At 46.1% G+C, this 144,179-nt stretch overlaps 2 protein-coding genes and 1 pseudogene across 2 annotated transcripts in view; all 3 read left to right on the top strand.

Annotated features, from left to right (window-relative positions):
* LOC141098340 (uncharacterized) overlaps nucleotides 1-1,176 on the top strand; it is a 2,439-nt gene extending 1,263 nt beyond the window's left edge. The window contains 1 exon segment of the mRNA XM_073586026.1: nucleotides 1-1,176. This exon segment is cut by the window's left edge and continues 407 nt beyond it. Coding sequence (XP_073442127.1) covers nucleotides 1-1,161 — 1,161 coding nt within the window. The 3' untranslated portion in view covers nucleotides 1,162-1,176.
* The window catches only part of LOC141098341 (endogenous retrovirus group PABLB member 1 Env polyprotein-like), an 11,860-nt gene extending 5,505 nt beyond the window's left edge, over nucleotides 1-6,355 (top strand). The window contains exon 2 of the mRNA XM_073586027.1: nucleotides 3,619-6,355. Coding sequence (XP_073442128.1) covers nucleotides 3,832-5,343 — 1,512 coding nt within the window. The 5' untranslated portion in view covers nucleotides 3,619-3,831 and the 3' untranslated portion in view covers nucleotides 5,344-6,355. The remainder of the gene's footprint in view (nucleotides 1-3,618) is intronic.
* A 47,593-nt stretch (nucleotides 6,356-53,948) lies between these two features.
* LOC141098388 (pseudouridylate synthase 1 homolog) lies at nucleotides 53,949-129,706 on the top strand (annotated as a pseudogene).
* The last annotated feature ends 14,473 nt before the right edge of the window (nucleotides 129,707-144,179 follow it).

The following is a 144,179-nucleotide window of genomic DNA, read 5'->3' as shown; positions in this document are numbered from 1 at the left end:
TTTTTGGGATTGATTGGTTACTGCAGAGAATGGATTCCTGCTGCATCGCAAATGATGCAGCCTCTCTTTGACGTGTTATCCGCATGTAATAAAGGGCAGCCATACCAGCTGACTGCGGAAGCCAAAGAGGGGTTCCAAAACCTGAAGGAAGCCATTGTCTCTGCACCGGCCCTAGGAATCCCAAACTATGCCCTGCCTTTCCGTTTGTACTGTCATGAATCAGGGGGACATGCTAAAGGGGTGCTTACACAACAACATGGAGGGAAGCATCGCCCCCTAGGATATTATTCAGCCAAACTTGACACAGTAGCACAGGGAGCACCAACATGCATCAGAGCAGTCGCAGCTTGTGCAATACTGAAGGAAAAAGTTGCAGACTTGGTGCTAGATAATCCCTTGGAAATTCTGGTACCACACTCTGTGCAGGAGCTACTGCTCCAGGCAAGGACAAAACATTTGTCCATGAATAGGTTAACAAAGTATGAAGTGGCTCTGCTTACACCCCCAAATGTGACTATAAAAAGGTGTACAGTTTTGAACCCCGCTACTTTGCTGCCAGATACTGATGATTCAGAATTAATTGAAGCTCAGCATGACTGCTTTGAGCTTATGGAGGCGGAAACACAACCACTTGCCAATGTGCAGGAGACACCAATTTCTAATGCAGATTTAGAGTTGTATGTAGACGGATCACGGTATTATCAAAATGGTGTACCTTATACAGGATATGCAATTGTAGATCAGCATGAGGTGGTAAAGAGTGAAGCACTGCCAGCCGAAATGTCTGCACAGGAAGCTGAATTGAAAGCACTCGCTGAGGCGTGTGTAATCGCTGAACATTTGACAGCAAATATCTTCACAGATAGCCGCTATGCATTTGGCATATGCCATGATTATGGTCCCATATGGAAGAGCAGAAAGTTTGTTGGTTCCTCTGGTAAGCCCATTAAAAATGCAGAATTGGTGGCCCAGCTCCTTAGAGCATTGGAGCTGCCTAAGAAAGTTGCTGTAGTAAAAGTGCAAGCTCACACAAAGGAGCGCACTAAGGAAGCTGAAGGTAATAACCGAGCTGATATTGCAGCCAAGGCTGCTGCTTTATTCCCTCTTCCCGCAGGAACATACACTGTACAGGTGTCAGGGGAGGTGGATCTACAATTATGATCCATGTAGTGCTGGACATGTGTTTATAAATCCATGATTTATGATCCATGTAGTGCTGGACATGTGTTTATTTGACCACAACATTTTATTGGGTCCTGGTGTCTCAATTTAGTGTGATTGATTAACAAGCAGAGAGAGCCACAAAAAAAAACAAAAAAAAAAAAACTTAGCCTTAACCTCCTATATATTCAGACCTAGCTAGGGGGAGCATTTATGCAGGGGTGGCATTTATGCACATGTAATCTAAGTACATGTATCAAAGTACTTCTGGCAGTTATAACATGGCAGTTAGACAGGGCAGGAGACAGGTAAGACATTTATATACATCTACTCTCTGTACATTTGGAGTACAACAAGTGTATACCATATGCATTTGTGTAATTTTTATCCTGGCTGCTGCATTCACACACATCCACCGCCCTGGCATTAACTCTCCACACTCCATCCATATTGGCCCCTCGCTTCTTTCCTCTCCTATGTATAGCACTCATGCTCTTTTCACATTGTTAAATTGCACAGATCCAGCCAGTCCCACCATTCAACACCAGAGACGCTCTCACAAATCACTTAACCATCTGCTCACTCTTTCTATCCTCCTTCTCCTAGTTGCAGGAGACATTGCTCCCAACCCTGGCATCTGCACCTCAAAAACATTTCTAGAATTCGACCTTTTCTTACTTTTGACTCTGCAAAAACTCTTACTGTTTCTCTTATTCATTCTCGTCTCGACTATTGTAACTCTCTTCTAATCGGTCTCCCTCTTACCAAACTCTCCCCTCTCCAATCTGTCTTGAATGCTGCAGCCAGGATCATATTCCTCACCAATCGTTACACCGATGCCTCTACCTTGTGCCAGTCATTACACTGGCTACCCATCCACTCCAGAATTCAGTATAAACTTATTACCCTCACCCACAAAGCCCTCCATGGCTCAGCACCACCCTACATCTCCTCCCTTGTTTCAGTATACCACCCTACCCGCGCCCTCCGTTCTGCTGATGACCTGAGGTTAGTATCCTCAATAGTCAGAACCTCCCACTCCCGTCTCCAAGACTTTACACGTGCCGCGCCAATTCTTTGGAATGCACTTCCCAGGTCAATACGATTAGTCCCCAATCCCCACAATTTTAAGCGTGTCCTGAAAACGCATTTATTCAGACTGGCCTATCGCCTCAACACATTAACCTAACCTATCCCTGTGTGGCAGAGCCAAAAGTTTTACCATAACCAGGTTCCCAGCATCATGTTCCCACATGCTTTATGCATCCATTAGCCCTCTGTGTCTGTACTGTTACACACTTAACATTATGGCTGGTCCATACAATCAGGGCAACTGTTACCACCCACCTTTCGTGTCTACCTCTTTCCTCATAGACTGTAAGCTTGCGAGCAGGGCCCTCACTCCTCTTGGTATTTGTTATAATCTACTGTATGTGATTATTGTTATGCTGTAATGTCTATTGTCTGTACAAATCCCCTCTGAAATGTAAAGTGCTGCGGAATATGTCGGCGCTATAAAAATAAAATTTATTATTATTATTATTATTATTATTACAATTACTTCAGAACCTGCAAGATCAGGCCTCTGCACCAGAAAAGGAGGGATGGCAAAGGCACTCAGGTGCGAAGGAAGAAGATGGATTGTGGAGAGTGGATGATAGGTATTGTTTGCCCAGGGCATTGTACCCTATGGTGTGCTCCCTCTCCCACGGAATAACCCATCCATCCAAGGATGGAATGGTAAGTCAGGTAAAAGCAAGTTGGGTCGCACCAGGGTTCCATTATGCTGCTGCAAAATTCGTACAGGGATGTGTAATCTGCGCATGCCACAATGTGGGAAAAACAGTAAAGGTGCCACTAAAGTGCACCCCGAGGCCATTGTACCCTTTTCAGCGACTGCAGATTGATTTCATTCAGCTTCCTAGGGTAGGCAACTATGAATATGTGCTGGTATGTGTGGATCTTTTCTCAAATTGGCCAGAAGCATGGCCTTGTGCTCATGCAAATGCACGTACTGTGGTTAAAAAGTTGATATCAGAAGTTGTTTGCAGATTTGGAGTACCAGAGGTAATCGAAAGTGACTGAGGTAGTCACTTTACTTCACAGGTGTGCCAAGGAATCACTCGAGCCTTGGGGATAGAACAATCTTTTCATACTCCCTATCACCCTCAGAGTAGTGGCAGGGTGGAAAGGTTAAATGGTACACTGAAATTGAAAATTCAAAAGGCAATGGCAGAGACAGGTAAACCATGGACTGAGTGTCTTCCCATTGCATTGTACACTGTTAGGGTAACTCCCAACCGAAAGACAAGGTTAAGTCCATATGAAGTGGTTTGGGAGCCCTCCCAAGACAGGATTGTACTTTCCCCAGCAGATGCAGGCCTCTCATTCAAATATGATGGCCTATGTAGGCGCGTTACAACAGGTGTTACAGCAAATTCATGCACGTGTTTTCAGTTCCCTTCCAGATCCGTCCTCCTTATCAGGCTCACATGATCTTAAGCCTGGAGATTGGGTGGTGACGCGAAAGCATCTAAGGAAAAGTCTGGATCCTCGCTTTGAAGGACCCTACCAGGTCCAGCTGACCACGCCTACATCTGTTAAGCTGGAGGGAAAAACCACCTGGATTCACGCTTCTCACTGCAAGAAGTTCCACAGAAACTAAGAAGGATGGAATTTGGGAAGTACTATCCATTCTTGCTCCTCACTGTGATGTCGTCTATGCAATGTAAAAAAGATAATGATGTTTTTGAACCATGGGATAGTGATGTATCAAAACAGTGGGCTAATAAATTTGTCCAGTACCATAGCTATATTGCCCAGGTCCGAAATTTATCCAATTGTTGGATTTGTTCTCATGCCCCCATTGCTGCAAAAACTATGCCATATTTCGTAACTCCACTAACAGAGGAGGAGCTGTTCAGGGGAGGGTGTTGGGAAATTCGGGCCCTTAATCTGGCTGAACAACAGAGTCAGACCTCTGCTGCCTTGCCTATTACAGGTTGGACAAGGCAGCCATGGTTTCAAATAAATCTCACTAGGAGACAGGAACCTGTAGATAAACGGCCGATCAATCTATTCGAATTTAAGGAATATGATGGAAACTGGGGAAACAAGGCTACTGATAAAAATTATATAGGGAAAGTGCCCGATCAGGAGCTAAAACTTAGCTTTGCAGTAAAAACTCCCTTTTCTCTGGGAGATAAACAAATTTGCAGTGACCAGGTGTGTTTGGAACGATTCCTACATGATACTAATTGGACAAGGAATCATTCATTCCTTTATGGCAATACAACACAGTGCACGGCAAGAGAGGCGGTTCATGTAGATGAAGAAACCAGAGAAGGTCAGTATGGAGATGGAGCAGCTGAAATGTCTATAAGCCTCAATACAGAACCGGAATGCCAACCATTACGATATTATAGGGCAGTTACTACAGATTTAGATGATTCCTGGTGCCTTTATACTGACACTACCCGGTTGGTTTCAATAGCGATAGCTTTCCTTAATGAATTTCAGTTTGAATTACCAAAAGGAGTTTATGTAGTCTGTGGAAGTAATGCATATATATGGATTCCTAAAGGAGCTGAAGGTGCATGTACACTAGCTAAATTAGAGTCAGCCACCTGGGTATGGAATGAGAATGACTTTCCTTATAAAAATGTTCCTGGTCACATGATAGCGAAACGCAGTGCACCCTCACCCCAGCCACCTAAGCATCTAATGCATACCCCATGGTACCTTAAGACAGGGATGGTTCTTACTGGTCCTTTGGGAGTTATGTTCGGAACTTTAAGAAATGCTCAGATGATAGAAGAATTGGGTGATATTTTTGATAATGTGACAGAGTATCTATTTGATGCCATTAATGTAGAATCTGTCTATATGAGACAGCTCATAGTTATAACTAATCAACATTCTATGATGCTTGACTATCTTACGGCATCTCAAGGGGGATTCTGTCAGGTAGTGGGACCCGCATGCTGTCACTATATCGATCCATCTGGATTGATGAGAGTTACTCATGATATAGAACAAGCCAGGCTGATCAAGGAAGGAATACGAAAGGTTAATGCCTTAGAAGATTTGCCCTTTCCTGAATGGCTCGCATGGTTAAATCCTTTAAATCTGTTTAAGGGGATAGGCGGATGGATATCAGGAATAATTCATTTTTTAATTTAAGCAGTTTTTGTGATATTGGTTATTGCTGTAATGATAAGACTATTTGTTTTGCTCATAAAGAAAATTCTTGGTTCTAATTGTAAATGTTTTCCAGGTAAAGGTAGTGCTAAAATTGAGGCCAATTCAGGAATCAATCAGACACAAGTGATGACAACCTTTATAACCACTGTTCAGCGTAGATGTATATTCTGCAACAAGCAAACGTCAGTGGACTTGGCTGATTGTATGCATTGTGGAAAACCACTGGTTTGAACAAAGATAAAGAGAAGAACTTCAGGAAGAACTACAACGATGAAGATTACATGCATTATGGACTTCAAATGATTAAATGATTAACAATTACTAATGAATAAAGATATAAAATATATATACATATCAATATATCAAAATATATGTTACAATATATTACCATAATTATGAATTTACTATGTCTCGTTAACACGTTACTCACAAAATAGACATAACTTCCCTCAATAAAATCTGTATTCCTCTGAGATAGGGCAATAAGTAGAACAGAGGTAGGGAAAGAAGGTCTGATTTCCAGGTATAACCTGAATGGATACGCAGCAGGACTGGTATCCCATGATATACATAGGACAAGCCGTGTATTTTGTGAAGTAGGGTTATCTTGCAGGCCTTGGATAAAGGCAAGGATAGATAGAGGTAGGTAGACAGAATGATAAAAAGAGGGGAGTTGTCAAAGAAATGGTTAATCTTAGTTTCTATAGACCAGAAAAATAACTGAAAAACAACTTGTAACCCATGACACTATTTTAATTGTTATCATCTGTCTACGTGGTTAGAAAATTCTGCCAAGTGGTCAGTTCCAAAATTCTCTCTCTTCTTAGAATAATGTCTAAAATGTCAAGGCCAAGTATTTTGGCCTGTTAGTATTACCGGATGCAGTTCCATGAATTGTTAAATTGATATCGAGGAAGTGCCATATTCCCGTCATCCCCAATTAGACACATAATATATCATTTTGTCATATCTGTAATATAACTATTGTTTTTGCCAACCATCCACCATTTTGCAATTGTTACATAATATTACGGAAATTGTCTATATTTGTCTATTTCCTCTTTTGTGATCCTATAAAAGAAGTACCCATCTTAATAAAGGGGAGAGATTAACTTGAAAGACAAGCCTCCTGTGTCTCTCTTTTTACGTCTCCATTCCTAGGATCCTAGGTAAGAGAAGCTCTAAATGAGCTTTACCCGAGGTTGGTGATTAGAGAAAAAATCCCGGCGCTGACACTACACCACACAGGAGAGTCGACAGATCCTCTATATACTACACCACACAGGAGAGCAGACAGATCCTCTATATACTACACCACACAGGAGAGCAAACAGATCCTATATATACTACACCACACAGGAGAGCCGACAGATCTTCTATATACTACACCACACAGGAGAGCCGACAGATCCTCTATATATTACACCACACAGGAGAGCCGACAGATCCTCTATATACTACACCACACAGGAGAGCAGACAGATCCTCTATATACTACACAACACGGGAGAGCCGACAGATCCTCTATATACTACACCACACAGGAGAGCCGAAAGATCCTCTATATACTACACCACACAGGAGAGACGACAGATCCTCTATATACTACACCACACAGGAGAGCCGACAGATCCTCAATATACTACACCACAGGGGTGGGCCGAAAGATCCTCTATATACTACACAACACGGGAGAGCCAACAGATCCTCTATATACTACACCACACAGGAGAGACGACAGATCCTCTATATACTATACCACACAGGAGAGCCGACAGATCCTCTATATACTACACCACACAGGAACGAAACTGGGACCTGCAGGGATACTGCACGTCTTGTGTGGCTGAAGGCCCTTTCACAGCATGTGATCAGTCACATTCTTGAAAGGAATTTCAAAATGTGGTAATGTATATAGTGGTTGTGTTTATGTATATGTGTTTGTATATACATATATATATATATGTTTGTGTTAGTGTACATAGAGGAGCGGTATGTGTTGCATATGAGTTTTTTGTGTATGGACGAAAGCTATGTGCGTGTGTTTAGCAAACAGTGTATGTATTTATTTTACTCATTAATATAGCGCCATTAATTCCACAGCGCTTTACAGACATTATTGGCACTGTCCCCTATGGGGCCACAATCTAAATTCCCTATCAGTATAGTATGTCTTTGGTATGTGGGAGGAAACCCACGCAAATATGGTGAGAATATACAAACTCCTTGCAGATGTTGTCCTTGGTGGGATTTGAACCAAGGACCACATCGCTGCATGACTAACCACTGAGCTACCGTGCCGCCGTAGGTAGCACATATGTGAGTGTGCATGTTTCAAAGACGTGTTTGTTTTTGGGTAGCTGTGTTTGTGTAAGTAGAAGAGCAGTATGTGAATGTGGGAAAACTGTATATGTGTACTTGTGAGAGCTGAGTGTTATATAGGAAAGGTGAGTGTGTGTGTGAACAAAGGTGAGCTGTGTGTTTCTACAGTATGTAGCTGAGCTGTGTGTGTGTTGGAGAGGTGTGTGTATGTAAGACAGCTGTGTGTAACTGAAATGTGTGTATGTTACAGACATGTGTGTATCCATAGCAGAGCTTAGTGTGCATATACTGGGCATGCAGCAGTGATGTGATTACATATGTGCTCCAGAGAATGCATATAAACTGCATGCTGCAAAGGTCCACATGTATGATATACATGCTGCAGAGAAATACTAACATTAGATCTCTATCCACTCTATTCTTCCCTACAGCAGTAAAGTTAGTGTTATCAAATCCCCTAAAAATTTACACCTGCGGGAAATTTAAATTAGTTGCAAAAGTTTTTATCCTATATTTTTACAAAGTAAACCTGGGGCTGTGTTTAAAATTAAGGTGTGTCTAATAGTTACAAAACTTTGAAACTTTACGTAAATTAATAGCAAAATGTTTACATTACACCTATCAAAAAAACAGCCTCCTCCATATCCCCTCAAGCTGTCCTATCCATCACCAAGATAGGTGCACTTACTGCCATTTAGGTAGAAGTAATCTTCAAACAATTTACTTTTAATTTAGATAAAGTAGCTGGAAGGTATATCATGGAAACTCTACATGCGAGGTCAACCTATTAAACACTAGTTGTAATATGTATTTACAAAACTTCCATTTTCTCTATGCCTGACGTACACCTCTTCATTTTTTTAGTAGTTATTACCATATAATGAGGTGGTCTTCACCATCCATCTCCTAAAAAGGGCACCATCAATGGCATTGAACGGGTCCAAAGTACTTAATAACATCTCAATATGCCATATAAAGAGGCTATCAGGCATATAAAGCTTACTGGAATAAAATTAAAATTATAGGCAAGGATGTGACATATTATCAATGGTAAAGGCACCACAAAAGTACCCAGGATGCTAAAACTCTAGTTTTTGACTCTTTGTAAACAATTGTACTTTTTAACTCCTGTATCAGCTAGACAATAAGATGTATATTTAGCAAAGAAAAATCTTGCTAAAAAGTGTATGTGTGTTACAGTCCAGAGGTAGCTTATTCTGAATGAGCAGAATGCTGACAACATCCTTCCTGATCACTGAGAGAACTGTTTTCTCTGTTCTTGCCCCACACTGATCTATCTGATCGTTGCTGTACTGGGGATAATGACACTGAGACCTGCAGGGATACTGCACGTCTTGTGTGGCTGAAAGCCATTTCACAGCATGTGATCATGCACATTCTTGAAAGGAACTTCAAAATGCGGTAATGTATATAGTGGTTGTGTTTATGTATATGTGTTTGTATATACAGTAAATATATATATATATGTTTGTGTTAGTGTACATAAAGGAGCGGTATGTGTTGCATATGAATTTTTTGTGTATGGACGAAAGCTATGTGCGTGTGTCTAGCAAACAGTGTATGTATTTATTTTACTCATTTATATAGCACCATTAATTCCACAGCGCTTTACAGACATTATTGGCACTGTCCCCGATGGGGCTCACAATCTAAATTCCCTATCAGTATGTCTTTGGTATGTGGGAGGAAACCCACGCAAATATGGTGAGAATATACAAACTCCTTGCAGATGTTGCCCTTGGTGGGATTTGAACCAAGGACCACATCGCTGCATGACTAACCACTGAGCTACCGTGCCGCCGTAGGTAGCACATATGTGTGTGTGCATGTTTCAAAGCCGTTTGTTTTTGGGTAGCTGTGTTTGTGTAAGTAGAAGAGCGGTATGTGAATGTGGGAAAACTGTATATGTGTACTTGTGAGAGCTGAGTGTTATATAGGAAAGGTACATGTGTGTGTGAACAAAGGAGAGCTGTGTGTTTCTATGTAGCTGAGCTGTATGTGTGTTGGAGAGGTGTGTGTATTTAAGACAGCTGTGTGTAACTGAAATGTGTGTATGTTGCAGAAATGTGTGTATGCATAGCAGAGCTTAGTGTGCATATACTGGGCATGCAGCAGTGATATGAATACGTATGTGCTCCAGAGAAAGCATATAAACTGCCTGCTGCAAAGGTCCACATGTATGATATACATGCTGCAGAGAAATACTAACATTAGATCTCTATCCACTCTATTCTTCCCTACAGCAGTAAAGTTAGTGTTATCAAATCCCCTAAAAATTTACACCTGCGGGAAATTTAAATTAGTTGCAAAAGTTTTTATCCTGTATTTTTACAAAGTAAACCTGGGGCTGTGTTTAAAATTAAGGTGTGTCTAATAGTTAGAAAACCTTGAAACTTTATGTAAATTAATAGCAAAATGTTTATATTACACCTTTCAAAAAAACAGCCTCCTCCATATCCCCTCAAGCTGTCCTATCCATCACCAAGATAGGTGCGCTTTCTGCTATTTAGGTAGAAGTAATCTTCAAACAATTTGCTTTTAATTTAGATAAAGTAGCTGGAAGGTATATCATGGTAACTCTACATGCGAGGTCAGCCTATTAAACACTAGTTGTAATATTTATTTACAAAACTTCCATTTTCTCTAAGCCTGACCTACACCACTTCATTTTTTTAGTAGATATTACTATATAATGAGGTGGTCGTCACCATGCATCTCCTAAAAAGGGCACCATCAATGGCATTGAACGGGTCCCAAGTACTTAATAACATCTCAATATGCCATATAAAGAGGCTATCAGGCATATAAAGCTTACTGGAATAAAATTAAAATTATAGGCAAGGATGTGACATCTTATCTGTGGTAAAGGCGCCACAAAAGTACCCAGGATGCTAAAACTCTAGGTTTTGACACTTTGTAAACAATTGTACTTTTTAACTCCTGTGTCAACTAGACAATAAGATGCATATTTAGCAAAGAAAAATCTTGCTAAAAAGTGTATGTGTGTTACAGTCCAGAGATAGCTTATTCTGAATGAGCAGAATGCTGACAACATCCTTCCTGATCATTGAGAGAACTGTTTTCTCTGTTCTTGCCCCACACTGATCTATCTGATCGGTGCTGTACTGGGGATAATGACACTGGGACCTGCAGGGATACTGCACGTCTTGGGTGGCTGAAGGCCCTTTCACAGCATGTGATCAGTAACATTCTTGAAAGGAATTTCAAAATGTGGTAATGTATATAGTGGTTGTGTTTATGTATATGTGTTTGTATATACATATATATACAGTGGCATGCAAAAGTTTAGGCATCCCTGGTCAAAATTACTGTTATTGTGAACAGTTAAGCAAGTTGAAGATAAAATGATCTCTAAAAGGCCTAACGTTAAAGATGACACATTTGTTTTGTATTTTAGGCTAAAAAGTAATACACATTGTAATTTTTTCACATTTTAAAAATTACAAAAAGAAAAATGGTCCGATGCTAAAGTTTGGGCACCTTTGGAAATTTGTGTGCTCAGATAACTTTAACCAAGGTTTCAGACCTTAGTTAGCCTGTAAGGGATATGGCTTGTTCACCCTCAATGTTAGGAAAGGCCAGCTAATGCAGATTCCACAGGTTTAGAAACACATAGCCTCCTCTATCCTTGTGCGAAAAAACAGCCACCATGGGTTCTTTTAAGCAGCTGCCTAGCACTCTGAAAATGAAAATGGTGGAGGCCCACAAAGCAGGAGAAGGCTATAAGAAGATAGCAAAGCGTTTTCAAGTTGTCCTTTCCTCCGTTCAATATGTAATTCAGAAATAGCAGTTTACAGGAACAGTGGAGGTCAAGATAAGGTCTGGAAGGCCAAGCAAAATTTCAGAGAGAGCTGCTTGTAGAATTGCTAGAAAGGCATATCAGAACCCCCACTTGACTGCAAAAGACCTTCAGAAAGATTTAGCAGATTCTGGAGTTGTGGTAATTGTTCTACTGTTCAGAGACACCTTATCAAATATGGCCTTCATGGAAGAGTCATCAGAAGAAAATCTCTCCTGCACCCTCACCATAAAATTTAGCATCAGAGGTATGCAAAAGAACATCTAAACAAGCCCAATGCATTTTAGAAACAAGTCCTGTGAATCGCTGAAGTTAAAATAAAACTCTTTGGTCGCAATGATCAAAGGTATGTGCAGAGAAAAAATTGCATAGAATTTCAGGAAAAGAACATCTCTCCAAACATTAAGCATGGGGATGGATCAATCATGCTTTAGAGTTGTGTTGCAGACAATGGCACAGGGAACATTTCACAGGTAGAGGGAAGAATGGAGTCAATGAAATTTAAACAAATTCTTGATGCAAACATAACACCATGTGTAAAAAGCTGAATTTGAAAACAGGATGGCTTCTACAAATGGATAATGATCACAAACAGCAAAATCCACAATAGACTACCTCAAAAGGCGATAGCTAGAGGTTTTCAATGGCCCTCACAGTCCCCCGATTCGATCATCATTGAAAATCTGTGGCTAGTCCTCGAAATAGCAGTGCATGCAAGACGACCCAGGAATCTCACAGAAATGGAAGAATTTTCCAAGGAAGAATGGATGAAAATCCAACAAACAAGAATTGAAAGACTCTTGGCTGGCTACTAAAAGCGTTTACAAGCTGTGATATTTTAAAAGGGAGTGCTACTAGGTACTAACTATGCAGGGTGCCCAAACTTTTGCATTGGCCTATTTTCCTTATTGTAATTTTTAAAATGTAGAAAATGACAAACTATAATTTTTTTGGCCTAAAATACAGAGAAAATGTGTCATCTTTAACTTTAGCCCTTTTAGAGATCATTCCATCTTCAACTTGCTTAACTGGTCATAATAACAGTAATTTTGACCAGGGGTGCCCAAACTTTTAAATGCCACTGTATATGTTTGTGTTAGTGTACATAGAGGAGCTGTATGTGTTGCATATGAGTTTTTTGTGTATGGATGAAAGCTATGTGCGTGTGTTTAGCAAACAGTGTATGTATTTATTTTACTCATTTATATAGCGCCATTAATTCCACAGCGCTTTACAGACATTGTTGGCACTGTCCCTGATGGGGCTCACAATCTAAATTCCCTATCAGTATGTCTTTTGAATGTGGGAGGAAACCCACGCAAACACGGGGAGAACATACAAACTCCTTACTCATTTATATAGCGCCATTAATTCCACAGCGCTTTACAGACATTATTGGCACTGTGCCCGATGGGGCTCACAATCTAAATTCCCTATCAGTATGTCTTTGGTATGTGGGAGGAAACCCACGCAAATATGGTGAGAATATACAAACTCCTTGCAGATGTTGTCCTTGGTGGGATTTGAATCAAGGACCACATCGCTGCATGACTAACCACTGAGCTACGTGCCGCCGTAGGTAGCACATATGTGTGTATGTTTCAAAGCCGTTTGTTTTTGGGTAGCTGTGTTTGTGTAAGTAGAAGAGCGGTATGTGAATGTGGGAAAACTGTATATGTGTACTTGTGAGAGCTGAGTGTTATATAGGAAAGGTGAGTGTGTGTGTGAACAAAGGAGAGCTGTGTGTTTCTATGTAGCTGAGCTGTGTGTGTTGGAGAGGTGTGTGTATGTAAGACAGCTGTGTGTAACTGAAAGGTGTGTATGTATGTTGCAGACATGTGTGTATGCATAGCAGAGCTTAGTGTGCATATACTGGGCATGCAGCAGTGATGTGATTACGTATGTGTTCCAGAGAATGTATATAAACTGCCTGCTGCAAAGGTCCACATGTATGATATACATGCTGCAGAGAAATACTAACATTAGATCTCTATCCACTCTATTCTTCCCTACAGCAGTAAAGTTAGTGTTATCAAATCCCCTAAAAATTTACACCTGCGGGAAATTTAAATTAGTTGAAAATTTTTTTATACTATATTTTTACAAAGTAAACCTGGGGCTGTGTTTAAAATTAAAGTGTGTCAAATAGTTAGAAAGCTTTGAAACTTTACGTAAATTAATAGCAAAATGTTTACATTACACCTATCAAAAAACACCCTCCTCCATATCCCCTCAAGCTGTCCTATCCATCAACAAGACAGGTGCGCTTTCTTCTATTTAGGTAGAAGTAATCTTCAAACAATTTGCTTTTAATTTAGATAAAATTAGATAAAGTAGCTGGAAGGTATATCATGGAAACTCGACATGTGAGGTCAGCGTATTACACACTATTTGTAATATGTATTTACAAAACTTCCATTTTCTCTATGCGTGACCTACACTACTTCATTTTTTTAGTAGGTATTAACATATAATGAGGTGGCCTCACCAATAGGATCTATCCATCTCCTGAACTGGGCACCATCAATGGTATTAAACGGGCATTTAACGAGCAGAGATGTTTGTATGAAGGAGAGGTGTGTTAACATAAACAATTGCTGTTTGTATTTACCCCATAATGACTATTATTTTGGACATCATAAAATATATAAATTTATATCGAGCTCATCATGGTACAAATATTATTCAGAGCTCGTTTTATCTGAAGTAGAGATCTGATTCCTCTCTGCACTGCATACATTGATTAACAAGATTAAAATTATCCAGAGACGCGGCCCCTGACGAAGCTTGGGTGAAATGCGTGTTGGGGCTGGGTATTAAACACCACACCTGTCAGTTGACTGCTAAAACATTACCTGATGTAAGTTCCATGTCTGTATGTGTGTTACAGTCTAGAGGCAGCTTATTCTGAGTGAGCAGAATGCTGACAACATCCTTCCTGATCACTGAGACAACTGTTTTCTCTGTTTTTGCCCCACACTGATCTATCTGATCGGTGCTGTACTGGAGAGAAGGAAACTGGGACCTGCAGGGATACTGCACGTCCTGTAGAAGATAGGAGGCGCCCAACCCGGACCGCGACACCTATCGGACTCGGATCGCACCGGACCGCCCACCCCCCGGAGAGTATAATCTAACTCGTTTTTCTTATCGTTCAGGTTACATTGGGGGCTTAGCTACAGCATTACAGAATGCTGTAGATAAGCCCCTGATGGCGGTGGCCGCATCTCATAGGGCAAAAATTAGGTGATAGATTCCCTTTAATCAATGTATGCAGGATGGAGAGAAATCAGATCTCTACATCAGGTAAAACGAGCTCATATATGTATATGTATGTAGATAGGATGATAGATGCTGAACAGGTTATCCATGACACATACAGTAATACACTGCAGCATAGTCACATACACTTATTATAAACTGCACACGTAATATACACATATCTATATACTTACACCACGCATACTGTGTGTAAATAGACAGTACATCTACACTACACATACATCCATCACATGTACACTAAGGATCACATCAGTATTTTTAAGAGAAAACCAGGAGTGAAACCTAAACAGATGGAACCTATTTTGGAGCGATCTACACCGCTGTTGTGTTCTGCACACACTCCTGGTTTTGGTTAACAAATTCCTAATCCAGGCCATAATCTGTGTGTGAAAGTGTCCCCAGGATGGCGGAAGTAATGGTATAGTGCTTTTATCATTTCTCCCACAGTCCCAGCAGCTTCAGACGCACAGTAAACAAATATGATCCCTGGCGAGGGGTGAAACCTGCTGCAATCTTTGTATACTGCAGTAAGGCGGCCATTGTACGGGGGTCCTATAAAGTTATACCTCAGGGAAGACAGTGGAGGGGAGGAATACAAAAACGGGTCATTGGTACTTATCCGTCAGTAAATCCCAATCTTCCATCTGTGCGATGGAGAAATCTCTGGTCTTGTTTGGACACAACTGCCGGGGAGACGACTGCTCTGCTCCAGTGATCGGCTGCAACTGGCGCGGCTGGCGGATGGAGCTGTCATAAGGGAGAAGGCGATGATGTCATAAAGAGAAGGCGATGATGTCATAAGAGAAGAAAGAATCCCAGGACGAGCACAACACTATTGTCATGATCTCAGTGCGGGTTTGACTCGCACACGTGGGGTTAATTTCTGGAACCAGTGCTGATGACTGGCATTTCTGGGGTTAAAGGTTGTGATCCCGGTGCAGGCTTACCTGCACACCTGGGGCTATGATTGTGGCCTCTTCCTGGTTCTGGGAGAGGCTTCTTATAGCCTCAGGACGCTCCCATCCCTGTCAGTTATACTCTTGCCCTTGGCATAGTGTGGTGACCCCTGAGTGTGTTTGTGCTGTGTTCTGGTTGCTTGATTATCTGTGCATGACTCGGTCTGTGCTCTGGATATTGTTTTGGATTCTGCTTGGTACCTTCTATGTCCGTTTGGTTTTGACTTCTGCTTGGCCCTGACTATCCGTTCTGTCTCATCCCTGGTACATTACTGCTATCTCTGTGTATGAACTCCGTTTTGCCTGACTCTGACTAATCCTGTATGGTGTCTTGCCATCTCACTAAGCAGGACGCTAAGCCCCGCCCCCTTAGTCACATGATCCTAGGTCCTGTGTCTGCTTGCTAACTTCAGCGTCCACAGGTCCTGTGTATCGGTACTTTCTGGCTGTACCTGACCCCGGTACCCCTACAGTACGGGTGAGTCCCTGCTCAGCGGAGGCTGCACGCCGGCGCTGACAGGATCCTGACAACTATCTCCTACAGAAATGTATTATGTTCACTGCATTGTAAATATTGTAATATGTTTTATAATCTGGAATATTTATTTAGAGGTGCAATTACTGAACATACATTTCAGTAGGCCAACATTTTGGATTTTAAAATCATTTTTCAAGCTGGTGTTATAAAGCATTCTAATTTACTGAGATAATGACTTTTGGGTTTTCATTGGCTGTAAGCCAAAATCCTCAACATTAACAGAAATAAACCCATTTAATAGATCACTTTGTGAGTATTGGCTCTATATAATACACGAGTTTCACTTTGTGTATTGAAGAACTGAAATTACTTTTTGATGTTATTCTAATTTTGTGAGAAGCATCTGTACATGTATTATACACTGCACACGTTATATACACATACCTATACACTAACACTACACTTACACTACACATACTGTGTGTAAAAGGACAGCACATCTACACTACACATATACATCCATCACATTGTCACTATGGATCACATCAGCATTTTAAGAGAAAACCAGGAGTGAAACCGAAACAGATGGAACCTATTTTGGAGCGATCTGCACCTCAGTTGTGTTTTGCACACACTCCTGGTTTTGGCTTACAAATTTCAAAAACCAAATCCAGGCCATAATCTGTGTGTGTGAATGTGTCCCCAGGATGGTGGGAAGACAGCGGAGGGAGGAATACCGAAACGGAGCACTGATACTTATCCGTCACTCAGTAACTCCCAATCTTCCATCTGTGGCCTGGAGAAACCTCTGGTCTTGTTTGGACACAACTGCCGGGGTACAACTGCTCTGCTCCAGTGATCGGCTACAACTGGTGTGACTGGCGGATGGAGCTGTGTCATAAGGTAGAAGGTGATGATGTCATAAAGAAAAGGCGATGATGTCATAAGAGAAGAAAGAATCCCAGGACGAGCACAACACTATCTCCTACAGAAATACATTATATTCACTGCATTCAAAACATCTTAATTATTTTGTGACCTGTAATAAATATTTAATATTTATTTAAACATTTATTTAATGAGTGTATCATGTATACCATGATGGGGATGAGGGGACCATATATACCAGGATGGTGATGGGGTCCATGTATACCAGGATGGGGGCCATGTATACCAGGATGAGGATGAGGGAACCATGTATACCAGAATGGGGATGAGGGGACCATGTATACCAGAATGGGGATCAGTGTACCATGCATACCATGATGGGGATGAGGAGACCATGTATACCAGGATGGCGGCCATGTATACAAGGATGGGGATGAGGGGCCATACATACCAATATGAAGATGAGGAAACCATGCATACCGGAATGGGAATGAAGGGACCATGTATACCAGGATGAGGATGAGGGAACCATGTATACCAGAATGGGGATCAGTGTACCATATATATCAGGATGGGGATGAGTGTACCATGTATACCATGATGCGGATGAGGGAACCATGTATACCATGATGGGGGTCATTTATACAAGGATGGGAATGAGGGGCCATGTATACCAGTATGAAAATGAGGAGACCATGCATACTGGAATGGGGATGAAGGGACCATGCATACCAGAATGGGGATGAGGGGACCATGTATACCAGGATGGGGATCAGTGTACCATGTATACCAGGATAGGGATGAGGGAACCATATATACCAGGATGGTGATGAGGGGACCATGTATACCAGGATGGGAATGAGGGGACCATGTATACCAGGATGGGTACCAGGATGGGGATGAGTGTACCATGTATACCATGATGGGGACGAGGGGAGCATGTATACCAGGATGGGGGCCATTTATCAAGGATGGGGATGAGGGGCCATGGATACCAGTATTAAAATGAGGAGACCATGCATACTGGAATGGGGATGAAGGGACCATGCATACCAGAATGGGGATGAGGGGACCATGTATACCAGGATGGGGATGAGGGAACCATATATACCAGGATGGTGATGAGGGGACCATGTATACCAGGATGGGGATAAGGGGACCATGTAAATCAGGATGGGGACCATGTATACAAGAATGGGGATGAGGGGCTATGTATACCAGGATGAAGATGAGGAGACCATGCATACCAGATTGGGGATGAGGGGACCATGTATACCAGAATGAGAATGAGGGGACCATGTATACCAGAATGGGGATCAGTGTACTATGTATGCCAGGATGGGAATGAGTGTACCATGTATACAAGGATGGGGATGAGGGGACCATATATACCAGGATGGGTATGAATGCCATGTATACCAGGATGGGGATGAGGGGACCATGTATACTAGGATGGGGACCATGAAAACCAGGATGGGGATGAGGGGACCATGTATACCAGAATGGGGATCAGTGTACTATGTATACCAGGATGGGGATGAGTGTACCATGTATATCAGGATGGGGATGAGGGGACCATGTACACCAAGATGGGGATGGATGCCATGTATACCAGGATGGGGGTGGGGGCCATGTAAACCAGGATGGGGACCATGAAAACCAGGATGGAGATGAGGGGACCATGTATACCATGATGGGGATATGAGGGCCATGTATACCAGGATGGGAATGAGTGGACTATGAATACCAGGATGGGGATGGGGATAGGGGCCATGAATACCAGGATGAGGGGATCATGTATAACAGGATGGTGATGAAGGGGCTATGTATACCAGAGTGGGGATGGGGATGGAGGACCATGTACATCAGGATTAGCAACGGGACCATGTATACCAGGATGGGGATGGGGGCCATATATACAGTATAAGGATGGGGCTATATATACCAGGATGGGGGGTGCATACCAGGGTTGGGGGCCATGTATACCTGGATGGGGACATGTATAACAGGAAGGGGACATATATCAGGATGGGGGATATTAGTACAGAACTGGAGGACAATACTCGTATAAGTGTCAGCAGCAGATATCCCCACTCATAACAGTGCGCTATGACCATGTATTTTTATTCATTTTTTTCTATTTTCCACCTCTAAAACCTAGGTGCGTTTTACAGTCAGAAAAATATGGTACTTATTTTCTCCATTGTATATAAACATAGTGCACAGACTGGATATCCATATGACACATAATACACTGCCCCATATTCACATACACTTATAAACTGCACACGTTATAAACACATATCTATACACTAACACTACACTTACACTGCACATACTGTGTGTAAAATGACAGCACATCTACACTACACATGTACATCCATCACATGTACACTATGGATCACATCAGCATTTTAACAGAAAACCAGGAGTGAAACCTAAACACATGGAACCTATTTTGGAGCGATCTGCACCTCAGTTGTGTTTTGAACACACTCCTGGTTTTGGCTTACAAATTCCAAAACACAAATCCAGGCCATAATCTGTGTGTGTGAATGTGTCGCCAGGATGACGGGAATTCAGAAACAGATCACTGATACTTATCCGTCACTCAGTAAATCCCAATCTTCCACCTGTGGCCTGGAGAAACCTCTGGTCTTGTTTGGACACATCTGCCGGGGAGACGACCGCTCTGCTCCAGTGATCGGCTGCAACTGGTGCGGCTGGCAGATGGAGCTGTGTAATAAGGTAGAAGGTGATGATGCCATAAAGAGAACGTGACAATGTCATAAGAGAAGAGAGAAGCCCAGGACTAGCACAGCAATATCTCCTACAGAAGCACATTATGTTCACTGCATTGAAAACATCTTAGGCCTGTTTCACACTTCAGTTTTTTGACGTCAGTCAAAATCAGCCACTTTTAGAAAAAACGGATCCGCCTCTTCTTTTGGCAGATCCGTTTTTTTCCCCATAGACTTACATTAGCGGCGGATTTTGACTGGTGGTGATCCGTTACATCCGTTTTTTGACGGATCCATTTTTTTTACATTGGCGGACCGCTTTTTCTGACTGCGCCTGCCCGGGAGAATTTCTCAGCGATGCATTTTAACCCTAAATGCCCTCTTTCTCTCTCTCTCTCTTTCTCTCTCTTCCCGGCTGCAGCGGATCCGTATAAAAGACGGATCCAGTGTCATCAGTTTGGCCCATGACGGAAACGGATCCGTTTTTTAACGCAGTGGCGGATTATGACTGACTTAGAAAGACAGAAATGTGAAACAGGCCTTAATTGTTTTGTGACCAGTAATAAATATTTATTTAGAGGCTTCTTTCTGATAGAACCACCCCCAACATCCACAACACAGGATGAGCCCCAGAATCACTGCTATTGTGCACAGGATAGACTCTAGAAATATGGACATCCTGGTACCAACGGCAACATGACGGCTACCGGCAGCCACCAGTAGAGGGAGCGCAGGAGCGAACAGCAGAAAGTCGAACATTATATGTCCTGTGTATTCACTTACCGGGTGGCATAGGGCGCAATTTAAAAAAATTAAAAAGTCACCAGCTGTCGTGCGCCAGCGTCGCCATCAGGTTCCTCCATCCGGCACCAGCCAAGAGACGGCCACAGCGCAGGCGGTCCCTAACACCGCTCCCTGCCTCCGACCGTCGGTACCTCCCTGCTCTGTCAGCCCCACCCAGCACAGAAACTGAGGAGCTCCCCTTGCTACCTCAGCAGGACGCAGGCTACTTATAGCCATTGGAGGCCGGTGTCACGATGACGTCACTGCATGGCACTGGCCAGCGTCGGCTGTGAGAAGAGACAGACGAGGAGATGGAGGCTGTGGTGGTCCCGGAGCCTGGATTAGGGGAGTATAAGGTTTTGTAATTTTTCCTTTTGTTATTTGGCCACTGACTGGGGCGGATATGTGGGGGACATTATATATTTGGGCACATTATATATGTGGGGGTCTGTAGGGGACAATATATATGTGGGAACAAAACATTATACATGGGGGTCTGTGGGGGACATTATATATGCGAGTATGTGGGGGACAATATATCATGTGGGGGACATTATATATGGAGGTCTGTGGGGGACATTATATATGTGGAAACATTATGTATGGGGGTCTGTGAGGGACATTATATTTGTATGTGTGGGACATTATATCACATGTGGGTCAGTGGGGGACATTATATATGGAGGAAGTGTGTGCGGGACATTATATATGTGGGAACATTATGTATGGGGGTCTGTTCGGGACATTATATATGTGGGAACAGCGTCGGACTGGATGACCTTGGGCCCACCAGAGAAAAATCATTCTTGGGGCCCACCATGCAGTAATATAAAAATATCACACAGGACAGATCCAAAATACTACACCACACAGGAGAGCAAACAGATCCTATATGTACTACACCACATAGGAGAGCCGACAGATCCTCTATATACTGCACCACACAGGAGATCCGACACATCCTCTATATACTACACCACACAGGAGAGCCGACAGATCCTCTATATACTACACCACACAGGAGAGCCAACAGATCCTCTATATACTATACCACACAGGAGAGCCGACAGATCCTCTATATACTACACCACACAGGAATGAAACTGGGACCTTTTGTGGCTGAAGGCCCTTTCACAGCATGTGATCAGTCACATTCTTGAAAGGAATTTCAAAATGTGGTAATGTATATAGTGGTTGTGTATATGTGTTTGTATATACATATATATGTTTGTGCAAACAGTGTATGTATTTATTTTACTCATTTATATAGCGCCATTAATTCCACAGCGCTTTACAGACATTATTGGCACTGTCCCCGATGGGGCTTACAATCTAAATTCCCTATCAGTATGTCTTTGGTATGTGGGAGGAAACCCACGCAAATATGGTGAGAATATACAAACTCCTTGCAGATGTTGTCCTTGGTGGGATTTGAACCAAGGACCACATCGCTGCATGACTAACCACTGAGCTACCGTGCCGCTGTAGGTAGCACATATGTGAGTGTGCATGTTTCACATTGTAAAAAATTTTTTTTTTTTTTTTTTTTTGCTTTTTTACATTGTCCCAGTATGGGACATCACTATGTAATGTCAGATCACTGACAGGCTATAAAAAACAGCCCTCAGTCATCAGCTTTCCTTCTGCTGGTTGCAAAAATTGCACGGGAGCTCACGCCACTTTTGCTAGAAAAATAATCTTTTATTAATTAAAAACAAGTACAGTAAGATGCACACACGCTGTACTAATTGTATATGTCACATACATCTGCCTATTCTGTGTGTATTTACTGTATGTAATCCATCTCTTCTATCCTGGCGGCTCCTGCTGTGATGTCACACTGCCGTGACTGCTGCATTACCGGCTTTTCTTCTATCTATCTATCTATCTATCTAATATATATATATATATATATATATATATATATATATATATACATATATGTGTATGTCACTGACAATTTTATATATCTATTCCGTCTTTTCTATTGTAACCCGTCAGTGTGATTTTACTGTATGCGGCACATGAATTGCTGTTTTTTCAAAGGACACTGGTGCATAGAAATCGGACAGGACTTGCACGGTGCGAGTGCTGTGCGATTTTTTTCTCGCACCCATAGACTTGCATTGGCGAGTCTCATCCGAATCTCGGTGCCAATCACAGACTGCTGTGATTTTACACGCACGCTGAATACGCCTGATAAAATAAACGCTGATGGGAGCTGCCCCATAGATTAACACTGGGCCGATGTTTTCTCGCATAGCACTCGGCCGTATTCTACGATATTGTGTGACGCCGGCCTTACAGAGAGAACCGATGCTCCGCAGATCTGTGAGATGGCAATGAACAGACACACGTCCCCTGCAGAACCAGGCAGTGTAGGACACACCCATAGCTCCATTTTTTGCTGCTACAGGAGGACCATGCCTTGTACACAGGGGATTAGTGACACCACCTAGTGCTCATGAGTTTGTAGCCAGTTCTTGGGTGAATGCAAAGAAAAAAATTCTATGAAGTAATTTGATCATTAGACACCGCATGTCCGAAACTCTTTACTAACACATCAGGAGGATAATAAGAATGTCAGATGTTAAAAGTGAAGCACGATTGGATTTTATGTGGTAATCTGCTGTATAAACAAAAAAACAGCATGTGGGATTCAAACCCATGTTTCCCACTCCCATAAACCAGTTGCTTAACCACTCAGCCACCAGCTTAACAGGCTGTGAGAGGATGCTTTTTCTTCCCTTATGAGATGAACCATGCAAGTACTGTAGTGAGGTGTATCTGAAAAACATTTTGATTTTGATCTTTGACTGGTCAAGTGTCAGGTCTCAGACAAAAACATTTTGATGTTTGATGTTTGATAAAGTATCAAGTATCAGGTATCAAACGAAAAAATTTCGGTTTGATGTTTGAATGAATTAAGTCAAGTATCAGACTCATTCTCAACAACAACGCAGTTGCCACTATAGTGTAGTGGTAATGTACTGTGTATAGGATTATAAAGAAGGGGTTGTGAGTTCAAATCCTAGCAATGGAACTTAATTTTTTATTTTTATAATTTTTCTTATTATTTTAAACCAAAACTATGTTTCATGCAGATACTTCACCCTTAGGCTATAGAAGATTATTTAACTAGAAATCAGGAGGATAATAAGAATGTCAGATATTAAAAGTGGAATGCAGATGGTTCACCCTTAGACTAGAGATTATTTTATTACAAGAGAGGAAGATAGTAAGAATGTCAGATATTAAAAGTGAAGCACGATAGGATTTTGTGTGATAATCTGCTAGTTAAAAAAAATATATATATAAATAATTAAAAATCTGATGTGGGATTAGAACCAACAAATTTCCCATTCCATAAACAAGTTGCTTAACCAGTCAGCCAACAGCTCTACAGACAGTTTAAGTATCCTTTTTCTTCCCTTATGAAATGATCCACTGAAGTATTGTATCTGAAAAGCATTTTGATTCTTGATTTTTGATAGCAATCAAGTCTCAGACATCAGTTATCAGTTATCAGGTATCAGACAGAGTATTTCTGATGTTTGATTTTGATATATGATCATGTCCTAAAATGGACACTGTACTGCAGGGATACTGCACGTCTTGTGTGGCTGAAGTCCCTTTCACAGCATGTGATCAGTCACATTCTTGAAAGGAATTTCAAAATGTGGTAATGTATATAGTGGTTGTGTTTATGTATAAGTGTTTGTATATACATATATATATGTTTGTGTTAGTGTACATAGAGGAGCAGGATGTGTTGCATATGAGTTTTTTGTGTATGGACGAAAGCTATGTGGGTGTGTTTAGGAAACAGTGTATGTATTTATTTTACTCAATTATATAGCGCCATTAATTCCACAGCGCTTTACAGACATTATTGGCACTGTCCCCGATGGGGCTCACAATCTAAATTCCCTATCAGTATGTCTTTGGTATGTGGGAGGAAACCCACGCAAATATGGTGAGATTATACAAACTCCTTGCAGATGTTGTCCTTGGTGGGATTTGAACCAAGGACCACGTCGCTGCATGACTAACCACTGAGCTACCGTGCCGCCGTAGGTAGCACATATGTGTGTGTGCATGTTTCAAAGCCGTGTTTGTTTTTGGGTAGCTGTGTTTGTGCAAGTAGAAGAGCAGTATGTGAATGTGGGAAAACTGTATATGTGTACTTGTGAGAGCTGAGTGTTATATAGGAAAGGTGAGTGTGTGTGTGAACATAGGAGAGCTGTGTGTTTCTATGTAGCTGAGCTGTGTGTGTTGGAGAGGTGTGTGTATGTAAGACAGCTGGGTGTAACTGAAATGTGTGTATGTATGTTGCAGACATGTGTGTATGCATAGCAGAGATTAATGTGCATATACTGGGCATGCAGCAGTGATGTGATTACGTATGTGCTCCAGAGAATGCATATAAACTGCCTGCTGCAAAGGTCCACATGTATGATGTACATGCTGCAGAGAAATACTAACATTAGATCTCTATCCACTCTATTCTTCCCTACAGCAGTAAAGTTAGTGTTATCAAATCCCCTAAAAATTTACACCTGCAGGAAATTTAAATTAGTTGCAAAAGTTTTTAGCCTATATTTTTACAAAGTAAAACTGGGGCTGTGCTTAAAATTAAGGTGTGTCTAATAGTTACAAAACTTTGAAACTTTACGTAAATTAATAGAAAAATGTTTACATTACACCTATCAAAAAACAGCCTCATCCATATCCCCTCAAGCTGTCCTATCCATCACCAAGATAGGTGCGCTTTCTGCCATTTAGGTAGAAGTAATCTTCAAACAATTTGCTTTTAATTTAGATAAAGGAGCTGGAAGGTATATCATGAAAACTCTACATGCGAGGTCAGCCTATTAAAAACTAGTTGTAATATGTATTTACAAAACTTCCATTTTCTCTATGCCTGTCCTACACCACTTCATTTTTTTAGTAAGTATTACTACATAATGAGGTGGTCTTCACCATCCATCTCCTGAAAAGGGCACCATCAATGGTATTGAACGGGTCTTAATAACATCTCAATATGCGATATAAAGAGGCTATCAGGCATATAAAGCTTACTGGAGTAATATTAAAATTATAGGCAAGGATGTGACATCTTATCAGTGGTAAAGGCACCAGAAAAGTACCCGGGATGCTAAAACTCTAGGCTTTGACTCTTTGTAAACAATTGTACTTTTTAACTCCTGTATCAACTAGACAATAAGATGCATATTTAGCAAAGAAAAATCTTGCTAAAAAGTGTATGTGTGTTACAGTCCAGAGGTAGCTTTCTGCCATTTAGGTAGAAGGAATCTTCAAACAATTTGCTTCTAATTTAGATAAAGTAGCTGGAAGGTATATCATGGAAACTCGACATGTGAGGTCAACCTATTAAACACTAGTTGTAATATGTATTTACAAAACTTCCATTTTCTCTATGCCTGACCTACACTACTTCATTTTTTTAGTAGGTATTAACATATAATGAGGTGGCCTCACCAATAGGATCTATCTCCTGAACTGGGCACCATCAATGGTATTAAACGGGCATTTAACGAGCAGAGATGTTTGTATGAAGGAGAGGTGTGGTAACATAAACAATTGCTGTTTGTATTTACCCCATAATGACTATTATTTTGGTCATGATAAAATATTTAAATATATATCGAGCTCATCATGGTACAAATATTATTCAGCGCTCGTTTTATCTGATTCCTCTCTGCACTGCATACATTGATTAACAAGATTAAAATTATCCAATGAGACACGCCCCCTGACGAAGCTTGAGTCAAACGCGCGTTGGGGCTGGGTATTAAACACCACACCTGTCAGTTGACTGCTAAAACATTACCTGATGTAAGTTCCATGTCTGTATGTGTGTTACAGTCCAGAGGCAGCTTATTCTGAGTGAGCAGAATGCTGACAACATCCTTCCTGATCACTGAGAGAACTGTTTTCTCTGTTTTTGCCCCACACTGATCTATCTGATCGGTGCTGTACTGGAGAGAATGAAACTGGGACCTGCAGGGATACTGCACGTCCTGTAGAAGATAGGAGGCGCCCAACCCGGACCGCGACACCTATCGGACTCGGACCGCACCGGACCGCCCACCCCCCGGTGAGTATAATCTAACTCATTTTTCTTATCGTTCAGGTAACATTGGGGGCTTAGCTACAGCATTACAGAATGCTGTAGATAAGCCCCTGATGGCGGTGGCCGCATCTCATAGGGCAAAAATAGGTGATAGATTCCCTTTAATCAATGTATGCAGCATGGAGAGAAATCAGATCTCTACATCAGGTAAAACGAGCTCATATATGTATGTGTATGTATGTAGATAGGATGATAGATGCTGAACAGGTTATCCATGACACATACAGCAATACACTGCAGCATAGTCACATACACTTATTATAAACTGCACACGTAATATACACATAGCTATATACTTACACCACACATACTGTGTGTAAATAGACAGCACATCTACACTACACATACATCCATCACATGTACACTATGGATCACATCAGTATTTTTAAGAGAAAACCAGGAGTGAAACCTAAACAGATGGAACCTATTTTGGAGCGATCTACACCGCTGTTGTGTTCTGCACACACTCCTGGTTTTGGTTAACAAATTCCTAATCCAGGCCATAATCTGTTTGTGAAAGTGTCCCCAGGATGGCGGAAGTAATGGGATAGTGCTTTTATCATTTCTCCCACAGTCCCAGCAGCTTCAGACGCACAGTAAACAGATATGATCCCGGGCGAGGGGTGAAACCTGTTGCAATCTTTGTATACTGCAGTAAGGCGGCCATTGTACGGGGGTCCTATAAAGTTATACCTCAGGGAAGACAGTGGAGGGGAGGAACACAAAAACGGGTCATTGTACTTATCCGTCAGTAAATCCCAATCTTCCATCTGTGCCCTGGAGAAATCTCTGGTCTTGTTTGGACACAACTGCCGGGGAGACGACTGCTCTGCTCCAGTGATCGGCTGCAACTGGCGCGGCTGGCGGATGGAGCTGTCATAAGGGAGAAGGCGATGATGTCATAAAGAGAAGGCGATGATGTCATAAGAGAAGAAAGAATCCCAGGACGAGCACAACACTATTGTCATGATCTCAGTGCGGGTTTGACTCGCACACGTGGGGTTAATTTCTGGAACCAGTGCTGATGACTGGCATTTCTGGAGTTAAAGGTTGTGATCCCGGTGCAGGCTTACCTGCACACCTGGGGCTATGATTGTGGCCTCTCCCTGGTTCTGGGAGAGGCTTCTTATAGCCTCAGGACGCTCCCATCCCTGTCAGTTATACTCTTGCCCTTGGCATAGTGTGGTGACCCCTGAGTGTGTTTGTGCTGTGTTCTGGTTGCTTGATTATCTGTGTATGACTCGGTCTGTGCTCTGGATATTGTTTTGGATTCTGCTTGGTACCTTCTATGTCCGTTTGGTTTTGACTTCTGCTTGGCCCTGACTATCCGCTCTGTCTCATCCCTGGTACGTTACTGCTATCTCTGTGTATGAACTCCGTTTTGCCTGACTCTGACTAATCCTATATGGTGTCTTGCCATCTCACTAAGCAGGACGCTAAGCCCCGCCCCCTTAGTCACATGATCCTAGGTCCTGTGTCTGCTTGCTAACTTCAGCGTCCACAGGTCCTGTGTATCGGTACTTTCTGGCTGTACCTGACCCCGGTACCCCTACAGTACGGGTGAGTCCCTGCTCAGCGGAGGCTGCACGCCGGCGCTGACAGGATCCTGACAACTATCTCCTACAGAAATGTATTATGTTCACTGCATTGTAAATATTGTAATATGTTTTATAATCTGGAATATTTATTTAGAGGTGCAATTACTGAACATATATTTCAGTAGGCCAACATTTTGGATTTTAAAATCATTTTTCAAGCTGGTGTTATAAAGCATTCTAATTTACTGAGATAATGACTTTTGGGTTTTCACTGGCTGTAAGCCAAAATCCTCAACATTAACAGAAATAAACCCATGAAATAGATCACTCTGTGAGTATTGGCTCTATATAATATACGAGTTTCACTTTGTGTATTGAAGAACTGAAATTACTTTTTGATGTTATTCTAATTTTGTGAGAAGCATCTGTACATGTATTATACACTGCACACGTTATATACACATATCTATACACTAACACTACACTTACACTACACATACTGTGTGTAAAAGGACAGCACATCTACACTACACATGTACATCCATCACATGTACACTATGGATCACATCAGTATTTTAAGAGAAAACCAGGAGTGAAACCTAAACAGATGGAACCTATTTTGGAGCGATCTGCACCTCAGTTGTGTTTTGCACACACTCCTGGTTTTGGCTTACAAATTTCAAAAACCAAATCCAGGCCATAATCTGTGTGTGTGAATGTGTCCCCAGGATGGTGGGAAGACAGCGGAGGGAGGAATACCGAAACGGAGCACTGATACTTATCCGTCACTCAGTAACTCCCAATCTTCCATCTGTGGCCTGGAGAAACCTCTGGTCTTGTTTGGACACAACTGCCGGGGTACAACTGCTCTGCTCCAGTGATCGGCTACAACTGGTGTGACTGGCGGATGGAGCTGTGTCATAAGGTAGAAGGTGATGATGTCATAAAGAAAAGGCGATGATGTCATAAGAGAAGAAAGAATCCCAGGACAAGCACAACACTATCTCCTACAGAAATACATTATATTCACTGCATTCAAAACATCTTAATTATTTTGTGACCTGTAATAAATATTTAATATTTATTTAAACATTTATTTAATGAGTGTATCTTGTATACCATGATGGGGATGAGGGGACCATATATACCAGGATAGTGATGGGGTCCATGTATACCAGGATGGGGGCCATGTATACCAGGATGAGGATGAGGGAACCATGTATACCAGAATGGGGATCAGTGTACCATGCATACCATGATGGGGATGAGGAGACCATGTATACCAGGATGGCGGCCATGTATACAAGGATGGGGATGAGGGGCCATACATACCAATATGAAGATGAGGAAACTATGCATACCGGAATGGGAATGAAGGGACCATGTATAGCAGGTTGAGGATGAGGGAACCATGTATACCAGAATGGGGATCAGTGTACCATATATATCAGGATGGGGATGAGTGTACCATGTATACCTTGATGGGGATGAGGGAACCATGTATACCATGATGGGGGCCATTTATACAAGGATGGGGATGAGGGGCCATGTATACCAGTATGAAAATGATGAGACCATGCACACTGGAATGGGGATGAAGGGACCATGCATACCAGGATGGGGATGAGGGGACCATATATACCAGGATGGTGATGAGGGGACCATGTATACCAGGATGGGAATGAGGGGACCATGTATACCAGGATGAGGAAAACATGTATACCAGAATGGGGATGAGGGGACTATGTATACCAGGATGGGTACCAGGATGGGGATGAATGTACCATGTATACCATGATGGGGATGAGGGAACCATGTATACCAGGATGGGGGCCATTTATACGAGGATGGGGATGAGGGGTCATGTATACCAGTATTAAGATGAGGAGACCATGCAAACTGGAATGGGGATGAAGGGACCATGCATACCAGAATAGGGATGAGGGGACCATGTATACCAGGATGGGGATGAGGGAACCATATATACCAGGATGGTGATGAGGGGACCATGTATATCAGGATGGGAATGAGGGGAGCATGTATACCAGGATGGGGATAAGGGGACCATGTAAACCAGGATGGGGACCATGTATACAAGGATGGGGATGAGGGGCCATGTATACCAGGATGAAGATGAGGAGACCGTGCATACCAGATTGGGGATGAGGGGACCATGTATACTAGAATGGGGATCAGTGTACTATGTATGCCAGGATGGGAATGAGTGTCCCATGTATACCAGGATGGGGATGAGGGGACCATATATACCAGGATGGGGATGAATGCCATGTATACCAGGATGGGGGTGGGGGCCATGTATACCAGGATGGGGACCATGAAAACCAGGATGGGAATGAGTGTACCATGTATACCAGGATGGGGATCAGTGTACCATGTATACCAGGATGGGGATGAGGGGACCATGTATACCAAGATGGGGATGGATGCCATGTATACCAGGATGGGGGTGGGGGCCATGTAAACCAGGATGGGGATGAGGGGACCATGTATACCAGGATGGGGATGAGGGGACCATGTATACCACGATGGGGATATGAGGGCCATGTAAACCAGGATGGGTGATGAGTGGACTATGAATACCAGGATGGGGATGGGGATAAAGGCCATGAATACCAGGATGAGCGGATCATGTATAACAGGATGGTGATGAAGGGGCTATGTATACCAGAGTGGGGATGGGGATGGAGGACCATGTACATCAGGATTAGCAACGGGACCATGTATACCAGGATGGGGATGGGGGGCCATATATATATAAGGATGGGGCTATATATACCAGGATGGGGGGTGCATACCAGGGTTGGGGGCCATGTATATCTGGATGGGGACATATATAACAGGAAGGGGACATATATCAGGATGGGGGATATTAGTACAGAACTGGAGGACAATACTCATATAACAGTGTCAGCAGCAGATATCCCCACTCATAACAGTGCGCTATGACCATGTATTTTTATTCATTTTTTTCTATTTTCCACCTCTAAAACCTAGGTGCGTTTTACAGTCAGAAAAATATGGTACTTATTTTCTCCATTGTATATAAACATAGTGCACAGACTGGATATCCATATGACACGTAATACACTGCCCCATATTCACATACACTTATAAACTGCACACGTTATAAACACATATCTATACACTAACACTACACTTACACTGCACATACTGTGTGTAAAATGACAGCACATCTACACTACACATGTACATCCATCACATGTACACTATGGATCACATCAGCATTTTAACAGAAAACCAGGAGTGAAACCTAAACACATGGAACCTATTTTGGAGCGATCTGCACCTCTGTGGTGTTTTGCACACACTCCTGGTTTTGGCTTACAAATTCCAAAACACAAATCCAGGCCATAATCTGTGTGTGTGAATGTGTCCCCAGGATGACAGGAAGACAGCGGAGGAATTCAGAAACAGATCACTGATACTTATCCGTCACTCAGTAAGTCCCAAACTTCCATCTGTGGCCTGGAGAAACCTCTGGTCTTGTTTACACACATCTGCCGGGGAGACGACCGCTCTGCTCCAGTGATCGGCTGCAACTGGTGCGGCTGGCAGATGGAGCTGTGTCATAAGGTAGAAGGTGATGATGCCATAAAGAGAAAGTGACGATGTCATAAGAGAAGAGAGAAGCCCAGGACTAGCACAGCAATATCTCCTACAGAAGCACATTATGTTCACTGCATTGAAAACATCTTAGGCCTGTTTCACACTTCAGTTTTTTGACGTCAGTCAAAATCCGCCACTTTTAGAAAAAACGGATCCGCCCTTTTTTTTGGCAGATCCGTTTTTTTCCCCATAGACTTACATTAGCGGCGGATTTTGACTGGTGGTGATCCGTTGCATCCGTTTTTTGACGGATCCATTTTTTTTACATTGACGGACTGCTTTTTCTGACTGCGCCTGCCCGGGAGAATTTCTCAGCGATGCATTTTAACCCTAAATGCCCTCTTTCTCTCTCTCTCTCTTCCCGGCTGCAGCGGATCCGTATAAAAGACGGATCCAGTGTCAACAGTTTGGCCCATGACGGAAACGGATCCGTTTTTTTAACGCAGTGGCGGATTATGACTGACCTAGAAAGACAGAAATGTGAAACAGGCCTTAATTGTTTTGTGACCTGTAATAAATATTTATTTAGAGGCTTCTTTCTGATAGAACCACCCCCAACATCCACAACACACGATGAGCCCCAGAATCACTGCTATTGTGCACAGGATAGACTCTAGAAATATGGATATCCTGGTACCAACGGCAACATGACGGCTACCGGCAGCCACCAGTAGAGGGAGCGCAGGAGCGAGCAGCAGAAGGCCGAACATTATATGTCCTGTGTATTCACTTACCGGGTGGCAGAGGGCGCAATTTAAAAAAATAAAAAAGTCACCAGCTGTCATGTGCCAACGTCGCCATCAGGTTCCTCCATCCGGCACCAGCCAAGAGACGGCCACAGCGCAGGCGGTCCCTAACACCGCTCCCTGCCCCCGGCCGTCGGTACCTCCCTGCTCTGTCAGCGCCACCCAGCACAGAAACTGAGGAGCTCCCCTTGTTACCTCAGCAGGACGCAGGCTACTTATAGCCATGGGAGGCCGGTGTCACGATGACGTCACTGCATGGCACTGGCCAGCGTCGGCTGAGAGAAGAGACAGACGAGGAGATGAGGCTGTGGTGGTCCCGGAGCCTGGATTAGGGGAGTATAAGGTTTTGTATTTTTTCCTTTTGTTATTTGGGGACTGACTGGGGCGGATCTGTGGGGGACATTACATATTTGGGCACATTATATATGGGGGGAGTCTGTGGGGGACATTATATATGTGGGAAAAAACATTATACATGGGGGTCTGTGGGGGACATTATATATGCGAGTATGTGGGGACAATATATAATGTGGGGGACATTATATATGGAGGTCTGTGGGGGACATCATATATGTGGAAACATTATGTATGGGGGTCTATGAGGGACATTATATATGTGAGTATGTGGGGGACATTATATATGGAGGTCAGTGGGGGACATTATACATGTGGAAACATTATGTATGGGGGTCTGTGGGGGACATTATATATGTATGTGTGGGACATTATATCACATGTGGGTCAGTGGGGGACATTATATATGGAGGAAGTCTGTGCGGGACATTATATATGTGGGAACATTATGTATGGGGGTCTGTAGGGGACATTATATATGTGGGAACAGCGTCGTACTGGATGACCTTGGGCCCACCAGAGAAAAATAATTCTTGGGGCCCACCATGCAGTTATATAAAAATATCACACAGGAGAGAGTCTATATACTACACCACACAGGAGAGCCAACAGATCCTCTATATACTACACCATACGGGAGAGCCGACAGATCCTCTATATACTACACTACACAGGAGAGCCGACAGATCCTCTATATACAACACCAGAGAGCCGACAGATCCTCTATATACTACACCACACAGGAGAGCCGACAGTTCCTCTATATACTACACCACACAGGAGAGCCGACAGATCCTCTGTATACTACACCACACAGGAGAGCCGACAGATCCTCTATATACTACACCACACAGGAGAACAGACAGATCATCTATATACTAGACCACACAGGAGAGCAGACAGATCCTCTATATACTATACCACACAGGAGAGCCGAAAGATCCTCTATATACTACACCACACAGGAGAGCAGACAGATTCTCTATATACTACACCACACAGGAGAGCAGACAGATCCTCTATATACTACACCCCACAGGAAAGCAGACAGATTCTCTACATACTACACCACACAGGAGAGCAGACAGATTCTCTATATACTACACCACATAGGAGAGCAGACAGATTCTCTATATACTATACCACACAGGAGAGCCGAAAGATCCTCTATATACTACACCACACAGGAGAGCAGACAGATTCTCTACATACTACACCACACAGGAGAGCAGACAGATTCTCTATATACTACACCACACAGGAGAGCAGATAGATTCTCTATATACTACACCACACAGGAGAGCAGACAGATCCTCTATATACTACACTACACAGGAGAGCCAACAGATCCTCTATATACTACACCACACAGGAGAGCCGACAGATCCTCTATATACTACACTACACAGGAGAGCAGACAGATTCTCTATATACTACACCACACAGGAGAGCAGACAGATCCTCTATATACTACACCCCACAGGAGAGCCGACAGATCCTCTATATACTACACCACACAGGAGAACAGACAGATCCTCTATATGCTACACCACACAGGAGAGCAGACAGATCCTCTATATACTATACCACACAGGAGAGCCGAAAGATCCTCTATATACTACACCACACAGGAGAGCAGACAGATTCTCTATATACTACACCACACAGGAGAGCAGACAGATTCTCTATATACTACACCACACAGGAGAGCAGACAGATTCTCTACATACTACACCACACAGGAGTGCCGACAGATCCTCTATATACTACACCACACAGGAGAGCCGACAGATCCTCTATATACTACACTACACAGGAGAGCAGACAGATCCTCTATATACTATTCCACACATTAGAGCTGACAGATCCTCTATATACTATACCACACAGGAGAGCAGACAGATTCTCTATATACTACACCACACAGGAGAGCAGACAGATCCTCTATATACTACACTACACAGGAGAGCCGACAGATCCTCTATATACTACACCACACAGGAGAGCAGACAGATCCTCTATATACTACACTACACAGGAGAGCAGACAGATCCTCTATGTACTACACCACACAGGAGAACCGACAGATCCTCTATATACTATACCACACATTAGAGCTGACAGATCCTCTTTATACTACACCACACAGGAGAGCAGACAGATCCTCTATGTACTACACCACACAGGAGAGCCGACAGATCCTCTATATACTATACCACACATTAGAGCTGACAGATCCTCTATATACTACCCTACACAGGAGAGCGGACAGATCCTCTATATACTACACTACACAGGAGAGCCGACAGATCCTTTATATACTACACACAGGAGAGCAGACAGATCCTCTATATACTACACCACACAGGAGAGCCGACAGATCCTCTATATACTACACTACACAGGAGAGCAGACAGATCCTCTATATACTACACCACACAGGAGAGTAGACAGATCCTCTATATACTACACCACACAGGAGAGCAGACAGATCCTCTACATACTACACCACACAGGAGAGCAGACAGATCCTCTATATACTATTCCACACATTAGAGCTGACAGATCCTCTATATACTACACCACACAGGAGAGCAGACAGATCCTCTATATACTACACCACACAGGAGAGCCGACAGATCCTCTATATACTACACCACACAGGAGAGTAGACAGATCCTCTATATACTACACCACACAGGAGAGCAGACAGATCCTCTATATACTACACTACACAGGAGAGCTGACAGATCCTCTATATACTACACCAGACAGGAGAGCTGACAGATCCTCTATATACTACACCACACAGGAGAGCTGACAGATCCTCTATATACTATACCACACATTAGAGCAGACAGATCCTCTATATACTACACCACACAGGAGAGCCGACAGATCCTCTATATACTACACCACACAGGAGAGCAGACAGATCCTCTATATACTGCACCACACAGGAGAGCTGACAGATCCTCTATATACTATACCACACATTAGAGCTGACAGATCCTCTATATACTACACCACACAGGAGAGCCGACAGATCCTCAATATACTACACCACACAGGAGAGCAGACAGATCCTCTATATACTACACCACACAGGACAGCTGACAGATCCTCTATATACTATACCACACAGGAGAGCCGACAGATCCTCTATATACTACATCACACATTAGAGCTGACAGATCCTCTATATACTACACCACACATTAGAGCTGACAGATCCTCTATATACTACACCACACAGGAGAGCCGAGAGATACTCTATATACTACACCACACAGGAGAGCAGACAGATCCTCTATATAAAATTCTTATAAAAACCAGTGGCGCTGCATGAGGGTATGACAGCTGCAAATTAACAGATAATGCCACCTTTTATCTGGATGATATTAAAAAATTACTTAAAAATATTTATTTGCGCTAGTAATACCCACAATATTGTCTCTCTTCAAAAACAAACATACAATATAAAAATATATATATATGTGTAAATAAATTCCCTTTATAATCTCAAAAACCACATCAATAGTGCAACTAAATAACGCAAAATGAACAATAAATTAAGGAGGAAGCAGATAAACTAATAAACTGATAAAAAACCAAACCGCTCCCCCACATAGCAGTGTGTAAAATTAGGCACACATAAATGCACATGAAATTGGCAGATGATAAAAATTAGTCTCAATTCAAATAGCGCACATACCTATTGTGCTCCCCTGCTGGACTTCCTTATAATCCAATAGTGAAGCGGCGTGGATAGAAAAAATAATAATCACGAAAGGATCTGGGTAAATGTTGCAAGAGGGTCACCTTTAGTGATGTCCAAAGTACTAGCGGGGGATGCTCCGGCCGGTAGCAATCCCCCTGTTCACCGCTGATACTCCACCCGTTGACAGAAGGGCGAGAAGCGGAGGACGCTGTTTGGAGCCGGCAATCCTCTATATACTACACCACACAGGAGAGCCGACAGATCCTCTATATACTACACCACACAGAAGAGCCGACAGATCCTCTACATACTACACCACACAGAAGAGCAGACAAATCCTCTATATACTATACAACGCAGGAGAGCAGACAGATCCTCTATATACTACACCACACAGGAGAGCAGACAGATCCTCTATGTACTACACCACACAGGAGAGCCGACAGATCCTCTATATACTACACAACACGGGAGAGCCGACAGATCCTCTGTATACTATAGGACACAGGAGAGCCGACAGATCCTCTATATACTACACCACACAGAAGAGCCGAAAGATCCTCTATATACTACACCACACAGAAGAGCCGAAAGATCCTCTATATACTACACCACACAGGAGAGCCGAAAGATCCTCTATAAACTACACCACACGGGGGAGCCGACAGATCCTCTATATACTATACGACACAGGAGAGCTGACAGATCCTCTATATACTACACCACACAGGAGAGCCGACAGATCCTCTATATACTACACCACACAGGAGAGCCGACAGATCCTCTATATACTACACCACACGGGGGAGCCGACAGATCCTCTATATACTAGAGAGAGAGAGAAGAGAGAGAGAGGATTCAAAAAGATATAAATAAACTGGAGAAGTAGGCAGCAACTAACAGAATGGTTTTTAACAGGGAAAAATGCAAAGTACTACATCTGGGCAATAAAAATGAAAAAAGCATATACAGAATGGGAGGAATAGGGCTAAGCAACAGCACATGTGAAAAAGACTTGGGTATACTAATAGATCACAGACTGAATATGAGTCAACAGTGTGATGCAGCAGCAAAAAAGGCAAATGCAATTCTAGGATGTATTAACAGAAGCATACAGTCAAGATCACGTGAAGTCATTATTTCCCTCTACTCCTCTTTGGTCAGACCTCATCTGGAATATTGTGTCCAGTTTTGGGCACTACATTTTAAAAAAGACATCAACAAACTGGAGCAAGTTCAGAAAAGAGCGACCAGAATGGTGACCGGTCTGCAAACCCTGTCTTATGAGGAATGGTTGCAGGATTTGGGAATGTTTAGTTTGCAAAAGAGAAGACTGAGAGGAGACTTAATAACTGTCTACAAATATCTAAAGGGCTGTCACATTGTAGAAGGATCAACTTTATTCTCATTTGCACAAGGAAAGACTAGAAGCAATGGGATGAAACTGAATGGGAGGAGACACAGATTAGATATTAGAAAAAACTTTTTGACAGTTAGATTGATCAATGAGTGGAATAAGCTGCCACGACAAGTGGTGAGTTCTCCTTCAATGGAAGTCTTCAAACAGAGGCTGGACAGACATCTGACTGGGATGATTTAGCGAATCCTGCTTTGAGCAGGGGGTTGGACCAGATGGCCCAGGAGGTCCCTTCCAACTCTACGATTCTATGATTCTACTACACAACACGTGAGAGCCGACAGATCCTCCATATACTATACGACACAGGAGAGCCGACAGATCCTCTATATACTACATCATACAGGAGAGCCGACAGATCCTCTATATACTACACCACACAGGAGAGCCGACAGATCCTCTATACACTACACCACACAGGAGAGCTGACAGATCCTCTATATACTACACCACACAGGAGAGCCGACAGATCTTCTATATACTACACAACACGGGAGAGCCAACAGATCCTCTATATACTACACAACACGGGAGAGCCGACAGATCCTCTATATACTACACCACATAGAAGAGCCAACAGACCCTCTATATATTACACCACACAGGAGAGCAGACAGATCCTCTATATACTATACCACACAGGAGAGCTGACAGATTCTCTATATACTAAACCACACAGGAGAGCTGACAGATCCTCTATATACTACACCACACAGGAGAGCCGACAGATCCTCTATATACTACATATCACACAGGAGAGTTGACAGATCCTCTATATATTACACCACACAAGAGAGCTCACAGATCCTCTATATACTACACCACACAGAGAGCCAACAGATCAACTATATACTACACCACACAGGAGAGCTGACAGATCAACTATATACTACACCACACAGGAGAGCTGACATATCCTCTATATACTACACCACACAGGAGAGCCGACAGATCCTCTATATACTACACCAAACGGGACACATCCTCTATATACTACACCACACGGGACACATCCTCTATATACTACACCACACGGGACACATCCTCTATATACTACACCACACGGGACACATCCTGTATATACTACACCACACGGGACACATCCTCTATATACTACACCACACGGGACACATCCTGTATATACTACACCACACAGGACACATCCTGTATATACTACACCACACGGGACACATCCTCTATATACTACACCACAAGGGACACATCCTCTATATACTACACCACACAGGACACATCCTCTATATACTACACCACAAGGGACACATCCTCTATATACTACACCACACAGGACACATCCTCTATATACTACACCACACGGGACACATCCTCTATATCCTACACCACACGGGACACATCCTCTATACACTACACCACACAGGATACATCCTCTATATACTACACCACACGGGACACATCCTGTATATACTACACCACACAGGACACATCCTCTATATACTACACCACACGGGACACATCCTCTATATCCTACACCACACGGGACACATCCTCTATACACTACACCACACAGGATACATCCTCTATATACTACACCACAGAGGACACATCCTCTATATGCTACACCACACAGGACACATCCTCTATATGCTACACCACACGGGACACATCCTCTATATACTACACCACATGGGACACATTCTCTATATACTATATAGTCTATATATTCCTGTCGGACCCCTCCCCCATGGTGTCACCTAATTTCCTTTGTGAATGCTCAGAGGGGGTACAGGGATCCACAGTAAAATAGAGGTGATTTACACAATGGAGAAGGGGGCCCACAGGGAATTAGAAAGGTCATGTGTGCCCCCTCCGGTGTCACCTTTCGATTGCATGGGGGCCCCCTTGCCTAATTGCCTCAGTGGCTGCAAGCATCATATATTTTATGTACTCACATCTGCACTACTGCAGCCATCAGCGTTGTCCCTCTGCTCCTCTATATAATATTGCTGTGTGCTGTTTGGGCAGGACAGCCAACCAATCACAGCACAGCTCCTTGCCTTAGCTGTGCTCTAAGCTCACACAAACAAAACTAATGCTGATTGGCTGTATTGCAGCCAATCAGCTTTAGAGCACAGATGACGCTGTCCAGGGTGATGTAGAAGAGGAGCTGGGGACTCAGCGCAGGAAGCAGGTGACTGTGGTCTGCAGGTCAGCTGTTGCCTGTGCTGTCTCCTCTCAGACTCTCGCAGTCACCTGCGCCTGTGCAGCCTGAAGCGAGGGTCGGCATGCACGCTCTTCATAGAAGCCTGCAGGGAGGGCAGGCGCTGCCGCTTCACTTCTCATCACTTGTGCAGCCTACCCATCGATGCCGGCTCTAGAATACAGTGTGCACCACTCCGTGCACGCTATTAGATTGCAGGGTAGGCACAGCTGAAGGAGGCAGGAGTGGGAGCTGGGGCCCCAGACCGACCCAGGCTATATATCACTGGAATCAGGATCTCTGTCCCTACATCATGCTGCTCTCAGATTAGGTGGTGAAAATCTACTGAAGATTCCCTTACACCACTTTTTTCTATTCCATTACATTTACATTATGTAAAAAAGAAAAAAAGTGCCACTTTGTGTATTTTTCCTTTGCAGACAGCTTTGTAGGATGTACGGGCTGTATGTCTGAACGTCGCCTCAGATGACTACACCCCACTTCTCAATGTTCTCTCATTCAGTGATTAATTTTTAGCCAAAAGAAAAAGCTGACAGGAAGGCGACGAAATATTCACATCCTGCAGTTGTGGCCAGAAAAAAAGAAATCTGTGCGAAAAACTCCTACTACAATTCAGCGGTGGGCTGCACCTGCGCATGTGCGGAGTGGTACCCAGTAGTGTCCAGCAGGGGGATCTTTCGCTCTTGCAGCCATACATGCCGTAACGCTTCTCGCTGACTTTGATCCTCCCCGGCTGCCGTGGCGCTCTGAGCTCCAGACGAGTAGTCTCCCCACATGTTGAAGCCGGATACAGATCAGAATCTGGCGGGGTCTGGCGCCCACTGATCCACGCAGGTTGGCGCCATGTCAGGGGCTGCAGGCACCGCTGGATGAGGACAGTGCTGTATGGTGTGTGTAGAGCCCGGACACGTCTCCCGTGTGTGTGCTGGTGGATGCAAGTGATGGCAGGAGAGCAGGGCCGGACTGGGACTAAAATTCAGCCCTGGCATTTGAAGTTACACAGGCCCACTAGTCACATGGTGACTATATAATATCTTTGTACACTTGTAGTTTACAAGAAGTGAGAGGAGATTAACACGACTATATAACATGTAGTCATAGCTGTGCCCAGTATTTCAGCTCAGTCCTATTTATTGCTTTTAGGTACAGTACTCCTCCCAAATCTCTGTCCCCTTTTGTATGCATCATTACAGAAATCCTGGCAGAACTGCTCTCTATTGGGCAACCAGACCCCCTGGTCATAGCCGCCCCTATCATACCTCCCAACTTTTGAAGAAGGGAAAGACGGACAAAGATTGCGGCGCGCTGGGCGCGCCGCTGCAAATTTTGGCCACGCCCAGCCACACCCATTTCACAACTAGTCACACCCATGTGCACACCTAATCGCACCCATTTAGCACTGCTGATCACACTGACTGGTACTGAGGGCACAGTGGCTGGCATTATGGGCACACTGACTGGCACTAAGGAAGAGAGAAAACAGAGAGAGAGAAAAAAGAAAACAGAGAGAGCGAGAAAGAAAGGGGAAAGAAAGAAAGAAAGAACAGTGAGAGACAAAGAAAGAACAGAGAGAGACAGAGAAAGAACAGAGAGAGAAAGAAAGAGGGGAAAGAAAGAAAGAACAGAGAGAGACAGAGAAAGAACAGAGAGAGAAAGAAAGAAGTAAAGAAAAGAAAGAAAGAACAGAGAGAAAGAGAGGAAAGAAAAAGAAAGAAAGAGGGGAAGAAAGAACAGAGAGAAAGAAAGAACAGAGAGAGAAAGAAAAAGAGAGAAAGAAATAAAGAAAGATTCTACAAAGATACTATAGCAGCCCGGCTCCCATTGTAGTGCCCATCTGAGCCTCCCGGTGCAGGACCTATCATGATCCGCTCACATGGCCGGCATCCCCGATTCCAAGGCGATCCTGCTGTCTGCGCTGTCGGAGGAGGACACGGTGATGGATCTGAAGCATTCCTAGTTCCGTCACAATCTCCTCAAGAAATTATCTCATTTCCGGTCAGCTTCCAGCACATCACTTCAGGTGGAATGTCATGTGTGTGTTTTAAAATGCTCCTCGGGGCTCCGCCGTGTACTCCTGTGTCTGTGGGAAAAGCACGCTTTGTATGCTTTGTACACACTTGGCTCCGCTCCGTACATCCCGTACACATATGGCTCCACTCCATACACACACGGCTCCACTCTGTCCACCTCGTACACGCGTGGCTCCTCTCCGTACACCTCGTACACACGGCTCCTCTCCGTACACCTCGCACACGCGCGGCTCCTCTCCGTACACCTCGCACACGCGCGGCTCCTCTCCGTACACCTCGCACACGCGCGGCTCCTCTCCGTACACTTCGCACACGCGCGGCTCCTCTCCGTACACCTCGCACACGCGCGGCTCCTCTCCGTACACCTCGCACACGCGCGGCTCCTCTCCGTACACCTCGCACACGCGCGGCTCCTCTCCGTACACCTCGTACACGCGCGGCTCCTCTCCGTACACCTCGTACACGCGCGGCTCCGCTCCGTACACTTCGTACACACACGGCTCCGCTCCGTACACCTCGTACACACGGCTCCGCTCCGTACACCTCGTACACACACGGCTCCGCTCCGTACACCTCGTACACACGGCTCCGCTCCGTACACCTCGTACACACACGGCTCTACGGCTCTGCTCCGTACACCTCGTACACACACGGCTCTGCTCCGTACACCTCGTACACACACGGCTCTGCTCCGTACACCTCGTACACACACGGCTCTGCTCCGTACACCTCGCACACACTAGGCTCTGCTCCGTACACCTCGCACACACTAGGCTCTGCTCCGTACACCTCGCACACACTAGGCTCTGCTCCGTACACCTCGCACACACTAGGCTCTGCTCCGTACACCTCGCACACACTAGGCTCTGCTCCGTACACCTCGCACACACTAGGCTCTGCTCCGTACACCTCGCACACACTAGGCTCCGCTCCGTACACCTCGCACACACTAGGCTCCGCTCCGTACACCTCGCACACGCGCGGCTCCGCTCCGTACACCTCGCACACGCGCGGCTCCGCTCCGTACACCTCGCACACGCGCGGCTCCTCTCCGTACACCTCGCACACGCGCGGCTCCTCTCCGTACACCTCGCACACGCGCGGCTCCTCTCCGTACACCTCGCACACGCGCGGCTCCTCTCCGTACACCTCGCACACGCGCGGCTCCTCTCCGTACACCTCGTACACGTGCGGCTCTTCTCCGTACACTTCGTACACACACGGCTCCGCTCCGTACACTTCGTACACACACGGCTCCGCTCCGTACACCTCGTACACACGGCTCCGCTCCGTACACCTTGTACACACACGGCTCCGCTCCGTACACCTCGTACACACACGGCTCTACGGCTCTGCTCCGTACACCTCGTACACACACGGCTCTGCTCCGTACACCTCGTACACACACGGCTCTGCTCCGTACACCTCGTACACACTAGGCTCTGCTCCGTACACCTCGCACACACTAGGCTCTGCTCCGTACACCTCGCACACACTAGGCTCTGCTCCGTACACCTCGCACACACTAGGCTCTGCTCCGTACACCTCGCACACACTAGGCTCTGCTCCGTACACCTCGCACACACTAGGCTCTGCTCCGTACACCTCGCACACACTAGGCTCTGCTCCGTACACCTCGCACACACTAGGCTCTGCTCCGTACACCTCGCACACACTAGGCTCCGCTCCGTACACCTCGCACACGCGCGGCTCCGCTCCGTACACCTCGCACACGCGCGGCTCCGCTCCGTACACCTCGCACACGCGCGGCTCCGCTCCGTACACCTCGCACACGCGCGGCTCCTCTCCGTACACCTCGCACACGCGCGGCTCCTCTCCGTACACCTCGCACACGCGCGGCTCCTCTCCGTACACCTCGCACACGCGCGGCTCCTCTCCGTACACCTCGTACACGTGCGGCTCTTCTCCGTACACTTCGTACACACACGGCTCCGCTCCGTACACTTCGTACACACACGGCTCCGCTCCGTACACCTCGTACACACGGCTCCGCTCCGTACACCTTGTACACACACGGCTCCGCTCCGTACACCTCGTACACACACGGCTCTACGGCTCTGCTCCGTACACCTCGTACACACACGGCTCTGCTCCGTACACCTCGTACACACTAGGCTCTGCTCCGTACACCTCGCACACACGCGGCTCCGCTCCGTACACCTCATACACACGCGGCTCCGCTCCGTACACCTCGTACACCCACGGCTCCGCTCCGTACACCTCGTACACACACGGCTCCGCTCCGTACACCTCATACACACACAGCTCTGCTACATCCACACTGTAAATCCTGACCCCACACATACTTACCTCAACCAGCACCATGACAACAGCAAAGCAGAGTCTTGCAGACGGTAGAGGCAAGGCTGAGCGCACAGGACCTGTGATGAGGTCACAGGAGGGGCGGAGTCAGGGGTGACATGTTCGGGGGGTCTGGACAAAGGCTCCTGATCATGTGACCCCCTGACTCCTCCCCTCCTGTGACCTCATCACAGGTCCTGCGAACAGAGCCAGCAGGCAAGCGAGTGCGACGCTGTGAGTGGCTGGGGGGGAGGGGGTCTAATGCTAGGGCGAGGATGGGGGAGAGGGCGAGGATGGGGGAGAGGGCGAGGATGGGGGATGGGGGATGGGGGAGAGGGCGAGGATGGGGGAGGGGGAGAGGGCGAGGATGAGGATGAGGATGAGGATGAGGATGAGGATGGGGATGGGGGAGGGGGAGGGGGCGTGGCGGCTTATCTCCCTGCAGTGCGGGAGGAACTTGGAAACTATCACCGCCGTGCCCGCAGAGGGCCGGCGGCAGGAGAAACAGTGGCCGCAGCAGCTGGCAAGCGGCCAGATGATTGGGCGCTGCCGCCCGCGGCCCACGTGACAGCGGCCCAGCGGGAAAATGCCCGGTTGGTTATATTGCCAATCCAGGCCTGCAGGAGAGGGCAGGGTCCTTGTATTCACCATTGGGAATAATAGTGGTGACCTCCCCAGCTCTGTGTCCCGCTGGCCAGTCCCTTCAGACACCTCCGCATCCCGCTGGCCAGTCCCGTCAGACACCTCTGCATCCCGCTGGCCAGTCCCCTCAGACATCTCCGCGTTCCGCTGAACATTTCCGTCAGGCACCTCTGCGTCCCGCTGGTCAGGCCCATCAGACACCTCTGCGTCCCGCTGGCCAGTCCCGTCAGACACCTCTGCGTCCCGCTAGCCAGTCCCGTCAGACACCTCTGCATCCCGCAGGCCAGTCCCCTCAGACACCTCTGCGTCCGCTGGCCAGTCCCCTCAGACACCTCTGCGTCCCGCTGGCCAGTCCCGTCAGAAACCTCTGCGTCCCGCTGACCATTCCCGTCAGACACCTCTGCGTCCCGCTGGCCACTCCTGTCAGACAACTCTCCAGCTCTGCGTCCCGCTGGCCAGTCCCATCAAACACCTCTGTGGTCCGCTGGTCAGTCCCAACAGACTCCTCTGTGTCCCGCTGGCCAGTCCCCTCAGACACCTCTGCGTCCCGCTGGCCAGTCCTGTCAGGCACCTCTGCATCCCGCTGGCCAGTCCCATCAGACACATCTCCGCGTCCCACTGAACAGTCCCATCAGACAACCCTCCAGCTCTGCGTCCCGCTGGCCAATCCCATCGGACAACTCTCCAGCTCTGTGTCCCGCTGACCAGTCCCGATAGGCGGCTCTCGAGTTCTGTGTCCTGCTGGCCAGTCCCGTCAGACAACCCTCCACCTCAGCGTCCCGCTGGCCAGTCCCGTCGGACTCCTCTGCGTCCCACTGGCCAGTCTGTTGTGAACTCTCTTGATCTGATTTCTGAGTCGGGGCTCCCGCCGGTGGTTGCTGCGGGTAGTAGAGCTGGTCTGGTTGACAGAAGTCTATCACCTGAAGACGATGAGTGGAAGTCAGGTGTTAGAGACTGGGAGGATTTAAGTGAGCAAGCTTCCCTCAGTTGCTGCTGGTGATTTGGTTTTCTTCCTGTGCATTGTGAAGTCTGCTTTTTCCCCTCCTTGGTCTTGCATCATTCAGATAAGTTATTTGTTTGCTGGAATCTTTTGCATTTAATATAGTTTTTACCTTTCTCTGCTTTCTGCTTTGCTGTCTGGGTTCAGCTTTATTCCCTGCTGGGATTTGTACTGGACCCGGCTCATATGTCACAGTTTATGTCATTCTGTTCAGTATTGCTAAACCCCTGTTATATTAGTATCTTTTGCTTTGTTTCCAGTCCACACCAGAATGCTGATCTAGTGGGGGAGAGGTTGTGTGGTCTGTGTTTTTGTATATCAGACGTGTTGGAATTTTTAGGCTAAGTGCACACGTACCGGAACTCTCGCGGAAATTACCGCAAGAATTCCGGAATTCCAGTCCGCGGGAAAATCGCATTTTAAATTCCCGCGATTTTCCCGCGGAAAAACTAGCATTTTGCAAGCGTAATTTAGCTTGCAAAATGCTAGCGTTCTCCAAGCGATCTGTAGCATCGCTTGGAGAACTGATTGACAGGTTGGTCACACTCGTCAAACACAGTGTTTGACGAGTGTGACCAACTTTTTACTACTGAGGCTGCTTATGCGGCATCAGTAGTAAAAGATAGAATGTAAAAAAAAAATTAAAAATAGTGTTATTCTCACCCTCCGACGTCCCGCGCATCCGTTCCCAGTAGTCCTTTGCGAAAATGCCCGCGATGACGTCAGTTCTCGCGGGAATGCGACGTCTCGCGGTAATTCGCGATGACGTCGCGCGAATTACCGCGAGACTTCGCGATCCCGCGAGACCGGACACCATCGCGGGCATTTTCGCAAAGGACTACTGGGAACGGGAGCGTGGAGAGAGGCGGGAAGGCTGCGCGGGACATCGGAAGGTGAGAATAACAATATTTTTTATTTTAAATTCTATTTTTTACAGGGATATGGTACCCAAAGCCCGGAGGACAGTCTCCCCTCCTCCGGACCGTGGGTACCATCCGCAATTGTTCTGCTTACTTTCCGCATGGTGTGCACAGCCGCATGCGGGAAGTAAGCGGAACAATGCATTCCTATGGGTGCGGGATCGCCGCGATTCCGCAAAATAATGAGCATGCTGCGGTTTTTACTGCAAAGCGATTCCGCCGCGGTAAAAACCGCAGCATTAGTACAGCATTGCGGAATCCCATAGGAATGCATGGGATGCTTGTTTTCGCAGCAAAATCGCGCGGTTAAAACTGCTGCGGAAACGTGAAAAAAACGCCACGTGTGAACTCAGCCTTAGGGTTTTTGCATGATTACAGACAGTATCTTTCCTGTCCTATCTAGACAGTTTGGACCCCATCATTTGCTTACTCTATTTTCAGCCTGCGTTTGTGCCTCATCTTGTCTCACCGGCAATATATGTTTGGGGGCTATCTATTCCTTTGGGGTTCTACTCCGGGGCAATTTAGCTTTCCTCTTTCTTGCTTTAGGCTTAGTTAACTCTTTGACTGTGCCGAGGCGTCTAGGGCATCGTAGGCATGTCCCGCGGCTAATGCTAGTTGTGTTGTTAGGTTTAGGGGTCTGCAATCCGCTAAGTTACCAACCTTTCTGGTTTCCTGGTTGCTTAGCTAATTCCCCGGTAATCCTCCTCGGTGACTGAATCATAACACCAGTCCCTTTGGACTCCTCTTCGTCCCGCTGGCCAATCACGTCGGACTCCTCTGCGTCCCGCTGTCCAGTCCCGTTGGACTCCTCTGCATCCCGCTGGCCAGTCCCGTCTAACTCTTCTGCGTCCTGCTGGCCAGTCCTGTCGGACTCCCCTGCGTCCCACTGGCCAGTCCCGTCGGTCAGACACCTCTCTAGTTCTGTGTCCCGCTGACCAGTCCCGTCAGTTTTCTACCCACATCTCCCCAATCGGGAGCAGCGGGATAAACAGCTGTCAGTCTCCCCTAGAGCTGCTGATCTCTGTGGTGCACAGCAGTCATCATAGCCAGATTCCCGTATGGCGCAGCCATATGATGTGGTTTTCCTTACAGTAAAACATGTCAGGATGGATCCCACACCGGTGTTCCCAGTCACTAACTGTTCAGCGATCACATGCCATCCACACATGTGATGGCTGCAGCCAATCGCTTTTCATCCACCATGATGCCACTGTAACGCCGTGTTCACATGTAGTGTAAATGCGGCTTTATATCCACAGTTCCTGCAGCAAAATACACAATAGCAAACTGCTCTGTTTATTGCGGGGTTTTCTCTTCTCACCCTGGATTAGTGCCACTCCAGTGGTGAGAAAAGATGTAAATCCCTTGCCCCTGGTCATATACTCACCCTCCGGTGTCTTGGCAATTTTTGGGGGGTCACTCTAGTTTCGCGTTGCCATCTTGTGAGTGATTTTGAAGTCTGCAACATGTTAATTCCTCTTGCATTTTATTTGTGGATTTTCCGCAAAGACTTTGAGATGAAGAAAATGTAATCTGCGCAAGTTTATCACAGTTGAGTAACTGGAAGTTTCCATAACAAAGCAACTGTAATTAAAACATGTAATTAAAACATGACATAACAAAAAGAGACAAAAACCGCAGCTAAAAAAATGCAACATCAAAAATGCACCAGATACTCAATGCAACATTAGAGTGGTTTCACATTAGTGTTTAAGGCCGCAGCGTCGGCCTGCGCACGGCCGCCGATAAGCCCCGCCCCCTGCAGCGCCTCCGACGGTAGTTCTGCCTACGGGTGCATGACGCTGCATGCGTCCTGCGTCCCCTATCTTTAGCACTGGGGACGCAGGCCATGCGCAGGTATGCGAGCGCACCAAATTGCAACAGGTTGCGTTTGGCGCTGGTCTGCGCACCCGTCAAAAGGACGCATGCGCTGCCAAGCGCATGCCTGCGTCCCCAGTGCTAAAGATAGGGGATGCAGGACGCATGCAATGTCATGTGCCCTTAGGCGGAGCTACCAGCGGAGGTGCTGCAGGGGGTGGGGCTTAGCGGCGGCCGTGCGCAGGCCGACGCTGCGGCCTTAAACGCTAATGTGAAACCACCCTTAGCCTTGTGATACATGCACACATTGGGGATTTGATGCAGATGTTCCATAACAAAATCCAAATGTGTTACATGCAGATTTTGTTGAGAATTCACATGCTGCAGATTTAAAATCCGCTCTGTGGTCAGCTTAGGTGGTGACTATTTCCACCACTTGTGGATAACATTATTAGGATCTCATTAATTTAGGAGATGCTGCATGCTTTCCGCACAGAAGATATTGTACATAACACAGACGTGTGTCTCTGCCTCAAGGTGGCTCCAGCAAGCATCTTCTCTGGCTGTTGTAACCGTACATACTGCTTGTGTGTACATCTAGCCATACTTCTACCTCTGTAACAGCTGGAAGTATAAGGCACAAGTGTAGCATGCCTAGTTAAAGGCAGGGCTGTGGAGTCAGTAAGTCAAACTCCCGACTCCTCAATTTCCCTGACTCCCGACCCCACAGCCCTGCCTCACTACTGAGCATATACATAAAGAACAGCACAGATTCATTTCCGCTAAAAGCCGAGATCCTTAGATCAGGAATAGAACATTCATTTACAGGACATTTCAGAACTTCCCCAAAATCTTATGAAAGAATTTACATCATATCCTGCATTGAACTACTGTGCCCAAGTTATTATATATTAAGTCATTTTATACTGACTCCACCAAAATGGCCTCCGACTCCACTGCCCTGGTTACAATGGTGCTATGTGAATGTCTTCCAGGAAGGGTGTCACAGTCCACTTCTTGGATCTGTGTCAGATTCTGGATTACCTCAGTTAAACCATTTTTTCCCCTTTCAGGCCTGGGAGCTTAAAATGGGTTTTGCCCCTGGTGGCTATAGGTGTTATTACATATGTTTGGTCCCTGCTCATGTGACCGCTCCTCCTTTGTTATATAAGGTCAGCTGGTCTATCAGCGGGGGTTGGTGATAGCAGCTCCTGAGTTGGATTCCAACCACGGTGAAGTGAGCAGCTGGCTCTGAGATGTGGAGCCACTGCTGAAACTTGTGTTGAACTCTGCCTGCCCGGTGTCTGCAGCGGAGTTAGATGGTGAAGGTGGCAGATGGCTATGAGGGTTCGAGCCACTGCTGAAAGTTAATCTGGTGACTGCACTCTGCTGCCTGGTGACTGCAGCAGAGAAAGATAAGTGTTTTGGTGTTTTCCCCTTTTTTCCTGGTGTGTATTAATACAGCGGTGGGACCAGTGTCTGCATCTCCCAGTTCCCTAGAAAGGGATAGGTGTAGGGTGAGCTAGGGACACAGGTATCCTGCTTGGCGACAGGTGAGGAGCCTGTATAGGGAACGTTAGGAGTGTTTAGAGACACTGACTCAGGGGAGTGCAGGAGGTATCCACGTCCCTGTACCCTATTGCAGGGCCCACCATCTTAACTGTTTTCCCTTCCCCTTTGTCTTGTTGTTTTGGTTGCCGGCCTGCGGGTCGTGTCACACAGGACAGTTACACGTGTCAGTCTTGTTGTTTTGGTTACCGGCCTGCGGGTCGTGTCACACAGGACAGTTACACGTGTCAGTCTTGTTGTTTTGGTTACTGGCCTGTGGGTCGTGTCACACAGGACAGTTACACGTGTCAGTCTTGTTGTTTTGGTTACCGGCCTGCGGGTCGTGTCACACAGGACAGTTACACGTGTCAGTCTTGTTGTTTTGGTTACCGGCCTGCGGGTCGTGTCACACAGGACAGTTACACGTGTCAGTCTTGTTGTTTTGGTTACCGGCCTGCGGGTCGTGTCACACAGGACAGTTACACGTGTCAGTCTTGTTGTTTTGGTTACCGGCCTGCGGGTCGTGTCACACAGGACAGTTACACGTGTCAGTCTTGTTGTTTTGGTTACCGGCCTGTGGGTCGTGTCACACAGGACAGTTACACGTGTCAGTCTTGTTGTTTTGGTTACTGGCCTGTGGGTCGTGTCACACAGGACAGTTACACGTGTCAGTCTTGTTGTTTTGGTTACCGGCCTGCGGGTCGTGTCACACAGGACAGTTACACGTGTCAGTCTTGTTGTTTTGGTTACCGGCCTGCGGGTCCTGTCACAGAGGACAGTTACACGTGTCAGTCTTGTTGTTTTGGTTACCGGCCTGCGGGTCCTGTCACAGAGGACAGTTACACGTGTCAGTCTTGTTGTTTTGGTTACCGGCCTGCGGGTCGTGTCACACAGGACAGTTACACGTGTCAGTCTTGTTGTTTTGGTTACTGGCCTGTGGGTCGTGTCACACAGGACAGTTACACGTGTCAGTCTTGTTGTTTTGGTTACCGGCCTGCGGGTCGTGTCACACAGGACAGTTACACGTGTCAGTCTTGTTGTTTTGGTTACCGGCCTGCTGGTCGTGTCACACAGGACAGTTACACGTGTCAGTCTTGTTGTTTTGGTTACCGGCCTGCGGGTCGTGTCACACAGGACAGTTACACGTGTCAGTCTTGTTGTTTTGGTTACCGGCCTGCGGGTCGTGTCACACAGGACAGTTACACGTGTCAGTCTTGTTGTTTTGGTTACCGGCCTGCGGGTCCTGTCACAGAGGACAGTTACACGTGTCAGTCTTGTTGTTTTGGTTACCGGCCTGCGGGTCCTGTCACAGAGGACAGTTACACGTGTCAGTCTTGTTGTTTTGGTTACCGGCCTGCGGGTCGTGTCACACAGGACAGTTACACGTGTCAGTCTTGTTGTTTTGGTTACTGGCCTGTGGGTCGTGTCACACAGGACAGTTACACGTGTCAGTCTTGTTGTTTTGGTTACCGGCCTGCGGGTCGTGTCACACAGGACAGTTACACGTGTCAGTCTTGTTGTTTTAGTTACCGGCCTGCGGGTCGTGTCACACAGGACAGTTACACGTGTCAGTCTTGTTGTTTTGGTTACCGGCCTGCGGGTCGTGTCACACAGGACAGTTACACGTGTCAGTCTTGTTGTTTTGGTTACCGGCCTGCGGGTCGTGTCACACAGGACAGTTACACGTGTCAGTCTTGTTGTTTTGGTTACCGGCCTGCGGGTCGTGTCACACAGGACAGTTACACGTGTCAGTCTTGTTGTTTTGGTTACCGGCCTGTGGGTCGTGTCACACAGGACAGTTACACGTGTCAGTCTTGTTGTTTTGGTTACTGGCCTGTGGGTCGTGTCACACAGGACAGTTACACGTGTCAGTCTTGTTGTTTTGGTTACCGGCCTGCGGGTCGTGTCACACAGGACAGTTACACGTGTCAGTCTTGTTGTTTTGGTTACCGGCCTGCGGGTCCTGTCACAGAGGACAGTTACACGTGTCAGTCTTGTTGTTTTGGTTACCGGCCTGCGGGTCCTGTCACAGAGGACAGTTACACGTGTCAGTCTTGTTGTTTTGGTTACCGGCCTGCGGGTCGTGTCACACAGGACAGTTACACGTGTCAGTCTTGTTGTTTTGGTTACTGGCCTGTGGGTCGTGTCACACAGGACAGTTACACGTGTCAGTCTTGTTGTTTTGGTTACCGGCCTGCGGGTAGTGTCACACAGGACAGTTACACGTGTCAGTCTTGTTGTTTTGGTTACCGGCCTGCTGGTCGTGTCACACAGGACAGTTACACGTGTCAGTCTTGTTGTTTTGGTTACCGGCCTGCGGGTCGTGTCACACAGGACAGTTACACGTGTCAGTCTTGTTGTTTTGGTTACCGGCCTGCGGGTCGTGTCACACAGGACAGTTACACGTGTCAGTCTTGTTGTTTTGGTTACCGGCCTGCGGGTCCTGTCACAGAGGACAGTTACACGTGTCAGTCTTGTTGTTTTGGTTACCGGCCTGCGGGTCCTGTCACAGAGGACAGTTACACGTGTCAGTCTTGTTGTTTTGGTTACCGGCCTGCGGGTCGTGTCACACAGGACAGTTACACGTGTCAGTCTTGTTGTTTTGGTTACTGGCCTGTGGGTCGTGTCACACAGGACAGTTACACGTGTCAGTCTTGTTGTTTTGGTTACCGGCCTGCGGGTCGTGTCACACAGGACAGTTACACGTGTCAGTCTTGTTGTTTTAGTTACCGGCCTGCGGGTCGTGTCACACAGGACAGTTACACGTGTCAGTCTTGTTGTTTTGGTTACCGGCCTGCGGGTCGTGTCACACAGGACAGTTACACGTGTCAGTCTTGTTGTTTTGGTTACCGGCCTGCGGGTCGTGTCACACAGGACAGTTACACGTGTCAGTCTTGTTGTTTTGGTTACCGGCCTGCGGGTCGTGTCTCACAGGACAGTTACACGTGTCAGTCTTGTTGTTTTGGTTACCGGCCTGCGGGTCGTGTCACACAGGACAGTTACACGTGTCAGTCTTGTTGTTTTGGTTACCGGCCTGCGGGTCCTGTCACAGAGGACAGTTACACGTGTCAGTCTTGTTGTTTTGGTTACCGGCCTGCGGGTCCTGTCACAGAGGACAGTTACACGTGTCAGTCTTGTTGTTTTGGTTACCGGCCTGCGGGTCGTGTCACACAGGACGGGTACACGTGACAAAGGGTTCCTGACAGCATTGCCTGTTACTTGAGTCCTTCTGACTTCTCCTCATGGCTGACCTGCTGTCCGAGGAGCCAAAACAACAAGCAAGCGGTGGAGGAGAAACCAGGAAATCCTTCTGTCTCCAGGAGGAATCGGAGACTTTGGAAGAAAATGGCCAAGATGCGAAAAGATTCAAAGTGGATCATGACGATCAGAATAAGAAGCATCCAAAGAGGAAAGTGGTGCTGCTGATGGCGTTTTCTGGGAAAGGCTACCATGGGATGCAGGTGAATATTACATATTAATGGAGGTAAAAATGAAAAAAGTTGTAACCAGTTATTCCGATTTTAGGCTTAGTGGGACCGGTGATAATTCAGAGCATGGGCCAGTCTCTCCTACTAAGGCCTCTTTCACACTTCCGTTTTTGACCATCAGTCAAAATCCGCCGGTTTATGAAAAGAATGGATCCGCCATTTTTTTGGCGGATCCGTTTTTTTCCCCATTGAGTTGCATTACCGGCGGATCTTGACGAATGGCCATCCGTTGAATCCGTTTAATTGCGGATCCACCAAATTTTTTGCGTCCGCCGGCTTGCCTGGACGGACCCTGCAACGTTTTTTTTGCTGCAGGATCCGCATTTTATAGTGCGCATGCCCGTAGAAAGGAAGTCAGCTGGAAATTTAACCCTGAAATCCTCTCTTTCTTCTCTCTCTCGGCAGTGGTTCCTTTAAAATTCTGATCCGTCAAAAAAACGGATCCGGTGGCATCCGTTCACATCAGTTAGGACCTGGACCTGATATGTCAGACTAGAGGGCCGGAGCGTATTCACTACCCCGATACACTGAACCGCTGATATATTTACATAAGGGTATGTGCACACGATCAGGGATAAGCTGTGTCCAAAGCACTGCTGGCTATTGAACGCAGGTGATTCGGCTTGTGTTCACTGAACCGTGTGGAATCACCGCGTCCTATACACTGTACGGGTGATATTTATCTTGTGGAGGCCCGCGTCTCCATGAGAAACAGATATGCTGCAGTCAGGAGAGACGTGCTGCATGTTCATCTCCGCAGGTGAGCCGCGGACATCTCTGGACGCATACTGGGAAAGGGATTTCTTGAAATCCCATCCACCGTGCTGTAACATTTGGATGCTGCACACGTACGCAGCATCCAACCCGCAGCGTTTACTGATCGTGTGCACATACCCTAAGAGTATTGCTCTGATTGGATACAATTGGCAAATTCCCAACTGGGAGAGAAGAGGTATTTGGTCTATAAGGGTAGGTGCACATGATCAGTAAATGCTGCGGGTTTGACGCAATGTCCAACCCGCAGCGTCCATCCCTAATCTGCCCACTTTGTCGGAGCTGGCAAAAATAAGAATGCCAAAAGTCGCATAATTTTAGCGCAGTCGCCACTTACTCCAAAATGATGCAGCTTTTCAAAGTTTTTTGGGAAAGACTACTGGCATAAAAGCTTTGATTTATTGGGCCCATGTTCTGGGCCAGACGCTAGAGTTCTAAGGTATGTTTACTTTTAAATACTGTTGCGTCTCAGAATAAAACATATCAGGCTGCAGATGTGCAGCAGTGTCCAATTCCTGTTGCCGGAGTATAGGGCAGCATAAATCTGATAGCCTTTAAGAAGATGAGACCATCACTTTAAAGATTACTGTTGGCGATCTTCTGCTAATGATTTCTAGTTTATCATCTGATTCAGATGAAAGGGAAACTGGGTTTGTGAATGCTTTAGTTTGGTTCAAATGGGTTGTCCACCACATTATTTTATCTTAATAATGGGCTTGTAGTTGGCCTAAAATAAAACCGCTATACTTGCCTACTGGACCCCTGCCGATGCACGATACAGCAGGCAGTGTTGTCCTCCTTTTGGCGGTGGATGCCAATCTAATTTTTTTCTCTCTGGTCCAGGCTCCATGATGGCTGCTTCCGCTGCTGTAGCCATTGTAAAATAAAAGCAAAGTGGTGGACAACCCGTTTAAGGTACCATACGGTTCTACATCTGGTTGGGTAATTTTGCCGTCCCTTGTTGACATTTGGCTGCCTTGTTCTGCAGAGAAATGTGGGATCATAGAATCATAGAATCGTAGAGTTGGAAGGGACCTCCTGGGCCATCTGGTCCAACCCCCTGCTCAAAGCAGGATTCGCTAAATCATCCCAGTCAGATGTCTGTCCAGCCTCTGTTTGAAGACTTCCATTGAAGGAGAACTCACCACTTCTCGTGGCAGCCTGTTCCACTCATTGATCACTCTAACTGTCAAAAAGTTTTTTCTAATATCTAATCTGTGTCTCTTCCCATTCAGTTTCATCCCATTGCTTCTAGTCTTTCCTTGTGCAAATGAGAATAAAGTTGATCCTTCTACAATGTGACAGCCCTTTAGATATTTGTAGACAGCTATTAAGTCTCCTCTCAGTCTTCTCTTTTGCAAACTAAACATTCCCAAATCCTGCAACCTTTCCTCATAAGACAGGGTTTGCAGACCGGTCACCATTCTGGTCGCTCTTTTCTGAACTTACTCCAGTTTGTTGATGTCTTTTTTTAAAATGTGGTGCCCAAAACTGGACACAATATTCCAGATGAGGTCTGACCAAAGAGGAGTAGAGGGAAATAATGACTTCACGTGATCTAGACTGCATGCTTCTGTTAATACATCCTAGAATTGCATTTGCCTTTTTTGCTGCTGCATCACACTGTTGACTCATATTCAGTCTGTGATCTATTAGTATACCCAAGTCTTTTTCACATGTGCTGTCACTTAGCCCTATTCCTCCCATTCTATATATGCTTTTTTCATTTTTATTGCCCAGATGTAGTACTTTGCATTTCTCCCTGTTAAAAACCATTCTGTTAGTTGCTGCCCACTTCTCCAGTTTATTTAAATCTTTTTGAATCATCTCTCTCTCCTCTCTAGTATTAGCTATCCCTCCTAGCTTTGTGTCATCAGCAAATTTAATCAGTTTACCCTCAATTCCTTCATCTAAATCGTTGATAAAGATGTTGAACAATACAGGGCCCAGGACAGAGCCCTGTGGTACCCCACTTGAGACATTCTTCCAAGTGGATGTGCAGCCATTTACGACCACTCTTTGGGTCCGATCACTAAGCCAGTTATGAATCCACCTAACAGTTGCCTTGTCCATTCCATACTTAGTCATTTTTTCAATAAGGATTGTATGAGAGACTTTGTCAAATGCTTTGCTGAAGTCAAGATATACTATATCTACAGCATTTCCTTGATCCACCCAATCAGTGATACCGTCATAGAAGGAAATTAAGTTAGTCTGACATGACTTATCAGTTACAAACCCATGCTGACTCTGTTTAATCACTTCATTCTTATCCAGGTATTGACATACATGTTGTTTAATAATTTGTTCAAAGATCTTTCCTGGTATAGAAGTCAGACTCACCGGCCTATAGTTGCCTGGGTCCACCTTCTTCCCCTTTTTGAAGATAGGAACAACATTTGCTCTTCTCCAGTCTTCTGGGACTTCTCCTGTTCTCCAAGAATTTTCAAAGATTATGGAGAGGGGTTCAAAAATTTCTTCTGCTATCTCCTTCAGTACTCTGGGGTGTAATTCATCTGGACCTGGAGACTTGAATTCATTTAGGTTAGCTAAGTGTTTCCTCACTATCTTTCTGTTTATAGATATCCTGGATTCTTCTATTCCCTTAATAGGACAGTGAATAACAGTTGATGTTGCATTTCCTTTCTGAGAGAAAACAGATGCAAAATAGGAATTTAAAAGTTCAGCCTTCTCAACATCCTGTCTTACCATTTCATCATTTTCATCCTGTAAAAATACTATAGCATCTTTGACTTTTCTTTTACTTTTGACATATCCCCAAAATCCTTTATTATTGCTTTTGACATCTCTTGCAAGCCTCAGTTCATTTTCAGCTTTAGATAATCTGATTTGTGCCCTGCAGGTTCTGCAGACAGCATTATATTCTTCTTTAGATATGCCTCCCTCTTTCTATTTTATAAACATTTTTTTCTTCCTTTTTAGCATGTGCTTAAGTTCTGTGTTCATCCATCCTGGTTTCCTTAAATGCTTCCTATTCTTCCCTCTTTTCGGAATTGTTAACAACTGTGCATTGAGAATTTCATTTTTCAAGATTTCCCATCCTTCCTGGACATTTTTGTCTTAAGGATATCCAGCCATTGGATCCCTCCAATTCTCTTTCTGAATCCCTTAAAATCTGCCTTTCTGAAATCTAACCTTGACGTCTGAGTCTTCACAGGTCTTCCACCTCTAGTTATCCAAAATTCTAAAATAGCATCGTCACAGTATAAAACAATTGAAGATGTACTTGTGCAGGCTCTTGTCCTGTCAGGCTGTATTCCTGAAAATCATGCCAAATGACATGAAAAGGATGTCCTTTCAGCGATGTGCGCGCACCGATAAGGTAGGTCTTCTGCCGATAAGCTTATGTCTTTGGTTATTTTTTAGCACTATAATCTGCGGCATGAAAAACAATAAAAAGCACAATGGCTGTCACATCCAGGATGCTCACAGGTTATTATGGAAACATCACTTTCTAAGAGGTATATGAATAATTTAGAGATTATTGCCTTTGTGCCTTTTTTCTTAGTAAAAATTGTACTAATAGTGGCTTTTTGTTGTTTGCGCCTCTTATGTTCAAGAGGTTGTCTAAATTTGAGAATAAGACTAATGAAAGATTTGCAGTCTCCCTTAAAGGGGTATTCATATGATATTAAATTGGTACAGTTAGACACCATGAAAATAAGTAAGTTTGCAATTGATTTGCTTTTTCGATCTGCCTTGATTCTTCTGCTGTGAGAGTTTTTATCTTATGTAGTGTACAGCTTGTTGCTAAGGAGACCGACCACAAAAGCATTTCTCTCTTCTGTTGAGATATTGGCTTGTAAAGTTTAGGTTATAATTTAAGTGCAAGGAGGCATTACCAGATATTTTTCACAGGGGGCGTGGACTTCCCCTGTATGATGCTGACCAGTCATAGACAGAGAAAACCAAAAACAAAACAAATATACTGGAATAAAAAAGTAAAAAATATATTGCAAAAATTGCAACTCTCATTCAGTCATAGACAGGCAGTAACATACTGAGTTAAAAAAAAAAGTACATTTAGTATTATTATTATACATTTTTATAGCGCCATTTATTCCATGGCGCTTTTCATGTACATCTACACAAAATGAGCTTGGAACAGGTTTTTCAGTGTGAAACATGTAATGACAGACAGTCTGCTCACACTGGTCTCTGTTATGAGCTCATTTTCTCGTTCACCTTTGATGTCCGATGAACTCCCTCTGCTGGTGAAAGGAGGTGGTGAAACTGATTTGGATGGGAGAGACCTGTCACCTGAACAGGTGGATTGTGATTGGACATCCGGAATCTCTGAGAGGATATAAGGCAGCCGACGCCCTGTAGGGTTGCTGGTGATTTCTCTGCTCTGAGCTCTGGCCTCTAGTTCAGTTCCTGTCTTCTAAAGCTAAGTTTTTGCTCTGTTATTTTTCCATGAGATTTTGTCTGATTTGCTTAGTTTTGTGTTCAGCCAGCCCCGGCTGGGGCTTTGCTGAATTTCCATTTTTGTCCCTGATCAGTTAATTCTCTTTTGCTCTGTCTTCAGAATATATCGGAGTGCTGATATAGGGATTTTGAAGTCTAGTGACTTCAGGGCCGTTTTTCCTATGAGACGTGTTGGGACATTTTTGGTAGGGTTTTTGCGGATTGCAGCCAGCATCTTTTCTGTCCATTCCTATATAGTTAGTTGGGCCCCATCGTTTGCTCTGCCTGTCTTTCTGTCTGTGTTTGTGTTTTCATCTGTTTTCACCGTCAATACATGTTGGGGGCTGTCTATTGCTTTGGGGTCAGCTCTGGGGCAGTTTAGATTTCCCCTTTCTTTCTTTAGGCTTATTTAGTTCTCCGGCTATGACGAGGCTTCTAGGACCACCGTAGGAACGCTCCACGGCTACTTTTAGTTGCTGTGAATAGGATCAGGGGTCTGCAATTCGCTAGCTACCAACCTCTCCGGTTTTCTGGACTTAGCTTGTATTTTTGTTTTTTCCTCCTCCGGTGACTCATTCATAACAGGTCTCACTGCAGATTGATTACAAGTGTCGGGAGTAGAGCAGAGATTAAGAACATATTTCAGCTTTCATCTCACTATAGCCAATATGGGGGAGGGGTAGTACAGCAGATCTGAGCTTTGTTCTATTGCAAATGCCTCTACAGCTCTCCTCACTGCACTGTCAGTTCAGCAGAACTCGAATACACCTACACTGACTGACATGTGATGAAAGGTCTTGATGATCTGTGGTTTACCCCCGGCACTTTGTAATCACACACAGCTCTGCATTGAGATCAGACCATCTGTCACTACATCACACAGGAGAAAGCCTGTTCTAAACTATTGTGGGGGCATTTTCTTTTTTTCCCTTGTGTGTTTCTGACTATTTGATGGCTCAACATCACATGGGGAAGAAGTACACGCCCCCAGAAGCAAATCTCTGGTAATGCCCCCATATTCATAACAAACTATAACCTAAACTTTAGAAGCTAATAGCTCTACCACACAGAAATTAAAAAGTAAAAAAAGACATTTTATTCAGCTCTGCAGCCACTATTCCATGATGTGAGCATTTTAGCATGCTCAAACTGGTGAAAGGTCCTCTTTAATTTCTGAGATTCCAGCCTATCGATTTTTATATAGCAGTTTGCTTCTCCCCTCCATCTCAGCGCCTGAGCTTTTATCAATCCTGCAGAATCACTATCCCTCAGCCCCCACTATCAGCATTTTCCAGAATTGTTATATTCATTGCTTACTTAAGCCTTGTGCTTGTTCAAAGGGCTTGTTATATCTGAATACAAATCTAGTGATGGTGGTGTAGATTTCAGAACCAGCCACTGACAGACCTGAGCATGTCACAGTAGCAAGATAAGCTTAGCTACTGAAACAGAATCATCACTCAAGGAGTGCCCACCCCCAGTATCATGAAAGTGAGACTGTAGAGCTTTGTGCTGCTCAAGACAAAACTTGTGTATAACTGTCAAAACAAGGCTGCTTATGGATTCTCTATTGGATGGAGCCTTTCACAGCCAGGCTTCAGGATGGCAGACAAATATGTCTTTAACATAGTTTAAAAAACTTCATTCGGAGACTATAGTGAAAGACGTGACTAGTCAGCCATAGCCTCATCCAGATTCTCTCCACCCCACTCCAGATGATTGACAAGCCTCCCTGTAATCCCCAGCCAGCTTTTGCAAACTATGTTTTCTATGAAATGCTGCAGTGATTCTGAGAAAACCCTATTTAGCTGCAGTCACGCAGCCAGACTGTAATCCATGTTGCCTGCAGTTCAGGCAGCAATAATCCAGTTATAGGTTCTGTGAGAATCATGTGGGAATAGTGGATGAGGGCAGGTATATCTCGCCCAGATACCTTTCCTATCCAACAACCCAAGACGACTTTTTGAAACCTTAAACTCCCTCCTGAAACCTAAAGTACAGGCCCCCATCACCAACCTCAGCGGTGAGGATCTGGCCACTTATTTCCTAGAAAAAATCAACCACATACATCAGGATATCTCAGCCCTATCTCCTCAGTGCCTGGATCCCCTTCCCTGCCGCACCTCAAGCTCACTAGACATCTTTGAGCCTGTTTCAGAAGAAGAAGTTTCCAAGCTCCTCGCTTCTGCTCGGCCTACAACCTGCAACAGTGACCCCATTCCTTCACAGCTCCTGCAGTCTCTCTCACCAGTGGTCGCCACTCACCTGACTAAAATATTTAACCTCTATCTTTCTTCAGGTATATTTCCCTCCTCATTTAAACATGCCATCATAACCCCTTTACTTAAAAAGCCATCCCTGGACCAGAACTGCACTGCTAACTACAGACCTGTCTCTAACCTTCCCTTCATCTCTAAACTCCTGGAACGCCTGGTCCACTCCCGTCTAATCCGCTATCTCTCGGATAACTCTCTTCTCGACCCCTTACAATCTGGTTTCCGCTCTTTACACTCTACTGAAACTGCCCTCACTAAAGTCTCTAATGATTTAATAACAGCTAAATCGAAAGGTCATTGCTCCCTGCTGATTCTACTGGATCTCTCTGCCGCATTTGACACTGTGGATCACCAGCTCCTCCTCACTATGCTCCGCTCTATAGGCCTCAAGGACACAGCCCTCTCCTGGTTCTCCTCCTACCTCTCTGACCGCTCCTTCACTGTATCTTTTTCCGGCTCCTCTTCCTCTTCTCGTCCCCTTACTATCGGGGTCCCGCAGGGCTCAGTCCTAGGCCCCCTCCTCTTCTCTTTGTACACTGCCCCTATTGGACAAACAATCAGCAGATTTGGGTTCCAGTATCATCTCTATGCTGATGACACCCAATTATACACTTCTTCCCCTGACATCACCCCTACCCTAATTCAAAATACCAAGGATTGTCTGTCTGCTGTCTCTAGCATCATGTCCTCCCTCTATCTGAAACTAAATCTCTCTAAAACTGAACTTCTTGTGTTTCTCCCCTCTACTAACCTCACTCTACCTAACATCGAAATAACCCTGGAGGGTTCAACCATAACTCCCAAGCAGCATGCCCGCTGTCTTGGGGTCATATTCGACACTGAACTTTCCTTTACTCCGTACATCCGATCACTCAATCGCTCTTGTCACCTGCATCTTAAAAACATCTCCAGAATCCGACCTTTTCTCACCTTTGAAACTGCTAAGACTCTTACTGTCGCTCTTATTCATTCTCGTCTGGACTACTGCAACTCTTCTGATCGGTCTCCCTCTTACCAAACTTTCTCCTCTCCAATCCATCTTGAATGCGGCAGCCAGGGTCATATTTCTGTCCAGCCGCTTCACCGATGCCTCCATCTTGTGCCAGTCATTACACTGGCTACCTATTCGCTACAGGGTCCAGTATAAACTCATCTCTCTCACCCACAAAGCTCTCCACTGTTCTGCACCGCCTTATATCTCCTCTCTCGTCTCTGTCTATCGCCCTACACGTGCCCTCCGTTCTACAAATGACCTAAGACTAACATCCCCCGTAATCCGAACCTCGCACTTCCCCAGACGATCAGACTGATACCTAGCCCTGACCTATTCAAGCGCGCTTTGAAAACCCATCTCTTCAAACAAGCCTACCACATCAACTACTCAGCAAGCTAACTTTGCCCTGTTCCCTCCTTCCAAATATTATTCTGAATCTGCACCCTACTATTCATCTGTCTCCACACCCTTCATGCACATGATAACTGCATTTGATACTTGTCTATTGCACTTAAACACACGGGCTGATGACCGGATCATGCAGCTTTATATGAAAATCCCTATTATAATTGCCAGACCTGAATTAACAAGCATTTCTCACCTACTGTGTCCCCCCATTTCCTTGTAGATTGTAAGCTTGCGAGCAGGGACCTCACTCCTAATGTCACTGTTTGAATTGTCTTAACTTGTATTGAATTTATTGTCTGTACATGTCCCCGCTTAATTGTAAAGTGCTGCGGAATATGTTGGCGCTATATAAATAAAAATTATTATTATTATTATTATTATTATTATTATTATTCCTATGTGGCCTAGTCTGGTCAGTATATCACCTGGTTACTAATGAATAATGGGAGGCGGATATAAAAGGATGACAGGTGGTTGTGTGAGTGTCTCAGCCTGGGGACACAGAGAGCCTGTCTGCAGTGCCCACTGTAACTGTGGTTTGGCTGGACGGGAGAAGCCCGCCAGTTGGTAGTTAGGTTGTACCTTGTTCAGTTAGTGCCGGACAGGCAAGGATTTGTTTTATGTTTTTTTTCCTTTATGCATTGCTTTCACCTTTAATAAACCTGACCCAGTGTCAGTTATACCCGGACCCCGGCTGTGCGCCTGAGTTTCATGCTGAACGCACGTGACCTTTGACCCCAGCAAAGGCGATCCCGGAGTGTTTTATCACATTGTGGTGGAGAATGCGGGCATCACGTTGGAAGCATGAACATGGAGGACGAGGTGAAAGCGCTGGTACAGTCCACCGCCGTCCAGCAAGAAGCTAATCGGGTGATGATGGCCCAGCTGAAGGAGTTGGTGGTCATGACAGCTACCGATCGTTCGCTTCTCCAGCAGGTGGCGCAGCGCCTGGCAAGCTGAGGTTAACCTGGAAGCCGTGTCGAGAGTGATTCACGTGAGTTGGCACTGGCAGAAGATCACGACCGACGATGACGTCGAGGCATACCTGACCACGTTTGAACGGACGGCGGTGCGAGAAAAATGGCCGAAGGCACGATGGGCCGGCCTGATTGCCCCGTTTCTTTCCGGTGAGGCCCAAAAGGCTTATTATGACTTAGAACCTGAAGCCGCGCAGGACTTTGACAAACTGAAAGCCGAGATCTTGGCCCGGCTGGGAGTGACGACCTCTGTCCGTGCACAGAGAGTGCATCAATGGACTTATCAGCCGGATAAACCACCGCGGTCACAGATGTTCGACCTGATCCACGTGACGAAGAAGTGGCTGCAACCCGAGGTGCTGACAGGGCCAGAGATAATCTAGAGAGTCGTCATGGACAAGTACCTGAGAGCTCTACCGCCAGCCCGGAGGAAGTGGGTAAGCCATGGAAATCCTACGACAGCAGATCAACTGGTGGATCTGGTTGAACGTTACTCCGTGGCGGAAGGACTCCGAGACTACGCTACCCCTCCTCGTTCTTCATCATCTCCACGTGGAACCGGTAAGACTGTTCCAGGGAGTAGGGGAGAAGGAAAAATCCCTAAGACAGTGGGGGAGGAAACCGGGACTGCCCGCAATGCGAGGCCGAGAGTAACGAACTATGGTCTAAGCAAGGGGCCCGTTAGGTGTTTCCGCTGCCAAGAGATGGGCCACATTGCTGCGAACTGTCCGGTCACTACTGAACCCATGCAGTGCGATGTCAGACTCTAAAAACCGCATATCTATGGTTGCACAGGTAGTGAGTGTGAATGCCGGTCAAAAGGATGTGGAAAAACACTTGTGTGATTTAACTGTTGATGGCAAAAATGTGGTGGCATTGTTAGACTCGGGAAGTGTGGTGACTCTGGTGTCAGCCCCGACTGGACCAACAGACAAATTTTCTGTAACGTGTGTGCATGGAGACACCTGTTCATACCTCACCACGGTCATATGCATTACTACTTCCTATGGGTCTGTGCAACATAAATGTGACGTTCAGGGAATGGACAACGCCCGAGAGTGGACCCTCTGGGTCGCAGATCTGGAGCCCCTGGGTCGAGCGCGCCAGGTGATACAGGGATCATCAGGGGCAAAACCGCAGAGGACAGAACCGCGACAGCCGGTACCAAGAGGGACGGCTCAGGAACAAGGAGGACCAGAGGAGGGTCAGGGACACTGGACAGAGATAAGCGTACCTGAACAGGGTTATAGGGAGAGCAGGAAACCATGCGGCAGCTACTAGAAGGGCCAGCAGGAGTAGCCACAGAAGCAGGGGGAATGCAGACGTGGAGAGCCCAGAGGGAGATATAGGGACGGATAGGCAGGAGGGGAAAGAACCAGGGAACCAGGAGAGCGAGGAAGGAAGCAGGACAAGACGGAGGCTGACAGGGAGAAGGCGAGAGGAATATAACCGGAGAACTATAGTAACACTATAGCGGCCAGAACAACGCGTTGATTAGCACACAATCATCAGGCGTCCTCTCAACAGAGCGGACGCCTGAAATACCTTAGGATCAGGAAGTGGGTAAGCGAGCACCGCCCTCAGCGACGCCCACCGCCAGCAGAAGAGGGAGCGCTGGCTCGCACCCGCGGCCTAAGGGAGGAGCGCCGGGACGCCGCAGAGCTGAACGCTGGGAGAGAGTGCGCGCTGCAGAGGGAATGCCGGTAAGAAGAGGCAGCAGCGGTTGCCGCAGCAGAAGACGGCAGGGCGGGCACGGCCGCCGATGTTACAGTACCCCCCTCCTTACATCCCCCCTTTCTGAGATTGGCCAGAAATTGTTTCAGTATTAGGGGGGCGTTAACATTTTCTCGAGGCTCCCAGGACCTCTCTTCAGGGCCAAATCCCTTCCAATCAATAAGAAAGTCCTCCCCCTGACTCTTTTCATTGCCAAAATGTCCTTTATTTCAATGATGTCATCCGACCCAATAGGTGAAGGAGGGGCAATGGAGACAGGTTGGAACCGATTCAGGACTGCAGGTTTCAGGAGCGAGACATGAAAGGCGTTATGGACCCGGAGTGAAGCCGCCAATCTCAGTTTATAAGCCACCTCATTGATGCGTCTCAGTACTTCGAAGGGACCGATGTAACGGAGACTTAACTTATAGGCAGGAACTTTCAAGCGGATGTGCTTGGTCGAAAGCCAGACCTTGTCGCCAGGATGGTATGGAGGAAGGTCCCTCCGTCTCTTGTCCGCATGTCTTTTAATTCGGGCACTGGCATTCACGATGGCCTCTCTGGTCTCCTTCCAAATCTCCAAAAATTCTATGGTGAGAGCATCTGCTGCGAGAACTCCTGATGACGCGATAAAGGGCAGTGGAACGCCCGGATTCTGGCCTGAGACCACAAAGAACAGTGATTTGGTGGTTGATTCGCTGGGATGGTTATTATGGGCGAATTCTGCCCAGGGTAGAAGTGAGACCCAATTGTCCTGATGGGCGTTGGAAAAGTGACGCAGGTAGGTTGTCAGAACCTGATTAATCCGCTCCACTTGCCCGTTGGTCTGTGGATGATAAGCGGAGGAGAAGTCGAGCCCTCCAAAAGCGAGAAGTAAACTGGACCCCACGATCAGACACAATCCGTAGAGGGAGACCATGTAGCCTGAAGATCTGGTGGATGAAGATCTCGGCCAACTTCGGAGCTGACGGCAGTCCGGGCAAGGGGATGAAATGAGCCATCTTCGAGAAGCGATCCGCTACGACTAAGATGGTGGTGCAGCCAGCTGAGCGGGGCAAGTCGGTTATGAAATCCATCGCAATTTGCTGCCAAGGAACCTCCGGAACAGGTAACGGGTGGAGAAGGCCGGAGGGCAGGGTCCTTGGGATCTTGGCTGAGCACAGATGGTGCAAGAGGCAACATATTCCACTACGTCTTGGCGAAGGGTGGCCCACCAGTAAAAACGGGAGAGAAGTGAGAGGGTCTTCTTGGTCCCAATGTGCCCAGCAACCTTGGAGGAATGCCCCCAGCGCAACACCTCCGTACGTTTATTCTGAGGAACGAAGGTCTTGCCTGGTGGAGGAGTAGAAAAGTTCACAGGAGCCACGGTGATCACTTTGGAAGACTCGATAATATATCATGGACCCTCATCCTCTTCAGGCGACTGTAAAGACCTGGAGAGTGCATCCGCCTTGATGTTCTTATCGCCGGGGCGGAAGTGGAGCTTGAAATCAAACCGAGAAAAATACAAGGCCCATCCGGCCTGTCTGGAATTGAGTCTCTGCAGATAGACCAAATTCTTGTGATCCGTGAAGATGGTAAAGGGATGGACAGCCCCTTCGAGCAAGTACCGCCATTCCTCTAGAGCCATCTTAATGGCCAGCAACTCCCGGTCTCCAATGGAGTAATTGCACTCCGCAGGCGAAAAGGATTTGGAAAAAAACCCGCAAGGAACCAGTCATCCTGAGGGAACCTGCTGGGAAAGGACCGCCCCAGCTTCGGTGGAGGAGGCGTCCACTTCTAGAACAAAAGGCCTACTGACCACCGGCCGATGTAAGACCGGTGCAGATGCAAAGGAGCGTTTCAGGGCCAGGAAGGCGTCTTCAGCCTCGGGAGACCAGCTGTTAGACTTAGTTCCTTTATGGGTCAGGACCGTGATGGGCTTGGTCACCATGGAAAAATGCGGCACAAACTGTCGGTAGTAATTCGCGAATCCGAGGAAACGCTGGATGGCTTTTATACCGACAGGACGGGGCCACTTGAGTACCGCAGAGAGTTTCTCGGGATCCATCTTCAGACCGGAATCTGTGATTATATACCCCAAGAAGGGTAGCGAGGTTTGCTCAAAGAGACACTTTTCAATTTTGGCATAGAGGTGATTCTCCCGAAGACGATGCAGGACCATGCGTACACTTCTCCGATGAGAGGATAGGTCTGGCGAAAAGATGAGAATATCATCTAGGTACACTACTACACATGAGTACAGAAGATCCCGAAACGCCTCGTTAATGAATTCCTGGAATACAGCCGGAGCGTTGCAGAGACCAAACGGCATGACTAAATACTCATAGTGACCATCACGGGTATTGAAGGCCGTCTTCCACTCGTCCCCAGCGCGGATTCGGATCAAGTTATAAGCTCCCCGCAGATCCAGCTTCGTGAAGATCCGAGCCCCTCTCAGCCGGTCGAAGAGTTCCGGGATAAGCGGAAGCGAGTATCGATTCTTAACCGTGATATTATTCAGGCCCCGGTAGTCGATACATGGTCGAAGTGATCCGTCTTTCTTCCGAACAAAGAAAAAGCCTGCTGGGGACGAGGATTTCCGAATGAAACCCTTAGCCAAGTTCTTCTGTATGTATTCAGACATAGCCGTGGTCTCTGCTGGGGATAAGGGATACATTCTCCCTCTAGGAGGGGTGGCTCCGGGAATCAGGTCGATAGGACAGTCATAGGCCCAATGCGGAGGCAGAGTATCCGCTTCTTTTTTGCTAAAAACGTCGTCGTAAGCGTAGTACGGTGCGGGGAGGCCCGGAAGATTGGCTGGCATTGGCAGGGAACGAGGATGGAGGATGGACTGCAGACAACGTGCGTGGCAGGAATGGCCCCAGCGCAGGATCTCCTCTGAGCGTCAGTCGACAACTGGCTCGTGCAGCCTAAGCCAGGGTAATCCTAGGAGGACAGCATGGGACAATTTAGGCAGGACGTAGAAGGCTATTCTCTCCAGATGAAGCGCTCCAATTTGTAAGTCTACTTCGGCCGTAACCATGGTGACGAGTTCGGGAAGAGGTTTTCCATCAACGGAGGTGATAGCACGCGGGTCTTTTAAGATGACCACTGGGATCCAGAGTTTATCCACCTCTTCTTGGCGGATGAAATTACCACCCGCACCCGAGTCCACATACGCCTCCACAGATCTACGCTCCCGACCTGCAATAATTAAAGCTGAAAGGGTAAGGGGCAGAGATGAATTATGATCACCTAGGGAGACCTCTCTTACCTGGCCTAGGTGGAGGCGTTTCCCGGTCTCTCAGGACAGGTGCGCACAAAGTGATTGGCTCCACCGCAGTACAGGCAGAGCCCGTTCGTCACCCTCTCCCTGCGTCGCTGCTCGGACAGCCGGATCCGATCTACCTGCATGGGTTCGGGGGTGACGCTAGTAGAGGGAGTAGATGAGCGCAGAATGGGCGCTTGATACAGCCTAAAGGGCCTGCGCTCCCTAACCGACTCTCGAGCGTGCTCCAGGAACTGCAGGTCTATACGAGTAGCCAGGGAAATGAGATCCTCCAGAGTGGTTGGGGTATCTCGTCCAGCAAGCTCGTCCTTGATTTTACCTGAGAGGCCTCTCCAGAAGGCACCTACAAGTGCCTCATTATTCCATCCGCGTTCCGACGACAATGTCCGAAAGTGGATGGCGTACTGTCCCACAGTAGGGGACCCCTGGCGAAGGTTAAAGAGGGCCTCTGTGGTAGACGCTAAGCCTCCGGGTTCGTCGAACACTTTGCGGAACGTCTCCAGAAAGTTCTGGATACTAGACACGACGGGATCATCCCTCTCCCATAAAGGATTAACCCAGGCCAGAGCTTCTCCCTCAAGATGGGACACAATGAACGCCACCTTGGCACGATCAGTGGGGTATTGTTGGGGCAAAAGCTCAAAGTGCAGTCTGCACTGATTTAAGAAACCCCGACATAGCTTAGGATCTCTGCCATACCAGGGAGGCTTTCCCAGGTGAGGTGGCGGAGACGAAACTGCGTCCCTGGGTGGGGTAGAGGCGGCCACAGCAGACTGCAAGGCAAGCAGTCGATCGTCAACGGACGCCATATAACCCAAGATGTGAGACTGGGCGTCGCGCTGCTGTGCGAGCTCCTGCTGAAGACTGACTAGGAGGGGAGCATGCCCTGAATCAGAGGTCTGCAGAGCGGATAACCGGGTGTCCATGGACTTCATGAAGGACATTATCCGGGTCTGATTTTCACGCAAGAAAAGCAGTTCCTTCTGCGTGGCGGCCGCGGCACCGGCGGGGTCCATGACCTGATGATACTGTGACGTTCAGGGAATGGACAACGCCTGAGAGTGGACCCTCTGGGTCGCGGATCTGGAGCCCCTGGGTCGAGCGTGCCAGGTGATGACCGACCCCTATACAGGGATCGTTAGGGGCAAAACCGCAGAGGACAGAACCGCGACAGCCGGTACCAAGAGGGATGGCTCAGGGACAAGGAGGACCAGAGTAGGGCCAGGGACACTGGACAGAGATAAGCGTACCTGAACATGGTTATAGGGAGAGCAGGAAACCATGCGGCAGCTACTAGAAGGGCCAGCAGAAGTAGCCACAGAAGCAGGGGGAATGCAGACGTGGAGAGCCCAGAGGGAGATATAGGGACGGATAGGCAGGAGGGGAAAGAACCAGGAGAGCAAGGAAGGAAGCAGGACAAGACGGAGGCTGACAGGGAGAAGGCGAGAGGAATATAACCGGAGAACTATAGTAACACTATAGCGACCAGAACAACGCGTTGATTAGCACATAATCATCAGGCGTCCTCTCAACAGAGCGGACGCCTGAAATACCTGAGGATCAGGAAGTGGGTAAGCGATCACCACCCTCAGCGACGCCCACCGCCGGCAGAAGAGGGAGCGCTGGCTCGCGCCCATGGCCTAAGGGAGGAGCGCCGGGACGCCGCAGAGCTGGACGCTGGGAGAGTGCGCGCTGCAGAGGGAATGCCGGTAAGAAGAGGCAGCAGCGGTTGCCACCGCAGAAGACGGCAGGGCGGGAACGGCCGCCGATGTTACAATACAGTGGGACTCGTCCCTGCGTTATTGCATGATGTTATCTTGGGCCGGGATTTTTCCCACTTCTGGCAATTGTGGGAGAATCAGTTGATGCCCCCGGGTAATAGTGTACATGATTCTTCTCCCAGGGCGCGTGTGGGTCCCGAACCCCTGGAAGAGGTCCCCCCAGAAGACTCGGGGGGAAGAGTCTGCTGGAAATGACCTGCAGTTCCCGTTTTCAGTCATGGCGGGTGATACGGAGGAGACCAGGGAAGAGGAGGAGGCCGACAGCCGTCCACCTCCCCGTTTGCCGGATTTGGAAGTTCAGAAAGATGACTTCCAAAGCGAGCAAATAAAGGATCCTACCCTTTCTCAGGCTAGAACAAATGTAAAAGTGATAAATGGGGTACCCGTAGAACCTGGCTCTAGGCTGGCATATCCTTACATGTTCCTGGAGAATGATTTACTATATCAGATAGAGAAAAAGGGGGAAGATACGGTGCAACTATTAGTCGTGCCAAAACCCTACCGGCGGCAGGTGCTGGACCTGGCCCACGGACATGTGATGGTAGGTCACCTGGGAGTTCAGAAAACCACCGAAAGGATATTGCACTGTTTTGTTTGGCCAGGCGTGCATCACGATATTCGTGTATATTGTGAGTTTTGTCCTGACTGCCAAGCCTCTGCTCCTAAGCCCCGGTTCTGTAGCCCTTTGGTACCCCTACCTATTATTGAGGTCCCGTTTGAGAGGATTGGGATGGATTTAGTTGGGCCCCTTCCTCGGTCTGCACGTGGACACCAACATATCCTGGTCCTCTTGGATTATGCCACTCGTTACCCGGAGGCCATCCCTTTGTGTAACACGGCCACCAAGACGATTGCCAAGGAACTGGTGCATGTGTTTAGTCGGGTCGGTATACCAAAACAGATACTCACCGACCAGGGGACTCCCTTTATGTCCAGGGTAATGAAGGAGCTCTGCCGGTTGTTACAAATCGAACCGTTACGCACATCCGTGTATCACCCTCAAACAGACGGGTTGGTCGAACGGTTCAATAAAACTCTGAAGCAGATGCTGAGAAAGGCGATAGACAAGGATGGGTAGAACTGGGACTATTTACTTCCGTATTTGCTTTTTGCCATCAGGGAAGTGCCCCAGTCTTCCACAGGGTTCTCGCCTTTCGAGTTATTGTGCGCCCGACGTCCTCGCGGACTGTTAGACGTCGCCAAAGAATCCTTGGAGGGTCGGGTCACTCCGTTTAAAATGGTGATAGATCACGTATCCCAAATGCAGGACCGTGTTGCGGCTGTTATGCCTATCATCAAAGAACACATGATGCAGGCTCAAGGAGCTCAAAAAAGAATCTATGATAGGGGCGCCAAGATCCGTACGTTTACACCCGGAGATAGGGTGTTGATCTTGGTCCCCACGGTGGACAGTAAGTTCCTAGCAAATTGGCAGGGCCCCTTTGAGATTAAGGAAAGAGTTGGTGAAGTAAACTACAAAGTATACCAGGCAGGTAAACGGAAACCTGAACAGGTTTATCATGTAAATCTGATAAAACCCTGGAAAGATCGGTCTGCCTTGTCAGCGGAGCTGGCCCTTCCCGTCTGCTCGCATACCGTACCGGAGGTACGGGTTGCAGAGACACTCTTGGAGCGGCAAAAGACTGAGGTCAGGCGGTTTCTACTTCACAACCAAAAGTTTTTCACAGAAAAACCCGGGCAGACTACGTTAATGAAACATGACATCGTAACGGAACCTGGTGTCACAGTTCACGTGAAACCCTACAGAATTCCGGAAGCGCGCCGTGGAGCTGTTTCCCGAGAAGTGAAGGCAATGTTAGAGTTAGGTGTCATTGAGGAATCGCACAGTGCTTGGTCCAGCCCGATTGTGTTAATTCCTAAACCGGACGGCACCATCCGGTTCTGCAATGACTTCAGGAAACTGAATGCGGTCTCAAAATTTGATGCCTACCCTATGCCCCGGGTCGACGAGTTAATAGATCGGTTAGGAAAAGCCCGGTATATTACGACCCTAGACCTAACAAAGGGGTATTGGCAGATCCCTCTGGCGGAGACTGCCAGAGAAAAGACGGCATTTGCTACGCCGAAAGGTTTATTTTAGTATGTGTATATGCCGTTTGGACTGCACGGAGCACCGGCGACCTTCCAGAGACTGATGGATCGAGTCCTGAGGCCACATAGGCAGTACGCTTCGGCCTATTTAGATGACATTGTCAATTACAGCTTGGACTGGGAGACTCGTCTCCAGAAAGTACAAGCTGTGATTGACGACCTGTAGGCAGGTCTAGGCGCGAACCCCAAGAAATGTCACATCGGGCTAGAAGAAGCCCGGTATTTGGGGTATGTAATTGGGAGGGGTGTTGTTAAACCCCAAGTCGATAAGATTCAAGCGGTTCAGGACTGGCCGCAACCTGTCAACAAGAAGCAGGTGCAAGCCTTTCTGGGGATCGCCGGCTATTATCGCCGGTTCATACCCAATTTTGCAGCCATCGCTACCCCCCTTGACGGATCTTACCAAAGGGAAAGACTCCGTCATGATTAAATGGAATTTAGCGGCTGAAGAAGCCTTCCATAGCCTAAAACGGGCACTTTGATCTCAACCCGTACTGGTGACTCCGGACTTCTGCAGCGAGTTTGTGGTACAAACGGATGCCTCGGATACCGGTATCGGGGCCGTACTGTCACAAGTGAGGGACGGAGTGGAACACCCAGTCCTCTATCTCAGCAGGAAGCTGAATAAACGAGCAAAAGTATGCAGTCGTAGAAAAAGAGTGCCTAGCCATTAAGTGGGCTCTAGAGGCCCTCAAATATTACCTGGTGGGCCGAAAGTTCAGGCTGATCACTGACAATGCCCCTCTCAAGTGGATGCACTTGCACAAGGAACGGAATAGCCGGGTGACCCGGTGGTTCCTTGCCCTGCAGGCCTACACTTTTACGGTGGAGCACCGTCCAGGGGTACAGATGGGGAATGCAGATGCCCTGTCCCGAGTGCACTGTTTGGCGGGTGTCATTGCTCGACCGGAGTGGTCTGAGCAGAGGGGGGGGATATGTGAGAATCATGTGGGAATAGTGGATGAGGGCAGGTATATGTCACCCAGATACCTTTCCTATATGACCTAGTCTGGTCAGTATATCACCTGTAACTCCCTTCTAATCGTTCTCCCTCTTACCAAACTCTCCCCCCCTCCAATCTGTCTTGAATGCAGCTGCCAGGATCATATTCCTCGCCAATCGTTACACCGATGCCTCTACCTTGTGCCAGTCATTACACTGGCTACCCATCCACTCCAGAATCCAGTACAAACTTATTACCCTCACCCACAAAGCTCTTCATTGCTCAGCACCACCCTACATCTCCTCCCTTGTTTCAGTATACCATCCTACCCGCGCCCTACGTTCTGCTGATGACCTGAGATTAGCATCCTCAATAATCAGAAACTCCCACTCCCGTCTTCAAGACTATACACGTGCTGCGCCAATTCTTTGGAATGCACTTCCCAGGTCAATACGATTAGTCCCCAATCCCCACAATTTTAAGCGTGCCCTGAAAACTCATTTATTCAGACTGGCCTACCGCCTCAACGCATTAACCTAATCTATCCCTATGTGGCACAGCCAAAAGTTTTTTACCATAACCAGTTTCCCCGCATCATGTTCCCACATGCTTTATGCATCCATTAGCCCTCTGCATCCGTACTGTTACACTCTTAACATTATGGCTGGTCCATATAATCAGGGCAACTGTTACCACCCACCTTTCGTGTCTCCCCTTTTTTTCCTCATAGATTGTAAGCTTGCGAACAGGGCCCTCATTCCTCTTGGTATCTGTTATGATCTATGTGATTATTGTTATGCTGTAATGTATATAGTCTGTACAAGTCCCCTCTGAAATGTAAAGTGCTGCGGAATATGTCAGCGCTATAGAAATAAAATTTATTATTATATTATAATGGTTTCTAATGAATAATGGGAGGCGGATATAAAAGGATGACAGGTGGTTGTGTGAGTGTCTCAGCCAGGGGACACAGAGAGCCTGTCTGTGTGAGAGACACACGTGAATGAAAGCAGTGCCCACTGTAACTGTGGTTTGGCTGGACGGGAGAAGCCCGCCAGTTGGTAGTTAGGTTGTACCTTGTTTAGTTAGTGCCGGACAGGCAAGGATTTGTTTTATGTTTTTTTTCCTTTATGCATTGCTTTCACCTTTAATAAACCTGACCCAGTGTCAGTTATACCTGGACCCCGGCTGTGCGCCTGAGTTTCATGCTGAACGCACATGACCTTTGACCCCAACAAAGGCGATCCCGGAGTGTTTTATCACAGTTCCCAATAACTCATTCTGCAGCTATCAACAGAAAGGCGATAGAAAATGGTGCAACATTTTTAATGAAGGCCAATTGTAAAAAAAATATGTTTTAGCACCAAATATTTGCATTTCAGTTTAAAACAAATAAGAAGAAAAAATCTCCCCAATGGTGGACAATCCCTTCAACTGCACTTGGCTTCATCTGTTTTTGCATTGTGGGCCTGGTTTTCTTTATCCAGATATTTTAGCCTAATTCATCATTTGCGACTCTACAAAATATCGTACCCTTTTTGCACAACTGTACTCCAGCATCATACTGGAGTACATAATCATGTCTAATTTTATTTTTGTGCAGTTGAAGATTAAGATGTGACATTTTAATGGGAGGTGACTTTTTGTTCTAAAAATAGAGGACAAGAAAACATCATATTTTGCACAACGTCAATTTGAAGAACTGGCTGTTTAGTTGTTGCCTAATAGATGCCAGTCCCAGACCTGTGCCATTGTGACTAGATACTCACACTTGCGAGAAACTCGGACGAATTTCGCACGTCAATACCTGACACTGCTACCGGCACTCGGATGGAGCGTTCAGCTGCATAGAAATACATGCAGCTGAACGCTCCAATCTGAGTGCCGGCGGCAGTGCCGGATATTAAGATGTGAGACTCGTCTGAGTTTTTTGCAAGTCTGACCCCGGCCTTTCCCTGAAAGTGGTTTATTTTCCAGCTGATCAGTAGATTTCTCAGAACAAATGACACAAAATATCTGCAGGGTAAGGCCATGTTCATATCATGCTTTAGACTGCTTTCACATATCAGTTTTTTGGCGTCAGTCACAATCCGTCAGGTCGTCGCAAATTGTGAAAAACTGAGGTGACGCATCCGTTTTTTCGGTGGATCCGCTAGCTGCATCCGTAAAAAAAGCGGAACCGTCGCATCAGTTTTTTTCATCCGTTTCTTCCGTTTTTTGATGGATCCGTTTTTAAAAACGCCCAGACAGACAGAGCTATAGATAGCTAGATAGATATGGGATAGATAGAATACATAGATCTATATATAGATATATCCATAGATATATATAAAATATTGTTCATTAATAAACATCGGCCTTGCTATTTATCTATCTATATCTATCCATAGAGATATCAAAAGATAGATATATCTATGGATATATCTTTTGCTATATCTATAGATATACAGTATCTATGGATATATCTATAGATATATCTATGGATAGACAAAAAGATAGATATATCTATGGATAGACAATAGCAAGACCGATCTTTATTAGTGAACAATATTTTTTATTTAAAAAAAAAAAAAAAAAACATGGGGAAAAAATGACGTAGGCTCCCACGCAATTTTCTGCGCCAGAGGGGGGAAAGCCAACGGCCGGGGGCCAATATTTGTAGCCTGGGATGGGGGTAATACCCATGGCCCCTTCCCAGGCTAATATCAGCCCGCAGCTATCTGCATAGCCTTTACTGGCTATTAAAATAGGGGGACCCCCCAAAAAAATAACGTGGGGTCCCATTATATTTTATAGCCAGAAAGGCTATGCAGACAGCTGCAGGTAGGAAGGGGCTATGGATATTGACCCCCCCCAGCTACAAATCCCAGCCCGCAGCCGCCCCAGAAATAGCGCATCTCTAAGATGCGCCAATTCTGGCTCTTAGCCCCTCTCTTCCCACTGCCATGTAGTGGTGGCATATGGGGTAATAAGGGGTTAATGTCACCTTGCTATTGTAAGGTGACAGCCCTGTTAATAATGGAGAGGCGTCAATATGACGCCTCTCCATTATTAATTTTATATTAATAAACTGTTAAAAAAACACACACATAAGAATAAAATATTTTAATTAAATAAAACACGACACATTTTTTCATAATTTTTATTACATGTCCAGATCCTAGCGAAGCCATCGATCACCTGCAAAAAAATAAGAAAGCCAACCAACGATATACTCCCTGTCCGACGTAATCCCATTAATAACGATTGTCCCACGGCGATCTCCCCTATAGAGCTGTCACATCAGCAGATGTGACCTTTCTATAGGCCTCCGATGACACACTGATCGGAGATAACTCTCCAACAGTGTGTCATCGGAGATAAGCCTCTCGCTTTACGGCACTACAGCGTGAGGATTTTCTCACGCTGTAGTGCCGCAAAGTGACCGGTGAATGCAGGTCACCTGTTGGCGGTGGAGAGATACAATGCGGAGGATTATCTGCATCACTGGAGCCCCTGGAGAGCGGGCTGATGTATGAACTATATATATGTGTGTGTGTTTTTTTTTAGTTTTTTTTTTTACATTCAACACATTAGCCGGATGATGGGACTACTACTGTCCCATCATTGGCTAATGTATCAATCACTGTCAGTGTAGCAGGCATAGACAGATGGGACTTGTAGTCCCATCGGACGATGCCTGCATACACAAACACACACACATGCACACGCAGGCCCCCCGCACAGACCCGCATACCCCCGCACAGACCCGCACAAACCCGCATACCCGCGCATATATCTCCGCACAGACCCCTGTACAGACCCTCCACACACGCACACACACATAGCCCGCACACACCATACAGGCACACAGTGTCAGCGCATGCGCAGTTAAAAAAAACGGAATCCATCGCCGGATTCAGCTTCCATTCTATCAAAAATTGGACAGCAACGGATCCGTCACTGTCCGATTTTTCGTCGTAGAAAAAAAACGTTTCTATGTCCATTGTCTCCGGCCGATGGACAAAGAACTTCCGACGGATCCGTCAAACGACGAATGAAACGTGCGACCATCCGTCGCTAATACAAGTCTGAGAGAAAAACGGATCCAGTGGCATCAGTCGCCAGATCCGTTTTTTTTTTTCAAAATTTGACGGATTGCGACTGATGGCAAAAAACTGATATGTGAAAGGGGCCTTACCCTCACATCAGTTGCTTCATCAGGGCTTACCTCTGAGACGTGGCCTGCCAGAATGGCCTATAGGATTGCTACCTCTAATAGAAGAGGCTACGTGCATAGTTTTTCCCCTGGGATCATTGCTTGACTTATAAATCTCCCTATGCCAGCGTGGTGGTCTCCTCACAGAGAATCTTTACCCCCTAAAAATCCACATGTAACACAATTTTTCTGTGGAATTGTGGGAAAATATGCCTTGTGTGCTACTACCTTTTTTAAAGGGTTTGTGTGTATTTTGCATTGACCATAGGAAACCGTGTCGCTAGAAATTAGAAAAGTGAAACCGTCGTTTCAAATCATTTAGAAAGTTTCTAGTAACATTAGTATTCCGAGCTTACTAAGGTCAGATTCACAAATAGCCTTTTATTGCTGATTTTTCTTATTCTCAGCCACAGTATGGGGCCTGTGATAACCGACCAGTTGTAGGTTATGTGCACACATTAAGTATTTGCACCAGAAATTTCGGTATCAAAATGCTGCACTTTGCAGTTCCATAAAAATAAATGAGGTTTCTGAAGTCTCATGCACACGCTGCTTATTTTTTCCTTGCAGATTTGAAGCAGTTTCACACTTGTAGCATGTCAATTCTTTCCGCGTCTTTGCAGCGTTTTTCACCCATTCAAACAAATGGTGAAAAAAACACCACATGAAACATTTTTTTTTGCTAAGAGACCGCTTTGGTGCAGAATATTCTGCTGTAAATACTCAGTGTGTGCACTCACCCCAAGGCCGGGGTTACACTAAGCGACGCAAAATACGGTCCATATTTTACATGCGTTATACGGAGAAATGTCCCCTAAATAGTGCTCCGTATGTCATCTGTAAGCAAGATGTGGTCGCGTATTTTGTGCATGTCAGCATCCGTATGTAATCTGTATGCAATCCGTATGCCATCCATATGCCGAGATTTTCTCGCAGGCTTGCAAAATGGACATTTAACGGTTTTGAGGCCTGCTAACTATTTAAATCATCTGCCTGCACCCTATTTATTGGCTCTGGAACAGGTGGCTGCCTCCATTCTGTCCATTTGTGACCTTGCCTTGACTAGGTGTGTTGGTGTTGTATGTGCAACATGGCAGACAGTCTGAGTTTAAACACATCTGAGCAGGTTCTCCAACTGGCTTTTGTCACGCCGCTTTGGTCACCCATACCCAGTGATAGTGGATCCGCGGAGGAGGAGACGCATGTGGGTCCATCCACTTATGAGGCAGCGACTCACAAGAGGTCATTTTCACCACCTCTATTCTCTGCGGGATCATCCGGAAAAATTTTACCAATACTGTCGCATGAGCCTTGCAACATTTGATCTACTCTTGGAGATAGTGCGCCCTGGGATCACCTTTCAGGACACAATGATGCGCAAAGCTATATCTGCAGAGGAGCGACTTCTCCTCACATTATGCTATGTACTACACAACCACATTCTCTATGTTCATGATGTGTTGCCCAATGTACGTTTTGTTTTGGTTTAGAGAATAATTTTGTTGCCCTCATCTTAGTCCACATATATTTAAACTTACATACCAGAATGTTATGTGTAATATGTACTGAATATCACGTAGTCATTATGCTAGAAAATATATGTATGTTAGTAGATATGAAACAAAAAAAAAGTTTGGTATCTATGTAGCTGGTATTCTTATCATTTTTCCTTTGTAAAATGTTCAATTTCTGTTGTTCTTCAGCTTCCTGTCCACTGGCCTATCTTATGTGGCCCTCCACTATGAGTTTCTCATTGGAAGATCTACCATTTCTGGCATAGCCAGGTCGACATGTAGTCAAATATGGTCAAGACTCCATCACCTCGTCATGCCCGAGGCAAGCATGGAAGACTGGATGAGGATATCAAGGGACTTTGAGGAGGAATGCCAGTTTCGTAATTGTATTGGGGCCCTTGATGGCAAACATATCCGGGTGCGTAAGCCGCCGAACTCTGGCTCCCAATTCTTCAGTTATAAACAATACTTTCTGTTGTATTGTTAGCTCTGGCCGACCCTCAATACAAGTTTATAATTGTCGACATTGGGGCCTATGGAAGGACGAGAGACTCTCGAGTCTTCAATACTTCCATTATGGGTCGGCGGCTACGCACCAACCATTTGGATCTATCCCCACCACGCCAGCTACCAGGCTCCACTCAAAATCAGTCCCTTATGTCCTTGTGGCAGATGAGGAGTTTCAGTTAACGCGCAATGTCATGAGGCCATATCCCCGGCGCAACCTGGACCACCGGCGCCAAATTTTTTAACTTGCGCCTATCACGTGCTCGGCGACTGGTGGAGTTTTCCTTTGGAATTCTTTGTGCCAAATGGTGGGTCCTACAGTCTGCCATTCAGCTGAGTGAACAAAATGTGAATGAAGTTATCAAAGCATGTGTCGTTCTTCATAACTTCACCAGGATACATGATTGTTCCTCTGCTGGTGTTGTGCTTGGGTCGTACAATGTGCGTAGGGCGACACCACCTATCAACCCTCATGGTAGACCGCTCTCTGGGCTCAAAGTGCGTGATATTTTCACAAATTATTTTATATCACCTGAGGGGGAAACTTCTTGGCAAGAGCATGCTGTGTCTATGTTATAATTTTTTTGTTTATGTCTGTCTAAATATATATATTTAAACCCCTTATGATTCTCTGACTGTTTAATTGCCTTGGTAAGGGTATGTTAGTATGCTGACACCTTTTTTTTTATAATTGAGACAGAGACGTAAAATGTAGTAGACAAATGTTTACTTTTGCCTTATTTTTTTTGGTTTTGAAAAACATATTATTGCCATATGATAAATGTGGCAATGGCCAGAAGTGGCCTTTTTGCAAATGTGAAAATTTAGAACCAAAACATTTTCAGAAAAACAAAAATACAACAAAACCATTTTGCAAGACCAAAATTGCTACATTACAAATTTTGGTACTTCGGGGGAGGAGAAGGCGGAAGACCAGCCTGTGTTTACTGCTGGCTACTTTGGCCAACTTGGCCATCGCCCTGTGTGGGGGCATACTGTTGCCCATCATGTGGGTAGTGTACTGCCTCCTGGGATTGTGGTGGGTACTGGGCTGACTGAAATTGTAGCGGGGCCACTTGTTGGGGCTGGAAGGCCCGTGGCTCATACCCACCAAAATAGCCATGTCATTCCCAACCAGGTTGGGACCAGCCTCCAACACTGGGTGGGAACAAGTGGCCATATTGGTGAGATTGGCTAGAGGCAGACATATAAGATAAGATAAGATAATCCTTTAATCGTCCCACCATGGGGAAATTCAGAGCATTACAGCAGCAAGGCAGGAACAAGTACAGATACAGATGCATAAAGGCATTACATTGACAGTAGGTAGGTACATATAGGAAAAAAAAATATGTGGCTGCTATGGGAAAGGTTGGGTAGGGGGAGGAAGGGGGTGAGGTGTAGGCCCACGTATTTGAAGATCCTCAGAGCCTGCTTGAGCAAGCATGTGTGTGGGGTGTCTAAGGCACCTCAGATTCCTTAGGGAAAGCTGCCACCTCTCCAGATATTCAAATAACTCATATGGGGTATTGGGGTGTGTGCTTGCATCAAGCAGGATCTGAAAACATCCTCGAATACATAGCCTCACCTCACGGGAAAGGGCCCGAAGATAACGGGCCAGGCTGCGTGAGTACGCCTCCTCGCCATCATCATTATTGACTCTAGCCAGATAGTTCAGTACCCCTGTGTCAACATTGGTACGGGTATCTTGGTCAGGGATCTGGCGCCTTCTTCTTCCTCGTCGGGATGGTCTAGCAGGCTGTGGGGAGCCCTGGATCTGGGCAGTTGGGCTGGTGCTGATGTTGCCCTGCTCCTCCTGTATGGCGGATGGTTCTGCAGCAGACGGTCCTGCTTGTGGATGTAGTCCTGGTGGTGGGGTTTGTGGTGCAGGCACTGGGTTTTCCGGAGAGGGATCTTCACCCATGCTTCTTGGAGGGGAAGTCACCTCTTCTCCAGCCACAGGATCAATTATTGCCTGTGTATCTGAGCCAGTTTCTCTCTCCGTAAGGTTGGACTGAGTTCTGTTATGAAATCGAACAGAGCCAAAATTCCAAACATTAGTTTTGTCCCTGTAAAGTATCTGTGTAATGTGGTGTGAGGTATCTACTTATGGTCTCAGATCCAAAATTGGAGCGAGGAAGGAGAGGCGATCATAATAAATATATTTTCGCTTTGTGTGGCCCGCATCACCACTTCTGGCCCGCTGCTGATGTTCCCGCCTGTATTGGTCGCAATGTGACAGGAAATATTCTAAATTGCACATATTTTCTAGCTAAAATTTGCTACAAATAGCCTAGGCATGTGGCCTTCTAGGGTGTGCTTTCTACCCAGGGTGGCATATATAATTGGGGCATCCAGGCCAGATCCACCGGGTCACAATAATTCAGGGGTCAAGTAACTACAGTTAATAACTTGGTTGGCTAGCAGGATGAGGAGCTTGTGGCCTGGGACAAATTATGTCAGTGTAAAACCATGGGTTACATAGAAATCTGCCCGCCTCATGAGGCAAAAGGGCCAAGCACAGGAAGGAGGGGGGGGCCTGATTCTAAATGCCTTTTTTGATGTGAGGTAATTTTAAACAGTTTTTGGGTTGTATTTACTCATTTGCTGCTGCTCCTCACGTGGCCGATTACCAAAATCGTGGAACATCTGGCGACATATGCGTCTCCATGACGCCTCCTTTCTTGCCCGGTTGGCATAATGGGCACCACGTTGGTCCCAGATTTCCAGGCGCTCCTGCACTAGTACAATCAGCATCTCAACATTGAGGAAGTATGGTGCCATGATGCTGCAGGACTCCGTGGAGGCGTACTTCCTAGATGATTGGAGTGCTTTTTTTAGCTAATTAGCATGTCTAAGCTTCCTGATGATGGATTGGCCCATTTCCTGTCACCTGCCAAAAAACCTGCGTATTTCTCTCAAGTCACACGTGTGGTCCGTGTGTAATGCGTATTTTTTGCGCACCCATAGACTTGCATTGGCGTACTACGGGCATAGTACGCTAACAATCACAGCATGCTGCGATTGGCATGGACCGTAGAATATGGACGAGAAATATACGGCTGATGGAAGCAGCCCCATAGAGAATCATTTGTCCGTGTGTAATGCGTGGTTTTAACACCTCTCACTCGTCCGTATTTCACTCTAGTGTGACCCCGGCCTAAAGGTATATATTACCTCCATTTTAGGGAGTCTCTGCTGCTGGGCAAGTTGTGTCTCTGAAGGTGTGACTGATCGACAACATAGTGGAAAAAATTAACGGTCACCTGCCTTCCCAAATAAGAATAAAAGGTAAGGAAGTTCTTTGTAGTTTGTGGTATGGAAGGGCCTTGTGATTTATTATTTTATTAAAGTGACTGATTTAATGGGACTGATTTTGTAATGTAAAGACATGGCTGTAATAAATGAAGAAAGCCGCTTTGTTGTTCTTTCGTTAACCCCTTTACCCCCAAGGGTGGTTTGCACGTTCATGACCGGGCCAATTTTTACAATTCTGACCACTGTCCCTTTATGAGGTAATAACTCTGAAACGCTTCCATGGATCCCACTGATTCTGACATTGTTTTCTCGTGACATATTATACTTCATGATAGTGGTAAAATTTCATTCAAATAACTTGCGTTTATTTGTGAAAAAAATGGAAATTTGGCGAAAACTTTGAAAATTTCGCAATTTTCCAACTTTGAATTTTTATGCCCTTAAATCACAGAGAGATGGCACACAAAAAACTTAATAAGTAACATTTCACATATGTTTACTTTACATCAGCACAATTTTGGAACCAAAATTTTTTTTGTTAGGAAGTTATAAGGGTTGAAAGTCGAGATGAGCGACTTTGCCTTTTTTTGGGTCGAGTCGGGTTTCATGAAACCCGACTTTCTCAAAAGTCGGGTCGAACGAAATCGGCCGATTATCGTGAAAAGTCGAAGGCCGACTGAAACACGAAACCCAATGCAAGTCAATGGGGAACAAAGGTCGGCAGGGAGTGGAGGACAGGAAACACACCTACAGTGCCCATTTTAATGCCAAAAACATCAATTCTTATTACTTAAGCTTGTCAACCTTAATTTACTTTATAATAATAGTTAGGCATTGAAAACTGGGGGTTATATGGCTAAAATTGTGGGGGGGTAGGGCTGGCTCCACATTTTCGTGGGCCCTGGGCCAAAGAGTGTCACTGGGCACTTTTAACACATGCCACAATTCATGATCCTCTGATACGGCAGAGAAATAGCGGTATAGTACAATGAAATAAACTGCACTTCTTACATCTCATGACTGATATCCATTTTAAATTCTCCAGTAGCTCCAAATACGGACAGTATATTACTCCATACAGTATTATGGCCACCGCATAGTGCATACAGAGTAATGAGGCCCATATATTTCTCCATACAGAATCATTGGTCCCATATAATGTTTGAAACAGTATATGATGAGCTCCACATAATGCTACAGTATATGTTGGTCCCCATGGCTGAAGCTCCACTGTGCTATGGGCCCAAATAATGCTCCATATATAATGGGCCCCATTTCTAATGCTCCAGTGCATAATGGGCCCTGTAAATGCTGCTCCAGTGTCTGATGTCCACCTTTGGAATTCTCCAGTGTATGGTGGGCCTCATATATCATTCTCCAGAGTATAGTGCTCCCCAAAAATAGCTGTCCCAACATTGACAACAATTAAGTCTCCTCGCTAGGGAATCCCTGTACTAGTCTGGACTCCTCCTCGTTCCCATCTTCCATCTCACTGCACTTGGACTGTTTAGATAGAGGGCGTACAGACGTGATGTCATCGCGCTCTCTGACCAGAATGTCATTGTCAGGAAACGCGGAAGACGTCACGGCGGTGGAGCAGGAAGAGGTAAGTATTTCAACTTTGCAAGTGCTGTGATCCTGAGCAAGCAGGGGGGGCCCACTCGTTGGCGACGGCACTGGCACAGGGCCCCTCATAGTACGGCGGTGTGTCTGACGGCGGGTGGAGGGCCCTCCCACCGGCAGAGACACTTTTGCGTACTATGAGGGGCCCTGTGCCAGTGCCGTCGCCCATGAGTATGCCCCCCCACCTGCTCAAGGAACCTGCACTTTCATCTGCACCTTCCTCTTTGACACTGTGTAAGGTGGTATAGTATGCGGGAAGGGGAACCTGAGTTTCAGCAGGGTCAGATTCTGGCTGTGTAGAGTGCGCGGGGAATGTAGTGGTCTGGGACAATGTACCAGCAGAATCATCTAGCAGTGGCTGGGCATCAGTGCACTTGTGGCGCCCCCAAGAGTACGGTCGCCACAGTGGCATTACCTTCCTCCTAGGGAGTGTGATGTCATGCTTGGGAGCAACGAAGGATCTCTCTAGCAGTTAAACCAACACACAACACAGTTCCCACTCCAGGCCAGCAGGGAGACCTCTGAACCTGACTGCTGAGGAGCTGCTCTCTGTGGTCGGGAGGAGGTAAGTTAGGGCAGTCTGTGAAGGGAAGGGGAAGTGTGTGGATGTGAGAAGGGGAGCTGGAGGATGAGCAGAGTTAAGGCTCACTCCTAGCTGGAGCGCATGGTCGGGATTCCGGTCTCCGAGTTTGTAGGGACACTGAAGGTCCTGCAGCAGAAACCGGAGGAAGTAGCAGCTGTAAATGCTCTGTTTCCAACTAAGGCTCGGAGGCCCCAGCAGCGACGTGTGTGAGCCAGAAGGAAAAGGCTATGGCTGCCTGCCATACAAGAAAGTTCCAAAAGAGAGTCAACAGGGGGAACTTCAGTGAACTCAGTACTGCGAGTACCTCAGATAAGCGCTACAATGGAGGCCACACCACCTATCTACAGAGAGAGAATTCCAAATTTGCTTCCAGGCTGACCAACTCCTTCTCCATCTGTACTCTGGGTCCTGGACGGCACTTACCAAGTACAGGTAAAGGAACTGCACGACTGTGTCTGTCATCTTTCTCCTGCGCCTGGCGTACGGCTCTGCTACATCCTGCACTGCACACCATCTACCAACTCTTTCATCTGCCCTGTGACTACGGCCCTACCTGTGCAGGGCTTCTACATCTTAGCTGCACCACAACATCTGTCCCAGAGAAGCGACACTGCAGCGCGGGTCAATCTGATCAGAAACCACAGGTGGCGTCACGTATCATTCACCTATAAACGTTATTCACCCCTTTGCATGGACGCCCAGGGCCACGGAACGGGTCATCACCACCAACGTGACACATCCCCCTGAGACACCGGCCCGGTACCGATTAACCCGACTGCCCTGGCTGGCCACCCACACTCCTTGTCAGATTCATCTTGGACTGGGGAATTCACGATTTGACTTGATAACCCAGGCATGGTATGCTAGAAAGAACTCCATGGACTTATGTGAAGTGTGGCCTGCTGCATCATTGACTTTTCGTGGGGGTGAAGGACACAAGGAAAGGGATTCTTCCTGACCAGGAGCCAGCACTTGACGACTCTGCTTGCATTTTTTGAAACTTCAGAAGAGGAGGGCATATTTGCTGGAGTCTGTTTCGGCAATGTAAGCCAAAACCAGTTCCTGATGCTCCGGTTTTAAAAGCGGTTAACCTACTCCCAGAAAAGGTAGCCTTCCAGGCGTTCCGGAACCAGACCATGACACAGGCTCAACACCTCCTGCCTTAGCTGCTATTGTGATTTTGCCGCTACCAGCTGGCCCCCCCACGCCCACGTCCGCGGCCTCTTCCACCAAACTTCAAAATGTTGCAGAGCATGAACCCAAAGTAAGATCAGATATATGGTACTGTATCAGAAGCGTACAGCTCTATACAGTCAAAGGATGATTGTCAATCTCCCTATAAAAAGTATTTAGTCAGTCAGCAATAGTGCAAGTTCCACCACTTAAAAAGATGAGAGGCGTCTGTAATTTACATCATAGGTAGACCTCAACTATGGGAGACAAACTGAGAAAAAAAAATCCAGAAAATCACATTGTCTGTTTTTTTTTCATTTTATTTGCATATTATGGTGGAAAATAAGTATTTGGTCAGAAACAAGCAATCAAGATTTCTGGCTCTCACAGACCTGTAACTTCTTCTTTAAGAGTCTCCTCTTTCCTCCACTCATTACCTGTAGTAATGGCACCTGTTTAAACTTGTTATCAGTATAAAAAGACACCTGTGCACACCCTCAAACAGTCTGACTCCAAACTCCACTATGGTGAAGACCAAAGAGCTGTCAAAGGACACCAGAAACAAAATTGTAGCCCTGCACCAGGCTGGGAAGACTGAATCTGCAATAGCCAACCAGCTTGGAGTGAAGAAATCAACTGTGGGAGCAATAATTAGAAAATGGAAGACATACAAGACCACTGATAATCTCCCTCGATCTGGTGCTCCACGCAAAATCCCACCCCGTGGGGTCAGAATGATCACAAGAACGGTGAGCAAAAATTCCAGAACCACGCGGGGGGACCTAGTGAATGAACTGCAGAGAGCTGGGACCAATGTAACAAGGCCTACCATAAGTAACACACTACGCCACCATGGACTCAGATCCTGCAGTGCCAGACGTGTCCCACTGCTTAAGCCTGTACATGTCCGGGCCCGTCTGAAGTTTGCTAGAGAGCATTTGGATGATCCAGAGGAGTTTTGGGAGAATGTCCTATGGTCTGATGAAACCAAACTGGAACTGTTTGGTAGAAACACAACTTGTCGTGTTTGGAGGAAAAAGAATACTGAGTTGCATCCATCAAACACCATACCTACTGTAAAGCATGGTAGTGGAAACATCATGCTTTGGGGCTGTTTCTCTGCAAAGGGGCCAGGACGACTGATCCGGGTACATGAAAGAATGAATGGGGCCATGTATCGTGAGATTTTGAGTGCAAACCTCCTTCCATCAGCAAGGGCATTGAATATGAAACGTGGCTGGGTCTTTCAACATGACAATGATCCAAAGCACACCGCCAGGGCAACAAAGGAGTGGCTTCGTAAGAAGCATTTCAAGGTCCTGGAGTGGCCTAGCCAGTCTCCAGATCTCAACCCTATAGAAAACCTTTAGAGGGAGTTGAAAGTCGGTGTTGCCAAGCGAAAAGCCAAAAACATCACTGCTCTAGAGGAGATCTGCATGGAGGAATGGGCCAACATACCAACAACAGTGTGTGGCAACCTTGTGAAGACTTACAGAAAACGTTTGACCTCTGTCATTGGCAACAAAGGATATATCACAAAGTATTGAGATGAAATTTTGTTTCTGACCAAATACTTATTTTCCACCATAATATGCAAATAAAATGATAAAAAACAGACAATGTGATTTTCTGGATTTTTTTTTTCTCAGTTTGTCTCCCATAGTTGAGGTCTACCTATGATGTAAATTACAGACGCCTCTCATCTTTTTAAGTGGTGGAACTTGCACTATTGCTGACTGACTAAATACTTTTTTGCCCCACTGTATACCATCAGTCACACAGAGACACTCACAGGCTCAGTATGGATTAGACAAGAATTTAAAAAGTAGAAAAAGTGTACAGTATCATCAGATAGCAGGTATATATAGAATAGTTTAAACATTCTAAATCTCCATAGATATTTCAGGAGGCAGACACAGACGCTCTCAGGCTCAGTATGGATTACAACACAATATAAAAAGCCATAAAACAGTAATGGATCTGAAGAGTACAGCTGTACACAGTGTAGGGGTCATTGTTGTCAATCTCAGTATTTATTTCCACAGTCAGAAAATAACTATCACTTGGTCAGTTTGGATTAGACCAGAATATAAAAATCAGTAAATGGGTAATGTATCACAAGCGTAGAGCTGTATACACTAGTGTTGGGGTAATTTTTAAATGTACATCTAAATTGCAGGAGTAACCCATAGACTGTCACACGCTGAGGATGGATCTCACCACAATATAACAAGAAGATCCGCAAGAAATAATCACACATGTGGGACAATGTTCCAGGTGTCGATGATACACTTAGAGTGGTGGGTGGAGGAAGACTTCCTGGCATAAAGGGTACAGTATCACCAGATACCAGGTATATATAGCATAGTTTAAACATTAAAAATGTACGTCTATATATTCAGGAGTAGTGTTGAGCGACCCCGCTAGTGTTCCAGTTCATTTTGGTTCGTCGAACACGAGGCAAGTTCGTCGAATGTTTGTCGAACGTTCGACGAACAACGTTGAACACCATTGAAAACAATGGCAGGCAAACACAAACACATACAAACACATAGAAAACAATTACAAAACACCTTAAAAGGTGTCCCAAAGCAGAAAAAATGCTCAGAATACAAAAATAACATGGAAAACGGCAACTACATATAGAAAAGAGGTGGAGGAATAAAAGGAGGAGGAGGAGACACAGATATAGGCATGTCATGCCCTTATGAAGTCAAGAAAGGCTGGAATAAAAATGTAAAATACCAAAAAACAGTAAAAATCTGAAATCGAAGACCATCATATACCGTCGGACTTCCCACCATAAATTAGGCCAACTGCTGATCGGGCGGCGTTATTCCCACGAACCTCCGAACAGCGTCCATGAAGGCAAAGTGTTTGGTTTACGGGGGCAGTATGGTTGCAAAGCTGAACCTTAAAGGAATGTCCAGAAGGGCACCACCAGGTGTGGAGCCTGCGGCTTAATTCGACTCCACCCGGGAAACCTCAACCATGCCAGCTACAGAAATGATTGGCAGATTGCAAGCTTTGTTGATTCTGTGGGTGGTGGTGGATGTCCGTTTTTAGTTGTGCTAGCGATTTGTCAGCTTAATTCCGTTAACGAACGAGACTCCGGCATGCCCCCGCGGTATGCGTCAAGCTTACTGGAGGGACACGCGAGGCTCTGGCACGCGAGATCGATCAATAACAGGTCTGTCATGCCCTTACATGTCCGGGGCTGCATGCGCGCTACACTGAAAGGTCCAGCGTGTGTCGCTTACAGGTGCAGATAACCCGCTGAACCCCGTTAGTGATGGGGATCTGGGATTACAATTCTTCCCCGCGAACGAGGATTTCCCAGTAAGTGCAGGTCAACCGGAATTCCGGAATTAGGCCTAACCGGCATTCCAGAAAAAATGGAAAAAATTAAGTGTCCAAACCACAGGTGCTGTAGCTTGCTTAACAGCTGGGCTCCTATGCTGAGTAGCACGCAGATCTTACATAAACAGGCGGCATAGCTTGGTTCACTGGTGGGCGCCTCTGCTGAGTAGCAGACAGTGCTACAAAGCCCAAATGGATTTTTTGGACAAGATGCGGTAAAAAATAATTAGAAACACACACGGTGTAGCTCCTTGACAGGTGTACTACACCGCTTGCTACCACACACCGCTACTATGCCATGAAACAGTTTATTAACATTGAAAACCATTATTAATGTGAAAATGAAGTTACGCTTTTGGTGAACGAACCGTTCTCGAATGGAACCTCGAACAGCCGAATTGTAAGCAAAGTGTTCGAGTTCGACGAACGGCTCGAACACCGCCCAAAACAGCTGGAATTTTAACTTGGCGAACAGGTCGACTCGAACACCGCTCATCTCTAATCAGGAGGCAGACTCAGACGTTCCCAGGCCCAGTATGGATTTGACAAGATTGTAGAAAGTTGAGAAAGGGTACAGTATCACTCGATAACAGGTATATATGTGCATAGTTTACACATGAAAAACTTATGTCTATATATCAGGAGACCGACTCAGAGGGTCTCAGGCCCAGTATGGATTTGACGTGATTGTACAAAGTTGAGAAAGGGTACAGTATCACCGGATAACAGGTATATATAGCATAGTTTAAACATTAAAAACCTATGTCTATATATCAGGAGGCAGACTCAGAGGGTCTCAGGCCCAGTATGGATTTGATGTGATTGTAGAAAGTTGAGAAAGGGTACAGTATCACTGGATAGCAGGTATATATAGCATAGTTTAAACATTAAAAATCTGCGTGTATATCTCCGGAGTCCGACAAAGACACTCAGTCTCAGTATGGATTAGACAAGAATCTAAAAAGTAGAAAAAGGGTTATCTATTCGAAGCGTACACCAGTATACACTGTTGGGGTATTTTTCAATCTTCATATATATTTCAGTCTCAATAAGACAGTCCAGACTCTCCGCAAGAGGAAACGAGATGGATACAAGTACAGATGGAAAGTCGACTGATTGCAGAAATTTTAGAATTACTAATCATGGTAAAAACTTCCGGGAGAATTCTCAGAGGCGATGCTGACCCTCAATTACTTTGTGGAGACAGCGAAAATAGTTCTTGTAAAGAAAGGTTTGCTGTATCGCAGTACCGTGGAACCCATCACCGTTACTCATCTCCATCAAATTGTGATCACAGGGACAGATGTAGACATTGTCCTCACTGCCTATCATGATCTGTCAGGTAACTTTGGAGTGCAAAAGACACAAGCCACAGGCCGTAAGCGATTCTATTGGATTGGCATGAGAGAGCACATTTCAAAATGTGGGCAGGAATGTCACATATCTGTGAGTTGTTATTATTATTATTTATTGTTATAGCGCCATTTATTCCATGGCGCTTTACATGTAAGGAGGAGTATACATAAAAACAAGTACAATAATCTTAAACAATACAAGTCATAACTGGTACAGGAGGAGAGAGGACCCTGCCCGCGAGGGCTCACAATCTTCAAGGGATGGGTGATAATACAGTAGGCGAGGGTAGAGCTGGTCGTGCAGCGGTTTGGTCGATCGGTGGTTACTGCAGGTTGTAGGCTTGTCGGAAGAGGTGGGTCTTCAGGCTCTTTTTGAAGGTTTCGATGGTAGGTGAGAGTCTGATATGTTGTGGTAGAGAGTTCCAGAGTAGGGGTGATGCGCGAGAGAAATCTTGTATGCGATTGTGGGAAGAGGAGATAAGAGGGGAGTAGAGAAGGAGATCTTGTGAGGATCGGAGGTTGCGTGCGGGAAAGTACCAGGAGACGAGGTTACAGATGTATGGAGGAGACAGGTTGTGGATGGCTTTGTATGTCATGGTTAGGGTTTTGTAATGGAGTCTCTGGGCAATTGGGAGCCAGTGAAGGGATTGACAGAGGGGAGAAGCTGGGGAATAGCGGGGGGACAGGTGGATTAGTCGGGCAGCAGAGTTTAGAATAGATTGGAGGGGTGCGAGAGTGTTTGAGGGGAGGCCACAGAGCATGAGGTTGCAGTAGTCAAGGCGAGAGATGATGAGGGCATGGACTAGGGTTTTTGCAGATTCTTGGGTGAGGAATGAACGGATTCGTGAAATATTTTTGAGTTGAAGTCGGCAGGAAGTGGAAAGGGCTTGGATATGTGGTTTGAAGGAGAGATCAGCGTCAAGGATTACTCCAAGGCAGCGAGCTTGTGGGACTGGGGAGAGTGGGCAGTCATTTACTGTAATTGATAGGTTCGTAGGGGGGTCACATGAGATGGGGGAAAGATGATGAATTCTGTTTTGTCCATGTTGAGTTTCAGAAATCTAGCGGAGAAGAATGATGAAATAGTGGACAGACATTGAGGGATTCTGTTTAGTAGGGAGGTGATATCTGGTCCAGAGATGTAGATCTGTGTGTCATCAGCGTAAAGATGATACTGAAAGCCATGAGATTCTATGAGCTGTCCCAGGCCAAAGGTGTAAATAGAGAACAGCAGGGGCCCAAGGACTGAACCTTGTGGGACTCCGACAGATAGGGGGCGAGGTGAGGAGGTGGTGTGTGAGTGGGAGACGCTGAATGTCCGGTCTGTTAGGTATGATGAGATCCAGGATAGGGCCAAGTCTGTGATGCCGAGGGATGAGAGGGTCTGTAATAATAGGGAATGGTCCACTGTGTCAAAGGCAGCCGACAGGTCCAGGAGGAGGAGGACAGAGTAGTGTCGCTTGCCCTTGGCGGTTAAGAGGCCATTGGTGACCTTAGTAAGGGCAGTTTCAGTGGAGTGGTGTGACCGGAAGCCAGATTGTAAGCGGTCGAAGAGGGAGCAAGAAGAGAGATGGGAGGACAGTTCAAGGTAGACGTGTTGTTCCAGTAGCTTGGAGGCGTAAGGGAGAAGTGATATAGGGCGATAGCTAGATACAGAGGATGGGTCAAGAGAGGGCTTTTTGAGGATAGGTGTGATGGAGGCATGTTTAAAGCTTGAGGGGAAAACACCAGTTGTTAGTGATAGGTTGAAGAGATGGGTTAGGGTTGGGATGAAGACTGTGGTGAGGTTTGGTATGAAGTGGGATGGGATCGGGTCAAGTGCACAGGTGTGAGTTGGAAAACCATGAAAGCTGATGATAAACCACCACTGCATCTCATTGTGAGTCGATGTCCATAACAAATGGAAGTCATTGATCATCTGAAGATAGAGCCCAGCAGGACAGGGCATAGCTACGTCTTAACCATCATCTATCATTTCACCAAATTTGTATTGGCAGTCCCAGTGAAGTATTTAACAGGCCAGACTACACAGTGGTGGAGCAGGTAGAGGTAAGTATTGCAAGTGCTGGTGCCCTGAGAAAGCAGTGGGAGCCCACTCGTGGGCGGCGGTACTGGCACAGGGCCCCTCATAGTACGCCGGTGTGTCTGACGGCGGGTGTGCACCCCCACCGTCAGAGACACTTGATTCTACTATGAGGGACCTTGTGCCAGTGCCGTTGCCAAAGAGCGTGCACACCCACCTGTCCAGGATAACGGCACTCGCACGGGTGCGTGCGCCAGTTGGTGACCCCGGCCCTGTGGGGGGAGGCAGCCCAGTTAGGGAGGTGGAAAACATGGCATATGTTGATGTTGGACATTCAGCAGCTGCAAATGGAGTAATTGGAGAAGTTCGCGGAAGAGGAGGACAAAAGCAAGCCATTTTTCTGGCAACCTACATGTCAGCAGGGGAGGGTGGGACAAAATCCTTTGAAACCCATGCATGGTTCATTTTAATGAAGGTTAGATCATCAACATTTTGGGTCGACAGACGGGTCCTTTTTTCTGTCAGGATAGATCCAGCAGCACTGAAAACTTGTTCAGATAACACACTAGCAGCAGGGCAAGCGAGCTCCTGTAAGGCATATTGTGCCAATTCAAGCCAGGTGTCAAGTTTACTGGCCCAGTAGTCAAAGGGGAATGACCTGTGAGGGAGAACATCGATATGGGAGGAGAAGTAGTTTGTTACCATACTTGACAACTGCTGTCTCCTGTCACTTTCGATCGATGCATTATTACCAGTGGTGTGAGCGGTACTTGAAAAATCAGTCCACAACATGGTCATGAAACCCCTGTGTCCAATGCCACTTTGACTGTGTGCACCACGAACACCTCTTCCATGTTGCCCCCTACGGCTCGCTGGAAAAACATCACCGCCGCTGTGTGCTGGGAATGCCTCAAACAAATGGTTTACCAGAGTTGCTTGTTTGTTAGCCAATATTAGCTCTAGGTTCTCCTGTGGCATGATGTTTTGGAATTTTCCTTTGGATCCAGGATGCTGGCCAACCAGTAGTCGTCATTGTTCATCATTTTGGCAATGCAGTTCGCCCCCGGATGTTTCGCCCCCGGCAGTTCGCCACCGGATGTTTCGCCCCCGGCAGTTTGCCCCTGGATGTTTCGCCCCCCAGATGTTTCGCCCCCAGCAGTTGGCCACCGGATTTTTCGCCCCCGGATGTTTCGCCCCCAGCAGTTTGCCCCTGGGTACATTTCGCCCCCGCACATTTCGTCCCCAGCATTTAGCCCCCAGGATGTTTCATCCCCGCATATTTCACCCCCGTACATATCGCCCCCAGCAGTTCGCCCCCAGATGTTTCGTCCATGGATTTTTTGCCCCCAGCAGTTCGCCCCTGGATGTTTTTCCCCCTGATGTTTCGCCCCCAGCACTTCGCCCCCAGATGTTTTGCCCCCCAGATTTTTCGCCCCCGGCAGTTTGCCCCTGGATATTTCGCCTCCCGATGTTTCGCCCCCAGCAGTTCGCCCCTGGATGTTTCGCCCTCAGCAGTTCGCCCCGGATTTTTCGCCCCCGGCAGTTAACCCCTGGATGTTTCGCCCCGGATGTTTCGCACCCAACAGTTTGCCCCCGGATGTTTCACCTATAACATTTTGTTCCTGGATGTGTCGCCATCTGATGTTTTGCCTCTAGCATTTTGACCCTATATGTTTCACCCTCAGCTTTTGGGGTCAACATGTAGGGAACAAAACATCTAGGGCTGAACATACCTGGGGTAAAATATACAGGACCCCAATTGCTGGGGATTCTTGTGGCTGCCTTTTCAGCAGCTCTTCTGGCTGGCCTTAAAGGAGTATTAGCACCATAGAACACAAAAAAACTGACATACTTGCCTGTCGCAGCTGCAGCTCCTTGGGTCACAGAGTGCAGTCTAGCGGTTCCTCGTGACGTCTTCTCCTTTTTCCGGCTGTATTTTCATCTTGCCTGGATCACTGATCCATGAAGAATGCCATGGCAGTGAGGCCGAATGTCTCCTGGCTGCTCACTGACATGACGTCACTCCTGCCACATTCTGTCATGATCCAGGTTGGATTATGACAGATAAAAGCACTAGTAACCTTTTGTTTTCCTTAAGCTGTGTGCTTAAAGATAGTTTTGCCCCCGGTGGCCATTAGGGTCACTGCACTGTGGTGGTTTCAGTTCTAGTTTTGCCCCCGGTGGCCGTTAGGGTCATTGCACTCTGGTTACTTTAGTTAGTGCATGTGATTATGAAGCAGGTGTGATTGCTGGCTCTTACCTATAAAAGAGTGTCAGGTGGTTGCAATCACGTTTGGTGATAGTCGTCATTTCCAACCATCCTTGGTGGAGGAAGGAGCTAGAGAGAGTTCCTGGCAGCTCAGTCAGAGTCCTGGTGTGGGAGGAGCTAGAGAGAGTTCCTTGCAGCTCTGACAAAGCATGGTGAAGTAGCAGCGATTCTGGAGGAAAGCTGCATTCTGGTGGTGGACTCTGTTGCTGGGAGCAATAGCAACAGAGCAAAGCTAAGTGGTGTTACCCGTTTTGTAACTTTCCTTTTGTGTGTTTCAGTGCAGTGGTGGGATTAGTTTCTGCACCGTCCATTTCATTAGAAAGGGCTAGGTGCAGGGCGAGGTAGGGTTCTTAGGTTCCAGCTCGGCGACAGGTGCGGAGCCTGTATAGGGACTGTTAGGAGTGTAGTGACTGGCTCAGGGGAGTGCAGGAGGTCTCCACGTCCCCGTTCCCTATTGCAGGGCCCTCCATTGTATCAGTTTCCCTGGTGTTTCCTATTATTTAAATTCGCCCTGCTGGAGTCGGTGTATCCAGTTATACGTGTAATACTGAAATTCACCTGCTGGAGGCGGTGTATCCGGCTGCACGTTATATTATTTAAATTTGCCCTACTGGAGGCTGTGTATCCAGGGTCACGTGTGCCATAGAAATTCGCCCTGCTGGAGGTGGTGTGTCCAGTCACACGTTGACCATCACACATTCATCAGTCAATCCAGGGGGCAGGATGCCTCTCCTGTCACCAAGACACTGCTGTGCATGCGCAGTGCCGCAATGAGATCAGGCAGAAGAGGATGCTGGGAAGGAGAGGACTCATGATGGCCTCCAGATCCAGCATGGCGATCGCCAGCCCACACAGCCAGGTGATCAGGCAAAGATGAGCAGAAGACCTCTAGGTAAGTACCAGGAGGGGAAGATAGGCAGCATGCTTACCACAACATGATTTCTGAAAGCATGCTGCCTTATTTTGCTGTTCGGCATGAGAATGCCCCTTTAATGCAGGCTATATATGGAAGCAGGGGGACTGTTGACTGACTACAGGGTTAATTCCACCAACCATCTCTGCAGAACTGAGATATTGGCTTTGCTGAGCTAAAGTGGTGGTTAACCAGCTTCTACAGAACCTCTTTATCAGGTCTTCAGAAGGGGGGTTTTTGGGATTAGTCCTCACAGAACATTCTGCCAGTATACCAAAGAATGGAGCAGCAGATAAAAGTGATATTGGAGCACCCCCAGGGCTGTGGGATTACTCGTTACTGAGCCGGTGTCTTAAAGGGATACAGTTGTGGCCAAAAGTATTGACACCCCTGCAATTCTGTCAGATAATACTCAGTTTCTTCCTGAAAATGATTGCAAACACAAATTCTTTATTATTATTATCTTTATTTAATTTGTCTTAAATGAAAAAACAAAAAGACTTGTCCTAAAGCCAAATTGGATATAATTCCACACCAAACATAAAAAAGAGGGTGGACAAAAGTATTGGCACTGTTCGAAAAATCATGTGATGCTTCTCTAATTTGTGTAATTAACAGCACCTGTAACTTACCTGTGGCACCTAACAGGTGTTGGCAATAACTAAATCACACTTGCAGCCAGTTGACATGGATTAAAGTTGACTCAACCTCTGTCCTGTGTCCTTGTGTGTACCACATTGAGCATGGAGAAAAGAAAGAAGACCAAAGAACTGTCTGAGGACTTGAGAAACCAAATTGTGAGGAAGCATGAGCAATCTCAAGGCTACAAGTCCATCTCCAAAGACCTGACTGTTCCTGTGTCTACCGTGCGCAGTGTCATCAAGAAGTTTAAAGCCCATGGCACTGTGGCTAACCTCTCTAGATGTGGACGGAAAAGAAAAATTGAGAGATTTCAATGCAAGATTGTGCGGATGTTGGATAAAGAACCTCGACTAACATCCAAACAAGTTCAAGCTGCCCTGCAGTCCGAGGGTACAACAGTGTCAACCCGTACTATCCATCGGCGTCTGAATGAAAAGGGACTGTATGGTAGGAGACCAAGGAAGACCCCACTTCTTACCCCGAGACATAAAAAAGCCAGGCTGGAGTTTGCCAAAACTTACCTGAAAAAGCCTAAAACGTTTTGGAAGAATGTTCTCTGGTCAGATGAGACAAAAGTAGAGCTTTTTGGGCAAAGGCATCAACATAGAGTTTGCAGGAGAAAAAAGAGGCATTCAAAGAACATGGTCCCAACAGTCAAACATGGCGGAGGTTCCCTGATGTTTTGGGGTTGCTTTGCTGCCTCTGGCACTGGACTGCTTGACCGTGTGCATGGCATTATGAAGTCAGAAGACTACCAACAAATTTTGCAGCATAATGTAGGGCCCAGTGTGAGAAAGCTGGGTCTCCCTCAGAGGTCATGGGTCTTCCAGCAGGACAATGACCCAAAACCCACTTCAAAAAGCACTAGAAAATGGTTTGAGAGAAAGCACTGGAGACTTCTAAGGTGGCTAGCAATGATTCCAGACCTGAATCCCATAGAGCACCTGTGGAGAGATCTAAAAATGGCAGTTTGGAGAAGGCACCCTTCAAATATCAGGGACCAGGAGCAGTTTGCCAAAGAAGAATGGTCTGAAATTCCAGCAGAGCATTGTAAGAAACTCATTGATGGTTACCGGAAGCGGTTGGTCGCAGTTATTTTGGCTAAAGGTTGTGCAACCAAGTATTAGGCTGAGGGTGCCAATACTTTTGTCTGGCCCATATTTGGAGTTTTGTGTGAAATGATCAATGTTTTGCTTTTTGCTTCATTCTCTTTTGTGTTTTTTCATTTAAGACAAATTAAATGAAGATAATAATACCAAAGAATTTGTGTTTGCAATCATTTTCAGGAAGAAGCAGAGTATTATCTGACAGAATTGCAGGGGTGTCAATACTTTTGGCCACAACTGTAGGTCCGTGGCCCTGGGTGTCTATATAAAATAGGTGGATTGAATAAAGTTTATGGGTAGATAGTTTGTGACGCCACCTGTGGTATCTGGTCAGAAGGGGACCAGCGCTGCAGTGCACATCCTCTGGGACAGATGGTATGATGCAGCAGAGTTAGTAAAGCTCTCCACAGGCACAGCTGTAGTCCCAGGGCAGTAGTAGTAGATGTTAAGGTAGATGATGTAGTGTTTAGACACAGAGATGTAGCAGTGCTGAAGGGGTTGCAGGAAGGATTCAAAGAACAAGACAGTGCAGTTTCTTTTACCTTTTACTGTTGTTTGTATGTACAGTCCAGGGTTCAGATCACAGATGGTACAGGAGTTGGTCGGCCTGGAAGCAACTTGGGAATCTCTCTGTACAGATAGGTTGTGTAGTCTCCTTTCTAGCGCTAATCTGAAGTACTTGTAGTTCTGAATTACACTCAAGCTCCTCTTTCTTGCTGTTACTTAGAACTCCACTCGCATGGCAGGCAGCTGTAGCCCTCTCTCTGGCTCACACACCTTGCTGCTGTCACAATCCAATTCTTGGATCTGTGTCAGATTCTGGGTTCCCTCATTAAAACCTTTCTTTTCAGGCTTCTGGGGGGTCTAATATGGTTTTTGCCCCCGGTGGCGACAAATGTCATTACATCTGATCGTTTCTTTGTTTTACCTTTTGCCCCCGGTGGTCACTGGGGTTATTACATGTTTTTGGCCCCTGCTGATGTGACCGCTCCTCCTTTGCTATATGAGGTCAGCTGGTCTATCAGCAGGTGTTGGTGATAGCAGTTCCTTAGTTGGATTCCAACCACAGTGAAGTGAGCAGCTGGCTCTGAGGTGTCAAGCCACTGCTGAAACCTGGTGGTGAGCAGCTGGCTCTGAGGTGTCGAGCCACTGCTGAAACTGGTGCTGAACTCTGCTGCCTGGTGTGTGCAGCAGAGAAAGATGGTGAAGGGAGCAGCTGGCTCTGAGGTGTCGAGCCACTGCTGAAGATGGTGAAGTGTTGTGAGTTCATTTTCCCCTTCATTACTGAGGCCCGAGGAACTCCCTCTTCTGGTAAAGAAAGGTAGTGAGCCTGATTGTCAAACACCTGAGGCTGATGATTGTGACTGGCTGAGTGGAGTTACGGACTGGATATAATGCTGCCGACGCCCTTCTGCCCTGCGGGTGATTTCTCTGTGGGATCCTTGGAGACCAGTCTGAATTCCTGCTCCTCCAAAGCTAAGTTTGCTGCTCGGCCTTCTGCTTTTGTGCTTTGACTTTGTTTTTGCTTTGTTTTTCTGAATTTCTGCCATTCCCTGCTGGGGTGTGCTGAATTCATTTAGCTCTGTCTTCTGAAAATACCTGAGTGCTGATTCAGTTTTTGAAGCCTAGCTGCTTCAGGGCCTTTTTCATATCAGCTGATTGGCTTATGTCTTTGATAGGGTTTTGGCAGATTGCAGACAGCAGCCTTCCTGTCCTTTCCTATCTAGGTAGTTTTGGGGCCCCGTCTTTGCTCAGTCTATCTTTCTGTCTGTGTTAGTATTTTCATCTTGCTTCACCGTCATTATATGTTGGGGGCTGCCTATTGCTTTGGGGTCTGCTCTGGGGCAGTTTAGATTTCCCCTTTCTTTCTTTAGGCCTATGTATTTCTCCGGCTGTGATTGAGGGGTCTAGGGCATCGTAGGAACCCCCCCACGGCTACTGCTAGTTGTGTTTATAGGTTCAGGGGTCTGCAATCTGATAGTTGCCAACTTCTCTGGTTTTCTGGACTTAGCTTGTATTTCTGCTTTTGCCTCCTACGGTGACTCATTCATAACAGCGAAGGTAGCAGCTGGCTTTGAGGTGTCGAGCCACTGCTGAAAGCTGATCTGTGCTGCACTCTGCTGCCTGGTGACTGCAGCAGAGAAAGATAAGTGTTTTGGTGTTTTTCCCTTTTTTTCCCTTTGTGTGTATTAGTACAGCGGTGGGACCAGTATCCACATCACCCAATTCCCTAGAAAGGGATAGGTGCAGGGTGAGTTAGGGACGCAGGTATCCTGGTCGTCGACAGGTGAGGAGCCTGTATAGGGAACGTTAGGAGTGCTTAGGGACACTGCCTCAGGGGAGTGCAGGTCTCCACGTCCCCGTTCCCTACTGCAGGGCCCACCATTGTATCTGTTTCCTCTTCCCCTTTGTCTTGTTGCTTCAGTTACCGACCTGCGGGTCGTGTCGCACAGGACAGGTACACGTGTTGGTCTTGTTGTTCCAGTTACCGGCCTGCGGGTCGTGTCACACAGGACAGGTACACGTGACAGCTGCTGTCTTCGAGTCTTAGGTGGGAACAGAGCATGTACAGCCTCTTGTTCCTTCGGTTTCTGCTGTGGGACCTTTAGTGTCCACACAGCCTCGGACGCTGGGGTCCGGTCAATGCGCTTCAGCTTAAAGGTGAGCTTGACTCCAGCTCAGTCCCCAGCTCGTCTCCACACGTCCACAATCTTCCCTCTCTCTACATCAACTACTAACTTCCTTCCTCCCGACCACAGAGAGCAGCTCCTCAGCAGTTAGGTTCAGAGCTCCCTCTGATGGCCTGGAGTAGGAACTGTGCTGTAACTACCTGATAGACCCTTTAATTGCTTCCAAGAATGACATCACACTCCCTAGGAGGGAGGTAGTGCCACTGTGGCGACCGAACTCCCGGGGGCGCCACAATATTCTCACTTCAGGATCCCTTTTTCTATTGATGCCCATTCCTCAGATTAGGCCAAGAATAGAGTCCAGTTGTATTATGCATTGAACCAGCTGTTTATCAGCAGCTTTCAGCACCAATGACAAGGACAAGTGACTGGAAGCTGCTGCCATAGCTCTCCATGATTTCAGTGAGATCCAGGGAAGATATGACAGTGCCTGGTAAAGAGTTGATCCACCACGACATGCCTTATACAGGGGCATGCACTGTTCTGTGCATAGAAATGCATGATCTGGATGGGACTCGGTTGAGTGCATCCGGTTTTTCAGTAACAAACGGCCCTTTGGGGACAACCATTAAATTGATGTGGCCCTTGGTGAATAGTGTATTAGTTTGACACACCCCTGATCTAAGACAAGTGGCCATAATTTTACTGTCATGTACTAGTGTTGTTACACTTAATGGCTTCTTTTTGTCATCCATAACATATCATACTGTATCTAGTGATGACCAAACCCGATCTGGAAAGTTCAGGGTTCATATCGAACATTGCCTGCTCGGGTTCAACCACACCAACCCCAAACAGGCAATGTGCGGAGTTTGCTCATCAGAAAACAAAAATCGCTTCTCTCCCTTTGCTGAGGTCCCGACCTGTGTGGAGTGTCTTCTTGACCAAGGGAATCCCTAGCTAGGAGTCATGAAAGGGATTCCCTCAGGTACGATGACATATTCACACAATGTGGAAGTGCATGGAAGATGATTGAAGTGGATCCTCCACGTCTGCCGGTACCTCAGAACCATAGGAAAAAGGATGATCACAAGGAAATTATTTGTGTGTATAAAAATATAATTTTTATTGAAACAAATTCATTAAAACCATACTGCCAAAACTGGGGAAGTAAGAGTACAGATACACTCATTGCTCACAGTCACTCATTAAACGCGCAACTCCAGGAAGAGACAGCTACCACGAAAACGGATAGACACAGGGACTGCCAGCAATATATTGCAGCTACAAGGGGCAGAACTGAAAAAGCCCTAATCATAAACTACTGCAAATATTAATATAGCCATAATTATATCGCAAGGTGTATGTCATGATCCATGCTGGATCATGACTGATAAAAGCACTGGTAACCTTTTTTTTCTTTGAGCTGTTTGCTCAGGTTTGGGTTTTGCCCCGGTGGCCAGTATGGTCATTACACTGGTGTTTTTACTTCTAGTTTGCCCCTGGTGGTGGTTAGTGTAATTGCATGGGAATCACTGACAGGTGTGTTTGCTCAATATAGGTGTGTCAGTTGTGCTCACTCACATTGGTGATATTGTTGGTCTTTTCCAACCATGCTGGGTGAAGAAAGGAGGGTGCTGGAGGAGAGTCCAGGGCGGCTCATTCGGAGTCCTGGACTGGCAGCTATGGTGTCTGCAAGGAGTTCGTGGAAAGCATGGTGGAGTGGCAGCTATGGTGTCAGTGAATTCTTGCAAAGCTTGGTGGAGTGGCAGCTATGGTGTAGAGCTGCACTCAGTTTGCTGGACTCTGTTACTGGAAAGCTGCACTCAGGTGCTGGACTCTGTTGCTCCAAGGCGGCACTCAGTGCTGGATGCTGTTGCTATAAAGCTGCACCCAGGTGTTGGACATGGTCGGAGGAAGATGCACTCAGGTGTTGGTCTCTGTTGCCAGGAGCAAGTGCATCAGAGCAAAGCTAAGTGTTTCCGTTTGTCACTTTTCCTCACGTTGTTGTTAGTGCAGTGGTGGGATTAGTTTCTGCACGTCCATTACACTAGTAAGGGATAGGTGCAGGGCGAGCTAGGGTCACAGGTTGCTGTGCGTCGCCCGATGCAAAACCGGCATAGGGAACGTTAGGAGTGTGAGGGACACTGACTCAGGGGAGTGCAGGAGGTCTCCAACCCCCCGTTCCCTATCGCAGGGCCCACCGTTGTTAATCTGTTTCCCTTTCCCCTATGTCTTGTTTCAGTTACCGGCCTTCTGGTCGCGTCACACAGGACTGGGCACGTGACAGTGTATAGGCCACATCACAGATTATGATCTAGATGTCCACCATAAAACAACGCCGCTTGCCTGACAATTACCCTCATACCCATAATTACAATACTCCGCAAATATAATCCGGTAACCGCGGTCTCTTCCAGTCCGCGCGACCGGAAGTGACGCTCACCACCCGGATGTGATGTGTCACATCCGGGTGGTAAGCGTCACTTCCAGTCGCGCGGTATACCACGCTGCAGCTGGGAGATATAAATAATGGAGACACATGGTTGGTAGCAGGCCCCTTGAGAAAGGAGTCTGAAATGCGCGTCAGGGCGGACGCGCTAGTCCAGGAGGTAGCGGCACCCTGTATTAAAGATACCCAAAGGTAATTTTACCTGACTATATTCAAAAAACACACTCCTCTTGCAAAAGCAAATGTGAAACACGCGTTGGGATGCCACCACTACTTAAGGTAATGTAGCAACACTTTTTCTTTTATATATCTTCCTTATACCTTAGCTTTCAAATCTCTAATATGTACTCTGGTCATTTCTGCCACATGGATTAACTTTTCTCTACCTGGAGTTGCATATTTTTTCTTGGACACTTGGGCAATTATTTGAGCCTCTTCTTATACTTGGCCCCTTAGTACCATTTAGGACTTATATTGATTCTACTACACATGGGTGCTTTCTTCTATTGTCCTGAGATTTGATTGCTGCCAAATGTAATAAGATTTTTTTCACTCTTTTTCCATATACTGTTATGGGATTTTTTTTGATAGCTTTTTGCTTACCTTAATGATGTGGCGTTTTTTTGCACATTGTTGTCCCTATTTTGTACATGTTTTATAGTGTTATTCTTTTATATGTATTCAATAAAATATTGCAATTTTATTATTTGGCACATGGATTGTATAAAGTTGCAGGGATGGTGTAGTGAAAAACATTCCATCAGCAAACCACTCTTTACTTTGGGCCAGTAGATGGAGATTGTCTCTTGTTCCAAATATCAAGATACGGCTGTGTCTACTTCCTAATAAAAAGTGAAAGTATTAGTACAGGAAACAATGAGAGACAAAAGAAAAAGTAACGTAGAAGACAGATAATTTCGGGATGAATTCACAATAAATTTTCCCAATCAGAAGCATCCGTTTTCATCTCACATTAAAAACTCACATTTTGCTTCAGATTTTCTGATTTTATAACAGAAACGTTAAATTGAAGCAAAATCTGGTGTGAAGGAGCTACACAATAGTTTTTTTTCTACGACATGTATTGTCCCAGTGGAAAATGATATATTCCTGTTTAAAAATGCTTCCAAGCTTCAAAAATGTCACATTTTCAAAGTAGTGAAAGGATTAACAGCAGCAGAAACTAGCAAAATGCAGAATTCCATGATAATAAAAGGTTTACATCAGGAAAAACGAGCAATCATGTAAGAAGTATTTGTGAAAAAAAGCATACTAACTCAATGGTTCATTAGGTCGGGGTCATATGCAGCGTAAATGTCTAAATCTCATCCACATGCTGATGAAAAAATGCACAGTTAAAAAAAATGACATGCAGTGCAGCAGTGGCGTACCTACCATGTAGGCAGGGGACGCCACTGCCCCCGGGCCGTCGGGGGGGCCTACCGCCAAGGGGTGTAATGTGCCCATGAACAGTGGGCCCCCTGGATCTACCATGCTCTGGTAGGTGCCTGTCACCTACTGGAGCATGGCAAGGATAAATTAATACTCACCGCCTGCTGCTGCGCTGCTTTCCTCACTCTGCTTTGATGCAGATCCTGAGACGTGAGCGATCACATGATTGTATACATCATTCCAGGTCCTGTATCAAAGCAGAGGAACGCAGGGTGTGGCAGCAGGTGGTGAATATTAATTAACCCCCTGCCATGCTCCGGTAGGTGACAGGCACCTACCAGAGCATGGTGTACCCTCTTCCCAGCACTAATTCAGCGTTGGAACTTAATTTCAGGCTGTTGGCAGGGGACATGGCTAAAGGGGCAGGGCATTGCGGAGGAAGGGGGGCCCAAGCCCCTTCAAAACTTTGCTATGGGGCCAGGGTCAAGCTACTTATGTCCCTGCATTTGAATGTATGCTGCCATTATGCAAAGAAGATTCCAGCCATTCAGATAAGGGGCTAAAATCCCGCACTAAAACCTGCACCTAAATCCATAGAGCTAAATAGAGATTTTGTTGTAGAATTATCTACACCAGAATAGCTGTAGATCTACAGTTGTGGACCTTCCACAGAGGTTAGGAGACATGTTAATGAATCCTTAAGGTCCAATCACATGCACTAAGTAGTTGCAGCAGACAATCTGCAGCTAATTTATAGCAGAAAATTCTACACTAAAATTGACATCTAGTGATGCGGGTTTGATGCGACCACCTTGTCCTCTGGCTGTGATTGACAATGGCTGGATACCTGCAAATCATGGTTGGTGGACAAGGTTACCACTCTGCTTATGAACATGGTAGACCACTGTATCTCAAAGGCAGGACTTCTACTTTGAAGCTGAGCAGAGAATCAGACTGCAACTAAACAAGTGAGGCATAGTTGGAATCAGTAGGCCTCACCCTACATTATACTATCCTCAAAGTTTCCCTTTAAGGCAAAATAATCACTTTGTAATATATAATTTTTCACATTTGTGCAACAAAAAGTTTGCAATAATTCTGCTTTATGGAAATGTTAAATGCTTACCAGAGTCATGCAGAAGGAACTGCTGCTAAATACCATCAATATTGATCCCCTGGAACTCCTGGGGAATAACAAGTTGATCAAGGGTTTGGGGCAACTTTGGAATATTGCCAAGTTGCCTTGATAATCGTATTGTCCTCTTCAGTGATGCTTTCCTTGGGAGAAGTGCTACAACCATGGCTCCCAACCATCCCGATTCCTGCGGGACAGTCCCGTTTTTGACACCCCCTCCCGTGTCCCGCCCGGGACGCCATATTTCCCGCATTGCACTGAGCTGCCACGCCCCCCCCCATCCACCGACGCCATGCTCGCCGTCCCAGATAGACGCACCGCAGCCTGCAATGATGTGGCTGGGCTGTGTGTGTTCTGTGCCCAGAGGACCTGTGAGAGGGGAGGAGTCAGGGGTCACATGATCAGAGGCTGTGTCTGCCTCCGTGTCTGTCAGCACTCTGCAGGTCTCTGCTGTGCTGGTTGTCATGGTGCTGACCTGGATGAGGTAAAGTTTCTGTGTGGGGTCAGGAGGGTTTTACAGTGTGGATGTAGCAGAGGCATGTGTATGAGGTTACAGAGCAGAGCCGTGTGTGTATGAGGTGTACAGAGCGGAGCCGCGCGTGTACGAGGTGTACGGAGCGGAGCTGTGTGTGTACGGAGTGGAGCTGTGTAGCTGTGTGTGTGCGAGGTGTACGGAGCGGAGCTGTGTGTGTTTGAGGTGTATGGAGCAGAGCCGCGCGTGTACGAGGTGTACGGAGCGGAGTGGCGTGTGTACGAGGTTACGGAGTGGAGCCGCGTGTGTATGTAGTATGCAGAGTCTGTGTACGGAGTGGAGCCATGTGTACTGGATGTACGGAGCGGAGCCAAGTGTGTACGAGGCATACAAAGTGGGCTTTTCCCACAGACACAGGAGTACATGGCGGAGCCCCGAGGAGCACTTTAAAACCCACACATGGCGTTCCACCGGAAGTGACATGCTGGAAGCTGACCGGAAATTAGGTAATTTCATGAGGCGATTGTGACGGAACCAGGAATGCTTCAGATCCATCACCGTGTCCTCCTCCGACAGCAGGATCGCCTTGGAATCAGGGATGCTGGCCATGTGAGCGGATCATGATATGTCCTGCAACGGGAGGCTCAGGTGGGCATTACAATGGGAGCCGGGCTGCTATAGTATCTTTATAGAATCTTTCTTTCTCTCTGTTTCCTTCTTTCTCTGTTCTTTCTTTCTCTCTGTTTCTTTCTCATTCTCTGTTCTGTCTTTCTGTCTCTTTTTCTTTCTCGCTCTGTTCTTTCTCTCTCTAATCTTTCTCTTTTTCTCTCTGTTCTTTCTTTCCCCTCTTTTTTCTTTCTTTCCTCACTTTCTCTCTGTTCTTTCTTTACTTCTTTCTCTCTGTTTTTTCTCTGTCTCTCTGTTCTTTCTTTCCCCTCTTTCTTTATCTCTATCTCTCTGTTCTTTCCCCTTTCTTTCTCTGTTTTTTCTTTCATTTTTTTCTTTCTTTCTCTTGCTTTCTCTCTCTCTCTGTTCTTCCCCTCTTTCTTTCTCTCTATCGCTCTGTTCTTTCCTTCCCCTCTTTCTTTCTTTTTCTCTGTTCTTTCTTTCTTTCCTCTTTTTTTCTCTCTCTCTTCTTTCTTTTTTTCCCCCTTTCTTTCACTCTCCCTCTTTTTTTCTGTCCCCTCTTTCTTTCTCTCTCTGTTCTTTCTTTCCCCTCATTCTTTCTCTCTCTGATCTCTCTCTGTTCTTTCTTTTTTCTTTCCCCTCTTTTTCTCTCTGTTCTTTTTTTCTGCCCCTACTTTCTTTCTCTCTGTGTTCTTTCTTTCTTTCTGTCTGTTCTTTCTTTATTTCCCCGATTTATTTTTCTCTGTTCTTTTTCTTTCCCCTTTCTGTCTCTCTGTTCTTTCTTTCCCCTCTTTCTTTCTCTCTCTTTTCTTTCTTTCGCTCTCTGTTCTTTCTTTCCCCTTTTTCTTTCACACTGTTATTTCTTCTTTCTCTCTCTGTTTTTCTCTCTGTCCTTTCTTTCCCTATTTTTTTCTCTCTGTTTTCTTTATTTCCCTTAGTACCAGTCATTGTGCCCACAGTACCAGCCACTGTGCCAATAATGCCAGCCACTATGCCCGTAATAGCAGTCAGTGTGATTAGCAGTGCTACATGGGTGCGGATGGGCGTGGACATGGGTGTGACTAGTCGCAAAATGGGTGTGGTCGGGGCGTGGCCTAAAAATTGCATCCCTCTTTCAAAAGTTGGGAGGTATGCTACATTAGAATGGGCTCCTGAAATGACTTCTGTGGTGACAATCTGTTGTGGTGTCTCCTGTGTTGTCCTTGCCCTGGTGACCGCCTCATTGACAAGTCAGATTGCTTCAGTTCTTGCTGCTTGTGCTGCGTGGTTGTGGGGATTGGTTACTTTCACCACTTCACCAGATGCTTCATTGGTCCAAACACATCCCTTGCAAGTCGACCGTTTTTCACACACCCAGATGGAATGGACATCGTCAGCCGTTCGTTTGGAAAATACGTAAATGTGATTCTCGTAGACCAACTTTTTCCCACGTTTGGATAGAACTGAATTCATACTTGTAGAAAGTGAATTGCTGTGGAAGCTGACTGATTTTTTTTGTACTAGTACACCTCTCGCTTTGTAGAGATTTTAGACACTGCTATATTCTGATGTAAAGATGGAATAAGAGCTAGTCTAATATATTGTAACTTGCAGGACACCTGACATGAAAATTGTTACATCTGCAACAAAACTTACAAAAAAGCAGGTCAGAGCTGGGTCAGGTAAATGTTCACAACATGTTTTGATTTTAGAGTGGTTTACATTCCCCACCGAAATCAGGCCTTATTCACACTACATTTTATGAATCCGTTTATTTTTTTCGTGTTATGTTTTTGTAACACAAAAATATTTTAGAAACGTTTTGGAAAATGTCTTGGTAAAATTGTGGGCAAAATGCTCTGACACTTTAATGAAATCAGTTGTGAGGTTTACAGATGGAAACAGTTGATTTAAAATGTCACAAAAGTGCAGCACTTGCAGCTGGTGGCAAATTGCTGGGGGCGAACTGCTGGGGGCGAAACTTCCTATAACCATCCCCGATGGGGCTTACAATCTATATTCCCTATCAGTATGTCTTTGGAATGTGGGAGGAAACCCAAACAAACACAGGGAGAACATACAAACTCCTTGCAGATGTTGTTACTTATTTATATAGCGCTATTAATTGTTGGCACTGTCCCCAATGGGGCTCACAATCTAAATTCCCTATCAGTATGTCTTTGGAATGTGGGAAGAAACCCACACAAACATGGGGAGAACATACAAACTAATTGTAGATGTTTTCCTTGGTGAGACTTGAACGCAGGACCCCAGCACTGTAATGCTAACCACTGAGCCACTGTGCCATCGTATGTAGCAGATATGCGTGTGTGCATGTTTCAAAGCTGTGTTTGTTTTTTGGGTACTTGTGTTAGTGTTAGTAGAAGAGCTGTATGTGAATGTGGGGAAATTGTAATTGTGTAAGGGTGAGAGCTGAGTGTTATATAGGAAAGGGGTGTGTGTGTGTGTGTGTGTGTGTGTGAGAACATTGGAGAGCTGTGTGTTTCTATGTAGCTGAGCTGTGTGTATGGTGGAGAGGTGTGTGTATGTAGGACAGCTGTGTGTAACTGAAATGTGTGTACGTATGTTGCAGACGTGTGTTTGCATAGCAGAGCTTAGTGTGCATATACTGTGCGTGCAGCAGTGATGTGATTACGTATGAGCGCCAGAGAATGCATATAAACTGCCTGCTGCAAAAGTACACGTGTATAATATACATGCTGCAGAGAAATACTAACATGAGATCTCTATCCACTTTATTCCACCCTACAGCAGTAAAGTTATTGTTATCAAATCCCCTAAAAATTTACACCTGTGAGAAATTTTAATTAGTTGCAAAACTGTTTTTCCTATATTTTTAATAAGTAAACCTGGGGGGTTTAAAATTAAAGTGTGTCTAATAGTGAGAAAACTTCGAAACTTTACATAAATTAATAGCAAAATGTTTACATCACACCTATCAAAAACAGCCTCCTCCATATCCCGTCTAGCTGTCCTATCCATCACCAAGATAGGTGTGTTTTCTGCCATTTAGGTAGAAGTAATCTTCAAACAATTTACTTCTAATTTAGATAAAGTAGCTGGAAGATATATCATGGAAACTTTACATGTGAGGTCAGCCTATTAAACACTAGTTGCAATATGTATTTACAAAACTTGCATTTTCTCTATGCCTGACCTACACTACTTCATTTTTTTAGTAGGCATTAGTATATAATGAGGTGGCCTTCACCATCCATCTCCTGAAATGGGCACCATCAATGGTATTTAACGGGGTCCCAAGTATGTAAGTACATCTCAATATGCCATATAAAGAGGTTGTCAGGCATATAAAGCTTACTGGAATAATATTAAAATTATAGCCAAGACTGTGACATTTTATCAGTGGTACAGGCACCACAAAAGAACCTAGGATGCTAAACCTCTAGGTTTTGACGCTTTGTAAACAATTATACTTTTTAACTCCTGTATCAACTAGACAATAAGACGAACTTTTTAGCAAAGAAAAATCTTGCAAAAAATTGTATGTGTGTTACAGTCCAGAGGCAGCTTATTCTGAATGAGCAGAATGCTGACAACATCCTTCCTGATCACTGAGAGAACTGTTTTCTCTGTTCTTGTCCCACACTGATCTATCTGATCAGTGCTGTACTGGAGAGAATGAAACTGGGACCTGAAGGGATACTGCACGTCCTGTGTAGCTGAAGGCCCTTTCACACCATGTGATCAGTCACATTCTTGAAAGGAATTTCAAAATGTGGTAATGTATATAGTGGTTGTGTTTACGTATATGTGTTTGTATATACGTATTTATATATATATATATATATATATATATATATATATATATACACATACATACATATATATATATATATATATATATATATATTTTGTTATGAGTGGCAGAAGACACTAAATAAAAAATAAAGTGCCTTCGCCACTCGGGGTCCACCGTGCGGTGGATGGAAAAACTGCTGCTAAAAGAGGCAGAGCACTATGGCGGTAATATGCACAGGGTTGGATATCACCCAGGTGCAAATTAGCAGTCTCTGTTATAGACACAGAGCTGCAATGGCAGACAATGGAACAGAAAACGCTGAGCCTGTTAACAGCACAGGTACTCAGCGGCACACATGCGGTAACCGGTCACCGGAGTAGTTATAAAAATAACGTCACTACATCCGAAAGGACCTACCGTAACTGGACGTGTGCGTGGCTCGCAACTGCGAAAGCCGGGCAGGACTGCAAGCGCAGCACGGCGTAAAGTGTGCAGCAGAGATGGCACCACTGTATCGCAAGCGCGATGCAGGACGCTAGCTGCTGAGGTAGATGGAGCATAGGCGCGCTGGCGCTAGCGCTGCTACTGGCCGATACCCAAACACTCACACTGACGTATTATCAGAGGGAAGGGGTTTCTTAATAAGTCAGTCACCAGTCCAAGCATCCATCACCATACATACAGCAGCAAGTATGAAAAATACTAGCGCATGGTGGAAATCTGACTCCTAACATATATATCTGTTTGTGTGAGTGTACATAGAGGAGCTGTATGTTTTGTATATATGAGCTTTTTATGTGTATCAAGGAAAGCTATGTGCGTGTCTTTAGCAAACAGTGTAAGTATTTATTTTACTCAATTATATAGCGCCAGTAATTCCACAGCGCTTTACAGACATTATTGGCACTGTCCCCGATGGGGCTCACAATCTAAATTCCCTATGTATAGCTTTGGAATGTGGGAGAAACCCACACAAACACGGGGTAAACATACAAACCCCCTGCAGATGTTGTCCTTGGTGTGATTTGAACCTAGGATCTCAGCGCTGCAGTGTTAAAGGGAATCTGTCACCCTATTTTTGGACTATCAGCTGCCGGCACCGCCATCAGGGGCTTATCTACAGCATTCTGCAATGTTGTAGATAAGCCCCCGATGTAACCTGAAAGATAAGAAAAATGAGTTATATTATACTCACCGTGGGGCGGTCCGGTCTTGGTCCGATGGGTGTCGCAGTCCGGCGCCTCCCATCTTCTAGCGGTGACGTCCTCTTTGCTCTCTGACCTGGTCCGGCGCTTGTGCACTGCAGTACTCTGCTCTGCCCTCAACAGGGCAGAGCAGAGTGCGCCTGCGCAGGAACCACGACAGGAAGCAAAGAGGACGTCACCGTTAGAAGGGAGGCGCCGGACCGGACCGCTACACCCATCGAACCAAAACCGGACCCGGACCGCCCCTGGGTGATTATGATATAAATAATTTTTCTTATCTTTCAGGTTACAGAATGCTGTAGATAAGCCCCTGATGGCGGTGCCTGCAGCTGATAGTCCAAAAATGGGGTGACAGATTCCCTTTAACCACTGAGCCATTGTGCCACCGTATGTAGCAGATATGTGTGTGTGTGTGTCTGCATGTTTCAAAGCAGTGTTTGTTTTTTAGGTAGCTGTGTTTGTGTAAGTGGAAGAGCTGTATGTGTGTGAAGGGTTAAACTAAAATCGAAACTGAAGGCTTCATTTTCCATATTGTTGTTTACGAGATAAATTCTGTTAGCTGTTATGACTAATTCACACCAGTATGAACAAAGGGAGTTGTTGTGTAGCGGCCTTGACTCGTGAAGTTCTGTAACTTTTTTTCATGTCACGTAGCTAGGGACATATTCCTATTTTCTTGCAATACTATTGGTTTATAAAGTAAATGTGTGACAATGCTATTGGTAGCTGCATACTTTGCATAAATAAGCAGAATACTATAACAAAGGTGACATAATAAACGGGGTTAGCGATCTGCCTTGATCCTCCCATACAGAGACACACGTCTCTGTCTGGTCATTCTCAGTTGCTAGCAACACCCTGTGGATTAATTTGGAGATCACTTGGTCAACCGTGAAGGGTCACAGATCCTCCCTCAACAGCTGGCTGCCCAACGTGGGGTTCCCAAATAAGGATGCCTCTCCCCCGGAGACAAGGCAAAAGACCCTCGGACCGGACACAGGTGCTGGAAAATTGGGACTGATCATCCCCCACGACAATCACGGTAAGTTGGCAGTTATACTGTTCAGACTGACCGTTTGGTGTGGATTTGCAGTTCTTGTTACTGCAAAGAGGATCTGAGGTTTGTCCCCGATGGTGGGGTGATTCTTGGGTGGAATGATATAGAGGTGCAGTCCCGTTGGGGGCCCAGTGTTCGAACCCGTACCTCATAAGGGATGGACACCCCGGATTGACCAGTGATTGTGACTCTCTTTATAGTCAAAATATCCTGAAATCCTGATCACTGTTAGAATCAGGCGTGGTGAGGTGATCGAAGATTGGGTAGGATATGTTACTCAGGAATATATATAAATATATATATAACCAGAGGTGTCCAGAGGGATAGTATGAGACACCCTCCTCCTTTCACTGAGTACCGCGTTGGAATTTTGGGCTTCCCAGAGGGGGATAGACCCGGTGGAACAGACTGTACGGCCGCTCCAGTACTGTGCACAACTGAAGTAAGGATATTTAGCTCTAAAGGAGAGAATCATGTTTCCGTGGAAGGAAAAGAATTCCATGGCTTGGCACATGAATTGTGTGATGAAGGTTATATAGAAGTGGAAAAGGAAGTGAATTCTGATTGTTTCTGTTACTGCTATGTTGAAGAAGGAAAATGTCATGATCACGTGTGTCTGGACGCAGCGAGTATCGCAAGGCGAACCCATATGACACACGTGACCCTGGATACACCGCCTCCAGTGGGGCGAATTTAAATAATAAGACGTGCAGCTGGATACGCCGCCTCCAACAGGCGAATTTAGGTATTACACGTAAATCTGGAAACCCCGCCTCCAGTAAGGCGAATTTAAACAATAAGGGAAACCTGGGTAACAATAGTGGGCCCTGCGATAGGGAATAGGGACGTGGAGACCTCCTGTACTCCCCTGAGCCAGTGTCCCTGCACTCCTAACGTTCCCTATGCTGGTTCCACACCGGGCGACGCACAGGATACCTTTTAACCATAGCTCACCCTGAACCTAAACCCTCACTAGGGAATTGGTCGGTGCGGAAACTAATCCCACCACTGCACTAAACACACATGAGGAAAAATGACAAATCAGGGGAAACACCACTTAGCTTTGCTCTGTTGCGTATGCTCCTAGCAACAGCCCACTACCTGCGTGCATCTTCTCCTCCACCCGGATCCATCACCATAATCGGATCCATCACCATAGTGCAGCCTTGGAGCAGAGTCCACCACCAGTTGTAGCTGCCCAGTAAACAGAGTCCCAAAGATGAGTACAGCTTCAGCCAAAAAGTCCAGCATGCTTGAGATCAACTTTTCTGCCAAAAAGTCCAGCATGCTTGAGTCCAGGTTTCAGCAACCAAGTCCAGCATGCTGAGTGCAACTCTCACCATAGTCGCCACTCCACGAAGCCATGCAAGCACTTCCTGCCGACACCATAAACTGCGACTCCACCACGCTATGCCAGCCCTTCTTCCAGACACCATTGTTGAACTCCACCAATCCATTCCAGGACTCCTTGCAAACTCCGTAGCTGACTCAACCCCTCTGGCTGGGCTGCCCAGGACTCTCATTCAGCTCCTTCATCACCCAGGCTTGCTTCCCAAATGACAAACTCACAATATCACCAACGTCATCAAACACAACTGAAACTCTTTTATAGAGCCTCACACCTGATTTGTAATAACGTGCACTTTAAACCAAAGAACTAAAGTGCACTACCACTCACCACCACCAGGGCAACTTAGCATGAACGACACCACGTGTAATAATTCTAATGGCCACCGGGGGAAATCACACCACTTTGGCTCCCAGCCAAAGGAAAAAAGTTCACTTGTCCATTTAACCTGTCAGATCCACCTTGGATCATGACAGAAAATTGTCTATTACTATGACAAGGACTGGATGTTTTGTGGTGCAAGAAAGTGACTGAGAAGGAATTGAGAAAGTGACTTAGAGTAATGTGTCAGAAAGACTCCGGACGATGCATTGAAAGTAATAAAAAGTTTTCAGAAGAATTTAACCGGCTCTGCATCAGCAGGAAAAACAAACAAACCAGCAGCTGTAGCAGTTCCAGCTCCTGCTCCAATTCCAGCTCCCCCTCTAACCACCGCCCCCACAGCAGCAGCAAGCACACAGCTCGTTCCTTATCAGTGGCCCACACAGCAAACTCAGCTCCCTACTCCAATATCTCTTCCAATCCTATAACTGGAAACCTTACTCCCCAGATCCGCCGCGCCAATTCTTATCTGCAATGCTGGCGCTGTGGCCGACTCGGTCAATTTCAGAGAGATTGTCATACCCCCGCTGATAGATGCTACCCTCAAGTTCCCCCTTCCAATCGTAACCTAAATACTGGAAACCCTAGAGGATACCCTGGTTACGGACAGCCCCAAAATCCTAATAATTGTCCATACTGAAGGGGTGGCCAACCAGGGTCTGCCATCACAATATCCTCCACCAAACCTGGGGCATGCTCATCTGTTACGCTCCCTGTAGGGGACACCCTTGTTAAGTTCATGGTAGACAGTGGGGCGGCCAATTCTATAATCAAGTCATCAGATGTACCTACAGATATGCCTATTCAATTTTCAGATCAAGAGATTGTTTTAATTGGAGTAGATGGCAGTAAACATACTCTTACAAAACCCATCCCTGTGGGACCCTTCCCCGAGGTTACTGCTCAGTTCATAATCTCGCCCACATGTCCAGTAAATTTATTGGGGGCAGATTTATTATCACAGTTCAGCTCCAGAATACAATTCCAAGATGATGGCCCTGATAGGCCCAGATCCACCCCCAATATTGCCTGAGGATCAACGACTCACCCCATACCTCTCAGAGATACCATCTAAACTTTGGTCAAAAGGGCCAAATGATATAGGGAAAATGCCTGTAGAACCAGTAAAAGTGTTTCTCAAACCTGGTGCCCCTTTTCCCAAAGTCCATCAATATCCTTTGAAACATGATCAGGAGCGGGGCCTCCAGGAACAAATACAAACTTTACTTGATAATGGTGCTCTGGTACCCTGTGTATCTCCATGTAATACGCCCTTGTTTCCCGTTAAGAAAAAGACCCCACCTGGCCAACCCTCTGTGTACCGGCTGCTACAAGATCTATGGGCAGTTAATGCAGCTACTGTTCTGGAAACTCCAGTGGTGCCTAATCCACATACTCTTTTGTCCCAAGTACCCAAGGATGCTGCTTGGTTTACAGTCATCGACCTTGCCAATGCCTTCTTTAGCATTCCGTTTAACTCAGATTGCCAGTTTCTGTTTGCATTCACTTATCAGGGACGACAGTTAACATGGACAGTTATGCCACAAGGGGCCCAAAACAGTCCCAACCAGTTTGCAAAAAACATGGGCGAGTGTCTTTTGCCCTGGCAGTTAGATCACCCCCAGGTCACGCTGCTTCAGTATGTGGATGATCTTTTGTTGTGTGCACGAACAGAGTAGGAAGCTATTGCTGCCACTGTTAGTCTCCTCAAGTATCTGGCAGATCTGAACTGTCGGGTTTCGGCCTCGAATCTTCAGTTCTGCCTTGGTCAAGTGATATTCTTGGGTCACTGTCTCCATCAGGGTGTCAAACACCTCACAGAAGAAAGAAAAATAGCTGTAAGCTCCCTTCCTTTCCCAAAAGATGAAACCGAACTCCAACGTTTTCTTGGACTATGTACTTATTGTCGTCAGTGGATACCGGATGCATCCCACATAATGCAACCCCTTTACAATGCCTTGAAAGACGGCATAATGAGCTATAAGGAAAGATCACCGGTTTGTATGGAAAGTCTTTATCGTGCCTTCTCTGAATTAAAGCGGCTTATTGCTTCCGCCCCTGCTTTGGGCATCCCGGACTATACTCAACCGTTCCATTTGTATGTGTCTGAGAATGAAGGACATGCAGCAGGGGTACTTACACAATCACATGGCAATAGGCAATGGCCAGTGGGCTATTATTCGGCCCGCCTCGACCCCGTGGCCCGAGCATCACCAAGTTGCATGAGGGCAGTTCACGCCACTCACTCGTTGCTTGACAAGACTGCAGACATAATACTTGGACATGAAACGCATATTTTTGCCCCGCATGATATTGCAGCAATACTGACACTTGAGCAACCAAGACATTTGACTGTGCAGCGACACTTATGGCTGCAGTGTTCACTCCTTTTGCCTATGTCAAGTTACATCGCTGTACTACGATCAACCCCGCTACTTTACTGCCGGTCCCCAAGAAAGATGGCAGTGATGAGGGTATCTCCAACATGATTGTTTCCAACTTCTGACTGAAGAAACAGCTACTCCATCAAACGTCAGTGAAAATCCACTTCCAAATCCCAACCTGGTGTTATACACGGATGGTTCAAGATATGCTGATGAGTTTGGTAGATTCCACACGGGATATGCTGTTACCACAGAGGACACTGTAGTGCACGCAGCTGCGCTCCCGCCCTCACAGTCAGCACAAGAAGCAGAACTTTAGTGTCATGTCCGCTATGTCCGTTATGCCTGTCATGCCCGCCAAGTCTGTTATGCCGCATGTCCCCTGGAGCAGTGTGCACGTGTACTGAATTCTCATGCCCGTTATGTCTCATGCTGCAAGATGCCTGGAGCAGTGTGCACGCGCGCCTTACCTCATGGCTGCACGCTGTTGCTAGGTAACCATCCTTCTCTGCTCTGATTCTGCAATCCTCTATGTATTCCTGGAACCCCTGATCATGTGACCTTTCCCATGTTCTAGCACTGTCTGATTCTGCAATCCTCTAGGTATTCCTGGAACCCCTGATCATGTGACCTTTCCCATGTTCTAGCACTGTCTGATTCTGCAATCCTCTAGGTATTCCTGGAACCCCTGATCATGTGACCTTCTCTATGGTTCAGCCCAGTCTGATCTAGCAATGCTCTCTATGATCCTGGAGGATCTGATCCGGAAGTCCTTCCCTGATCCTCACCCGGAAGTGCAGGTGCTATATCAGTACGCCCCTTCCTATGGTCGGGGCCTGAGTATCGTGTTGCTTCCCTGCATGGCTGCATGGTCTGCTCGGTCACTCTCTGTATTCTGTGCCCCTGCACTCTGCCCTGTCGTGCGTCTCTGCACACGCTCTGTGCTTGTACTCTGCCTCCTGTCTCGTGCCATGTCTTGTGTTCTCTCGTGCCATGTTTGTCTTTGCCTTGCTTTGCCTTGTAGTACTTCTGCTGTTCTTTGCCTTTGCCTGTTTTGCCATGTCTGGTCTTTGCTATTCTGAGCCTTGTAGTGCTTCTCATGTTTCTTGTCTCTGCCTGCTCTCTTGCACATTTCCACGCTAGTCTCAAGGTGCTCCCTTGACCCGGCTCTGGGCTTCGGCCTACGCTCCGCTGCTAGCTCTGTTCTCGCTCTGACCTGGCTCTGTTTCTGCCTATGTTCCGCTCCGTGTTCCGTACCGTCTTGCCTTGTTTCTCGCCTAGCCTTGCCTTGTTTCTTGCTTTACCTTGCCTTGTTTCTTCGTGTGCCCTTTGCATGTGTCTGGCCTTCCTAGCTTCCTGCTTGTGCCTCAGCCATGCCCGCCCTAGCCGTGCCCACCTGCTTGTGCCTCAGCCGTGCTCATCGGTCAGTGACAGCTGTGTCACCTGCTATGCCCTAGTCAGGTTCGCTGGAGTCTTACCCGCCTGTTTGTGCTGCAGCCCGTCCAGCTAGCCAGTGCCCCAGCCGTGCTCTCTGTGCTTCCTGGCACCCATGCTGTCTGTGCACTGTGCTCTCTGTGCTTCTCTTAGCACGCGCAGGCCCTCACCTGCCCCGTGGCATACCTCCTCGTGCTTCTGTAAAAGTACGCGCAGGTCTTGCCATGTCCCCTGTCGTGCCCTCTCGCACGCACAGGTCCTAGCCTGTACTCTGTCCCTGGCGTGTCCTCTGCATGTGCAGGACTCTGCTTTTAACCTTACCCTGGCGTGTCGCTCTGCACGCGCAGGACTCTGCCTTGAACCCTGACCCTGGCATGTCTCTACATGCGCAGGACTCTGCCTTGAACATTGACCCTTGCATGCCTCTCTGCACGCGCAGGACTCTGCCTTGAACCCTGACCCTGGCGTGTCTCTCTGCACACGCAGGACTCTGCCTTGAACCTGACCCTGGCATGTCTCTCTGCACACGCAGGACTCTGCCTTGAACCTTGACCCTGGCGTGTCTCTCTGCACACGCAGGACTCTGCCTTGTACCTTGGCGTGTCTCTACACACGCACCCTGTCTTGTTTGTTGAACTTTGAACCCTGGCGTGTCCCCTACACACACACCTTGCCTTGCACCTTGCTTTGAACCCTGGCGTGTCCCCTACACACGCACCCTGCTTGCACCTTGCCCTGGACCCTGATGTGCCCCTAGCACGCACCCTGCCTGGAATCCTGCCTTGGACCTCGCGTGTTCCCTAACACGCACCATGCCTGGATATCTGTCGTGCCTCCTTGCCTGTGCTCTGGTTTGCCGGATGCCCGGATGCTGCCGATCGCCATCAGATCTCCGGAACCTGATGACCCTGTTGATCGATGCTCGCTGTCCGGAGTCCCATGCCATTGAGACCCAGGCGTGCCACCTGGCACGTACCATGCTATGGACCTTGGCGTGCCCACGCGCGCACCTTTCCGTGTTTGCTTGTTCTCACGTTTTTGCACTGAATGTTATCCTGAAGTCTTAATGAAGATACCTTGAATTTACGTCTTGTCTTGCTTTCTGCTCGTCCTTGTTGTCACTCGTACCTAGTGTCTACTTGAGCCGGCCGACTGGTGCCAGCAGTCGTGGTGGCTAACCCCCTTGGACTTGCCCCTGACACTCCCTGTATACCGGGTGGTTCCTCACAAGGTCAGCTCTCCCTAGGTGGGTGGGTGCCACGACCCAGAGTGTCCACTCTAAAGAAAAAGTCAACTCAGCGTAAGCTGACCTCGTCACATTCAGGCTCTGTCTACTGCATGTATTTTGGCCAAAGAACAGGCGGGCTAATAAATACACGGACTCACGGTATGCATTTTGTATTGCTCACGATTTTGGGGCTCTATGGGCCAATTGAGTGTTACAGAACCCCCAGCACACCGAATATGAGATGTATGCCCTTAATGCAGCAACCGACTGGCTGCGACCCCCTGGGCAGAGGTAAACAAGATATCCCACTTCTGACCTTCCCCCACCTTTGTAAATCCCACGGCTATTGTAATGTACATCTGGCGTCTTAATTGGAGCCTGTTATCTACTGGCACGACACACATTGATTGTCCTGCTCTCTGTATGTATATATATTCTGAGACCGATGAGTAAAATGTTGTTACACTGGAAATACATGGAGTAGCAGTGATCTTTTATATGTTCCCATGTTGCAAAGCCTTTCGAACCAGCGTCCTTCATTCAGAAGTGAGGAAAAGCAGAGTGAACCTCCTGAGAAATGGGGTGGTAATGTAAGAGGTATTACAGCACAGAAGACCCCGTTACAGGTTTATTATTACTGCCAGAAGCCCAGTGAAAAATGCTGAAGCTGTTAAAACCCTCATGGATTCGATCAAATTACCTACTCAGGTGGCCATTATCAAAGTTAAGGCGCACGGTCCTAGTAACAGTCCACAGACTTTTGGCAACGCATTTGCGGATATGCAAGCAAAAGCCACCGCTCTTTTACCCGTTGAACCAACGTTACCAACTATGGTGACCACACGCTCTCAGCGTGAACAGTTACAAGAAGCATTGACCCTACAAGAACCTGATGATCTACAACAGACTGAAGTTTTCTGTCGGACCCCACGAGACTGCTTAATGACGATGCAGAGAATGTCTTCAAAGGAAGAGGTGAAGCAATGGAAGACTGATGGGGCACGTATGGATAATGGTCTCTAGAAAAAGGACCAACTCGTGTGTCTCCCTAAGCGGATGTATCCTGCTATTGCCACATGGGCACATGGGCCTACACATTGAGAAAAGAATCAGGCCCTTGCACTGGTGCAAAAATTCTACTGGGCTCCAGGAATTTCCACAGTTTTGACAGCGCTCAACCGTGCCTGTAATATCTGTCAGACCTGCAATCCCGGTCAACTTCAACGTGTACCCTCGAAGCACCTTGCTAAGCCTGACTATCCTTTCCAAAGGCTCCAGGTGGACCATAGTACGTTACCTAAGTCTGGAAGGTATGAATACTGTTTGGTTGTTGTTGACATGCTCTCCACTTGGCCAGAAGCATTGCCTGTTACCAACATGACTGCAAAAACCACAGCGAAGAAACGTGATGGAAGTCATGCAGATATGGGGTTCCAGGAGTTGTTGAAAGTGATCAAGGTCCAGCATTTTCTTCTCATGTGTACCAAGAAGTTCTGACAATGCTTGGATCCACTGTAGCCCTCCATACTCCGTACCACCCACAATCCAGTGGGAAAGTTGAGAGGCTGAACGGCACACTGAAGGGACAATTGACCAAAATGATGCAGGAGACTACGACTCCATGGCCAGAGCTCCTACCCATTGTACTATACCACATTCGTACTACCCCTATTGCAAAACATGGCCTGTCCCCATATGAGATACTGTCTGGTGTCAGGCCCCCAGTTGTAAATTTCCAGCCTCAGCAGTTATCAGAAGAAACTGACCGTGCTGTTCAATATGTTATTCAGCTTAGTAAAAATCTTGCTAACACCCATGCTGTAGTTTCTTCTTCTCTTCCAGATTCAGCAGAAACCGACACCTGTCATAACCTGAAGCCTGGTGATTTTGTAGTCGTGAAAAGGCATGTCAGAAAGCACGGACTAGAACCCTTGTATGACGGTCCCTATCAAGTCCTCCTCATCACCCCTACATCAGTAAAACTAGAAGGAAGACCGACTTGGATCCACGCATCGCACTGCAAGCTGGTTAAACAAGACAATAGCAAATAAAGGGGCATAATGTTTTGGTTTTTCGCATTTTCCATATTATTATTGGTAGAAGTTAAAGTTAGAAGACATTCAAAGACTCAGAGATCAATATGATAAAGACAATAATCGTAATAAGGACATTTGGTGGTCAGACACCTTCTCATTTCTCAATCCAGCCAATTTGTTTAAGGGAATTGGGGGCTGGATAGCTGGGATCTTACAAAGCTTGTTGCATATTGCTGTCTGTATCCTTGTTGTATATGTGATACTAAAACTTGTTCTTTGGTGTATTTCTGTATGTATTAGGAAATTCTGCACTAGGACAGCTAATGATGATACCAAAGGCGTCGTCACCCCTGCTTTTCTCTACACCGATCTCAAAAGGTTACTTGATGAAGATGTTGAAGCCAAGCGCATGGCTACCTTCAAAAGATCTCCACCACTGTCATCAAAAATTGTTATTCGTAAATTGTAGCATACAGGGGGATGGGTGCGCCGCAACAGCTATGACTGATAACACGGCATCAGCCATGTGAAGACCAGTACCACTCAAGCTCCTAGCTTTGGATAGTACCTCTGCTATGTCTGTTATGTGTTAACAAAATTTATCTAGGGGGCATTGTGAAGGGTTAAACTAAAATCGAAACTGAAGGCTTCATTTTCCATCTTGTTGTTTACGAGATAAATTGTTAGCTATTATGACACCAGTATGAACAAAGGGAGTTGTTGTGTAGCGGCCTTGACTCATTAAGTTCTGTAACTTTTTCCATGTCACGTAGCTAGGGACATATTCCGATTTTCTTGCAATACTATTGGTTTATAAAGTAATTGTGTTACGATGATGCTACTGGTAGCTGTGTACTTTGCATAACTAAGCAGAATACTATAAAAAAGGTGACATAATAAATGGGGTTAGCGATCTGCCTTTATCCTCCCATACAGAGACACACGTCTCCGTCTGGTCATTCTCAGTTGCTAGCAACACCCTGTGGATTAATTTGAAATCACTTGGTCAACCGTGAAGGGTCACAGATCCAAGTGAGAGCTGAGTGTTATATAGAAAAGGTGTGTGTGTTTCTCTGCAGCTGAGCTGTGTGTATGGTGGAGAGGTGTGTGTATGTAGGACAGCTGTGTGTAACTGAAATGTGTGTATGAATGTTGCAAACGTGTGTATGCATAGCAGAGCTTAGTGTGCATATACTGTGCATGCAGTAGTGATACGTATGTGCTCCAGAGAATGCATATAAACTGCCTGCTGCAAAGGTACAAAGGTACACGTGTATAATATACATCCTGCAAAGAAATACTAACATTAGATCTCTGTCCACTCTATTCTACCCTACATCAGTAAAGTTAGTGTTATTAAATCCCTTACAAATTTACACCTGCGGGAAATTTTAATTACCGTAGTTGCAAAAGTGTTTTTCCTATACTTTTACTAACTAAACCTGGGGGGGTGTCTAAAATTAAGGTGTATCTAATAGTTAGAAAACTTTGAAACTTTACATAAATTAATAGCAAAATGTTTACATTACACCTATCAAGAAAACAGCCTCCTCCATATCCCCTCTAGCTGTCCTATCCATCACCAAGATAGGTGCGTTTTCTGCCATTTAGGTAGAAGTAATTTTCAAACAATTTGCTTCTAATTTAGATAAAGTAGCTGGAAGGTATATCATGGAAACTCTACATGCGAGGTCAGCCTATTAAACACTAGTTGTAATATGTATTTACAAAACTTCCATTTTCTCTATGCCTGACCTACATTACCTCATTTTTTTAGTAGGTATTACTTTATAATGAGGTGGCCTTCACCAATAGGATCCATCCATCTCCTGAACTGGGCACCATCAATGGTATTTAACGGGCATTTAACGAGCAGAGATGTGTGTATGAAGGAGAGGTGTGGTAACGTAAACAGTTGATGTTTGTATTTACCCAATAACGACTGTTATTTTGGTCATGATAAAATATATAAATATATATCGAGCTCATCATGGTACAAATATTATTCAGAGCTCGTTTTATCCGAAGTAGAGATCTGATTCCTCTCTATACCGCATACATTGATTAACAAGATTAAAATTATCCAATGAGACTCGCCCCCTGACGAAGCTTGGGTGAAACGCATGTTGGGGCTGGGGATTAAACACCAGACCTGTCATTTCACTGCTAAAACATTACCTGATGTAAGTTCCATGCCTGCTTCTTAAATACTGAACCTCTTTGCTATTTTGCACATTCCATCTCATTCAGCTACAGCTGTGAGATGTAGGCAGATACACTATGTTTTAGGTACTTCTTTCATATGCCTTTTGCTATGTTTATTTATTCTGTGGTCTACTGTGATCTCTCTCATTTTGGTTCTCTGCCTTACTGTTTGGATAATTTTATGCATTGTTTTAATATGTTTCTATAAACTGTATATTTTATGAGACCTATGTAGCACCATATTTGTGTTGGAAATTGATTAACAAGATTACATGATGATTAGTAGCTGCCACCACTAGAGGGATTATAAGAGCTACTGAAATCTTGATAAAGGGAATCTGTCGCCCTCTGGGGCGTATATGACCTATTAATATGGGCACACAGGTAATAGAAATGTTGAACTATTCCTACCTGCATGCCTCATATTAACGGTCTTGAGAAATGTTATATTCTGTATCTATGCTAATTATTTCTTCCAGGCTCAAGGGCGTGCGGTGCCTGGAAGGAAATCCCTACAGGAACTCCTTTCTCTTGGTGTTGGTGCTGTGTGGCGGTCATTGTTGCTGTGGTTTTGTGCTGGTTGAGCGGAGTGGTCTGGCGAAAAAGGGCCGTCTGTCCTGCTGGTGCATTGTCGCTGTCACGGTGGTTGGCGCAAGGCTCCGCTCCGTTAGGGCGGTAGGACCAACTACGAGGTTTGCCGTGACTTGACAGTGGGTTATATAAATTTTTGCCTAGTGACATTAGATCAACATGATTTTTGGAGAACGGTTCATGCTCTTTATTGGAAAAATGGAAATAATTTTTTTTTTATTTTATTATTTTAAGCTAACTAAGTGGGTGATAAAGGGGGGTTTGATTTACTATTTTTTTTATTTTGATTACGGTGACTGCAACACTGGGGTCAGTAAAAGCCCACCCGAATCATGTTCTCTGGCCCTATACCCTTAATCTTCAGCGCCGCTAAAAACTGGCGCTGTGGTTTAAGTACCCTTAACTACTGCCGTTAAAAGGTGTATGGGAGGTTGTTTAAGGGGCTAAAATGCAATAACAGGCGATCAAAAGATCGTATCTGCACCAAAATGGTATCATTAACCCCTTCACGACCCATGACGCCTACGTAGGCGTCATGAAAAGCCGTGCCCAAACGACCCATGACGCCCCCGTAGGCGTCATACTATAAATAGCCCCCTTGCGGGTCGGGTGACCGGGGTTAATGAAAGGTCACCCGACCAGCACACAAAGGACCCTTTATGCTTCACCACAGGGGGGGTGGCTTAGCCCCCACGTGGCTACGATCGCTCTGATTGGCTGTTGAAAGTGAAACAGCCAATCAGAGCGATAGTAATATTTCATCAATGAAATTTGCTGAAATATTACAATCCAGCCATGGCCGATGCTGCAGTAGCATCGGACATGGCAGGAGACACTAATTTAACCCCCCCCCACACCGGCTGGCAGGGGCGATCGGCCCCCGCCACGGACTGACAGCAGCGATGGGCTGCTGCTGTCACGATCTGCCCCCCCTCCCCTTCCTTCCGCTCCCCCCCGATGTCCGATCCCCCCTCACCCTCCCCGGTACTTGTCATGTCCCGCTCAGGGCTCCCGGTGACCCTCCGTCCCTCCTGCATGGGCGCCGCCATATTTGAAAATGGCGGGCGCATGCGCAGTACGATTGCAATATTTCACCAACTAAATTGGTGAAATATTACAATACATTCATGGCCGATGCTGCAATAGCATCGGCCATGGCTAGAGACGGCAATCAGATCCCCCACCCACCGACTGATGGCGCCGATCGGCTGCCGCCAACGACTGACGGCAGCGATCGGCAGCCGCAGTCATCATCAGGTCCCCTCCCCCTTCCCTCCGCTCCCCCCAGCCATCCGATTCCCCCCCACCGTCTCCGGGACCTCCTGTCCCTCCGGTACCTCCTGGCCGTCCCGGTGTCCTGCGTCATGGGCGCCGCCATCTTGGAAAATGGCGGGTGCATGTGTAGTGCGCCGGCTGCAGATTCATTCATTTATTTTGATCACTGTGAGAAACTCTCACAGTGATCAAAATAAAAAAAAAGTAAATAAAACCCCCCTTTATCACACCCATAGGTAGGGACATATAATAAAATAAAGAAAATATTTTTATTTTTCCATTAGGGTTAGGGTTGGCATTAGGGTTAGGGCTGGCATTAGGGTTAGGGCTGGCATTAGGGTTAGGGCTGGCATTAGGGTTAGGGCTGGCATTAGGGTTAGGGCTGGAATTAGGGTTAGGGTTGGAATTAGGGTTAGGGCTGGAATTAGGGTTAGGGTTGGAATTAGGGTTAGGGCTGGAATTAGGGTTGGGATTAGGGCTAGGGTTGTGATTAGGGTTGGAATTAGGGTTAAGATTACGGTTAGGGGTGGGTTGGGGTTGGGATTAGGGTTAAGCTTGTAGTTAGGTTTAGAGTTGGGATTAGGGTTAGGGGTGTGTTGGGGTTAGGGTTGTGGTTAGGATTATTAGGGTTGGGTTTAGGGTTGGAGTTAGGATGGTGGGGTTTCCACTGTTTAGGCACATCACAGGGTCTCCGAATGCGACATGGCGCCACCATTTATTCCAGCCAATTTTGCGTTTTAAAAGTCAAACAGCGCTCCCTCCATTCCGAGCCCCGAAATGTGCCCAAACAGTGGTTTACACCCACATATGGGGTATCAGCATACTTGGGAAAAATTGCACAACACCTTTTGGGGTCTAACTTCCCCTGTTACCCTTGGGAAAATAAAAAATTGGGGGCTAAAATAATTATTTTTGTGGAAAAAAAAATATTTTTTATTTTCATGGCTCTGCGTTATAAACTTCTGTGAAGCACTCGGGGGTTCGAAGTGCTCACCACACATCTAGACAAGTTCCTTGGGGGGTCTAGTTTCCAAAATGGGGTCACTTGTGGGGGGTTTCTACTGTTTAGGCACATCAGGGGCTCTGCAAACGTAACATGACGCCTGCAGACCATTCCATCAAGTCGGCATTTCAATACCTCACTACTTCCCTTTCGAGCCCTGACGTGTGCCCAAACAATGGTCCCCCCCACATATGGGGTACCAGCGTACTCAGGACAAACTGTACAACAACTTTTGGGGTCCAATCTCTCCTGTTACCCTTGTGAAAATAAAAAATTGTGGGCTAAAAAATCATTTTTTGAGGAAAAAAAATATTTTTTATTTTCACGCCTTTGCGTTATAAACTTCTGTGAAGAACATGGGGGTTCAAAGTGCTCACCACACATCTAGATAAGTTCCTTGGGTGGTCTAGTTTCCAAAATGGGGTCACTTGTCAGGGGTTTGGCGCATCAGGGGCTCTGCAAATGTAACATGACGCCCGCAGACCATTCCATCAAGTCGACATTTCAAAACGTCACTACTTCCCTTCCGAGCCCCGACGTGTGCCCAAACAGTGGTTCCCTCCCACATATGGGGTACCAGCGTACTCAGGACAAACTGTACAACAACTTTTGGGGTCCAATTTCTCCTGTTAGCCTTGTGAAAATAAAAAATAGCGGGCTAAAAAATCATTTTTGAGGAAAAAAAATATTTTTTTATTTTCTCTGCTCTGCGTTATAATCTTCTGTGAAGCACTTGGGGGTTCAAAGTGCTCACTACACATCTAGATAAGTTCCTTCGGGGGTCTAATTTCCAAAATGGGGTCACTTGTGGAGGATCTCCAATGTTTAGGCACACAGGGGCTCTCCAAACGCAACATGGTGTCCGCTAACGATTGGAGCTAATTTTTCATTCAAAAAGTCAAATGGCGCACCTTCCCTTCCGGGCCCTGCCGTGCGCCCAAACAGTGGTTTATGACCACATATGAGGTATCAGTGTACTCAGGAAAAATTTCCCAACAAATTTTAGGATCCATTTTACCCTGTTGCCCATGTGAAAATGAAAAACCTGAGGCTAAAAGAAAATTTTTGTGAAAAAAAAGTACTTTTTTTTTTCTATGGATCAATTTGTGAAGCACCTGGGGGTTCAAAGTGCTTATTATGCATCTAGATAAGTTCCTTGGAGGGTCTAGTTTCCAAAATGGGGTCACTTGTGGGGGAGCTCCAATGTTTAGACACACAGGGACTCCTCAAACGCAACATGGTAACCGATAAATATTCCAGCATATTTTCCTTTCAAAAAGTCAAATGGCGCTCCTTCCCTTCTGAGCCCTGCCGTGCACCCAAACAGTGGTTTATGACCACATATGAGGTATCGGGGTACTCAGAAGAAATTCCCCAACAAATTTTGGTATCCATTTTATCCTGTTACCCATGTGAAAATGAAAAAAATGATGCTAAAAGAAAGTTTTTGTTGGAAAAATTAAAATGTCCATTTTTTCCTTCCATGTTGCTTTAGTCCGTGAAGCACCTGAAGGGTTAATAATCTCCTTGAATGGAGTTTTGAGTAGCTTGAGGGGTGCAGTTTTTAGAATGGTGTCACTTTTGGGTATTTTCTGCCATATAGACCCCTCAAAGTGACTTCAAATGTGAGGTGGTCCCTAAAAAATATGGTTTTGTAAATTTCGTTGTAAAAATGAGAAATCGCTGGTCAACTTTTAACCCTTATAACTTCCTAACAATAAAAAATTTTGTTTCCAAAATTGTGCTGATGTAAAGTAGACATGTGGGAAATGTTATTTATTAACTATTTTGTGTCATATAACTCTCTGGTTTAACAGAATAAAAATTCAAAATTTGAAAATTGCGAAATTTTCGCCAAATTTCCATTTTTTTCACAAATAAACGCAAAAATTATCAACCTCAATTTACCACTAACATGAAGCCCAATATGTCACGAAAAAACAATCTCGGAATCGCTAGGATGCGTTGAAGCGTTCCTGAGTTATTACCTCCTAAAGGGACACTGGTCAGAATTGCAAAAAATGGCCAGGTCATTAAGGTCAAAATAGGCTGGGTCATGAAGGGGTTAAAAACGTCAGCTCAGTGCGCAAAAAATAAGCAATCACTTAACCTGAGATCACGAAAAATGGCAACGCTATGGGTATTGGAATATGGCGGGGTTTTTTTTCACCAAAGTTTGGAATTTTTTTTCACCACTTAGATAAAAAAAGAAACTAGACATGTCTATGAACTCGTAATGACCTGGAGAATCATATTGGCATGTCAGTTTTAGCATTTAGTGAATCTAGTAAAAAAGCCAAACAAAAAAACGAGTGTGGGTGGGATTGCACTTTTTTTGCAATTTCACCGCACTTGGAATTTTTTTCCCGTTTTCTAGTACACAACATGTTAAAACCAATGTTGTTGTTCAAAAGTACAACTTGTCCCACAAAAAACAAGTCCTCACACGGCCATACTGATGGAAAAATAAAAAAGTTATGGCTCTGGGAAGAAAGGGAGTGAAAAACAAAAATGAAAATACCTCTGGGGGTTAAGGGGTTAACACTATTGAACTACTTGAAATATTTTTTTCTACTACTTTTACTTCATTCACTAAACAACACTTTATACCAGCACATCGCCCTTTCTTATGCTTTGATATGATATTCATTTTGTGCATTCAGATATAAGTCTTAGTGGTTCTTAAGTACCGTATATACGTACCTATGTATAAGCTGAGATTTTCAGCACTTTTTTTGTGCTGAAAATGCCCCCTCGGCTTATACACGAGTCATTCAGCGGGGGAGTGGGAGCGGCAGCAGGAGCCGGTGGCTGGGAAGTCATACTCACCCCTCCAGGGACGTTCAGCGATGGCACAGCAGGGTGAGTATGAAGGAGGACGGGGCTGCACAGAGGAGGACGGGGGCTGCACAGAGGAGGACGGGGACTACACAGAGGACAGGGGCTGCACATAGGAGGATGGAGGCTGCACAGAGGAGGTCGGGGCTGCACAAAGGTCGGGGGTGCACAGAGGAGGTCGGGGGCTGCACAGAAGAGGACGGGGGCTGCACATAGGAGGTTGGGGGCTGCACAGAGAAGGACAGGGGCTGCACAGAGGAGGACGGGCGCTGCACAGAGGGCATTGGAAGCTCAGAGGATGGGTTAGTACGGAGGAGGAGGACGGGGAGGACAGGGAGCTGAGCCATACATAGAGTCATAGAATTGTAGAGTTGGAAGGGACCTCCTGGGCCATCTGATCCAACCCCCTGCTCAAAGCAGGATTTGCTAAATCATCCCAGACAGATGTCTGTCCAGCCTCTGTTTGAAGACTTCTATTGCAGGAGAACTCACCACTTCTCGTGGCAGCCTGTTCCACTCATTGATCACTCTGTCAAAAAGTTTTTTCTAATATCTAATCTGTGTCTCCTCCCATTCAGTTTCATCCCATTGCTTCTAGTCTTTCCTTGTGCAAATGAGAATAAAGATGATCCTTCTACAATGTGACAGCCCTTGAGATATTTGTAGACAGCTATTAAGTCTCCTCTCAGTCTTCTCTTTTGCAAGCTAAACATTCCCAAATCCTGCAACCTTTCCTCATAAGACAGGGAGGGTTTGCAGACCGGTCACCATTCTGGTCGCTCTTTTCTGAACTTGCTCCAATTTGTTGATGTCTTTTTTAAAATGTGGCGCCCAAAACTGGACACAGTTTTCCAGATGAGGTCTGACCAAAGAGTAGAGGGCAATAAAGACTTCACGTGATCTAGACTGTATGCTTCTGTTAATACTTCCTAGAATTGCATTTGCCTTTTTTGCTGCTGCATCACACTGTTGACTCGTATTCAGTCTGTGATCTATTAGTATACCCAAGTCTTTTTCACATGTGCTGTTGCTTAGCCCTATTCCTCCCATTCTGTATATGCTTTTTTCATTTTTATTGCCCAGATGTAGTACTTTGCATTTTTCCCTGTTAAAAACCATTCTGTTAGTTGCTGCCCACTGCTCCAGTTTATTTATATCTTTTTGAATCCTCTCTCTTCTCTAGTATTAGCTATCCCTCCTAACTTTGTGTAATCAGCAAATTTAATCAGTTTACCCTCAATTCCTTCATCTAAATCGTTCATAAAGATGTTGAACAATACAGGGCCCAGGACAGAGCCCTACCGGACAGAGCCCTTCTACATAGAAGGGGGAGCCGAGCCATGGGTACTGGGAAGGGGGAGAGCCACACAGAGCAGGACAGGGATGAGGGGACATTGTATACCCGGCTTATACTCGAGTCATTAAGCTTACCCAGTTTTCCATGGCAAAATTAGGGGTCTCAGCTTATACTCGGGTCAGTTTATACTCAAGTATATACGGTTACTTAGGTACATTTTCTTTTGGTCCCTTTGCACTTTCCAGGAAATTATACTGTGCATCTCCCTCCATTTTTGGAGGTTTTTCTTTTTGCCCTGTCTTTTTAATTAGTTCATTATCGTGTTTTATCTTATTGTTATGAGTAAATATTTATTTTTAAATGTAATAATTTTTTGTTGGAATCACTTCTTGTCTAACGGCTGTTAACCGTAATAGACCAGGTTGAGTTATTTGGTTTTGAAGTGTCTAACAATGACTGACTTTTTGGACATATAGGAATTATCCCTTTAATCAATGTATGCAGCATGGAGAGAAATCAGATCTCTACATCAGGTAAAACGAGCTCATATATGTACGTGTATGTATGTAGATAGGATGATAGATGCTGAACAGGTTATCCATGACACATACAGTAATACACTGCATCATAGTCACATACACTTATTATAAACTGCACACGTTATATACACATATCTATATACTTACACCACGCATACTGTGTGTAAGCAGCACATCTACACTACACATACATCCATCACATGTACACTATGGATCACATCAGTATTTTTAAGAGAAAACCAGGAGTGAAACCTAAACACATGGAACCTACAGTATTTTGGAGCGATCTGCACATCAGTTGTGTTTTGCACACACTCCTGGTTTTGGCTTACAAATTCCAAAACCCAAATCCAGGCCATAATCTGTGTATGTGAATGTGTCCCCAGGATGGCAGGAAGACAGCGGAGGGAGGAATACAGAAACGGATCGTTGACACTTGCCCGTCTCACTTAGTAAATCCCAAACTTCCATCTGTGGCCTGGAGAAAACGCTGGTCTTGTTTGGACACATCTGCCTGGGAGACGACTGCTCTGCTCCAGTGATCGGCTGCAACAGGTGTGACTGGCGGATGGAGCTGTGTCATAAGGCAGAAGGCGATGATGCCATAAGAGAAGAGAGAAGCTCAGGACGAGCACAGCAATATCTCCGACAGAAATACTTTATGTTCACTGCATTGAAAACATCTTAATTATTTTGTGACCTGTAATAAATATTTATTTAAATATTTATTTAATGAGTGTATCATGTATTCCATGATGGGGATGAGGGGACCATATATACCAGGATGGTGATGGGGTCCATGTATACCAGGATGGGGATGGGGGCCATGTATATCAGGATGGGGATGAGTGGACCATGAATACCAGGATGGGGTTGATTGGACCATGTATACAAGGATAGGGATGAGGGGCCATGTATACCAGGATGGGGATGAGTGGACCATGAATACCAGGATGGGGATGAGGGGACCATGCATACAAGGATGGGGATGAGGGGCCATGTATACCAGGATGAAGATGAGGAGAACATGCATACCGGAATGGGGATGAGGGTACCATGTATAACAGAATGGGGATCATGAATACCAGGATGGGGATGAGGGGACCATGTATACCAGGATGTTGTTGGGGGCCATGTATACCAGGATGGGGACCATGTATACCATGATGGGGATGAGGGGACCATGTATACCAGGAAGGGGATGAGGGGATCATGTATACCAGGATGGGGATGAGGGGACCATGTATACCAGGATGGGGATGAAGGCCATGTATACCAGGATGTGGATGGGGGCCATGTATACCAGGATGGGGCCCATAAAAACCAGGATGGGGATGAGCGGACCATGTATACCAGGATGGGGATATGAGGGCCATGTATACCAAGATAGGGATGAGTGTACCATGAATACCAGGATGGGGGACCATGAATACCAGGATGGAGATGAGGGGACCATGTATACAAGGATGGGGATGAGGGGCCATGTATACCAGGAAGAAGATGAGGAGACCATGCATACCAGAATGGGGATGAGGGGACCATGTATACCAGAATGGGGATGAGGGGACCATGTATACCAGAACGGGGATGAGGGGACCATGTATACCAGAATGGGGATGAGGGGACCATGTATACCATGATGAGGATGAGGGGACCATGTATACCATGATGAGGATGAGGGGACCATGTATACCAGGATGGTGCCATGTATACCAGGATGGGGATGGGGACCATGAATACCAGGATGGGGATGAGTGGACCATGAATACCAGGATGGGGATGAGTGGACCATGAATACCAGGATGGGGATGAGGGGACCAGTTATACCAGGATGGTGTTTGGGTCGTGTATACCAGGATGGGGATGAGTGTACATACCATGTATACCATGATTGGAGGGTGTTTGGGGTATGTAAATAGAGGTAGCACCTCTGGGGGAGGCTTGTTGTGTCCTTTCTGGACAGCTCTCCCATCTTTGGTCCTCATCTGATGCTCAACTCTCACCTGTACCTCCAAGTAGTTGCTAGCATGCGGCAGTGGGTACATCCCGAAACACCGCCTCGCCAGGCGGGCCAAACCAAGTGAGGGTAGCTGTCGGGTTTCTTTGAGATCTACAGTGATTTTCAAGGGATTGCCTACCCATGCATATGAAGACTGGATATGGCAGACTGTGCGGAAGAAACTATTCAAGAGTCAACGGATAGATAAGCGATTCCCAGCACAGCATTGTGCTGAGAGGGCGCAGAGAGGCACATATAGGATACTGCTGGCCATCCACTGCACCCTGACCTATCTCCAGTTGTCTCGTCTAGTTCTTGCCACTGGGGCTTGATGGGTACGGGCGAGAGAGTGAGGTTGACGACATGCGCAACTCTTCCTGACTTTAATCCAAGTCAAGCGCAAGTCATGACTTCAACCACTGCGTATCCAAAGTCCTGTGGCGATGGGAGAATGGCAAAGCAGCAGGTGTGGAATCACTAGAAGCTGTAGTCACGAACCTGCAAGCAGGCGGCCCAGGCCATATGGTCGCTCCCCACTGGAATAAAGCAGCAGTGGAGTTCGGCAGCCTCCTGGGTGTCTGAGCAGTCCTGTTTAGGATCACTCTGCTCACCTCAATCGAGGACTGGGCTAGAAAAGGTGCCTCAAACATAGTCTGCTTCATTTTACCTGGCCAGCCTACCGCAGCTGGCGGGTTTCTCATACAGCGGTCGATACGCAAAAAGGAAAAAAAAAAGTGATGGTACTCAACCTTAGCACATGGAATGTGAGAACTCTGCTGGATAATACTAAGGCAGACAGACCAGAGAGAAGAACGGCATTGGTTGCTAGGGAGCTAGCTCGTTACAGCAATGATATAGCAGCTCTCAGGGAAACACGCCTGGCAGACAAGGGTCAACTGACAGAGCATAGTGGTGGATATATGCTTTTCTGGAGCGGTCGAGGCAGCACTGAAAAACGAGAAGCTGGCATGGCATTTGCTATCAAAACTCATCTTGTTCATAAACTTACCAGGCTTCCAGAGGGCATCAACGACCATCTGATGACACTTCAGCTCCCATTCACAAACAAGAAACATGCAACTCTGATCAGCGCCTATGCTCCCACTGTGACTAACCCAGATGACATTAAAAATAAGTTCTATGATGAACTTGACACACTTATTTCATCAATCCTACAGGCAGACAAGCTCATTATGCTTGGAGACTTTAATGCCAGAGTGGGAACAGACAATGAAAACTGGGAAGGGGTCATTGGGAGACATGGCAATGGCAAGTGTAACAGTAATGGCCTGCTGCTCCTCAAAATGTGTGCGACACATGACCTTGTCATCACCAACACCCTATTCCGTTTACCCACACGCAAGAAGACATCATGGAGGCACCCACGCTCGAGGCATTGGCATCTCATTGATTACATCATTGCCAGGAAAAGGGATGGGATGGACTTTAGAGTGACAAAGGCCATGTGTGGTGCTGACTGCTGGACTGACCATCGCCTCATTGTGTCTAAGTGCAGGCTCCGCATCCTGCTGGCGAGAAGACCCCAAGGGCAGAAAACTACAAGGAGGCTGAATGTCCATTAGCTGCAAAATAAAAGAATTGCAGAGGAATTTGCCAATGACCTTGATGGCAGACTGTTATATATACTGCAGGCAGAGGAGATCGGCGTTGAGGAACAGTGGACGATTCTGAGAGATGCTGTTTACAATACTGCCCTGGAGCATCTCGTATCAGTAGCCAGAAATAATCAAGATTGGTTCGATGAAAATGACGAGGAAATAAAAACAATCCTATAAAGAGAGCACGGCACTCAGGAATAGTTTGGTTGTTGGTGCTCAAGTCGGGTATCCAACCCATCAATCAAAAATGACAAAAATCTTGGCACTCAATATGTGAAATATTTAGACACTTTTATTTTGTGCATCCAGACAGAAAGGTTTAAACGTTTTTGGTCCAGCATAAGACCTTCATCAGAAAAATCTCGTTTACTGGATGGCCAGTGGAAATGTTAAATGGCTGGCGTCTGGAAAGCGTATGTGGACTGAGCCGTCCAAAATTAGAACAGGCAGCTGTACAGCGTAGGGCTTCAGAAAAGGGACCTCTAGGGTCACTAAAATAAGGAGTGAAGACAGTGCTGATAGCAGTGGGTATACAACCTCTAGAATTGAATTGCGCTGGTGAAGCCCTGGTCTGTGGTCTGGCTGCCCTGTGTGGAAGACGCTGGAAATAAAAACACTCCTAGAAGAGAAACATCAGCGGTACAAGGTGTATCAAAATGACCCCACATCGCTAGCTAAGAAAAAAAGGTACAAATCAAGCTACACAAAATGCAGGATAACTGGTTTAGCAAGAAGGCTGATGAAATTCAGGGCTATGCAGATACCCATGACCAGAAACACTTCTACGATGCGCTCAAAGCTGTATATGGACCCCAGTCATCAAACTCTTCATCTCTGCTTAGCACAGATGGAACTAAGCTGCTGACAGAAAAGAAACAAATTCTGGAATGGTGGGCTGAGCACTTTAATAATATTCTCAATCTCCCAGCCAATATCAATGACGAGGCTATTGCTTGCCTGCCTCAGGTAGAAATTAACAAGGACCGTGATGTTCTTCCAAGTGGAGATGAAGTCAGGAATGCAGTAAAACAACTTGTGGAAAAGCACCCGGAATACCTGCTGAGGTATATAAAGCTGGTGGCCCTGCTCTGATGCAAACAGTGACCAAACTATTCCAGTATATGTGGAAAAAGGAACAGGTCCCGCAACAGCTGAAAGATGCCAGCATAATTCACATATAGAAAAGGTAATCGCCAATCTTGTGACAACCATAGCAAGGCCTATTACCCGAAAGCCAGTGTGGATTCCGTGCTAAATGTGGAACAGTAGATATGGTCTTTGCAACACGTCAACTCCAGGAAAAAAGCAAGGAGCAATGCAGTGACCTTTATGTGACTTTTGTTGATTTGACTAAGGCTTTCGACACAGTCAGTAGAGACGGCCTGTGGAAGATCATGGCAAAATTCTGCTGCCTGAGCAAGTTCATCTCAATCGTCCGACAGTACCATGATTGTTGTGAGCTCATTTTCTCGTTCACCTTTGATGTCCGATGAACTCCCTCTGCTGGTGAAGGGAGGTCGTGAAACTGATTTGGATGGGAGAGACCTGTCACTTGAACAGGTGGATTGCGATTGGACATCCGGAATCTCTGAGTGGATATAAGGCAGCCGACGCCCTGTAGGGTTGCTGGTGATTTCTCTGCTCTGAGCTCTGGCCTCCAGTTCAGTTCCTGTCTTCTGAAGCTAAGTTTTGCTCTGTTATTGTTCCATGAGATTTTGTCTGATTTGCTTAGTTTTGTGTTCAGCCAACCCCGGCTGGGGCTTTGCTGAATTTCCATTTTTGTCCGTGATCGGTTAAATTTCTTTTGCTCTGTCTTCAGAATATATCGGAGTGCTGATAGAGGGATTTGGAAGTCTAGTGACTTCAGGGCCGCTTTTCCTATCAGACGTGTTGGGACATTTTTGGTAGGGTTTTTGCGGATTGCAGCCAGCATCTTTTCTGTCCTTTCCTATCTAGTTAGTTGGGCCCCATCGTTTGCTCTGCCTGTCTTTCTGTCTGTTTGTGTTTTCATCTGTTTTCACTGACAATACATGTTGGGGGCTGTCTATTGCTTTGGGGTCTGCTCTGGGGCAGTTTAGATTTCCCCTTTCTTTAGGCTTATTTAGATCTCCGGCTGTGAAGAGGCGTCTAGGATCACCGTAGGATCAGGGGTCTGCAATCCGCTAGCTACCAACCTCTCCGGTTTTCTGGACTCAGCTTGCATTTTTGTTTTTTCCTCCTCCGGTGACTCATTCATAACAGAATCACCAGCCGTACCGCAGATTCTAGGGTACTCAATAGCAGGAAAGAATTGTAGAAAAAAAAAAAAAAAAGTGTCAGAATTTTTTTTTTTATGTATATTTTTTCCTCTTTTTCTCTGGGGCCGTAGGAGGAATTTTTTCTTAATGGAGATTAAGCAATTGTCTGATCGTGTGGAGCAGCTCACTGCTGAAGTGCGGGGAATTTCCACCTATCTTGCTCATTCACATGCTGCTGAACCAAAGATCCTGATGTGTTTTTGGGGATCGGTCTAAATTTTTGAATTTTAAGAATAATTGGAAATTATTTTTTGCCTTGAAGCCTAGCTCATCGGGGAGCTCTGCGCAGCAGGTTAAAATTGTCATCTCTTTGCTGCGCGGCGATCCCCAGGATTGGGCGTTTTCTTTGACACCTGATGATCCTATTCTAACTAATGTGGACGCATTTTTTCAAGCCTTGGGGTTGTTGTATGATGAACCTAATGCTATTGATAAAGCTGAAAAAGCCCTGTTGGCATTGAGCCAGGGTCAGGATTCTGCAGAGTTGTACTGTCAAAAATTCCGAAAGTGGGCGGTCCTTACTACCTGGAATGATGGTGCCTTGGCAGCTCTCTTTCGGAAGGGTTTGTCAGAAACCGTAAAAGATACTATGGTGGGATTTCCTGTTCCCTCTGGTCTTGACGATTCTATGTCATTAGCGATTCAGGTTGATCGGCGTTTACGTGAACGTAAAATTACACGAGAAATGTTGCCACCTGTTGAACAAATGTCTGAACCTATGCAATGTGATAGTTTTGTCTAGGGCGCAACGTCAGGAGTTCAGAAGGCATAATAAGCTGTGTTTTTTCTGTGGAGATGCCTCTCATATTATTTCTGTCTGCCCTAAACGAGAGAAACGTTTTGCACACACATTTGCTGTGGGGGTGTACAACCTAAGTTTCTTCTGGCAATCACTCTGATCTGCTCCCTGTCCACATTTTCCGCTAAGGCTTTTGTGGATTCAGGAGCGGCTCTGAACCTGATGGACTTGGATTTTGCTAAACGTTGTGGGTTTCCTATGACACCTCTGCGGACGCCTATCCCTTTGAGGGGTATTGATGCTACTCCTTTGGCGAAGAATAAACCTCAGTTTTGGACCCAGGTGGTAATGCGGGTCGCCCCAGACCATCAAGAAAATTGCAGATTTTTGGTGTTGCATAATTTGCATGATAACATTGTTCTGGGGTTTCCCTGGTTGCAAATCCATAATCCAGTTTTGGATTGGAAATCTGTGTCTGTGGTGAGTTGGGGTTGTCGATGTGCTCTTAGTGACGCTCCTGTTTTCTCCACCTCTCCACAGTCGCATGATATTCCTGACTATTTGGCTGATTTTTATGATGTATTTAGTGAGAATGAGTCTGCGTCTTTGCCTCCTCATAGGAGTTATGACTGTGCAATTGAGCTGAGCCCTGGGTGTAAATTTCCCAAGGGTCGACTTTTCAATTTATCTGTACCCGAGTACGAGGCTATGCGATCTTATATTAAGGAGTCGTTGGAGAAGGGTCATATTAGACCATTCTCTTCACCCTTGGGTGGTTTTTTTTTCGTGGCCAAGAAAGATGGTTCATTAATGCCTTGTATTGACTATCGTTCTCTCAACAAAATTACTGTTAAATATCAGTATCCGTTACCCGATTTCTGATCTATTCTCCAGAGTTAAAGGTGCTTGCTGGTTTACCAAGCTTGACCTCAGGGGGACGTATCTTATTCGCATTAAGCATGGGGATGAATGGAAGACGGCGTTTAATACTCCGGAGGGACATTTTGAGTAGCTGGTGATGCCTTTTGGGCTCACTAATGCCCCTTCTGTCTTCCAGTGCTTCATGAATTATATTTTCCGGGACTTTGTGGATAAATTTTTGATCATCTATCTAGATGATATTTTGATCTTTTCCAGGGATTGGGACTCTCATGTGGAACATGTTCGGACTGTGTTCCGGATTTTGAGGGAGAATTCCCTGTATGTTAAGGGATCGAAATGCCTTTTTGGCATACAGAGGATTTCATTTTTGGGATTTATTTTGTCTCCGTCAACTATTGAAATGGACCCGGCCAAGGTACAGTGTTATGAATGTGTCACCGGAGGCGGAGAAAACAAAAATACAAGCTAAGTCCAGAAAATCGGAGAGGTTGGTAGCTATCGGATTGCGGACCCCTGATCCTATACACCACAACTAACAGTTGCCGTGGGGGGTTCCTACGGTGCCCTAGACCCCTCGTCACAGCCAGAGAACTACATAAGCCTAAAGAAGGAAAGGGGAAATCTAAACTGCCCCAGAGCAGACCCCAAAGCAATAGACAGCCCCCAACATGTATTGTCGGTGAAAAACAGATGAAAACAGATGAAAACACAAACACAGACAGAAAGACAGGCTGAGCAAACGATGGGGCCCAACTAACTAGATAGAACAGGACAGAAAAGATGCTGGCTGCAATCCGCAAAAAACCCTACAAAAATGTCTCAACCGTCTGATAGGGAAAAAGGCCCTGAAGTCGCTAGACTTCAAAATCACTGTATCAGCACTCAGGTATATTCTGAAAACAGAGCAAAGAGATCAACTGATCAGAGACAAAAATGGAATTCAGCCAGTCCCAACCAGGACTGGCTGAATACAAACACTAAGGAAACCAGACAAAATCTCATGGAATAATAGCAGGGCAAAACTTAGCTTTTAGTAGACAGGAACTAAGCTGGATGCAAGATCTCAGAGCAGAAAGGATCACCAGCAGCCCTGCAGGGCGTCAGCTGCCTTATATCCACTCAGAAACTCCAGATGTCCAATCACACTCCGCCAGTTCAGATGACAGGTTCTTCCCATCCCAATCAATTTCACTACCTCTCTTCACAACAGTACAGGCCATTTATGATTGGGTTCAGCCCACTTCTTTGAAGGCCCTCTAGAAGTTTTTGGGTTTTGCTAATTTTTATCGTAAATTTATAGCTAATTTTTCTGATATTGCCAAACCATTGACTGATTTCACAAAGAAGGGTGCTGATGTGCTGAATTGGTCTCCAGAGGCTGTTTCTTCCTTTCAGGAGCTGAAGCGGAGGTTCACTTCTGCTCCGGTTTTGCGGCAACCTGATGTCTCACTCCCGTTTCAGGTAGAGGTGGACGCTTCTGAGATTGGTGCAGGAGCTGTTTTGTCCCAAAAAGGTCCGGTAACATCTAAAATGAATCCCTGTGCTTTCTTTTCCCGAAAGTTCTCCCCATCTGAACGCAACTATAATGTGGGGAATCGGGAACTGTTAGCCATGAAAAGGGCATTTGAGGAGTGGAGACATTGGTTGGAGGGAGCTAGACATCAAGTTGTGGTCCTCACTGTCCACAAGAATTTGATTTACCTTGAGTCGGCCAAACGCTTGAATCCTAGACAGGCTAGGTCGGCCTTGTTTTTCACACGTTTTTATTTTTTGTTCTCTTTTCTTCCTTGCACTAAGAATGTCAAGGCAGACGCCCTCTCTAGGAGTTTCTTTGCTGATTCTTCTATTGTGACCAAGCCTGCTACCATCTTAGGTGAGGGGGTAGTTCTTTCTGCCATCTCGCCCGATTTGAGACGTGCTCTGGAAGAATTTCAGGAGGACAAACCTGAGCGTTGTCCCTTTGGAAAATTGTATGTTCCTGACCAGTGGAAGAAGAGAGTAATGTCTGAAGTTCATTGCTCCGCATTGGCTGGTCATCCAGGTATTTTTGGTACTAGAGATTTGGTGAGTCGGTCTTTTTGGTGGCCCGCCTTATCTCGTGATGTCAGGAATTTTGTGCAGTCCTGTGGGACTTGCTCCCGGTCTAAACCTTGTTCTCACTCTAGTGGGTTGTTGATGCCTTTGCCGGTGCCCAGGAGGCCATGGACCCATATTTCAATGGATTTTATTTCTGATATGCCTGTCTCTCAGAGAATGACTGTTATCTGGGTGATTTGTGATAGATTCTCTAAGATGGTCCTTCTAAGTTGCCATCTTCCTCAGAGTTGGTGCCCTTGTTTTTGCAACAGGTGGTTTGCTTGCATGGGATTCCTGAGAACATTGTTTCTGACAAAGGAGTTCAGTTTGTCTCTAGATTTGAGGACTTTTTGTTCCAAGCTGGGAATTCAGTTGTCCTTCTCCTCTGCGTTTCACCCTCAGACCAATGGGCAGGCGAAGAGAACAAACCAGACTTTGGAGTCTTATTTGAGATGTTTTATCTCTGCTGATCAGGATGATTGGGTCTCATTTTTGCCCTTGGCCGAATTTGCTTTAAATAATAGAGCTAGTTCTGCCACTTTGATGTCACCTTTTTTTTGTAACTTTGGGTTTCATCCTCGATTCTCTTCAGGGCAGGTGGAGCCCCTCTGCCTGCCCAGGTGTTGACACTGTGGTGGAGAGAATGCACCAGATTTGGGACCAAGTGGTGGATAAGTTGTCTCTCTCCCAGGAAAAGGCCCAGCGGTTTTCCAACCGGCATAGGACCATTGGTCCCTGGTTTAAGGTGGGTGATATGGTTTGGTTGTCATCAAAGAATATCTCTATGAAGGTGGCTTCTCCAAAGTTTAAACCTAGATTTATTGGACCTTACAAGATTTTGGAGATTCTTAATCCGGTCTCTTTTCGATTGGCTCTTCCTGTTACATTTAAGATCCATAACGTGTTTCATAAGTCTCTGCTGAAGAGGTTTGTTGAGCCAGTAGTTCCTGTGGTGGCACCTCCTGACCCTGTATTGGTTGAATGTAATGTGGAATATAAGGTTGAGAAGATACTGGATTCTCGTCTGGCTAGACGGAGACTCCAGTATTTGGTTAAGTGGAAGGGTTGTGGCCAGGAGGATAATTCTTGGGTCTCTGCATCTGATATTCATGCCGAAAGATTGGTTCGTGCTTTTCATCGGGCCCATCCTGATCGGCCTGGTGGCGTGGATGAGGGTTCGGTGACCCCTCCTCAAGGGGGAGGTACTGTTGTGAGCTCATTTTCTCGTTCACCTTTGATGTCCGATGAACTCCCTCTGCTGGTGAAGGGAGGTCGTGAAACTGATTTGGATGGGAGACCTGTCACCTGAACAGGTGGATTGCGATTGCACATCCGGAATCTCTGAGTGGATATAAGGCAGCTGACGCCCTGTAGGGTTGCTGGTGATTTCTCTGCTCTGAGCTCTGGCCTCCAGTTCAGTTCCTGTCTTCTAAAGCTAAGTTTTGCTCTGTTATTGTTTCATGAGATTTTGTCTGATTTGCTTAGTTTTGTGTTCAGCCAGCCCCGGCTGGGGCTTTGCTGAATTTCCATTTTTGTCCCTGATCGGTTAAATCTCTTTTGCTCTGTCTTCAGAATATATCGGAGTGCTGATATAGGGATTTGGAAGTCTAGTGACTTCAGGGCCGTTTTTCCTATCAGACGTGTTGGGACATTTTTGGTAGGGTTTTTGCGGATTGCAGCCAGCATCTTTTCTGTCCTTTCCTATCTAGTTAGTTGGGCCCCATCGTTTGCTCTGCCTGTCTTTCTGTCTGTGTTTTCATCTGTTTTCACCGACAATACATATTGGGAGCTGTCTATTGCTTTGGGGTCTGCTCTGGGGCAGTTTAGATTTCCCCTTTCTTTCTTTAGGCTTATTTAGATCTCCGGCTGTGAAGAGGCGTCTAGGACCACCGTAGGAACGTTCCACGGCTACAGTTAGTTGTTGTGAATAGGATCAGGGGTCTGCAATCCGCTAGCTACCAACCTCTCCGGTTTTCTGGACTTAGCTTGCATTTTTGTTTTTTCCTCCTCCGGTGACTCATTCATAACACATGATGGCATGATGGTGAAGCTTCTGAACGATGGAGACGAATCTGTGGCTTTCCCAGTACCAAACGGCGTAAAACAAGGCTGTGTGCTTGCTCCAACCCTGTTCAGTATGCTATTCTCTGCAATGTTAAGTGATGCCTTTAGCAACTTTGAAGATGGAATCCAGGTTAGGTACAGGACTGATGGCAAGCTATTCAACCCAAAACGCCTGAAGGCGGTTACGAAGGTGCATGAGACTGTTATCTGTCAATTATTATTTACTGATGACTGTGCACTTAATGCTAGCATGGAACAGCAGATGCAGCATGAAATGGACTGTTTTTCTCAAGCTTGCGACAATTTTGGTCTCGAGATCAACACTAGAAAAACCAAAGTCATGTATCAATCTGTTCCAGGGAAACTATATAAGGAGCCACGTATCACGGTGAAGGAGCAAAACCTCAAAGCAGTCGATAAATTCACCTACTTAGGCAAAACGCTTTCCCATGAAATAACCATATACGCTGAGGTTAATAACAAAATTGCCAGTGCCGCCTTCGGGAAACTGCGTAAAAACGTCTGGGAACGAAGGGGACTCAGCCTTGCCACCAAGCTGAAGGTCTACTGCGCGGTGATCCTCACCACACTTCTGTATGCTAAGCGAGACCTGGACAGTCTACAGCCGGCATGCTAAACAGCTTAATCATTTTCACATGAGTTGCCTCTGCAGACTTCTCCACATCAGGTGGCAAGAAAATGTCCCGGACACGGCAATTCTGGAACAAACCGAGCTCTGCAGCATTTACACTCCTGCTGAAAGTCCAAGCCAGGTGGGCTGGACATGTGGTCAGAATGCCTGCCAACTA

This window comes from Dendrobates tinctorius, unplaced genomic scaffold (genome assembly GCF_039654945.1).
Source record: "Dendrobates tinctorius isolate UK_male_01 unplaced genomic scaffold, ASM3965494v1 ptg000090l, whole genome shotgun sequence".
Taxonomy (NCBI): domain Eukaryota; kingdom Metazoa; phylum Chordata; class Amphibia; order Anura; family Dendrobatidae; genus Dendrobates; species Dendrobates tinctorius.
Note: the sequence above shows the minus strand (reverse complement) of the source record. Positions and strands in the feature narration are given on the sequence as shown.